The 144,179-nt window shown below is 37.1% G+C and overlaps 5 protein-coding genes across 6 annotated transcripts; 3 read left to right on the top strand and 2 right to left on the bottom strand.

Annotated features, from left to right (window-relative positions):
• Window positions 1–36,658: 36,658 nt before the first annotated feature.
• On the top strand, window positions 36,659–54,340 carry si:dkey-79d12.5 (protein BTG3). Its single transcript, XM_007250809.4, has 5 exons — window positions 36,659–36,870; window positions 47,737–47,915; window positions 49,310–49,447; window positions 51,383–51,698; window positions 53,262–54,340. Exons 2-5 carry the CDS (start codon window positions 47,743–47,745, stop codon window positions 53,454–53,456), a joined length of 822 nt encoding a protein of 273 aa, XP_007250871.2. The 5' UTR covers window positions 36,659–36,870; window positions 47,737–47,742; the 3' UTR covers window positions 53,457–54,340.
• A 3,638-nt stretch (window positions 54,341–57,978) lies between these two features.
• kcnn4 (potassium intermediate/small conductance calcium-activated channel, subfamily N, member 4) lies at window positions 57,979–112,963 on the top strand. Its single transcript, XM_022674255.2, has 9 exons — window positions 57,979–58,505; window positions 75,273–75,368; window positions 82,408–82,862; window positions 86,535–86,670; window positions 96,371–96,481; window positions 100,744–100,865; window positions 106,601–106,670; window positions 106,838–107,004; window positions 109,050–112,963. Exons 1-9 carry the CDS (start codon window positions 58,212–58,214, stop codon window positions 109,051–109,053), a joined length of 1,455 nt encoding a protein of 484 aa, XP_022529976.2. The 5' UTR covers window positions 57,979–58,211; the 3' UTR covers window positions 109,054–112,963.
• A 3,960-nt stretch (window positions 112,964–116,923) lies between these two features.
• si:dkey-79d12.4 (uncharacterized) lies at window positions 116,924–124,473 on the bottom strand. Of its 2 annotated transcripts, XM_049480168.1 has the most exons (4): window positions 124,076–124,473; window positions 123,795–123,910; window positions 119,093–121,592; window positions 116,924–119,062 (listed from the first exon to the last, which is right to left on the bottom strand). In XM_049480168.1, exons 2-4 carry the CDS (start codon window positions 123,810–123,812, stop codon window positions 117,312–117,314), a joined length of 4,269 nt encoding a protein of 1,422 aa, XP_049336125.1. In that variant the 5' UTR covers window positions 123,813–123,910; window positions 124,076–124,473; the 3' UTR covers window positions 116,924–117,311. The 2 variants fall into 2 exon arrangements, with proteins under 2 accessions (XP_049336125.1, XP_049336124.1); XM_049480167.1 differs by having other exon boundaries at window positions 116,924–121,592.
• A 1,060-nt stretch (window positions 124,474–125,533) lies between these two features.
• Window positions 125,534–134,531, bottom strand: smg9 (SMG9 nonsense mediated mRNA decay factor). The gene is made up of 13 exons (XM_007250806.4): window positions 134,017–134,531; window positions 132,786–132,860; window positions 132,356–132,581; window positions 131,494–131,591; window positions 130,978–131,090; window positions 130,624–130,735; window positions 130,388–130,483; window positions 129,574–129,659; window positions 128,852–128,958; window positions 128,599–128,706; window positions 128,062–128,187; window positions 127,181–127,325; window positions 125,534–126,085 (listed from the first exon to the last, which is right to left on the bottom strand). The coding sequence occupies exons 1-13, from the start codon at window positions 134,158–134,160 to the stop codon at window positions 126,007–126,009; spliced, it is 1,515 nt and encodes a 504-aa protein (XP_007250868.3). The 5' UTR covers window positions 134,161–134,531; the 3' UTR covers window positions 125,534–126,006.
• Window positions 134,532–135,947: 1,416 nt separating this feature from the next.
• On the top strand, window positions 135,948–143,483 carry LOC103045648 (urokinase plasminogen activator surface receptor-like). The gene is made up of 5 exons (XM_007250805.4): window positions 135,948–136,117; window positions 137,064–137,177; window positions 137,293–137,439; window positions 139,689–139,799; window positions 141,615–143,483. Exons 1-5 carry the CDS (start codon window positions 136,069–136,071, stop codon window positions 141,815–141,817), a joined length of 624 nt encoding a protein of 207 aa, XP_007250867.3. The 5' UTR covers window positions 135,948–136,068; the 3' UTR covers window positions 141,818–143,483.
• The last annotated feature ends 696 nt before the right edge of the window (window positions 143,484–144,179 follow it).

The following is a 144,179-nucleotide window of genomic DNA, read 5'->3' as shown; positions in this document are numbered from 1 at the left end:
TCTCAAAAGTGCATCTTTCAGGCCATACAGTTATTAGAGTGGAGTAGTTATTAGCACAGCAACCCGGCAGCGCTAATAAACGCCACTAATTACACAAAACTGCAAACAGCGTAGTGCACGTTTAACCACCAGCTGTTAATGGGTGAACAAATGGGTCATAATGTTATGCTTGATCAGTCTCTGCACAACTGTACACCACAGCTTCGTCAGATCATATTTGGGAGTTAAGGATTATGGTATCAGAAAGCTGCAGTTCCTTGCTCAACTGCTAGATGGAACCATAAAGGAGGTGCATGGTCGCAGACACTCAATAACAAAGCTGGAATTAAACAAATTGAATTTATAATCATCAGGTAAATATAATCAATAATCTGATAAATACTGTCATGTAAAATGAGATCAGTGTTTAGGCGTTTAAAAGTTAATACTAATAACTAGATACCCCTCTTAAGAGTGCATCTTTTAAGCCATACAGTTTTTGGTTTTAGTTGGCGTGTTATAATGTAATGCTTGATCAGTATCTGCACAGCAGTGCCACTGCGAGGCTGAGGAAGGCCGAGCTGTGCACTAATAGGTGTGCTGCTGTCACTAACTGTGCACCACAGTTACAAGGTAGGTGTTTCTGACAGAAGTGGCCAGTGTGCATGATGCCCACTGCAAATAATCACGACAGCAACAGCAAAATTTTTGCGGCACTCTGATTGGTCCTTCTCCCTCTTTCTCCCTATTTCCAAAACCTTATGCCATAGCGGAGAAAAAAAAAAATCAAAATAAAGTCATTAAAAAAGGAGTTGCCATAGGAACAGGTTCCCTGGTAACCATTGGCAGCCTGGCATAGTGCCAAGCAGTTGCCATGGCCAGTGTTGTCAGTCATGTGTGCGGGTTCGTGTGTGCCAGGAATGTCAGAGAGGAAGCAGGGGATTGTTTTCCGTTGCCTGGCTCTGAAATAATGAAGGTCAGTGGGGCACCGCTGGAGAAGAGATGAGATTCGAGGAGCGTTCGACAGCTTTTCATTCAGAGCTGATTCCTTAATTAAGAGGCTTTTTACAGTTTCGTCAAAGTGAATGAAGGAATGAAAAAAATCATTCAAACGATTGAATGATTTCATTTATCGGCTGAAACCGGACTTATTGTCAAAGCAATGGAAGCAATAGCGTTTCTTTTCTGGATGGAGAGATTTATCTGGATAGGGGGTTTACTGCAGTAGAAAGAAACTAGAGCTTAGATTCTCTGCCCGAACCCGACCTGACCCGAGGCCGGGTCGGGCTCCAGAAAATAGTCTTAGATGTAGGCATCTGTTTTTTAATTATATTTTTATTTTTAAATAAAATAACGAAAATAACGAAAACTGAAAGTGAAACTAAACTAATTTCTTTATAAGTGCTGTTTTCACTACCGCAGTTCTACAGCGGGGGTGTTGTGCCGATTCTGTCCGCGAAGCGGGAGTCGGATTCAGCAGAGAGTCGGATTCGGCACAAGCGCGGCGGCACCTCGCGGTCCGCGGTGTTAGTTGTAAGCGCTCGCGCTAGCCGCAAAATACGACAAAAAACACTGAGGGAGCTGCAGAGTTATGTATGGGACAAAGAGAACCTTTACCTGTGAGTAGTTCACACCAGAACAAGCAAATCTCTCTTTCTCTTTCTCTCTCTCTCTCTGTCTCTCTCTCTCTCTTTCTCTCTCTGTGTCTCTCTCTGTCTCTCTCTCTCTCTCGCACGTGAACTCCTCCGCGTTTGACCTGCAGCACTGTGTTTAGCTGTTCCTAAAAATCATTTTAATTAAATAATAGTTGTATGCTTCTATGTTACAGTGTTAATTAACATCATTCTGATCATATTTCGCTCATTCAATCAGCCCGAAAACAGCCAGTTTATGGGGCGGGTCGGGTCGGGCTCGGGTTCATGATGACAGTTTATGGTTCGGGTCGGGTCGGGCTCGGGCAGAACGTGCACGGGCTCGGGTTGGGTCGGGTCGGAATTTTTGGGCCCAATCTAACCTCTAAAAGAAACTGGGTTAAAAACCCCACACTTTTAAAACGCAGGAAGTTTTTAACTGTTCCTGACCTGTACAGCAGGGGTACAGTAGGGGTACAGCAGGGGTACAGCAGTGTGGGGTGAGGTCAGTGTGTGGTGGGGTCAGTGTGCGGGGCGTGGGTGAGGTTAGAGGAGAGAGAGACAGAAGGAGAGCTGGTTACCTGATCGCTGAGCAGCTGGTCTGGCCGTCGCTCTGAGGCCAGAGTACACCTGGAGTCCCGGAGGAACACAGAGACACGGAGAGGCAGCGGGGCGGAACATGAAGGCCAGAGCCTGAAACACACACACACACACACACACACATGCAGGGCTTAGAAACAGAGCAGTCAAACAAACACAGACACAGTTCACAGCACTGTAACACCTGAACACTGCAGCAGCACCAGTGACCAGTGTTACTCTACCATTTATTTATTATTTAGTCATTTATTTATTTTACTCTTCTGTATTATTTATTAAATAATTGACATAATATACAAAATTACATAATTTATTAGTAATTTATAATTATTATAATTATTAATAATTATTATAATTATTATTATTTTTTTTATTTATTCATGTTTCTGTTTCCTGTTATTTAAAAAAAACATTTATTATTATTATTATAATATTATAATACAATATTATGTATTATGTATTATGCTCATGTATTATTGAGCTTTCTATTTTATTATTATTTTCTTCATTATTTATTGTTATTGTTATACTTTTATTATTATTGATTTTTTATATATTTATATATATATATATATATATATATGTATATATATATATATTGTATATTGATATTTGGCAGCCCTTCATTTTTTTTGTTTTGTACTTAATTAGTAAAAAAAATCTCTCTCTCTCTCTCTCTCTCTCTCTCTATATATATATATATATATATATATATATATATATATATATATATATTATTGCTATCCGAATCTCATGTTATTATAATTATTATTGTGATGAAGTAGGCTATACCCCTCTTCATGACCATAAAGACTATATTACTTACCTGTGTACACTCATGCTCAGCCTGTTGAGACAAAAGGGTACTACACGTAACTCAAAACCTTTTACTTACCTGGGTGAGTCCATCCTTGCAGAAGAGAGGGGGAGTGTGTACCTGTAAAAGAAAGGGAAGAAATGTGAATGTGTATTTTATATGTACATTGAAATTCGTACAGATTTCAGCACTTACAAACTGATTAGAGTTTGCTACTATTATTATTATTATGATTATTAATATTGTTATTCTTATTATATCATAGTACCATGTACTTGGTGTATCATTACCCGGTTCTACCTGTGTGAGAAATGGTATGTTCATGGGAGGGGTTAATGGTATAAAAGGTGTACTGGATCTATGAGTAAGGGGGGCAGATAGTTTGGGATATCGGCCATGAAAAGAAGCTCTATACGGCTGTATAGGAGATAGACCTTATTCTCTGCGTGAAGAGATTATTTTGTGTTTGTTTACTTTTTCGTTTTCTTTTCTCGTCAAGTACGTACGCCTGTAAATTTGTAAATATTAGTGTTGGTATGTAAATAAACGGTGTCGGATAAACTGTACCTCCTTGTTGCCATGGTTACTGGCCCTGCTTCTGAGCACTCGCCCTACACTACCCATAAAGTTTCGTTCTGTCCTTGCCGGATATGAACGCGCTTTATCACAATTATATTATTATATTATAATTTTCTATGTTGATTAGTTTTTTAGAAGTCCATTTTAATTTTTTTATTTTCTCTTCTCTTTTTTAATTTGAATAAAATGATCATTGGTCCTATCTGTTTTGAAATTTGCTACAGCAACACAATTACTGTGTTTGAGTACATAATTTAAAAATAATAATTGAGTAGATAAACAAGTCTAATTCAGAGGGTAACGTATGGGTTAAATGAGGTGCATTAGAAGTGAGTGTTGATCTGGTGTTTATCCTGGTATTACGTAGCTGCTGGAAACCCAGGGGATTACCCATTATGTTGCGGCAGCTTGTTAAGAACGTGCACGCATGTTTAAGCACACGCACAAAGTCCCTGATCAGCAGCATGTAATCCATATTTCATGGCAGCGCCGCGGCCGGCAGCAGAAATCCTCCCGCCAAGCCGCAGAGTCCACTCATCCGTGTGCCGGGTGAACGAGGTCAGAGACGGGCCTGCTGCTGCTGCAGCGCCCTGGATACAGATACAGCCGCTAGTTAGTTAGCCCTGTGCGTCATTACTGCACTATTACATATCATAGGGATTAAACTCTGTAACCAGTGTTTATATTTTTCTCTTTAATCATACTTTTAACCTTTTAATGCAAAATGCATCTGCTATAAGCATGTGCTTTACTAAAGCTGCTCATTTACTGCATAAAACGACACATAGAACTGCCTGAATAGGATGATACACACTTATATATGTTGAATGTAAATGTAGTCAAACTGTAGTCAAACTGATGTATGCAGTGCATGTCACAGTCAATTTTAAATGAAAAACATCAATAGCCACATTAGCTAAGCTAAACAGCTAATATTAGAAAGCTAAATGGGCATTGCCTACGCTGCTCACTCTGATAAAAATAGGATAAAAATAAGGATGAGCATATCATAATGCTGGACAATATGTCCAAAAATATATATCACTGTATTTTTCAAGATTCTGACTTTTTCACACTATATTATGGTATTTTATTTTTTTTAATTGCATCACTAGGCTTTAATATAGGTTTGTGACTTGCATAAATTCCATAAAATTACACAATATATAAAGAACTCAGACTTCAACAGCTGAAGAATGCAAGCAACAAAACTTTAAAAGAGATACGCCAACAGCTGTAACACAGCTTCCTTTACAAACTTAAATATTTTAAATAAATAGTTGCATAAACACTATAAATAGTTCTAAAATACTCAATGTTTAAGTATTTAAAAAAATATTTTTTAAGTAAGACACAAGTTTAATATCAATTTACAAAATGTGATTCTTGAAGCATTATAAGCATTTTATTCAGTGTACATTAAAATTATTCTTTAAGCTACAGTATAAATATATTTAAAAGGGCTATAGTTTCTGTGCTTAAAATGTTTTCCCCTCATATCCAGAGTTTTAGGGAGTTTTATGTCTTGTGGTGAATTAAGGATTCTGTACCCAGGACTGATTCTGGGCTCATTTGGGGGACGAGAGGAACTTTTCTCCAAGCTGTAGATCAATTTCCCAATTCCATTTGTCTAATTTCTGAATGAATAATTGCTTTTTGCTGTTGTTTTTATATTTTACTCACATAAAAACACTCATACGGTGAGGAACAGCAGCAGGAGCTCCTCAGATAAAGTGCTGTTCTCATATCCCTCCAGACAGGACAAAGCATTAAACTTCACGGAGCTAACCTACCATCACGCTGGTGTGTTAGCTTATCATGCTAACTGGCTAGCGTCAGGTAACAAGCTGTGTCTGCTTTTTTGGTGGCATTGTTCTACGTCCATTGAAAATGAATCACTTTTTTCCTACTCCGGTAAAGTCACAAAAGAGTTTTACATTAGTGTTTAGGCATTTCCTAGACTACAAGGCCCAAACATTTGTTGGTCATCTCGACTAAGACAATAGTGTAATTTTGCTGTTTCTGATTGCTGTTCCCTTAAATGAGCTGCTGGTGTACCTTCACAGTGTGAACGTGCAGGTCAATTTCCTTTGCTAAAACACAGAAAGCGTCGCACTGTTAAGATACGAACGTGCCAAAGTCAGAGCTCACCTGCCTCTTAAAGGGAATGACAACTGGCACACTAATTTTATTTGGTTTATTTCACGTTACACCCAAAACACACCCAAGATTACTGTACATGACTTTTGCGAGTTTTGACCAGTGCAAGGTGTTAGAGATGTTCTGGTGGCAAGAGGGAGACCTGCACAATGTCCTGTGTAAACAATAAAAAGGTCATCTAGCGTCCTCAGTGTCAGAAAGTTGTGAGTTCAGATCCCAGGGCTCAACAAAGACCACAACAAACATGCATTCACCCCCTCAATCAATTTGCTTCAGGTAAATACAGCGAACACAGGCGAGGAAACAAACGGCAAATGTCACAGCTTAGCCAATCCGAGCAGAACTAGCGCACTAAAGCATGGCGAGAGTGGAGTCACGACGAGGGCAACGCAATTCCCATTAGCCGTAGTTCCTCTGTCGCACATCGTGAGCTGCAGGGTGAAAACGGAGCCAGCACTAATGCGATCAAGCCTCCACCAGACTGACAGGGTTTCACTGTGAGTCACTAACAGCTGTAAGGAGGACAGGGGGATGCAGCGTGCCGTTCTGCGCAAACTGGATTATTTTTAAAGACCCCGGCCATTCAGGGGTCTCAGCAGAACCGTCCCGTTCTCGCTGATTAACTCCCCCTGTGGTGTGAATATTCCAGAGTCTGGTTCAGCTTAATAGATCAGCTGGCGAGACCTTAATATAAACGTTTAACAGCCCAACCTTAATAACATTAATAAGGTCCTACAAACAGTGGCTCTAACTTTTCTGAATGTACACTCTTCCAGAGCTGCCATCTCAAGAGCTTGACTTGAAGACACAGATACAGTCCATTGTCAAGCTGCATTGATAGACCTATTCTCGATTCCCAAAAACATGTGGGATGAAATTCCATGCACTAGCATAACTGTTGTAGAATACCATTAGGAACCTCTACAACTGCATGCTAAGATGTCTGGCATGTTGCATTACATGTTAGACTTTTATAACTTTAATTAATAAGGTCCTGTAAACCGTGGCTCTACCTTTTCTTAACATACACTCTTCCAGTGCACTTTAAAACAGGACGATGCTCGTCCACATACTGCTGCCATCTCAGGAGCTTATCTTAAAGACACAGATACAGTCCACGGCCAGCTGCATTGACAGACCTATTCCTGATTCCCAAAGATATGTGTGGGATGATATTCAAAACACTACTATTACTGTCACAGGACACCATTAGGAACCTCTACGACTCTATGCCAAGATGTCTGGTATGTTGCAGTGTTTGCCTTAAAAACACAGACCCTATGCCATGGCCAGCCACCCATATCAAGTCACTAACAGCTGTAAGATGAATAGAAGGATGCATTTGCCTGAATGCGCTATTCTGCGTAAACTGGATTAATTTCAAAGGCCCCCGCCATTCACGGTCCCCGGCAGAACCGGGCCGTTCTCACTGATTAACTCTCTTTGGTGTGCATATTCCCAAGTCTGGCTCGGCTTAATAGATCAGCTGGCGAGACCCAAATACAGACGTTCAAAGAGGAACACTTTGATCACGGTGAGCGGTCGGCCAAACGTCGCACAAAGAGCGGATTTCTTGCTCGGGCTTTCCCAAAGCCTCTGTGAATCGGATAATGAGTCCGACTCCTACCCTATTGAGGGTCCACCTGAAAAACGTGGATTCTTTCAGCCAACCAGCCAGTCCTGGCAAGAACAGAGCCCCCCTGAACCCCAGGGACCCCACAACCCCTTTCAGAGCTGTGCCATGGATACACACATACATCTGCGCCTTTGTCTCAGAGTGTATGCATGCACTCTAGTAGCGTGTGTATGTGTTAGTGCATGTGTGTATGTGATATATATATATGTGTGTGTATATGTGAATGTGTCCTTGTGGCCACTCCAGCAGATGCATAGAGAAACCTTTTATACCTTAATATTAGAGGAAAAAGACATCCCCCCTTCCCCCACCTGCCCCGTACCTCGAACAACCCTCAACCCCTTCGATTGGCCCCACATGGGTAATGCCTGGCTGACCACAGCACCCCTTCAAGGGGTCGAAGGACAGACAAAACAGTCTGGTGTCATGGCAACCTGGCTGCCACCGAGCAGAATGACTGCGAGGGGGCTCTGCAGAGGCTGTCTATCAAACTGTGCTAAAAACACTTTGGGGGCTAATAGCCCGGAAAAACGCACGCAAACAGACTTACGTGCGCACACACACACATACATACACACATACATGCATGCATGAAAGTATTTAAAAATACAATAAAAACATGCTATTTAACATTTAACGACTGTTAACGACTACTCTGTACTCAAAGTTTCTGTAATGCTAATAATGTAATTTGGTTAAAAAAAGGATTCCACTGATTGTTTTTTTTTTTTTTTTTTATTTAATGCTTACAGTCTGATCAATCTAAAGTAATATGTTGTGAAATGCACCACTGTTCAGATCTTGTGGTGAATTAAACCAAAAATTTATGAAAATTTTAAAAGTTAAGAAAACTCAAACTTTTAAGGCAACTTACTACACTAGAATTTTTGAGCTTTAAGGCAAACACAAACTAATAATTTTTAGTTTACATAATTATTTTTTTTCAATATTTCTTCCAAACTCTTCAATTGTTTTATTAAATCTTACCAACTTAAAAAAATCTCTTTATGTTTTTAGTTGGCCTATTTTTGTAATTTCTGCTGACTTTCCTTTAGGATCAACAAGAACTACGTTTTTATATTAACCAAATTCATGTATGTACAAACTTTTTGGTTAATTTAAGTTAGCAACGGGAAATTTCCATATCGCAATGCCCATCAGGCACAAGGCATAAAAATACAGGCATGACTGTTGGCAGGGTGTAAGATAGCAATGACAATAGCTTTATGACACACCTTGCACGGGGTGTAAGAGAGGGCCCAATATGTGTTAGTATTTTACACCATGTCTCTCCAAACCATCACTGATTGGTGGAGACTTCACACTAGACCTCGAGCAGTTTGGACTGTGTGTCTCTCCACTCTTCCTCCAGACTCTGCTCCCTTAATTTACAAATAAAATGTAAAATTTACTGATGATCAGTAATGGTTTGGAGAGACATGTCATCTGCTGGTGTTGATCCACTGTGTTTTATTATCAAGTCTAAAGTCAGTGCAGTTTTGTTTTCCCCCAAAATCTTACAGCACTTCATACTTACCTCTGCTGACAACTTTTATAGAAATACAGATTTCATTTTCCAGCAGGATTTGGAATACATATACATAATATATGAGTTTCACAATAATTTTAATACATTTTTTGAGTCGCACTAGTATAAGTGGGGGATATAAGCAAACGAGTGCAACCTCCATATCATTCATACACAAAATATATTAAATTAATGACTCTGGGCTGAGATACACAATGTTCCGTAGGATTGGAACATATAGATAGGACTGAAATGAATAATATATATAACTATATATATATATATATATATATATATATATATATATATATATATAACTGCGTTACTGGACCGTTAGAGAGTACTGCAATGTGTCAGAGATCTCTGGAACCTTGGATACTGTGTGATGCTGTGCACAGTGTATTTATGTGTTTATGTATATATGAGAAAAAGACACTGTTCTCTGTGTTCAGGCAGAGCTGGATGGGATGGGGGAGGTGGTATTAGTGGATAAATGGAAGGTAAATGCATTTAGATCAATACTGTACACAAGAGTGGCCAAGAGAGAGAGAAAAGGAGAGAGACAGAGAGAGACAGAGAGAGAGAGAGAGAGAGTAAGAGACTGAAATAGAGATGGAGGAATAAAGCTTCTGATTAATCTTTGCTGTATTGTCATTGACTTTCTGTTGAATAGATGACTCAGATCTTGAATTATACCATGGGTATGAGTATGTGAGTATGTGAGTGTGTGTTATAATGCTTCTATAGGGGGTTAGACCTTCAAATGCCATCTCTCCACAGCAAACCACAGAAATATAGTTGATGTTACAATTTTTTTTGGTCCCAGATCTCCACTTTAATGCGAAATATATGGTTCCTAGTATTTAAGACCCTGTTTATCTTGGTATAGCTGAATAATGAGAGTTTGATTTGTGGAAGTGACAAAAACTCCCTGTGTGTTCCTCAAAAACTCTTATTCCTCCCTTAAAGAGAATAATCAGGACTAAAATCAGGGCTGAAAGACCCAAAACTATTAAAGCCCATTTCCGTCACTTCAAAGAAAATAAGGGTCCTCCACTAAGTCATAATTATATTATTATTATTATTATTATTATTATTATTATTATTATTATAACATTATTATAAGACATTAAGTCAATATTATGAGATACTAAGATCTAATATCTTATTTTTTATGATATATTATGTCATTATTATGTGTCACTAAGTCAAAATTATTAGATATGACACTAAGGCATAATTATGACATACTAAGTCATTATTATACAATATAAAGTCTTGTTATTATGTGACACTTATCATCATAATATTGCCAGACTTAGTATCTCATAATTATCATTTACTTTTTCTTTCTCATAATAATGACCTAGTATTACACAACTATGACATAGGGGCAAATGCTGTACTGTAACCAGAAAACCAGTGTTATTTTCTTCACTTGTTTGTGATTTGGTGTGTAGTTTTTTAGACAGGCGTCTATAACTGGTTATAATGATCAAAGTTAAAAAAAAAAAAAAAAAAGAGAGATAAGATTAGATGAGATTACCCAGTATTGGACTGACGACCGGTCCAGGGGGTGTTACTGTACCAGGCATGGGATCCACTGCAACCCTGACAAGAAAGAAGCAGAAAATAGGAATATTAATAAAATAATGATATAAAACTAGTCCCAAAAATTAAAAGTGCATTATGTATGGATTTTACCAGTCAGGTATTAACAAACAGTAAAGCCACTCCTCTGAAGTACAGCATTATACAGGACTTTCAGTTTAGTACTCCAGCAAGTATTAGCATTATCTGCTAAGCGCTAGCCATACAGACATTAAGAGGTAAGTATTATCAGCCTGTAGTCTGCTGCTAACCCCGACTAGCACTGCAGGAGCAGTATTAGCATTAGCTGCTAAGCGCTACCCTTTTCCTGTTCAGAAGTGAGTATAATTGACCTGTAGCCTGGGCGCTTACCACTTTAAAACAAGCTATGTGGGAACGAACCGCTAGCTAATATTGCCCTAGTTTACAGGGGTTCCTCAGTGTAGCGCTGTTGGGCAGCAGTTAGGCAGCATTAGTGGTTAGCCGCTAATACTAATGCTCCAGCCTTAGTGTAATTTTGGATATCTAAGCTTACTGTAAATAAACGGAAGTGCTTTATTCACACAAATAAACAGTTTTCAGGAGAGAAATCTGTGTAGATTAACATCCAGCACTCGTTTATATAATTTGGTGAACCCTATGTATAAAAAAAAGACCAGAAAATAGATTTTTATTGATAACGCGGCTTATAGTGCGAAAAATACGGTACTCGAGTTATTCACGCTTGTGAGTGTGTGTATGTGTATGTGTGTGTGTGTGTGTGTGTGTGTAGGTGAGACAGGGAGCATCCCATGGGGAGTTGAGCTCAGACACAACACAGGAGGCAGTGAGGTTAGAGGAAGGGCCTCATTTCCATTGCCTTGACCTCTGACCTTTCCCTTCTGACCTTGTCTGCTGAGTTGCTGAGGGATTGTAGGTTGGAGACTGCGGGCGTTCCTCTATATGCAGTACACAAGTTTGGGCTCCTGTACTGATAACGTAGCGCTCTACGGGGTTTTAATGTTTAAAGGAGAACTCCATTGTAAAATGGACCTTTTGTTGAATAGATTTTTTTTTAGGCCATATCACCCACACTGACAAAAATGATGAGTAAAATTTACTTTAAAAAATTTCACAACTTTTTGCATTTGCTTTTTTTGAGTAAATTTAATTTCAGATAAATTTAAGTAACTTCAACTCGGTTTCAAGGCTTAAATAGAGCTAAATAGAGTAAATAAGTGAACTGAATTTCAGTCAATCCTTTCTTTTAGTAAACTTTACTTCATTTATTTTTGCTGAATCAATCCTTTCTGTTAGTAAACTTTAATTTAATTTATGCATACAATATTACCTCATTACAATTACTTAATTTATACAATATTACTCATAATTTATGACACATAATATATTATAATTTTTAGTAAAAACACACATATTACACTGTCTCAACACATGTGTAATATGTGTGTACTGCATGTATTACATGCCATCTGTGTTGAGACAGTGTAATATGTGTGTTTTAACTAAAAATATTAAAATGTCAGGAATTATAATATATTATGTATCATAAATTATTTGAGTAATATTGTATAAATGAAGTAATTGTAATTCAGTAATATTCTATGCAGAAATTAAGTAAAATTTACTAAAAAAAGGATTGATTTAGCAAAAATAAATAAAGTAACGTTTACTAAAAGAAAGTACTGATTCAGCAAAAATAAATGAAGTAAAGTTTAATAAAAGAAAGGATTTATTCAGAAAAAATAAATGAAGTAAAGTTTAATAAAAGAAAGGATTTATTCAGAAAAAATAAATTAAGTAAAGTTTAATAAAAGAAAGGATTGATTCAGTAAAAATAAATGAAGTAAAGTTTAATAAAAGAAAGGATTGTTTCAGTAAAAATAAATGAAGTAAAGTTTACTAAAAGAAAGGGTTGATTCAGTAAAAATAAATTAAGTAAAGTTTACTAAAAAGAAAGAACTGACTGAAGTTCAGTTCACTTATTTACTCTATGTAACATTTAAGTCTTGAAACCGAGTTGAAGTTACTTACATTTATCCGAAATTAAATTTACTTAAAAAAAGCAAATGCAGAAAAAGTTGCAAAACTTTTACTTTTTTGCAAAAATTACTTAAAAGTAATTTTTACTCATTTTTTTATATTTTTTTTCAGTGCAGCTCTAATAGGGCCCTATATGTTTCAGAATGGATCTACACCTTCATGTCATGTTCTTAAAAAAGCTTTCAATTTGCAAGAACACTTTATATAATAAAGATGTTCTTTAAATGGTAAAAACGGTTCTACATGAATCCATTGATTTCTCTATGGCATTGCTCTGAAGAACCCTTTTAGAGTCCTTCATTTTTGAGGGTGTGTGGTCATCTATTACAGAGTATTTCATTATAGTACACTGAGCACCAGCAATCTTGATTATGATCTCTCTCTCTCTCTCTCTCTCTCTCTCTCTCTCTCTCTCTCTCTTTGACAAAATGAAATGTGTATCCAGTAAAGCACTTCCACCGACTCGGCTTCTGGAAGAAAGGCTGGCCTGTTTCCCAGCGCTAGCCGACTACTAACAGCTCTGACCTTTTACTGCAAACACTGTCTCACACAAAACAAATCAAGAGTTTATTTATTTTTCGATAGTTTTTTTTATATGCAGAAGCTTTCGTGCTGTTTTGAAAGCATCCATTAAGCAGAAATATTCTTTCACATATGAATGGCCTTAGTGAAACGCATCATTTCCAATGACGAATCTTCTGCCAAATAAAAGACGAAGCTTTTCTATTATTTCTGTATGTGAGACATGAGTTTAGACTGATGCATTTGTTTACTGTTTTAATTAAATTGATTTCCGCCAAAAACTCATTTAGTGAAAGTCATCCGTTGGCTGGAAACAAACTGTGATCTGCCAAGTTCATATTTTTATATTATTTTGTTATTAAGTCTTAACCTTTAACTAAGAATTCATAGTAGTTGTGAAGCCAACTAACCATTATTAACACTAGGAATGCACATATATATCAGAATTATATTGGTATTGGCTGATAATATCTTTTTTAGAATCATCTGCACTATATCATATATTTTAAAATGATACTTGCTGACGTATTTATTGTTTGCTACTTTTAAATCCATTGATTTAAGCTCATTTATATATATATATATATATATATATATTTAGTAGTTATTAAGTTATAAACATATACCTGGATATTAGTGCTGGGTGGTATGACCAAAAATAAATATTACAGTATTTTTCAATATTCTAACAGTTTCATGGTATATCATAGTATTTTTTAATATTTTAATTTAATTTTTTTTTTTTATTATATATTTTTTTGCATGACTGGGCTTCAATATAGGTTAGTGACTTACTCTACTATTAGGAGTACTTTCAATATAAAACATCAAGGTTTTAAATTAAGGCTACGATTACTATTAGTTTTACTTTGTCCCACAAAATATATACAAAATATATGAAGAAATCAGAGTTCATTAGCAAAAAAAAAAACAGCTAAAAAATACAAACAATAGACCTTAAAAAGAGATTCGCCAACAACTTTAACACAGCTTCCTTTTCAAAACTTGGAAATATTTAAAATAGTTCCATAAACACTATAAATGGTCCTAATATACTCAAAATATAAATATTCAAAATATATTTTTTCAGAAACTCTATTGCACAAGAGAGATACAAGTTTAATAACAATTTACAATGTTATTCAGACACAATTCCCTTCTTTCTACATTTAACGAATAAATAAAATTCAGTGTGCAGTTTTAAGGAGTTTTTAAGGAGTGCTGAATGAATAATTCTGTTTTCAGGCCCGATTCTGGGCTCGTCTGGGGGACGAAAGGAACTTTTCTCTGAGCTGTGGATAGACTGCGCAATTCCATTCGTCTCTTTTCTGAGTGAATAATTGCTGTTTGCTGTTGTTTTTCTATTTTACTTGGATAAAAACTCTCATACATTGAGAAACAGCAGCAGGAGCTCCTCAGATAAAGTGTGGCAAACTGTTCTCATGATTCTCCAGGCAGGAGAGAGCAAGACCAGCGTTTGACACCACAGAGCTGAGCTACCATCACTCTGGTGTGTTAAAGCAGCACTAGGTAGGATTTCCTTGATTTTTGATCTTTTTAAAGAAGTAAAATTACAGCTTGAAAATCACTGCAGCGCTGCATTGAGGTGTAATAGGAGGAATAGCGGTGCTCTCCTGTCTGTGCCGGAGCTCCTCTGAGCTCAAACCAGACTCTGTAAGTTTTCCGAGGCGGCCACGACCAACGCTCGCGAGAACTGCGACCTGCTTTCCGACCTTTAGTTCTATCAGTTCTACAAGGACTACTGGTTCATTCTTTACAGACATAATCTATACTTCACAGTCAAGTAAAGCAGCCTCATGTTGTGCCGAGACCCTAATATAATGGTGTATGTATAGGATTGGAATTACATGAAGCTTCTTAATGACCTTGATGTTCATGGTTGTAAATATGATCAGAGCAGAAACCACCAGAGACGTGGAGAAAGCGAGTGTGGAGAACATGAACAGGGGTCAATAGCATGAACAGAAGCGAGGCGAGTGAAACAGAGCTGAGGAAAAGACGAGGTGCGTTCATAAGCAGAGACAGCAACGTGTGACAACCCAGACAACACATGGATTACAGACTGCCGGGTCTAGTGGATCTGACATGTGTAATCGAACCCTCAGGGGCTGAAACCAGCAGCAGGAGGAAACATCCATCTGCAAATAACCATCAGCCTGTGTGTAGATTAGAGGATGAATCAAACGGACAGACTGACGGTGGTGGAGTTCGGCTACTACCTGTATCAACTTTGAACCATGCAGCTTAATTTAGGGCGTGTTAGTGTGTCTTTGCTATCATAACGACAGGAAAAGTACACCATGCATGGCTTGAAATGTGCAAGGCTTTTTTTCACCTCGTATCCAAAGTTTTAATTAAGGTGCTTTAAACACTTATTTATTTATTTTTTTTAAAGGCGCTTGAGGACTGCTAAACTAGCAGTGTTTGCTAATTCTGCAGTGTCCGACACTACTGAGCTGAGTGTTGTACTCTGAAGAGGGGAATCCAGTTAGTTTTACACATTCTACAAATATGTAAGTTTGAAAAATGCCAGACTGACAACAGTTTTAATTGCTCATGGACTGTGAATTTCTACACTCTCCACAAAAGTTAAAAACAAATGAAGTATAATCAGAACAGCTTTCAAAACTGCTTCATATCGATATATCCCGCCTTGTAAACTGTCATTATGAGCCCAAGCCCACCCCGACCCTCCCCATAAAATGGCTGTTTTCAGGCTGTTTGAATGAGAGAAATCTGTTCAGACTGATTTCAATTAACATTGCAACACTGAAGAAGTATAGACCTATTATTTAAGAAAGGTGTTTTATTTTATATAGAATAAAAATAGATATAAAAACAGATGCCTACATCTTATACTATTTTCTCGAGTCCGAAGTGGTGGGAAATCTTGGCCTCGGGTCGGGTTCGGGTTCAGGCAGAGAATCTGAGCTCTAGTCCAGACCGTCAGTGCAGTGTTTTCCTGGATAATCTTACAGCACTTCATGCTTCCCTCTGCTGACATATTTTATAAAGGGGTGGATTTCATTTTCCAGCACACTGCCACACTGCTACTTGGGTTTGGATCAAACTACAAAGTTAGAAAGTCTAGACCGAACAAGGTCGGTGTGATAGCACCTTAAGTAGACGCGAAAGCTCCCTATAGCGTTACACAGTCGGATATTGGGCTTATCGGTCAGTCTCATGTGTGAATGGCCTAAGTTGGGGAATTTCCTAGATTCAGCAGGAAAGTGAGCCTGGCTGCTGAAATAATCTTTCATATGCAGGCTAGCGGAGACGTGTGGCTGCTGACTTTTAAGCCTCTCTCAGTGTAAAGTCCTTGGCACCCCGGCGAGCCGGATTACTGTATCAAAACCACCGAAATAGGCAGGCTCTGTTGACAAGAGCGACCCTAAATTTAAAGCACCACAGCAGCATAAATCATACATAAAGGGGCGGCGATCGGCTGGGATGAGCCGTCCATGGCCCTGCATTTATATAACACGCAGACACACACACACACACAAACTCTCGCTCTTCCCTTTCACACCCAACCCCCAGCACCTCAAGCCTTTAGATGTCTGGGCAGGAGAGAAAGAGAGACAGAACGAGAGAGAAAAAAAAGAGAGAGAGGGGATCACAAGTAGAAGAGGAGGGACAGAATAAAAGACGGAAAGGAAGAAGGGGCGACGTTTAGGGTAAAAACCTGAAGGGGCGAGAAAGCAGACAAAGGAGAGCGAGAGCAAGAGCGAGACGGACGAAGCGTTTGCCGAGGCAGAGCTGTGACCTATTAATGACGGGCTGAGGAATTCTCCACGCTGACCGAAACACATTCCATAGCACTGTTAACCCCCACCTTACCAGTGTACACACACGGGCTTATATATACACATACACACACATACACACACACACATTAATGCATTTTAATACCTTATATACACACATCCTATGTACGTATATGTATAATCTATCCATATGTAATAATAATTCCATAAACTCCTTACAAAAGCTGGTACATACGTTTCATAAGGCTACATTAACCTACATGCACCTTTCATAGCAACTACTGTAGATCTAGTAGATCATCTCTCTATATCTTCTATCAACAGCCGTCAATCATCATATCATCATCAATAATAATAATGATAATGACAATAATATTGATCATATTATATCATATCATATCATGACTGTTATTTGTTCTGTATATTAGTACTGTATATTATGTCTGCTGGACCCCAGAAAGAATAGCAGCCATTGGGGAACCAAATTAGGGACGAACAATATGGAAAAAATCCCCCCAAAAAAGTGTTGTGTGATAAATTAGATATCTCGATATCTAATCCAATAAATTAAGATCCATAATTAACTCAAGCTCTTTTTTTTCAGCACTTTTTTTTTTTACATTTTTCTCAGCACAACAATAGCAGTTCATATCTCTACATCTCCTATCAACAGGCATTAATCATCATAAAATCATTATTATTATTAATAATAATAATAATAATAATAATAATAATATTATAGTGAATGTTATTTGTTCTGTATATTAGGAAATCATGTCTGTTGGACCCCAGAAAGAATAGCAGCCATTAGGGATCCAAATTAGGGACGAACAATATGGACGAAATCCCCCAAAAAGTGTTGTGTGATAAGGCTGTTAGATATCTCGATATCTAATCCAATAAATTAGGATCCTAAATTAATTTAACCAACCACTTGGCTTGGTTGCACTCTTTTTTCTCAGCATAACAAGAAGGGCTGCAACTAACGATTATTTTGATAATCGATTATTCTGTCAGGTTTTTTTCAGATAAATGTTATTTTTTATCACAAAAAAGGTTAAAAAGCTGAATTTGATTTCCAGCATTTTATTTAAAAAAAAAACAAACAAATGTCTTTGTACTAATGTTGTACTTGTAAAAAAAAAAAAAGGAACACACAAGCTACCATCTTCCAAGCACACTGATGGGTGTCTGGTGGGTGGTCTGGAAGTGAGAGTGAGTTCAGGTATATTTCTGGTGTGTACAGGTGCTCCACTGACTGATTAAAACCCTGACAACAGCCATGCCACGCATGCACACCTCCACACTTTATACACACATATGGATAGAAACCCAGCTTTTCCATCACCAATAAACAGAATAAAGAATAAAATAACAGCTCACCTTAAACGGAATGACAGGTGACAACTGATAGAATAAACTGATGGTTTATTTCACATTAAGCCCAAAATCCACCTATGATTAACTGAGAGAATTCGAGATGCACAAGAAATTTTTTTGCGCGATACGTAATTGATCGGTGCGCTATAGATTACTAAAATAGGAACCTAGAAGTAAACATTTGGTGGCTGGGAAAAAGCTGGGAAGCAGGTTTTAGGCTATAAGCTATCCCTATCACTTCCTAATAGATCTACCTCTTCAGCTAGCTTCTATCTGCCCATCATATTGACTGGACACAGACAAACAATGACCACGTCAAATCCATAGTGACAGTCTGAGATTTTAAGAAGATCATCAAAGGTTTGCATCACTGAAGGAATAGCTCTTCATTTTCTTATTTCTCACTTGCAGCTGAAGTGTAGATCCCTCCCCTTGACAGATGCTATTTTTATTAGATAATTAATGTGATTCACATCACCTGAAAGTGGTTTTAATAATAGGCGAATGCATTTGAAACATTCAGAGGCTGCACAAAACCATCATTTGAACCCTAATGTTAATTTCTCCAAACTTTCAAAGGATAAAGCAAACCTTTATGCAGTAAGCCAGAAACAATTAGCCTTCCTCACTCAGTCATTCTTCTACTGGGCTTTCCGTCTCCATTCATATAAACGAGCCCTTTAGGTGCCCTCTAATAGTGGGGAGGTGATTAATAATTGAGTAATTGGGTTATTAGTGTTTAATTGTAAGACAAGGAAATGAATTGGGTGAAGTTGAGTAATATCTGAGTTTAATCTGCTCAGCAGGTCTGATTTTTTATTTAGTGGCTTATTCCACTATTACAGGTACAGTACATTTCACATCCAGAAATGGTCATCAAATCAATATTTTCTCAATGTCTTAATTTTTCAAATTTCTAATCATGTGTTATAGACCCCAAACACACGTAAAATACAGTATTTAAAATTATTTTATTTCAGTTTTTCCCATTTTCTCCAATTTTACATGGCCAATTACCCAGCCCACTTATTAGGACTCCCCCTATCACTAGATAATGCCCCAACACACCAGGAGGGTGAAGACGAGCACATGCCTCCTCCGATACATGTGAAGTCAGACTCCGACTCTTTTCAGCAGCATTGCCGAGTAGCATCACAGCGCAGTTGGAGAAAAGCGCAGCGACTCAGTTCCAATACATCAGCTCACAGACGCAGCCTTGTGCTGATCAACATCACCCTTGAAAAGATGAAGTGAAAGAGCACCATCTACTGTACCCACCCAGAGAGAGCAAGACCCATTGTGCTCTCTCAGGGCTCTGGCAGCTGATAGAAAAGAACATGAACAGGATTCGAACCGGCAATATCCTGATCATAGTGGCAGCGCATAGCCCGCAGGACCACTTGGAGCCACGTATTGTGTTTTGAAAAATACCAATAAACATTTGCTTAATGACTCGCAAAAGCCTAAACAATCATGGAAAGTTTTATAATATAATACAATACTAGTTTAGTTTATTGTGCTTTATGAATTAATGAATTTCTGAGACACTGGGTTTTCATTGGCTAAAAGTCATAATCATCAACAACAAAAGAAATAAAAGCTTAAAGTAGATCACTCTGTGTGTTATACATCTATATAATGTGTGAGTTTCACATTTTTAACATAATTACTTAAATAAAGTAACTTTTCAATGATTTTTTATTTTTTATATTTAAAATGTGCTGTTTCTTGAATCTGACTGAAACTATCTTTATGACATAACATTTTTGTAATATTTTTTCATATCTGTGTGATGTATACCTCTTTTTACAGTGGTGTTTAATAATTAAGGCCTTTGTTTTACAGTCTTATGAATTATTATCATTATTATTATTATTATTAGCCATCCATCAGTCCTTCCTCAGTGGTCAATCTCTGACCACAGCATTCCTCCTGATTGGGTATTTTCTTGGTAAATTCATGCCAGAAGTGACGGTGAGACATGTAGAAACCTCAACAACTCTGATGCTCTGCTACCATGTATAAGAACAGTCCACCAACCAAATAAATCTGCTGTACAGAGGCCCTGTGGTCAGAAACTGGCCAGTGATGAATGGGGTAGTGGGCGTCTGACAACAGATGGCTACAATGTGTAACTGTACACCTAAATAGTGGATCCATAAGGTCAGCCGAGCTCATAAAGTGGCCAGTGAGTGAAAGAAGAAGGGAGTCGCTTCTAATAGATAGAGTTCATGAATGGATAATCGATGGACTGCAGAGAAGAAAGAAAGAAAAAACACAAGAAAAAGGTCTTAGGCTGAAATTGGAACCTTTTTAGGTTAGAATAATATTGTTCAAAAGAATCAAAATGATGAAAAAAAAATAAGAATCAACTAAAAAATGATGAGTTTATTTGACTTAACCAAATTAAAATCCTCTGGAATATAATCAAGAGGAAGAAGGATGATCACAATCATCAAACCACCAAACTGAACTGCTTAAATTAATGCACCAGGAATGTTATCCAAAAGCAGTGTGTAAGACTCGTGGAGGAGAACATGATGCCAAGATGCATAAAAACTGATTAACCCTGATTAAAAACCAGGGTTATTGCACCAAATACTGATTTCTGATCTCTTAAAACTTTTTAAATGGGAACTTGTTTTCTTTGCATTATTTGACGTCTGAAAACTGATCCTTTTTTGTTATTTCAGCCATTTCTCATTTTCTGCGTTATTCAACGTTACTCAAAAAGAGCTATTTACTGTATACCAACTCTAAGTCTTCACAACTTTAGAACTGATGCTCTCAAACACACTAAGAGGCAAGAATTTTAAGTAATTAACTCTTGATGAGTTCAGCACAGCTGTTAACTGAAAGCCTGAATTCCAGGTGACTCTATCTCATAAAGCTGACTGAGAAAATCCAGCCAAGATGTGCAAAACTGTCATCTAAGTTTAAAATATAAAGCATATTCTGGTTTACTTTTATCTAATGTGAATAATATCTAACAGTCTGGTTTAACATCTAAAGAACATGTAGAGAAGCTAAAATCAATTAGAGTACATAACCTCTAGCTAACCAACTAGACTACTTAAAATCTAACTTACATAACTTATAGCTAGCTGACTAGCTAACAAGTAGTTAGTAAACATCAGCTGCATTAGTTTACATCTCACTAACATCAGCTAGACTAGTTAATATCTATCTTAAACTCGTTAACATCAAGCTCACATCAGCTGGAGTAGTCAACATCTAGCCAACACAAGCTAGTGCAATTAACATCTAGGTAATATCAGCTGGTGTAGTTAAGATCTTGCTAACTTTAGCTAGAGAATCTAGCTAAGACTTGCCACCGTAGTTAACATCTAGCTAACAACAGCTATAAATGTTAACATTTCACAAACATCAGCTAGATTAGTTGACATCTAGCTAACATCATATAGATTAGTTAACATATAGATAAAACTTGCTAAACTTTGAACAAATCTCTTGCTAACACCAGCTAGAGTAGCTAACATCTAACTAAGACAAAGTTGCTAAACTTTCAACAAACATCTTGCTAATACTAGCCAGATTAGTTAATATCTAGCTAGAATCAGATAGATCTTTTAACATCCATCTAAGACTCGCTAAACTTTGAACCAACATTTAGCTAACACCAGCAATAGTAGCTAACACTCAAATAAGACTTTTTAATCTTTAAACTAGCATCTAGCTAGAACTAGCAAGAGTAGCTAACACTCAAATAAGACTTTTTAATCTTTAAACTAGCATCTAGCTAGAACTAGCAAGAGTAGCTAACACTCAAATAAGACTTTTTAATCTTTAAACTAGCATCTAGCTAGAACTAGCAAGAGTAGCTAACACTCAAATAAGACTTTTTAATCTTTAAACTAACATCTAGCTAACACCAGCGAGCAGTAGCTAACATCCAAAAAAGACTTGCTAATCTTTAAACTAACATCTAGCTAACACCAGCTAGAGTAGCTAACACTCAACTAACACTCACTAAACTTTAAACTAACATCTAGCTAACACCAGCGAGCAGTAGCTAACATCCAAAAAAGACTTGCTAATCTTTAAACTAACATCTAGCTAACACCAGCTAGAGTAGCTAACACTCAACTAACACTCACTAAACTTTAAACTAACATCTAGCTAACACCAGCTAGAGTCCCTAACATCTAAGAATTTAACATCTAAGATTTGCCTCCATAGTTAACATCTAGCTAACAACAACTAGAAGTGTTAATTTTTAATAAACATCAGCTAGATTAGTAGACATCTAGACTTGCTAAACTTGCTAAACATCTAGAGTAGCTAACACCTAAATAAAATTAGCTAATCTTTAAACTAACATCTAGATAACACCAGCTAGAGTAGCTAACATCTAACTAAGACTTGCTAAACTTTGAACTAACATCTAGCTAACACCAGCAAGAGTAGCTAACATCTAACTAAGACTTGCTAAACTTTGAACTAACATCTAGCTAACACCAGCAAGAGTAGCTAACATCTAACTAAGACTCGCTAATCTTTAAATGAACATCTAGCTAACAAAAGCGATAATAGCTAACATCCAACTAAGACTTGCTAAATATTTACCTAGCTTACCTAGCTAGTGTAGCTAACATCTAGCAAACATCAGCGAGAGTGGTTGTGTTGTTCATAAATTCTCTGTGTAATTTCTAGCAACATATTTTTGGCAAAAAACGAACATTAGAACATCTGAGGTAACGAACTAATGTAAATTTCCCAAATTTTACAGTTGTGATATACATATAATATTCAGAGATTTGCTAATTATGTGATTACTATAGTCTATAAAACAAACACTACTAAGTACTTACAGACTCTTATACAATTAACAGTTTATTTTAATACATTGCTTTGTAGTATAGACTGCTAAAATATTAATATAATAGTAGTATAACAGTAGACCGTTCAAAATCATGTCAAGTTGTATTGTAAAGCAATGCAGCGCTAGTTCAAAGCAGACACAGTGCTACATAGCTCTCTAGTGAGCGAGTTAAGATCTTTAAAGCAGCCCATTTGAAGGCACAGAGCCACTGACGCAACTGGAACATCCATTCCTGTGGGATTTGCTTAACACGGACCATGAGAGCGTGAGTGCATCAAGCGTGGTCACATGACATTGGCCTTCCATGATGACTTCCATAGCCTTGAACACAAACATCCTTTCTCTCCCCCTCTGCCTTCTTCTTTTCTTTCAGCCTCTTTTTTTTTTCTTTCGCGCGCGACCAACAGACTTTACCATGCTCTACATAATTGATAGGCATTGCTGAGTAATGTTTTTTTTTATATATATATATAAAGTGAGCGAGTTTGAAAGCACCCCTCGCTCGCGCTGCCTCTTGGTTTGCTCAGAGCCTTTACAACATGCCACGTTCGTCAGGGAACGCTCATATTAATGCTGCAGAATGCTCAAGAGAGAATCGAGAGATGAGGGTGATAGAAATCGTGAATCTTCACAATTCTGACCCAATTCTACGATCATCGTAGAAAAGAAAAAACATCCAATGGGACTTTGGACAGATTCCTGCTTTTGCCTGGATCAAGTGAGAACCCTTATCCAGACAAAAGACGACCCAAGTTGCTCAAGCTGACGGTTGAGAAGTTGCTTTGATTAGGTTTCATAATACAGACAGGACATGGACATGTCGTACGACGCATGGCGTAGTCATTAAAAGAACAACAAAAAAAAAAACATGCCTGACTGTCTCGTTTCCTCTTGAATCATCTTAAAAATCCCGCAACAACAGTGTTCAAGGCGAATGCAGCAAATCGAATGTGTTAAGCTGTGTACCCAAACAGCGAGTCTAATCCAATGTTAAAGCCGTGCCGGGCAAATGTGCAAAATCTGTGCTCTTGTCATGGCTCAACATTAATCTCAGATTGTGACAATTCAAGATAATATTCCTGCCTATATATATATATATGCGCATGCAAAGGTTTCGTACTAATCATGTGGCCGAAAGAATTTGCGCAGAAAAATATATGAGAGCAAGGCAGATAAACATTCGATTCGACATTGGTGACAGCAATCTGAGCAATCTGGGGCTGAACGTTATATATGTATATATATATCTCTTCTGGGAGAACAAACAGAGAGATCGAACAATGGGTATGTTGCTGGAAGTGTGCAGGCATGGGGAGGTGGACGAAAAAAAAAGATGACGGGATAAAGAGATGGATGGAGGGTGGTAAAAAGAAAAAGGTTTTCATAGCGTGATTCCCTTGATCGACTAACAGCACTAAGGGACTCCAGTCAAGGAAACATAGAGAATGATAAGAGAATGATGGGAGGCATGTGGCGCCAACAGGGGACACAATGAGGTGACCCGGAAAAAGACCAAGGGTACAGCAAACGTGCAGAGAAGAAAAGCACACATTACATTGGTTTACATTAGTTTGCAACTTCAAATACCTGGAGCCATAAAAAGCACTTTACTTGTCAATCGACTCTAAAAGTAAACTCCTATGAACATCTCTGAAAGTGAACCCCCTTCTATGCATCCATTCCAGATTTCTTAGTTTTACGGTCTTTTAATGCTAATGTCTTTAAAAAAGAAAAGATGCTGCTGAAGCTGTCGAAGTTATCGTTTGCCAGTGCCATGGAGAAGAAAAAGGAAAAACAGAGGTTGCCTCTTTTCTCGTTTAAGCTTAAGGGGGAAATGGGCAAAAGTGAGAAAAAAAGGAGGAAAGAAAGAATCAAGGCGAGATAAAATGGGGGAAAATGACTCGATGTACCCACACGGATGGCCTCTTTTTCAAGCCACTGGGGAAAAAGCGTGCACCATGCTCTGATGGAGGGAAAGGGGGAAAACGTGGGGATGAAGGAGAACAGCGATGAGGGGGTACAAGCAGAGGGAAATGGAGAGTGGGAGTACAGAAAGGGCGGAAAAACGAAGGCAAATAAACAGGATAAATACCATCAAGCGCCGGAGATCAGCTGTAGTTTTCTGTCCCCGAAAGATTGCAGCCAAACCATCCATCGTCCCACGTCCTTCCTCTTCCCTCTTCTTCTTTCTCTCTCTCTCTCTCTCTCTTTCTCTTTTTCATTTCATTCTTCTTTACCTCGCTCGCCCACCAATGACAGTCCTCTTCCTGTGCTCCTTCTCTGGCTTTCCCTCTGTCTCTCTCTTTGCCTCTCTTTCTCTCTCTTTTTCTCCCTCTCCATCGTCCCCTCTTCTATTGCCAGACACTTCTCCGTTCGGCTTCTCTCCTTCCTTCCTTCCTTCCTTCATGGATAAGGGGTGGAAAGGCAGGGGGGAGAGGAAATTTACAGTGAACAAAAAATGAAAGAAAGAGAGGGAGAGAGAGAGAGAGAGAGAGAGAGAGTGAGAGAGTGACGAGAGCGAGCTGCTGAATGAGAAGCAGACTTCCCTAGTGTGGGATAGAGTGGAGAAAGAAGAAAACGAGAGAGAGAGAAAGAGAGAGAGAGCGAGAGAGAGAGAAAGGGGGGCAAGGGAGATTTGTTAATGTGAGAGCCGGACAGGAGAGGAAGAAAAAGAGAGAGAGAGAGAGAGAGAGAGAGAAAGAGAGAGAAAAGTGGTGGTGGCTTCAGAAGAAATATCCTGGTGGGAGGAAAAGAGGAGGAGTGTACTGGAGAGAGGGGGGCACTACACCCTCCCACTTTTCATTGCCACCCCTCCTTAATTTCTGCTGTTTTAATCGGCTATCGCGGGCTGTAGGGATTAAGCTGGGATGCCAACAGTAAGTCCTGTTTAATTCCAGACGATAAAGATGATAAAGTATATCTATACATGCATATTTTTACATGAGTACATATTTATATTATTTTGGCATTTTGAGTTTATAAGGTATAAGTTTGAGGTATAAGTTCATTATTATCCATTGAACTTTTTCACATTTTGTCAACTCACAACCACAAATTTAAACATATATATTTTATAAGGCACACCAGATTATAAGGTACAATATCAATAACCGTCTATTTTCTGGTATATTTTCATACACCGGATTATAAGGCGCATTATTTATAAAGATGCAGTCTACAGTATGTTACATTCACCTCTCAACGGTGAAAGGGCTAGCGCTTAGCACAGTTAGAGGGTAATGCTAATGCTGCTGCAGCAGTGCTAGCCGTGGTTAGCAGCAGGCTATAGTCCAACAAGCTCGCCTCTAAACGGCAAAACAGCTAGTGCTTAGCAGGGTTAGCAGGTAATGCGAATGCTATTACATTGCTATTACAACTATATATAAACCATTTATAATTGGTAGACATATAATTTCTTGCCAAGGCACTGGCAGGGTGTCTCGCCTGCCATCCAAATAAAGATGCTCAAACATGAAGATGCATAAAATGTGAAGCGACATCAACACTGGAATGATTCCTAGACACCTGCTGACAAGAAACGAGCATGTCTAGGATATACTGCCTCCAGCAGATTTCATCTGAATTCCTGATTTCTGCCGTTAGTGTCACTGATACTTTCGAAACCTGGATGATGCAAGACGAGTTGGCCTTAGTCCTGATATCTTCATTTTTACACGGAACTTTACCTGCAGCTGATTGTAGGAATACTATTCCGATGTCCAACAACTGAGGAATGTTGCTGGGTAAAAAATGCAACAGACTACAGAGTAAATAAATAACCTTAAAAACAACTTAAAACTAAAGGAATCCATCACCTTTAGATAAAAGAATACTTATCAGATCTGGATCATTATGGTTAATTCAAGGGAACCTGAACTTTTTATGTGAAGACAAAGATGTTCAAAAACTGTTCTTAGGATTCAATAGCCCTGTTAACTGCCATTGGGAGGGGCATTGGGTGATGTATGGGTTTAGAGGCAGGGCAGAAGGGAGAAAGAGCTGATTGGCTGAGCTGCAGCAGCAGTGTGCCTCTAACATCGATGAGATGCAAATGATTGGACATCAGTAAGAGTCCGGTACTATTGATTGGCAGATCTGCATATTGTGATGTGTGTTACCATATTTTTTATGTTCTTTTACTGCTTTGTAATAATTGATTATAATAATTTGCACATATTTGTTGATTGCAGGAAAGAGTTTTTTTTTTACAAACCATACACTAGAAAACTATGATTTTTTTATTTTAAGTCTAAAGTCTGACAGATTAGATTGTGATTTTGCACAATTCACAGATTTCAACTAGTTTCCACTTTAGATCATTTTTATTTTATTTTTTTCTGCGGCAGTGGCCGGCCCACACTAAAAGACATGAGCTGAACAGGGCTAGTATAGTAACGTTAGCTGAGATAACTTAGCATTTAGCCTTAGCATTTGCTTTATTACCAAATGACTGGTTCTCTTTCTGTTTCATGTTTAAATTTCAACTCAATTTCAACATGTGATCTACTTTGGATTTACTGTGGTCTGCACACAGCTGTCAAAATGCAACCATATAAATAGGCTATTCTTGAGGTGTAAGGTAGCAATGAGCATCATGATGAGGTTGGCACAGGGTATAAGATAGCGCCCAATGTAATTGAAAGATCAGACAGCAGACACCTGTGAAGATTCAGGTGCAGAGTGTACAGTTATTTCCACATTTACTCCGATATAATGTTCCGCAGGTTTAATGCATTTATTTATGCGATGAAAACAATTACATCTAAGCGGAGGAGCGCGCACCAAAAGAGCAACCTTGCACTCAAACCTCAAAATCAATTTGGCCATTTCAGTCTCTCCTTGACTGCACTTAAACAAACTGGCAAGGACACGGCCCAGCCGCATTATCTCCGCTACCCACGCCAGCGAAGATGCAGATGCTCCGGCGCACTGGAAATACAAACAGGTATTGATCTGCATTAGGAGGCAGTGGCGGTGTATATGTGGAGAAAGGGGTTACAAACAAAAGGGATTAAGGGGGAAAAAAGAGGTCAGAAGAGATGTGCTACAATCTCTTTCACCTTGCGCGAAAGCAACAGACTGGCCTCTACATACATAACCATATTACTCGACGTGCAAGAACAATCCCATTAGGCTCACTTCCATCATAATGCAGACAAACTGCTCTCCAGCCCAAGGACAACCATTACCTGGGGACGTGGGTGAAAAAGAGAGAGAGAGAGAAAGAAAGAGAAAGAAAGAGAGAGAGAGAGACACACACTGTGCACTGTGCACAACTGCAGTGAACAGAAAAGCTTTGCAGCATCTCAGAATGCAGAACACATCCAATCTTAAGGTCGTAAAGTGGACAGGCTGCAATAGGATGTCGCAGGTGACCATGCTGGATTACACATTAGTACTTTAGTCAGTCTAGGACAGAAAGCTGAAGTTGCAGTGGACACAGGCTCACCAACACTTAACTGCTAAACATTGAAAAACTTTACAGGTACAGGGGTTGGACAGTGAAACTGAAACACCTGTCCTTTTAGTGTGGGAGGTTTCATGGCTAAATTAGAGCAGCCTGGTGGCCAATCTTCATTAATTGCACATTGCACCAGTAAGAACAGAGTGTGAAGGTTCAATTAGCAGGGTAAGAGCACAGTTCTGCTCTAAATATTATAATGCACACAACATTATGGGTGACATACCAGAGTTCAAAAGAGGACAAATTTTCAATGCACTTCTTGCTGGCGCATCTGTGACCGAGACAGCAAGTCTTTGTGATGCATCAAGAGCCACTGTATCCAGGGTAATGTCAGCATACCACCAAGAAGGACCAACCACATCCAACAGGATTAACTGTGGACGCTGTTGTCTGAAAGGGATGTTCGGTGCTAACCCGGATTGTATCCAAAAAAATTAAAACCACGGCTGCTCAAATCACAGCAGAATTCAATGTGCACCTCAACTCCCCTGTTTCTACCAGAACTGTCCGTGTGGACAATAAATTATTGTGGTCTAAAACCAGGTGTTTCAGTTTCATTGTCCAACCCCTGTAATTCAACAGCAACGGAATTTGGCAGGAACAGCAAGAATCCATGAACTCGTGGCCCTATTTTTTCAATCTATAGGGCACCAATCAATTGCGCATCATGCAGCTTGATTTAGTGTGTGCTGGTGTGTCTTTAGTATGGTGAGGACGCAAAAAATACCATGGGTGTCTTTTGGCCGTAAGATGAAATCAACCAATTAGTGTGCCAGTTGTAATTCCCATAAAGGGACAGGTACACTCTGACTTTGGCGAGTTGCTATCTTAATTTTTTGAATTTAGCAATGGTTTATTGTTGATACAAAGACTGTATTTGCGTGCTGCAGCTATCCATGTGTGTGAGCGTGTGTGTGTGTGTAAGAAGCAGGGGTCTACTAGTGCCAAGCTTGTGCCCCTGCTTGTGTAGGTATAGATAGGTTACAGCTGACTGTTGTCAGGGTTTTAATCAGTCAGTGGAGCTCCTGTGTTTTCTGCTATCAAAATAGCAACACACCAGAAATTTACCTGAATACACCTCACTTCCAGACCACCACACCAAACGTAGATATTCCCTAAACTCCTAGGATGTTATTTTAATGGCACAGGCATGAAAAAAGACTGTTGGTAGTGTGTAAGGTGGCAAAGAGCATTGCAATTTATACTTCTGCATCGAACCTACGCCGTAGCCTATGCATATTCAGTGAAATTGTGCTACTTGTATCTACAAAAGAGGACCTTTAGATAAAGTGAGCGAGATGCAGAGAGAGATTCTTAACTTTCAGTGGAAGTCAATTTAAAAAGGGTTTATTTTATGTAATTTTAGAGAATATTATTGGTCCATTCATCAAGAAATGTAGACATTGTAATGGTATATCCAATGTGCTGTAATTGTGTAAAAAGGAATGTATGTCTGAGAAAGGCATGGTGGGAGGGTGGGAGAGTCAGACAGACAGACAGAGGGCGAATGTGTGTGTGTGTGTTTGTGTGTGTGTGTTTGTGTGTGTGAGACGAGAGGATGGTACGCTTATCCTGGTGCTGATCTTGAAAGGGCATGACTATCGATCGCATTAAGCTTGCTGCAAACCCAGGAAATCAATATGTTTTTAAAGGCGAAGTGGGTTGCATGTGGTGCTAACACGCACAGGCTTTATTGATACAAGGACCCAGAAGTGGCCCGTTTCGCTCGATAAAAAGAGGGAACCAGCAAATGCCAGAAATATGAGGTAAAACCAGCAATATACTGTGAGACCGTGATGGCTGCATTTTAATAATACTGTTATAAATGTGCATAAAGCGATGCAAGCCATTGTTATCATATTTATTTCCTTCTGTTTTATCGCTTATTTGTCAGCTGAATTTTCACAGTTTTCCTGATACTGACACTGATACTGATACTGACTCCAGATTGCTGGGTCTGATTTCCAGTAAGTAGAAATGAGATGGAAAAATGTTGGTAATACTTTTCCTGTAACACCTGATCAACCACATGGAGGACCACAGCAACATTTAACAACCAACTGAGACACCATAGCAACCATCAAGTACACCACAGCAACTGCCTAGCAATCAACTTACAACCAGGCTTTAGATAATGGAGAGTGACCTTTCAATCTCCTCACATTTTATAAGTAACAGTTAGACAGTAGGGCCACTCAAGAGCTGTGAAATTACACATACAAAATAGCACATTTCTTAGTACAAGAGAACAGAAATAATACGTTTGAATACTATTAACATTTCATGGTCAGGAGTCATTTAAAAATGTGTAATAGGTTTAGGTTGGGATGGAAAATAATTTAATAATATTAATGTAATATGCACTATGAGAAAAAAATGTTTCAATCACTGTGATTTGAATTTTAAACACGTTTACAATAATTCAATATCACTCAGAACCCACCCAAGACCCACACTGAGCCAGCAGCTACATGCCAATATTCTGACCAGAGTAATGTACAGACATAAAGCGCCCTTTACATCAAACAAAACCCTATCTAACCAGTACACTAACCTGTCATCAAGTATCAGCAAGTAATCCAGCTCTGAATAACAGTTAGAATTACAGCCAACTCATCAATCTAATCTAAACTTCATAATAAAAAATGGTCAAATATGGTCGTTAAATAGCGCCACAATCTCACCTCAAATTTGTGCTGAGGGTGGAGTCAGCTTAAACCAGAGGGTTTATTTAACCCTTAAAGGAGAAAATATAGCTCTGGAAAAACAATTCTTTGCTTTTACCAAATTGAAAAACTCTGGAATAAAACTAAGAGGAAGATGGATGATCACAAGCCATCAAACCAACAAGCTGAACTGCTTAAATTTTTTCGCCAGGAGTAAAGCAGCATAAAGTTATCCAAAAGCAGTGTGTAAGACTGGTGGAGGAGAACATGATGCCAAGATCCATGAAAAAACTGTGATTAAAACCAGGGTTATTCCACCAAATATTGATTTCTGAACTCTTTATGAATATGAACTTTTTTTTTTGCATTATTTGAGGTTATTATTGTTATATCAGCCATTTCTCATTTTCTTCAAATACATGCTTTAATGACAATATTTTTATTTGAAATTTGGGAGAAATGTTGTCTATAGTTTATAGAATAAAACAACAATGTTCATTTTACTCAAACATAAATATTTATATACCTATAAATAGAAAAATTAGAGAAACTGATTCAGAAACTAAAGTTGTCTTTTAATTTTTTTTCAGAGCTGTACATGTTAGTGTAGCTCCATATTCCACACCTTCACCTTCAAGAAAAAAACATGCCATCAGCTGTGTGTCATTTGGATAATAAATAAAATGGATATATTGGTGTTGTAGCTGTGGCAAACCTTGGTTTCCAGCAGCTCTACTGTAAATTAATCTGAGAGCACTCTGAGAAACTGAGAAATGTGAATCAGCTTTATAAACGTATTTTACAAAGAATTAAGGCCTGTATGGAATAATATCTCCTCCAACTCCTCGGTTGCATCTGGGATGTGGTCCATGACCTGTGATGGTGGGACGGAGGTCAAATGACAGGCCATTCATTATTGAGCTCTGGGGTTCATATACAGAATCTGTTGTGCCATCTGCTGTTCATTACCCAACATGCACCAATCGATCACAGAGGATGCACTCAACTCAGGCCTATTTTTAAAGGCAAAAACAGTGTTGGGAGGTTTATTGTAAAGAAATTCCCATTACAGATTAGTGAATAGATTTTGAAAAATGGTAAGGTAATCCAAAATCTTATTGTTGTAAAGTAATGTAAACTGATTCCTTCAGTTTATTTTGGATTGTTTGTCTTCTTAAAGACTGTCTACTAAAATTATGTATAGTATTACTGGAGAAAAAAGAATAGAAATGTATATTTTACATTAATTATAAAAAGCCAAATATATTTAGCAATGTAAAAATATTTAATGTAAAAAAATATTAAACCATTTTCTTCCAAATATTTAGATTTTTGCTTTTGATCCATTTATCATGATATGTTAAAACAATCAACAGAAACAAACAGCATAGATTAGCATGCTAGTTTTAGATTACCCAGATAGCAAAAGGACATTTAATCAACATTCATTTTCACATCACTATTGCATTGAAAAAATGTTCACCTTCAACATCAGAATGAAATTATTCATGCACAATGATTTTACGTTGATTCAACATTTATACAACGTTATGGTTTTATCTATGTATAGTTTGTAATTAACTTTATATAAACAAAATTAACTTATATATTGTTTGTATTCGGTTCTTATAGCCTGAGCTGTGTTAGTCTTGCAGTGTAGAGATGGACATTTAAATAATAATGCAGTGTTGTGTTAGTGTAGATACTGAGCCCCAACCATTCAAAACCTTTAAATGAGCGTTGATTTAATGTCAGAATTTTAACATTAACCGATGAATATTAGGCAATGTTAAATAAAGGTTGGTCTAAGGTTGTTTTCACATCATTATAGGATATAATATAGAAACAATATAGAAATAATATAAAATTAATCTTGCGAGAAATGTTGTTATTGTGAACATGCAGCCAGCTAAATATTGAAAGAGTTATATTATTTTCTTCCAAAAAATGTTATGTATATTTTGGTCCACTGTGGTATGTTAAAACAATCAACAGAAACAAACAACATGTTTAATCAACATTATTGCATTGAAACAATGTTGTTATAAGAACGTAGTGCATATATTAATGTAGTGCGTTAGTGTAAATACAGAGCTCCAACAATTGAAAACCTTAAAAAGAACATTGATTAAATGTTATTTAATTTCAAAATTAATATTAGGCAATATTAAATAAAGGTTGTTCTAAGATTGTTTTTAAATTATTAACCTTTTAATGCAACCAAAAAAAAAAAAAAAAAAACGTTTATTCAATGTTCTCTGCTAGAAGGGTTGCCTATGTTAAGCTAGCTTAGCTAACTAAGCTAAGTAGCTAAAATAAATACTGTATTATAGAGTATTTAGGAATGTTTTCATTTTTCAGCAATGAAAATTAAGCTGTAGTCATTCACTGTGATAAATTACACTATTAAACTAAATTATACTAATATTAAAAGCATTAGCATTAGTATTACAAACACACTCAGATAATCACACAACAGTGCTAGCTTAGCTAAACTGTTTTGCTAACTAAGTTAGCATGAATTGAATTAATTCTTTTTTTCTTACCTTTAACATTTCCTTGAAGGAAAGAAGCTGAAAGAATATTTAGTGATAAAAAGTCTAATTTACACTGAACAGTGTAACAGTGACCTTTTTATATACACTTTTAAAAACGTTAAAGATAATTTAAGTTCTTTTTAATAAATAAATATGGACTTATTGCACACCAAGCTGGAACAGCACTTGCAAGCTTATGGTTCTCCACCAAGGGCGCTGTTGTTTCTCAAACTCATGAGACCCCAATGACAGCAAAAAAGTAGACGAAAAAGATAAAAATTACGAACACACTACTGGTCAAAAGTTTTAAAACATCCCCATTTTTTTTCTCTTTATTTGTTTATTTATAACCGAAAATGGTACATAACCCAGTGTACAGTAAACTGCCAAAAACTAAAAGCTGAAAACTGAAAATGTGTATTGTATTGTATTGTATTGTAAAAAATATATTATATTTTGTTTAAAAAAAAAAGAGTGGGTGATTTCTTTTTTAGCATACAAGGATTTAGTTAAAGGCTGAAGAAAAAGCAGCTGAAGAAAAAAATACTCTGTAGGTAGAAGTATAGATATTTGGGTTTAAAATAGTTTTTTTTTTTTACATTTTATTTCTCATATATTTATCATGCGTTTTTTTTATCCTTTCACACAGCAAACTAACAGACTGGGTGATATCAAATTAATATTTGATGAACACCATGAATGTCTATTTTATGTTTTTTTTTTTTCATACATAAGGTGCACTGGATTATAAGGCGCATTAAGCGACACTAGTTAGGATGCCTACATTGAAGTGAGCAAGGGTGTCGCCATGTTTCCCCTCTAATGGGGAAGTTGGGGGAAGTGCCTAAGTAAACACTAAGTTAACTTGTAATTCTAAAAAAAAAAGGAAAAACTTTCAAAGTCAAATGAGTGCTGGATGTTAATCTACACAGATTTATTTTCTAAAAACAGTTTATTTGGGTAAGTAAAAAGCTTCTGTTTATTTACAGTAAGACAAGTTTTCCAATATTGTGTCTGAGGGTCAGTTTTAAGTAAAGTTTCTCCAGCACTAAGGCTGGGTGCAGCAGCATTTGCTATTTTCATTCATTGCTACTTATCAGCTGTAAGGCTTTAACTAATTAACCCCTCTTTTTCAAACAGTGTATAATTATTTTAGGTTTTTACAATATGCTTTTACAATGTACAATACTTTTTCAGTTGGACCTGAAGAGCTTAAATGGTAAAAATAAATGAAGCTTTTGTTCAGCAACTTTCTTCTATTAATGTCAAGAAGGCTACAAAAAATGAACCTCCATTCCACCCATAGACGAGGTGCCACAGGTGCCAGTGTAGACAGAGCTAATCAGAGTAATTAATGTTATCAGTATTATGCTGATGTGTGCATAGGCCTACACTAGCATGTGCTTTTGTCACGTTCACAGCACCGCATGGCCCTGTTTATAGCGCTTCCTGAAGCTGCCCATATTTGGTATATGGCTGCTCTGCATGTGGTGTAAGAGACTTTACTAGTCCCACCCGTTTTCAGGCAAGCCCCGCCCCCTGACCTGGGATTGGCCAATAGCAGCCTATCCCGCCTCCTTAGGATCTACTGAAACTTCACTAAAACTGAAACTGGTTTATTATGACAAACGTAGATTAAATTACATTACAGACTGAGGATAACATATCCCCATTATATTATTTAACTATTTTACTTATTTCTCTTTAACTCCACATAGGCAGAAAGGAAATCCCCTTAAAGACCCCAGTAATAGAAAACCAATATTTTTCTTTATTTTGTTCCTGAAATAAACACTGTCAAAAGTGTGATAACATACCTTTAACTCCCGATAAGAGTCATACGGTCTAGTGTAACCTGTATATACTGTATAATAGTCAAAAAGATGAACTGCAACAGAATAAATTAGTATCAAAACTTGGACAAATCTTTATTTTTACTATATATATACTACTGTTACTACTGTTCGAGGTTGACAACAAAAATATATAAAAAACGTTAAATAACACAAAAACTACCACTGGCCATTCAATTTGCCATTAATGATTTTTTTTTTACTATACATAAATAATATTTCAACACACATACATATAACAATACATATTTATTAGTATTAGTACAAAAGTGCATGTTATTAGCATTATTAGTATTCATATTGTTACTACTAGGGTGACAAAAAAGAAAAAAAGGACAATAAAGTGAAAAATATAGCTAAAGCAAAAAATAAATAAATAAATGAAAATGTTTTACTAAAATAAATAGTGATACATTTTACTGTTAATAGTGTACTGTTAAAAGTTTTTAAAGTGGTTCACGATTGGCCAGCTGACTTGCCATTAATTACTATTTTACTAAAAATAAAAAGTAAAATTATTATTTATTTATTTATGTATTTATTAATTTATTTTACTTACCGATGTTGATTAAAAAAAAGTTAAAATATAATAGAAGGAAATATATAGCTAAAACAAAAAAATATATTACTATACAGTAAATTAGGAATATATACACTTTCTATTTCCTAAAATTTTAATCAAAGTGGTTTGCGTTGGCCAGTTGACTTGCTATTAATTGCTATTTGAGGTTTACTAAAAATGAATAATTTATGTAATAATATAATATATAACAATGTAATATATATTTTTTACTAATTAATGTTGACTAAAAAGTTAAAATAACCTAAAATAAAAAAATATAGCTTAAGCTACAAAAAATATAACAATATACAATAAATGACTATGATTTGTATTTTACTTTCTTCTTCTGTTCTCAATGGGATCAACGTAATCCACAATTGGCCCATCGACTTGCCCTTACAGACTCCTAGCCAATCAAATCGCAGGTGGGCGGGCTTTGGCTCAATACAGGTGGACACAACACCAAAAGCACCACGTTGTTCAGCGGACTGAACGAGGAAGTGAGTCACATGTTAATCACTGACGGGAAAGTTATGAGCAAGTCCACACGGAGGCGAAACGTGGAGCGAGAAGAAGGACAAAGCGCTCGAGAACACGATCTTCATTAGAGGAACAAAAGCTTTAACACAGAGAGAGAGAGAGAGAGAGAGAGAACAGGAGAACAGCAGCTGATCACACACTGTCTCACACTGCGGGTGAGTTTAACTCAATCTGATGAAGTAGATTAAGTGTGAATGTCTGAGTGGGATTAGTGTAAAAAAGGCTGTGTATTGGTGCTTACAGTAACAGTTTAAACTGTTATCATAGAGATCATTGGGCCTGTGATGCTTTACAACACAGTTATTAAGCCTGTGCTGACATCCTGTATCCTCACATACTGCTCAAATATGTTCACATGAGTCATTTCTGTATCTGAAGATAACAGATTTATCTACTATTCGTTTCATTTAGTGAGTTACGGACTATATAAACTGTATTTTTCAGTATCTGTTTATAATCAACTAATAAAACTCTTGTATAAAATAATTATAAGATCTAAAGATAAGAGATTTGTCTGCTATTGGATTAATTTAGCGAATTACAGACTATATAAACTGTATTTTCCAATATTAATCTATAATCAAATAATACCACTATTGTATAGAATAATTATAAGATCTGTAGATAACAGATATGTCTACTATTGGTTTCATTTAATAAGTTATAGACTATATAAACTATATTTTCAGTATCAGTTTATAATCAACTAATAAAACTCATGTATAGAATAATTATAAGATCTGTAGATAAGAGATTTGTCTGCTATTGGTTTAATTTAGTGAATTATATGCTATATAAACTCTATTTTCCAGTATTAGTTTATAATTATCTAATAAAACTCATGTATATAATAATTATAAGATCTGAAGATGAGAGATTTGTCTGCTATTAGTTTAATTTAGTGAGTTATAGACTATATAAAAATATTTTCCAGTATCAGCTTATAATTATATAATAAAACTCATGTATAGAATAATTATAAGAGCTAAAAATGAGATATTTGTCTACTATTGGTTTAATTTAGTGAATTACAGACTATATAAAGTGTATTTTTCAGGATCAGTTTATAATCAACAAATCAAACTCTTGTATAGAATAATTATAAGAGCTGAAGATAACAGATTTGTCTACTATGGGTTTAATTTAGGGAATTAAAGACTATATAAACTGTATTGTCCAGTATTAGTTTATATTCAACTTATACAACTCATGTATAGAATAATTATAAGAGCTAAAGATGAGAGATGTGTCTACTGTTGGTTTAATTTAGTGAATTACAGACTATATAAACTGTATTTTCCAATATCCGTTTATAATCAAATAATAAAACTCTTGTAGTTAGTCAGTGAGTTCTGATGAATGAACTCCTGTATATAAACTACATTTTTCAGTATCAGTTTAAGTAATAAAACTCTTTAGCAGAATAATTATAACAGCAACTTGAATAAAAAGTTGTTTTAAGTTTAAGTTATAATCTTTTCAAAATTGTTATAAAACCCAGTTTTATGTAATAAAAAAAAAAAAAAAAGCCTTTACTCATCATTTTCTGTATGAATGTGGGCGTTTCCTTGAAGGGAATTTCCTCTCTGACTAACAAACCAAACACAGAAAAAAGCTCAGTGAGGTCTATAGCTTTAGCAAAGTTAAACCTAGTTTTAGTGAATAAGTGAATATATCATAAGCTGGTGTGTGTATTGTAGATATATTGTATATATAGTGTGTGTGCCACATGTAGACTGGCTAGCTGCTTTGTTCTAAAGCTCCATGTGTTTGTAGAGTAGCTACATGGGTCAGTTCTTCTCAGACAGGGATTAAGCCCAGTCTTGGGCCACACAGCATTTTTTTTAAAGTAGATTTTCCATTAAAAAGAAAATATAGTCTTAAAACAAGGCTTAATTCCTGTTTGGGTATAAAAACAACCCTTTATATTTTACTGTCAAGCTGAAGATGAAGTCTTTTTGATCAGCTGCTCATTTGAATTTTCCATTCCACCTTAAAAACAGTTACATTCACAGTTAGAGTGTGATTTTATTTAATTTGAAACAGAAAAATATATTTATTATGTTTGCGCTTTTCCATGCATTTATTTCTGTGTGTAACGAGCAGAATGTACATGCGCTGAGGGTTTGCAGCTCTTGCGGGCTGACTTTTGACTTTTGTCATGGTTTTAAACGGTCAGTGGCACCACCATAATAGAAACATTCCAGATTTTACCTGAACACACCTTACTTCTAGACCACCATGTCCATTAGTTTAGATTTATTCCTAAACTTAAGCAACGCACCTTGTGCAGGATGTATTATAGGCCCTAAAGGTTTGTGCGTGTTGTCGATTTTGAGCACCACAATTTCTCATTTGACTACAATAAACAAAATATTAAACAGTTGATTTTGTTTTTTATAAAAAAAAAAAAAAAAGTAAATATAACAGGTTACTTCTGATTAAATCATTCATTTAATAATATAGGGAATTTCTTCCCTGAATTTTATTTTCAGTTTAGGAAAAAACTCCCTAAATTTTTGACCCAGCTGGTGCACTGTAAACATATGTGCAGTCATGGTAAATCCCCTTTTCCTCCACTGATTAAAGTGAATAAATCCCACCCATCTGTCCCTAAACCCCTTAAACATGTCTAATTTTATTCTATAGCTTTGTCTCCATTAAACTCTACCACTTAGCTTCAGTCTGTCCCACTTAGCACAGTCTGTTCCCTAAATATCTTCTCTTTTAGAAGAGCTTTCATGTTAGAAAGCTAATATTAACATTGTATTTTTGCTCTTTTTTGGACTGAAGGTCAGATCTGAAGTTTTTCTACAGAACAGAGGAGTTAGCAGCGGCTCTTTACTTCCATATAATCATGGACGCATGTTTTACTCAGCGTTCAGTGTTTAGTGTCTTTTATGAAACTTTAATCTCCGAGTTTTTTGACCAATCTTTCAGACACAGATGCGTGACTCATTACACAGTTCATCATTCAAGGCTGAGGTCTAGGCGAGGAGACACTTTCAGAGTCTTGCTGCAATATTACATCATTTAGAGCAACTGTTAACTAACGGCTGTGCTCAAGTCTGCTCGGTCTAGACTCACTCTAAGCTAAACAGCGACCAGCCACTTCATTAACCCTTGTGTGGTGTTCTGGGCTGTGGGACCCGTTTTCATTTTTCATCAAATGATACTAAAAAAATATTTTTTTCTAATCATTTTTTGTGAAAAACATATATCAAAACACATTTTCGATAAACACACACTGTACACCCCAAACACATTTATATTACATACAGTATGTTTGGCCAAGGGCTAATAAACATTGCTTCATTTGTAAATTTGAAACTAAACAAATTTTCTACTCATATCTTGAGTTTAATTCATTTTCTTTTACATTTTATTAAAAAACTAATAAAAAAAAGAGCAGCACTTTTTGAAAGAAATGTAACATAAGAAAGGTAAAGGGCAAATATTAACCATGTAAGCTGTTTATATTGCTTGCAATTTAGGTGAAGCGAGCATGTGTAAAGCATTTTAATGTAGAATTGCTTAATTTTGCTGAATTAAATACAAGTAACAAAGTAAACGAGTAACAAAAATATGAACACCACACAAGGGTTAAAACCCCCTCCTTGTTTCTACACTTCTACACTGCCCATTATATCAGCTCCTCTGAGCATACAGAAGCACTCTGTAGTTATATAATAATAGTAATTATTATTATATATTAATTACCCAACCCTCTAATTAGGACTCCCCCCATCACCAGGAGGGTTAAGACTAGCACATGCCTCCTCCGATACATGTGAAGTCAGCCACCGCTTCTTTTTTTCGAGCTGCTGCTGATGCTGTAGCATTGCTGAGTAGCATCCCAGCGCTAACGCTCGGAGGAAAGCACAGCAACTCGGTTCTGATACATCAGCTCACAGATACCTTGTGTTGATCGACATCTCCCTTTAGTGATGTAGGAAGAGAGCGCCATCTACCCACCCGGAGGGAGCAGGGCCAATTTTGCTCCCTCTGAGCGCCGGCAGCTTGATGGCAAAGTTGCATGATTGGGGGTTCGAACCTGCGACCTCATGCTCATAGTGACAGCGCTTTAGACCACCGGAGCACTTGGCGCTAGGGGTGGGCGATATGGATCTAAAATAATATCACGATATTTCATGGTATTTTCACGATAACGATACTTTTGGCGATATGACAAAATACTGAATTTGAAAACTTATTTAGAATTATATTATTATTGCATGCAATATGATATGGTTAACTGAGATATTAAAAAAAAAAGATTTCATGATACTAATAATACATTTCAAATATCTATATATATCCAGGATTAAAGTAAAATAAATGATACTGAACAGATATAACTTGTCTCTAGCAGATATATAATGGGAAATGAGAACAGTGTGAATTTTTATGTTGCTAAAAACGGCAAAAAAGCAGTATCCTGATGTGATAATTAGGGGTGGGTGATATGGCACGATATTTCAGGGTATAATATCGTTCAATTTATTCTAAATTTTTGGCGATATTATCACAGCCGATACGATATGGCACACCCCTACTCGGCGCCCCCTGTTTTTGTTTCTACAAGCTATATCATGATATTAAACAATTCAGGGCCCATGACGTCACCAGCCCTGCCCCCTGTCTCGTGTCCAGACCAATCAAGAGCTAAGTTAGCGCCGAGCTCAACTCAAAACTAGAGGAAAACAGCAAGACAACAGTAATCTGCCCTTTAATCAGGCATTTAAATGGCTTTTTAAAAGATAAATAAGAGCATTTGTTTTTCTGGGATTAAAAGAAAAGAAAATTCTGCTGTAACTGAAAATATCGGCGCTAAAAAAAACTGTGCTGGACTGAGGTGCACAGCTTTCCACACGTGCTCACGTTTACAAGCACGTGCCCAACCATGTGGATGGAGGTCATGCAGCTAGTTACCTCATGTTTACTCCCCCCCCAATGCTTAATGCTTTAGTGTTGACAATCCTATTTATTATATTACTACAAACAACTCCTATATGATTTATTGTGTTTAAAATTGCACAGTGGGTGTAGAAACAATTAGCTGATCATAATGTAACGCTTGATCTGTGTATGGGTGTTACAAAACAGTGTATTATAAAAGTTACAAAAAGTAATTTTAAAGATTCTGAAGCTGAGCACAGTCTAGTTCAGCAGCTACAGTGAGCTAATCAGCAGCGAGGTGATAATCACGGCCTCAGTCTGATGTAAAAGCGCCCGCTGCAGTGTAACAGGGTGAGGTTGGATAACACTGAGCACAGACTGTTCTTGAGGGAGGACCTTGAAGCTGCAGTAATGTTAGGAGAACCTGTCGTGCACGATTTAACCCATTACAACACACAGAATAAAAGGATTATAATATTAAAGAGAATATTTTTAAATGAAAAAATAAAGATCAATTTAGCCAATTTGTGGCTTATTCTTTGCCTATTTTCCCTGAATCTATAAAATAAAAAAAATCGATGAGTGTAAAAGTTCTAGACATTCATATATAAAAAAAATTAAGCTATAAAAAAAGCTGATTATAATTGTATTTTTTGACTACCTGAAATGTATTAAAGACTACACAAATAGATTTTTGTTTAAAAATGGGGTTAGAATGGTTGTATTAAAATTCAGGAGCTGGAGTAGTGGGACAAGCGTGTTACAAGAGCACAGGAACTGGAACCACAAATATACTGCTTAAGGGCAAATTTTATTCTTGCATTCCTGAACTGAATTTAAGACTATATTAACTACAATTTAAACAACCTGAACTCAATTTAGAACAGTATAAACTGATTTTTCAACAATCTGAACTGAAATTAACCCCTTAACGCCTGTTGTTGCAAATATGCGACTAACCGTTTGATTCAATCAACCTGCCAAGATAGCGCCTGCATTCCCCCAATGCCTGTTAGTGCATATTCGCCACGGACCTAGGAACCTTTGACAATTTACAATTCAAATGAATCTAGAATTCAAATTAATGAAATGTTTCCTGTAATATTTGTGTATATTGTGTTGGTGACAGTAATTGGTGTTATTTATTATTGAATGCCTGCTGTTGGGTGCATAAATAAAACATTGATTTTTCACTGTTATATTACTCTGTTATTGTTATCTTAGTATGGACCATTATGTCTGCTGTAGCAAATTTGCAACATACCAAAATTTCTATTTATTTTTGTGCAAAAGTGAAATTAATAATCTCAACAATATTTACTATCTACTTAAAGGTAAAACACACATGAAACATTTTTTCATATACAGCTACATTAATTCAGGCGTTAAGGGGTTAAGACTAAATAACCTAATTTATTGACTGTATGAACTATGATTTGACTACCTAAACTGAATTTAAGACTATATTAACTAAATTGTTGACTACCTTAATTAAATTTAGAACTATATTTGCCACATTTTTGTATTTTTGCCATATTTAGTATTAATTTAGGACTAAATAAACAAATATATTTAATATATGAACTGTGTTTATGCATACTTAAACTGAATATAAGACAACACAAATGTATTTTTGATTTCTTAAAACATATTTTTGCTATATATATTAATTACATTTTGGACGACATAAACTGAATGTAGGATATTATAACCTGTAATTTTGACTGCCGGAACTGATATTAAGATTACATACATACATACATGCATATATACATACATACGTACATACATTGACTGTATGAACTGTGATTTTGACTACCTAAACTGACTTTAAGAGTACGCAAAAATGTTTATTTTTTTATTTTTTAATATTATTATTATTATGTATTTTTATTATTCTTGCCTACTTTATCCAAATTAAGACTACACAATTAGATTTTTAATCATTTAAAATGTATTTTGGCCTTAAATAATTAAATGTAAGAATATATTAGCTATATTTTTGACTACCTAAACTGAATTTAAGACTATATTAACTAAATTGTTGACTACCTTAATTCAATTTAAGACTATATTTGCCACATTTTTGAATATCCAAAATTAATTTAAGACTAAATAAACTGATATGTTTAATATATGAACTGTGTTTATGTCTACTTAAACTGAATATAAGACAACACAAATGTATTTTTGATTTCTTAAAACATATTTTTGTTTTCCTAAACTGAATTTAAGAGTATATTAATTACATTTTGGACTACATAAACTGAATTTAGGATATTATACACTGATATTTTGACTGCTGGAACTGATATTAAGATTACATACATACATACATACATACATTGACTGTATGAACTGTGATTTTGACTACCTAAACTGACTTTAAGAGTACGCAAAAATGTTAATTTTTTAATTTTTTATTATTAATTATTATTATTATTATGTATTTTTATTATTTTTGCCTACTGTATCCAAATGAAGACTACACAAATAGATTTTTTGGATCATTTAAAATGTATTTTGGCCTTAATTAATTAAATGTACGAATATATTAGCTACATCTTTGACTACCTAAACTGAATTTAGGATAGTATAATTTATTATTTTTATTTTTTTTTGCTACAAAATACTTTGTATTAAATATTTAGGACTTTTTTTAACTACATAAACTAACTCTTGATTAATAAAACCACACTCAGTTAAGTCAATTTGACTTTGAAAATGAGAAAAAATACAAGAAAAATATGAGATGTTGTGACTTAAGCACCTGTGAGTTATTGGTCAATGGCTCTAAATGGTAAATAACTGATTACTGTTTTTAATAATATTAAGAATAATCCCTATTGAGTGGAGTTGTGATATAATGCAGATAATCCCATGTGTCAGAGGTGATAATGATGCTATATATTTAAATATATGGGAGTGTGTTTTGTTCATATCCTCATTTACCCTCTTTTTAAACAGCTGTTGTGCCCGATATGTTGGGTTACAGCTGTAGCCGTCAAACAGCCTGAGGGGTGTTGCAAGATGTTGCAACTGCAGAGTACACACCTTTCATCAGAAACACACACACTGCTATTGAATACGAGCCGCGGGCGGAGAGAAAGTTCTCAGAGAAGGGCGTGTCGGTCATGGTCACATCTGAAACATCTGTGTCTCAGACGTCAGCTTTGAGTTTTTTGATGGACTGACAGATTCTAACCTGGCGTGTGCTGATTAGTCTCTATACAGCTCTGGAAAAAAAAAATTCTGAATCAGTTTCTCTGATTTTGCTATTTATAGTTTTTATGTTTTAGTAACAAACCTTATTGTTTTAATCTATAAACTACAGACAACATTTCTGCCAAATTCCAAATAAAAATATCGTCATTTAGAGCATTTATTTATAGCAGAAAATGATGCATAAATGGCTGAAATAACAAAAAAGATGCAGAGCTTTCAGACTTAAAAAAAGCAAAGAAACAAACAAGTTCATATTCATAAAGTTTTAAGAGTTCAGAAATCAATATTTGGTGGAATAGCCCTGTGTTTTTAATCACAGTTTTCTTCATGCATCTTGGCATCATGTTCACCTCCTCCACTAGTCTTACACACTGCTTTTGGATAACTTTATGCTTCTTTACTCCTGGTGCAAAAAAAAAAAATCAAGCAGTTCAGCTTGGTTTGATGGCTTGGATTATATTCCAGAGGTTTTTATACCAGTAAAATAGAGCAGTAACTACAGCGCTTTTAAATATATCAATACTGTAGCTTAAAGGATGATTTGAATGTATTTGCTAACTGGAGAAAGAAGGGAATTGTAGCTGATTTTAACACTGTAATGCCTCTAATGGCTTCAGGAATAACATATAGTTAATTTTTGTAACTTGTAAAAAAAAACTTGTAACGTTATCTAACTTGTGCAATAGATGTTTTGAGAAATATCTCTTATATTTTAGTATTTTATATTTTATCTATTTATTTTATATTTATATATTTTTTTATTTTGTGAAGGGAGCCGTGTTAAATGTGTTAGCATATCTATTTTTAAGGTTTATTGTTTACGTTCTTTAGCTGTTTTTCTTATAATAAAGTCTGATTTCTTTATATATTGTGTATATATTTTGTGGGACAAAGCAAACCCAATACTAATCAAAGCCTTAAACTATTTAAAGCCTTAATGTTTTTTTTTTTTGTATGTACTCCGAACAGTACAGTAAATCACAAACCTATATTAAAGCCCAGTCATGCAAAAAATAATAATAAAAATATTGTGAAACCATCAGAATTTTAAAAAATACAATACAAAATGCATTTTTGGCCATGCCACCCAGCACTAGTCCAAATATAAGCTCAAACGCTGGCCAGACATCACCTCACGATTCCTGAGCTTTAGTTACTCTTCTCTTATCTAGTGATAGGTCTCTTGTTTGGATAACACGGACAGGGTGTTCCTCAGGGACGGTCTGTCGGCCACTATTTCTGTGTTCTTTCCCGTGATTACAGTGGAACAGCCTCACTACCTGGAACAAATTGCTTGCTTAGTTAGCTCTGTAAAAGATCTAGTTCAGATCTTGTGACTTGGCGCCAGTGCCCTTCCGTGTCACTTTGCATAATATTTTCTCTTCATGCAAATGGTGTCTGAGCACTCAGTTTTATAACAGGAACACAAGTCTTCACTTGTGCGACGGGAGAAAGAGTGGAGGACGTGTTGATGGCAAACCTGATGTTTGTATGAACAAAAAAGGTCACTTTTTTATTTGTTTTGATAAAGATGAGCCAACAACAGACAATTCAAAAAGAAAAGAATGAAGATGTTTGATTTGTAGAATGATAAAATATTTCCTGTGCTAGTAAATTAGCTGCTAACACAGCTTAGCTATTGTACAGTGGTGCTTTAATGTTTGCAAACCTTTTAAAATTGACTATATTTCTACATTTGTACCTAAAACATTATCAGATTTTCACACAAGTCCTAAAAGTAGACTAAAACTCTATCTGGATGGGACTAGTTTCTCAAATATTTCACACTTATACTCTAAAGCAGGGGTATCCAAACTTTTTTTGTTGGGGGCCAGAAGGAGAAATATATTATGAAGTCACGGGCCACAGACTCTGTAATAAAACAAATAATGAAATATACCATTTTAAATAGTACTTTTTTTCTGATTATTTCATTTACACACCATTTTACTTGACTAACTATCTTTATCTTTGACAGTGTTGTGTAAACTAAGATTTTTCAAATTGATGTTTAATTTCATGATGTCTCTTAATATAAAACTCCTTAATTACGCCCAACTTTTAGACTCATTGGCTCGTTTTTCTGCGCTAGAAATGCACACTCTCTCCGCACACTAACTACACCCAAAGTGTAGTTACGGTGTGCGGCAGTGGACTAATAGCTTAATAGCTATTTTATTAAATGCGAGGTGACGAAACTCAGAGATGTGCGTCTGGACAGGACTAAAATTACTGGAGGACCACTGAGTTCAGCGCATTAAAACAGTAGACAATTTAGCCTGTAATTTTCTCAGAGCTTGTCTGAGAAAAATGCGTACATGGTCGTTCCGGACGGGAAGAAAATCACAGAGGACCCCTAATAAAAGAAAAAATTACCCTACAAAAATATTAAACTTGCTCATTTATTAATTAAAAACAGTTAAATCCAATATTACATCCGATATCTGTGAGTGGCAAAAGAAAATAAACCTCTAGGATTAGCAGTCAGGTGTTTTTAATCAATGGAATGACAATCAGGTGTAAGTTGGTGAAGCCTGTTTTATATATAAAAAAAGTCTTCTCTTCCCAACACATGTTGGTGGAAGCAACTGAAGGCCTCTCTCCCATTGGCTAATGTTAGTTTTCATGAGTCCACCATCAGGACAGCACAAATTTCACACAGGGCCAGATTGGTTTGGATAGATTTTATTCCCTTAATAAATTAAATTATCATTTTAAAAAGTATTTTTTTATTTACACAGGTTATATTTGTCTGATATTAAATTAAGTTTGTTCTGAGTCTAAAATGTAAGCAGGATAAAAAAGCAAAAACAAAAGAAACCCTCAAACCCCTCGACTCTGTAAAGACAAGTAAAGCTGATTACTGGAATTTTAAACACTGTTTTTCCACCCAACAGGAAGAGATGAAGAGAGAAGTGAGCGCTGGAGTGAACTTCCTGAAACGCTTGGCCTTGGAGCGAGGGGGCGTCGACCAAACCAGAGCCAAGCTGTTCGCTGAAAAACTGGAGGAGCTTCTGTGTGAGAAATACACCGACCACTGGTACCCTGAGAGTCCCAGCAAGGGACAGGCGTACAGGTACCGCTCTGGTGAAAAAAAAATATGTACTTAATTATAACATATTGAGAAATGTCTATGTATGCTGTAAATATACTAATAGATTTATGTACCAAATTAAAATATATAAAAAGTACATTTATATTATGCTTTCATCAAATGTTTGAAAGCAAAATTTGATCATACATTTTAAAAAGTACAAAAAAACTTTTTTTTACTTTTGAGTAAAAATTAATTAAAAATCTTAAGGCAACCAGTTTCCTCAAATAATAATTTAAGTAAAATGCATTATCAAGGTTTACAGTGTACAGTGACTTGCAAAAGTATTCATACCCCATACAACCACAAATTTAATGTATTTTATTGAGATTTTAAGTGCTAGACGAACACAAAATAGCACATAATTGTGAAGTGGAACGAAAATAATACATAGATTTAAACAAAAATATATCAAATAAAAAAATTAAGTTAAAAAGGTTAAAGGGGACATGAAACATTTCAGTTTGTACAAGTTTTTCTAAGGGATTAAATATAATGTAATTTATTTGGGGGGGATTTTTTTTATATAAAATGTTTACACACTAAATTATAATATATTTATGTTTGTTACGTTTGGGCTAGTGCGCCGCCATTTTGCCCAGGTGCAATACAAAAGTGCCCGAATTAGGAACTAAATTACTGTAGACTAATAGTTTATGTTAGTGATGCGTTCGAAAACCAACCTCGTGGCGTCACTTTCAGCGCGTCACTTTCAACCCTGGTTTTTAATTACAGTTTTTCAATGCATCTTGGCATCATGTTCTCCTCCACCAGTCTTACACACTGCTTTTGGATAACTTTATGCTGCTTTACTCCTGGTGCAAAAATTCAAGCAGTTCAGTTTGGTTTGATGGCCTGTGATCATCCATCTTCCTCTTGATTAAAAAAATGCGCTTACTTAACAAAATGACATTTAGATTTCTTATTATTTTAATTCAGTTTCACTGACAACTGTTAAACTTATAAGATTTTTTAGAGTGAAAATACATCTTGTGAATTAAACTAAATACTTGAGATTGTTGCTCATTCTTCTTTACAAAACAGCTGAAGCTCAGCCAGGTTGAATGAATATCACATCACATCACACTTTTCAGATTTTTTTAAAATATAAAATAAAAAAATATATATTGTTTTCATTTCACTTCATAATTATGTGCTACTTCGTGTTGGTTTATCACTTCACATCTCTATAAAATACATTTTTTTAATATACAAGTTGGTTGTAAGGTGACAAAAATGTGAAATGTCTTTTGACTTTTGTGAGCCATTGTACAGCATGTGCAGCTTGACCTCCCTCTACAAAACCAGAGGAAACTCCAGATTTGTAGGTGAAATCCTTCTAAACACTCCACCACACTTCCCTTCCCTTTCTGCAGATGCATCAGGATCAATGTGGACGCCCCCTGTGACGCCTCCGTGCGACAGGCTTGTGAGGAAAGTGAACTGAAGCCGTCTGAGCTGGGCTTCCCCCGAGAGATCACGCTGTGGATCGACCCGCTGGAGGTGTCCGCTCGGTAAGCAGCCGCTTCACACAGACGCCCCAGCGGTGCAGAGACGGCTGTCTAGACTTTAACAGAGGTTGTGTAATGCGTCGGGCTGTACACACTGGTTAAAGTAGTGCATCAAATGTGCCAAAAGGAAGCCAACAAAACAACAACAGTTAGTTTAGGAAGCCAACAAAAGTGTCCCAATTCTGATTTTCTCAATAAATCCAGTATTTATTGGACTTGGATTTGTCAGAATAGTTTGCACTGTGTAGATGACTCGAAAAAGTCATAGAAAAAAAAAGCATTACTTAAAAGCATTACGTGAAGTTTCGGTTTCATCCTTGCTAGCATCACAGAAGCTGTACAGCATTCCAGCTCTCAGGCACATTTTTACCACAGAAACATCTTTAGCTTGCATCCATGGTTTCGCTAAACTTTGTCCTCAAGTTTTTATTTTCTTCTGATGCTCTAAATCTAGAGACTTGATTAGATACATGAAGCATGATTAGTTGTGACTAGGAAGGGAATAGCAGGGCATCTTATTATATGATATTGTAATAAAACATTGCCCACAACAACAATGACATCACAAAATTACTGTGTTTCTACGATACTCAGTATAAAGCTCTGGAAAATTAAGAGAGCAATTTAGTTTCTGAATCATTTTCTCTGATTTTGCTATTTATAGGTTTATGTAGGTTATAAACTACAGACAACATTTCTCCCAATTTCCAAATAAAAATATTCTCATTTAGAGCATGTATTTGCAGAAAATGAGAAATGGCTGAAATAACAAAAAAAAAAAAAGGTGCAGAGCTTTCAGACCTCAAACAATGCAAAGAAAACAAGATGATATTCATAAAGTTTTAAGAGTTCAGAAATCAATATTTGGTGGAAAAATCTTGGTTTTTAATCACAGTTTTAATTTCATGCATCTTGGCATCATGTTCTCCTCCACCAGTCTTACACACTGCTTTTGGAAAACTTTATGCTGCTTTACTCCTGGTGCAAAAAAATTCAAGCAGTTCAGTTTGGTGGTTTGATGGTTTGTGATCATCCATCTTCCTCTTGATTATATTCCAGAGGTTTTCAATTTGGTAAAATCAAAGAAACTCATCATTTTTAAATGGCCTATCAATATATAGATATATCATATCAAGATATATCAATATATGTTTTTCCACCCCCAGTTATGACATTGATTAGTACAATTGATGGTCTCAGTCTGGTTCCAAATGAAGTCCTAAAGCATTTTAACATTGCCTATAATTATTAAGCCTACAAAACAAGACAATATACATGCAGGGAATGCGTTTGCATATCAGAAAATCTAGAGCAGCATTCAAAAAAGAAAATGAATATAAATAATACATTTATACATAAAAGAAGAAAAATATGCCCTTATATTACCTTAAACCAATTAGGCTTACATCATTAGCTTAAATTACATCTTAAATGTTTCTTCTATGCATATTTCTAACAAGTCATCTGGTCTTATTTCTAATATATACGTTGTCCATGTATTACAGTTTTTTTTTTTTAATAAATCCAATCTTATATTCATTGAGAATGTTATCTTTTCCATTAGATAAATCTCCTTAGTTACGTTTATCCAGTCATCTAAGGTTGGTCCTTCTTGTTGCATCCATTTTCTGGTCAGACTGAGTGGTTAGTTTGTGATGAGAACATTATCCGGCCTTGAACTGACTCAGCTTTTAAATATCTTCCAATCACATTTGAGCTAAACGGCTTTTCAGGTACAGTTTAACCTGATTAATTAGCCAGATCATTACTACAGCTGTGAATAAACTAAATGAATGTCTCTGCTGCTGCTTCCTGCTAAGCCGTTTTCACACTGAACACAGTATGTGCAGATGGATTTAAAGTTATACTGTATATGGAATGGACTGGAATATAACTATATGGTGATGATTTTCACTATATGAAAATTCTCTTCAACAGATCAGGGGAGAACTGCAGATATTTCACCGTGGCTCGTTTCAGTGAGGAGAAGGAGGATGAAGAAAAGCATCAAGACAGCTCAGATTCAGCACACTTAGACACTTCAGACTACCACTCAGCCAGCTCCTCCGACTGCGGCTCCACGGTGTCCAGCGACACGGAGGAGGAAGCGAGGGATGCTGGGATGGAGAAAGAGACAGAGAAAGCGGGAGGGGAGAAGAAGGAGGAGGACAAGTCTTTCATTATTGCAATGCGACCCAGGGCGAGAGAGCTGAAGCCACGAGATCTGAGGCCCCGGAAAATTCCAAAGTCTCAGGTATGATGCATTATATTTTGGGATCTGGGTTTTTTTGTTTTGTTTTGTTTTGTTTTTTTAAAATAATTCAAAAATCTGGACCGGATTAGTTTCTTAGTGGAACGTCTGTGAAAAATATTTCACACTTTTTCTCAGTGATAAAACTCCTGCATCCGGACTGCAATTGAAAAAAATAACAGGAGGATCAGTGAGTTTTTTTAGCTTTCTTGGTCACATGACAGCACGTTCAGTAGCTCCTCCATTTCCACTCGCTGTTGTGTTTACATAAATCTCTGTGGAAACGCACTCCCAAAGTGTAATTACGGCGCGTGGCAGTGGACAAATAGCTATTTTATTAAACGTCAGGTTAATGACACTCAGAGATGTGGATCCGGACAGGACTAAAATTACCGGAGGACCACGGATATCAGAGGAAAACATTAGATAATTCAGCCTGTAATTTTTTTAATCTCAGAGGACGTCTGAAAAAAACACCTACATGGTTGTTTCTGATGGGAATAAAATCAGAGAGGATAACCCCCCCCCCCCCCCCATAAAAGAAAAGAAATTACCCCAGGACCCCCTGAGATTTATTCATTCATGATTTTTTATTGATTTTGAACAATTAAAAAAGTAGCTGTATTCAATCTTTGGATTGAGCAGATTAGATTTAAAAAAATATATTGCGTTTTTGTTTCGAAATCAAATCATTGATTTAAAATACCAGTCACTTATTCAAAGTTGATGAATAAAAGCATTTAAACAGTTACTCTAAATCTGTGTTGTTTCTTTGGATGTCAAGCCTTTCAAACAGATCAGTACATTTAAATCAATCCAAGTCAATTGACATGACTGTTGACTGACTTTTAAAATCATTAAAAAAAAATTTCAACCTAATAATTCCAATCGAATCAATCACTGATTAAACAAATACAGAAAACCTTTGACTATTTTATTTTTAGAAGAATTAGAACAGGGGTCAGCATTTAATTTTTTAATTTTTTTAATCTGTTTTGTAAAATTAAGTGTAATGGGATGGAGTGCTGCTACAGACTAGTAGCTCTCCGGCCCAGAGGGTTGTTGAACCCAATTGCAGAACAGTTGATCTCAAAGCAGGAAAAACCCAAGAAGAAAGGGAAAAAATAAATAAATAAATAAATAAACACAACTCTCCTTACATGGGATCGAACCCGTGTCATCAGGGTCGCGGTCCAATACACTACCGCTGCTCCGGCTAGTGAATTGGGACACGCCCTTATTAGGAGATAGGGAGCCCAGGAACGGGCTGAAAAAAAGAACGGGCTGAAACTAAAGTCACGCCGAGTGCGACAGAGAGACAGGGGGGGATTGTAAACAGAAGCTCACCAGAGAAACATTTTATTTATTTTTTTTTTTCATTATCGTTCATTATAGTTCAAACAACCTCATGGGCCTGATGTTTCATGCTTGTGTCTATTGCCTACCCATGGTTTAGAAGGTCAATCAGTTGTTTTGGCAAAATGAAAACACATTTGTAATTTTTTTTTTCGTTCAGATTCATCGGATTCTCAATCTCTTGTTTTTTCTCTGTTTTGTATCCTACAGCTCCCAGGGCTCCAGTACTTCTACCACCCGACGCCGGTTTGGCCTCAGTATAAGCAGAAAGGTCCTGTGATGCTCACCACCATTTGCGCCCCTCCGCCTCCCCCTGTTCTCGGCTACTACGTCCTCCCCAACCCTCCCCCCCAGTTCATCGTCCCCCACGCAGCCCTGCAGCCGTGGGGTGCAGTTAAAGGCTAGACCTAAACCAGCCAAAACAGGATGATCGATTTGATTATCATTTTATATATTTTTGTTTTTGTTTTTTTTGCGGCTGATGTCTGATCTAGTTTTATGTTTAAATCATCGTAGCATTTTCTATAATTTTTATTAATATTGAACATTTTGATATTTTAACGTAAGAGATCTCGACGATGACTTATAATAGTAGTAATTGTTCAATTTAAAGTTGTTTTATCTGTCTTATTTAAAAAGGTCCAAAGTTAAATCATTTCACTGAAACAAAACTCAAACAAGCCAGGATTAACCCAGATCTTCTTTCAGGGACCACATTAAAAGGTGCACAAATCTCAGTTAGAAAACCTTCATTGTGTATACTTGATTACTGTATTTCTCATGGATTGATTTTTTACTGTAAAAAATGAAATAGCACATAAGAGGGGGACCTAGGGGGCGGAGTCGTGCACAGTGTTTTTTTTTTTCCTGCTTTAATGTGCCAGCGGTGTAAAGCTTAACAACGTTAAATCATTTTCTGATACAAGCGGTTTACGCTTCATAATGGCCATCGCTATTTAGAGGGTTAGCAAAAATTGTGAGCTGTGAAACCTACCAACATGTGGAACTCATCAGTTAATCATCACTGATGCAGCATTGCGAGTAGCATCACAGCGCTAACGCTTGGAGAAAAGCGCAACGACTTGGTTCTGATACATCAGCTCACAGATGCAGCCTTGTGCTGATCAACATCACCCTTTGGAGTGATGTGTGGAAAGAGTGCCATCTACTTTACCTACCCAGAGAGAGCATGGCTAATTCTGCTCTCTCAGGGCTCCGGCAGCTGATGGCAAGCTGCATAACCGGGATTCGAACCAGCATTCTTCCGATCATAGTGGCAGCGCTTGGTGCCCCATAAAAAAGCTTTTATATGGGTGCCCCATATAAAAAGCTTCCTTGGTCCTAAAGAACCCCCTTGTCTGCATATTTTGGCACCATCTACCCACCTAGAGAGAGCACGGCCAATTGTCTATGACAGTTGCTGGCAAGCTGCATAACCTGGATTCGGATCAGCATTCTTCCGATCATAGTGGCAGCGATTGGTGCTCCATCTTGCATTGATTCTCCATATAGTAAGAGTAAATTTTCTATCAAAATGCTCTTGCTTATTGATTAGGCTGCAAACTGTGTGCCTTAAAACGGAAACGCTTAAAAAATAGAGAAAACAGTCTTGATTTCTTGAGTAATGAAAAAGATTTTTGTCTGCCCTTGTCAGGTTTTACCCTTTTCATTGGTAGTTTTAATGGTACAGCTATTGTTGTCCATTTTTGAGCAGGGAAATCCTCAAACTGTGCAGGAATCTGGTCTTCCAGGATGATAACTTAAACTGATAAAACCTTTTCTAAGCTTCCTTGGTCCTAAAGAACCCCCTTGACCGGGTATCTACCCACCTAGAGAGAGCACGGTCAATTGTCTCTGACAGCTGCTGGCAAGCTGCATAACCGGGATTCGAACCAGCGATCTCCCGATCATAGTGGAGCGATTGGTGCTCCATCTTGCATGGATTCTGCATACATTGAGAGTAAATTTTCTATCAAAAGGCTCTTGATTATTGATTAGGCTGCAAAATGTGTGCCTTAAAACGGAAACGCTTAAAAAATAGACAAAACAGTCTTGATTTCTTGAGTAATGAAAAAGATTTTTGTCTGCCCTTGTCAGGTTTTACCCTTTTCATTGGTGGCTTTAATGGTACAGCTTTTGTTGGCTGTTTTTGAGCAGGGGAATCCTCAAACTGTGCAGGAATCTGGTCTTCCTTTATCTTTTTCTAAACTTTCTTGGTCCTATAAAACCCCCTTGTCTGCATATTTTAGTGAGTAAGAGCTGGAAACCCCCTTAAAGAAGAACCACTTCCTTATAAAAAAAAATCAGGTTATCAGCTTATTACTGGAAGATCAAAATACCATTGTGTGTTTTTGGACCAGGAGAGCGGGAACTGGGGGAAGAGGAGGGAAGATTCCCAAATCTGATATCTAATAGCCATCCCAGCTTTCTGACTCAGGTACAATCAGAAAAAAATACATAATTCACATATTTTATTTTGCTTAATCCAGTTATGTCAACAACAACAACAACAACAGCAGCAACAATCTGTTGTTAAATATATATAATATAATTAAATATAATTAAGCAGTTCAGTCTCTAGTGTCACCAGTGACTTCAATTATATTTATACAAAAAATGTGTTTCACATTTTTAAAAAAGCAAGTAGCTTTTATAGTGGACTTTTATATTGCTTTATATTGCTGTGACCTTGGCAGCTCACTGTGACTGATACTTTTCTCAGGATCATGTTTTGACTTGTTTATAACCTGTGCATAAGCCATTCCCATGCTCCTTCATAATGCTCCTTCATTTTAAAGCCAGTAAATAATGCTAAATGCTTCACAGCCACTATATGTTCCCTGCTATGCTAAACTTATTTATCAAAGCCATATATATATATATATATTTTTTTTTTTTGCTTTGTATTAAACGCACTGAAATCAAGCCTTTTTTACATTTTCTAGATTTTCTGTATCTTTTTACAATCAGAAATGATCAGGTGCTGCACTTTACACACTGGACCTGTAATTACAGTACATTGTTTTCTGTTTATTATTTTTTTTTTATTTCTCTATCATATATTTCTGGTTTGCGTTTAATAAGTTGCTATTTATTTGTGGTTCCTTCATACTTCATTACTTTATACAAGTAGCATCAAGTGATGCGAGCCCTGTAAATATTTTTGCTGGTGTCATACACAGGTTTTTTTACTTATTGTCATGGTTTATTGTATATCTCTCTTGCGTGCATTGTGATCTGTCATGCGTATTTTTAATAAAATGATTTTAAACATTGTGCTTCATAAATTTTTCCCTTTATTTATTAAAACAGAAAAAACCCATATATTATAAGATGTCTTTTTAAAGGGGCACAAAAAATCCCCTGATTTTTGCCCGATTTTCTTGTGTTTTTGGTGAATACTAAATGGAATACTAAAGGTTCTTAATGGACTGTAGATGCAAAAGTGAAAGTATTTCACACCCTATGTAGTGTACTATGTAGTGTAGTATATAGGTAGTAAGGAGTATAATGTAGTGTAAGAATTTCCCCTCGGGGATCAATAAAGTATCTATCTATCTATCTATCTATCTATCTATCTATCTATCTATCTATCTATCTATCTATCTATCTATCTATCTATCTATCTAATTCTAAGAAAATGCTTGTGTTTATTAAAGTGACCGCCAGGTGGCAGCAGCTCCATGACTAAGTTATAATTATATATTATATATATATTTTTATTATTATTTTAAATAAAATTGTATGAAATATGTTGAAGATTATACCCATAAAATCGTTATATTATTTACTTAAAGCCGAATCATACGAAGTTAGAATAGCTAATTATTGTGTGATGCCAAATACAATCATATTGCACTTTTGGCTGAGGGTATCCTTTTTCATTCTAAGCAAGACCACGAAGAATTTTAATATGAAATGAAATATAAAATTAAAAATGAAAAATAAGTTATAATTAATAAATTAAGTTTTAAACATTCAGAAGAAGTCTTCAGATACTGGAGAATAAAACAATAAAAAAAACGTTAAGGTTACAATTCTGATCCAACATGAATGACTCAACAATTTCATGACTCACGTTATAACATTTTGTTCTAGAAATCAGATCAGAACTGGATATATGCATATAAAAAACTACAAAATAAAGCATTTGAATATTTAAATGGTTTAAACAGATCTAAAGAAAAAAACATACACTTTTACACCAGAGAGGTATAGTAAAAAAATAGAACTGAAATATATACTAAAATACTGTATCTACTGGAAATTTTTTTTTTTTTTACCTCACTAATGTATTTAAGTACTTCTACTTAAGTATGGTGCTTAAAGAACACGTAGGAACTTCATTAGTTAAATTGAAGGACACAGTACTGTAAGGAACTTTACACAGCTTTTAAAGGGTCTGTGACATGTACATCGCCATGGACTCTTCTGGGTTAGATTTCAAGACTTTAAATAATGTGATATTTTTAAGAAAATAGCTAAATAATAATTGAAATTTCTAAATGACTGAAGAACATGTTTAGACGTATATATAGAAAATCTAGAAAATATATAGGTTATAGTAAAACTGTTTGATATTTAACCAGGCAGCTCTGTGGACGAGGCAAACTCCCCACATGCTATAAAACTGTATAACATTCTTTTAACGTTCGTGCTGCACGTCTTATTGATACTGAACCATGTACTGAACTTTCCATTATTTATGTTTTACTAGATAAACTCAGTATTCCATTCTAGGGCAGCTAGTTAGCTGTTATTGGGACGCAGCCTGCAAAATGGCTGATGTATTAATGGCCTTTAAAGTGCACTAGATGTCCAGTACGCAGTAATTTGGGACGCGCCCCCACAATCTTCGCGTTTGGGGCGCCTGTGTTTAATGAGGGCTGCGGGGGGGCGGGGCGGAGCGACGCGGCGCGAGCACAGTCCGCGAAACTTCAGCGGCCGTGCTCACAAGTTAACGGAGCGGGGGTCCCGGGGGCGGACAGTGCGTGAACGGCTCGGTCCCGCGCGCCCCGTTCTGACAGCTGTTGTGTTTGTTTTATAGTGTCTTTTATTGTTTGATTGTTGTTTGTTTGTTTATTTTGGAGCCACGCTGACGGTGGAAGCGCGCGCTGCGCGTGCTATGTCCCGCTCGCGCGCCGGGGCAGCAGCAGCGTTATGGAGATGAGCGCGCGCCAGCCGCGGCCGCCCGAGCCCAAACCGGACGGGCTGGCGGCGAACTGCGACGGGCTCCCGAGTCGCAACGGGGATCCCGCGGAGATCACCGTGTCGCTCTCGCACCCGGGCAAGCGCGTGAGCCCCATCGAGGGCAACAACCTGTACCGCTTGCGCGACCGGAAGTTCTTGCTGGAGGACAAGCGGCGGCTGTGCGCGTGGGCGCTGGGCGCGGCGATGCTGGGCATCCTGCTGATGATCGGGCACGCGGAGCTCTGCCCGGCCGTTTACCAGCCGGTAGGACACCCGCAGCACCACACGCGCGCGTGCAGGCAGGGAGTAATTGCCCTAGTGTACTTCTTTGCATACCACACACTTTTCTCCAAATTAGATTTTTTCTCAATTTTACCTTTTTATTTTTTACATTTTCCTCATAAAAAACTCTAAATGTGGCATTTTTCCAAATTTGACATTTGTATTCCAAATTTACGTATTTTTTCAAAATGTAACAGTTTTTAAGTTTGACATTTTTTTCAAAATTCACGTTTTTCTTAAAAAATTGACTTTTTCTTAAAATTTAACGTTTCTCAAATTTATAGTTTTCTTAAAAATGTAACAATTTCTTCAAAAATTTTATTTTTTTTTCATTTACGTTTTTCTTAAAAAATGGATTCTTCAATTTTGACATTTTTTAAATTTTTGTTTTCCTTAAAATTTGACATTTTTCTTAAAATGTAACATTTTTCTTTTAGTTTTTAAACATTTTTGTTAAATTTGACCTTTTATTAATTTGGCAGATGTCTTAACATGCGACAGTTTTCTTTACATTTGACATTAATCTTCTTCAGATTTGACATTTGTCTTCTACAAATATGACAGATGTCTTCTTCATTTTTGACAGATGTCTTCTCATTTAACAGTTTTTCATTATTTGCTTAAATAAAAATCATATATTATCAATGAATAGGTACACAATATTACAGTTTTATTATGAACCTGTATTGTTTGTTTATTAGGGGTATCTGGAGAAGCCATAAACCATCTTATGCAAAATCTGGGCACCCTTGGTTATATGACATAATTTGATGATGTAAATAATTGTGAAATCCTCTGCAGGAGAGGTTAGGCAACTTTTGTTGACAGCAGTGTCAACAGAGTGTCTGAGTCACTTTGTTAAATAAAAAAAAGTTAATACGTGTCTTTTAATTTTTAGCAGATTAATTTAATGTGTTTTATTACAAATTTAATACGTTGGAATTAGATAAATACACCCTGGTGAATGTGCAATAGCATGAACTGGCACACAATTTCCAGCCAGCATGCGTATGTGGGACTTTAGTGGGAGGACTGTGGGCTTGGTGGGTTGCAGGTGGGCATGGGCTCTGTGTGGGTTTGTTTATGGGTTGGTTATCTGGTGATGGTGGCACCCGTCAAGGGTAGGATCTACATATTAGGCAGCAAGTGAACAGTCAGTTGGGCCGGTGTTAGAATCTGAGACACTCTGGAAATGGATAGATTGTGATGTCTAGATGACTGAGTCAGAACATCTCCACAGCATCAGACAGGTCAGGGTCAGGTGTGGTGTTTTCGGTCTGCAGTGGTCAGTACCTACCAAAAGTGGTCCTCAGATAGACCAGTGGTGAGCTGATACCACTTGTTGAATCACTTGGTTAAATCACATCAGTTTTCAAACAACTGATGGTGTGCATTTGCTGGAATAAAAACGTTGGCTAATTGCTAATTGCAAGCTGATTGACCAGGATTCGAACCAGATATCTTCTGATCATAGTGGCAGCACTTTAGACTACTGAACCATTATATGAAGAAATCTAATCAAAATAAAACACATTTTGTTTTTTAATTTTGAGAATAAATTTTCACCCAAAAGAGTACCGGTATTTGGAAGAAACATTCCAAATATATGTGAATAATTAATGGGCAAAAGTAGATCAGTTTTATTGTTTTATTAATACTCACATACAGCTCTGTAAAAAATAAGAGACCACCTACAAATTTGAGTTTCTCTAATTTTACCAAATTGAAAACATCTGGAATATAATCAAGAGGAAGATGGATGATCACAAGCCATCAAACCAAACTGAACTTTTGCACCAGCTTGAATTCTTGCACCAGACGTGGCATAATACACGTTATCCAAAAGCAGTGTGTAAGACTGGTGGAGGAGAACATGAAGCCAAGATGCATGAAAACTGTGATTAAAAACCAGGGTTATTCCACCAAATATTGATTTCTGCCATTTCTTATTTTTTCTTCAAACAAATGCTCTGAATGACAATGTTTTATTTGGAATTCGGGAGAAATGTTGTTCATAGTTTATAGAATAAAACAACAATGTTTATTTTTCTCAAACCTATAAATAGCAAAATCAGAGAAACTGATTCAGAAGCTGCAGAAAGCCATGAAGACATGTAGTGAATGAAATGTACATCATCTCAAATGTCTCAAAAAATGGATAGAAACTAATGTACTCAAGTACTGAAATGCGATACCTGTACTTTATTACTCTCCTCTGTCTTTGTCTTTGTTTTTGTCTTGGTCTTTGTGTTGAACCCCTCACAGCCCCTGGCTCCTTTCACCACCACTGTAAAGAAATTTGAGTTGGCAAGTTGGCATTTCACACCAAACCACTCGGAATAACTGTTTATCCCAGTGACTGAATTATTGTTCTGAAATAAATTCGGAAAGAAAAACTCTGAAAAATCTGAGGGCTCTGATCACAGCTCTCTGCAGGGAAACTGAGGGGGTTGATTGATAGTGCCAGTTCAGGCTTCTAATGCTGAAACTTAAGCTGAGTTCTCCAAGCCAGGAGCCAGAAGCTCTTGGGAATGCAAGTTTTTCCAGGGTTTACCGCAGTGCGTTGTTTATCCTGAGGTGTTCGGGGGCTGTAAGTGATTTGTTTATGAAAACGTCTCGGGCCGTCCTCACTCAGCCAAAAAGCTGTAGCCAGACTTGTGCGACCTTGCCTGGATCAGGCCGATGATATGATGACCGGCCGCTGCAGCCCTCAGCATTCCGTGCAACTCAACCTCGTGTGCACAAACTGATCTGCTGGCCACAGGTAGCGGTCCAGCTAACAGTGGCTAACTCAGGAAATCAGATATCCTGACGGCTGCACAGTGCTCCTCTGCGGTGTGTGTGTGTATATGTGTGTGTGTGTGTGGAAGTTGTAAACTTTCGTCCTTGTGTTTGTTTGGTTAGGACTGTAGATGAGTAGAGGCAACAGAGTCTCGGAGACATTGGCAAGGTGTTTGCCTTCTTTCTGTCTCATAGAAATGGAAATGGAAAGGTACCAATACCAAAACTAATCAGCAGGAAACCAAATAATCAATATTTCAGATGATAAAGGGCGAATATAGGGGGTATCATGCCAGTATACAGCTCTGGAAAAAATTATAAGACTGAATCAGTTTATCAAATTTGGTATTTATAGGTTTATGTTTGAGTAAAATGAACATTGTTGTTTTATTCTATAAACTACAGACAACATTTCTCCCAAATTCCAAATAAAAATATTGTAATTTAAAGCATTATGGCTGAAATAAGAAAAAAGATGCAGAGCTTTCAGACCTCAAATAATGCAAAGAAAAAAAACAAGTTCATATTTATAAAGTTTTGACAGTTCAGAAATCAATATTTGGTGGAATAACCCTGGTTTTAAATCACAGTTTTTATAATTTTAAGTGCTCACTTACTTTTTCCAGAGCTGTGATATACAAAAATCGATACTTTCAAACTTTCACGACAAACTTTCATGTGTTTTATTGATTTTATTTATTCATTTTATTTTTTATTTTTCCCATTTTCTCCACAATTTACACGGCCAATTACCCAACCCACTTATTAGGTCTCCCCCTATCACAAGTGATGCGCCAACACACCAGGAGGGTGAAGACTAACACATGCTTCCTCCGATACATGTGAAGCCAGCCACCACTTCTTCTTTTCGAGCTGCTGCTGATGCAGCTTACTTACAGCCACCAATGAGCATCAAATAGATAACCAAAAATGACCCAACTTCCCTTTCAGGACCTTAAACAAATGAAAGAACAGATAAAAACAAGATGACAAAACCTCTTATTCCATCCCCTTGCTGGAACTTTGCTGAACTTTGGTGTTTACGTTTGGCGCATATTTTCCTAATTAAATTATAAGTTAGGAGGAAGCATAGAGATAAACTACATTTTAAAATACTTTGAATGTTAGTGATAATTATAACGTCTTGAGAGGTTGAAACCACGGCCAAACCAAAGGTAGGAAACATTAGGGTTCAAGAAGTGGAGCTGAAGGTAAACCGTTCTGGATTATTATGAAAATGGAAAGAAAAAGCCCTGCTGGACAATAACAATAGCAGATAATAATCTTCACTGGGATTAAACTCTATTTTGAGATGTCTTTAAAAAGCACTGGTTTATCCATCACCCATGCAAATGCTGAAGACAGTAAGGGTTTGTGGCTACCAAAAACAATGGGTTATATATTTCTGGCATGGAAAAAGTTGTCAAATCTATTGTATCCAGCTTGTGTTATAACCGCTTTCTTGTTTCTACAACGAATATCTGATTTTTCACTGCTATATAGGGTAGTTCTATATTTACATTGTTGGTGGACTATTCTCAGTCCAGCAGTGGCACCTGGGTGTTTAAAAACTCCAGCAGCACTGCTGTGTCGGATCTACTTGTAAAAATTAAGAGACCACAGCAGTTTCTGAATCAGTTTCTCTGATTTAGCTATTTATATGCCAATACATTTCTCCCAAATTCCTAATCAAAATATTGTCATTTAGAGCATGTATTTGCAAAAAATAAGAAATGACTGAAATAACAAAAAAAGATGCAGAGCTTTCAGACCTCAAATAATGCAAAGAAAACCAGTTCATATTCTTAAAGTTTTAAGAGTTCAGAAATCAATATTTGGTGCATGCATCTTGGTATCATGTTCTCCTCCACCAGTCTTACACACTGCTTTTGGATAAATTTATGCTGCTTTACTCCTGGTGCACAAATTCAAGCAGGTCAGTTTGGTTTGATGGCTTGTGATCATCTTTTTTCTACTTGATTATATTCCAGAGGTTTTCAATTTGAAAAAAATAAAAGAAAGTGCTAGTTTTATTCCCTTTCAGTATGAGCTTTTTAAGGGCTCTGTCACTTTTATGCAAATTTAAGCTGTTGCTGGTTACATCATGTTTACGCTGAGTGTTTACCAGATGTTACTGTTAGCTTGTGCTAAATGAAAAATTACGAACAAATGTGAAAGAAGCACAAAACTCATTATTATCTCCCTCATCTGCTTGACTTGCAATAGACCCGCCCTGATCGGCCACAGATCCCTCCATCAGAAGAAGTCTGCTGGCTAATGCTGCTCTGTACTGTCTGAGGTTCTCAACCAGCAGACAGAAATGACTGAAATGGCATTTCTTCAACTGACCTAGTGAGTGGGGCTCTGGTAGGGATTGATGGGTGAGGGGTGGAGCCAGGGTAGGTTCTAGCAGGTTTCCTTATTGTGACATCACAATAAGGGAGCATCCAAACGGCTCATAGAAGCAAATGATCCCTGACACCAAACTCTTTCAGCTGATCTCTCTCAACTGCTGACTGGCTACAGATCCCTTCCTTAGACGAAGTCTGCTGGCTAATCCTGCTGTGTATTGTCTGAGGTTCTCAACCAGCATGGTGTTTCAGGCATTGGTTCTTGCTATAGGAATGCTAGAGTTAGCTTTTAGCCTTTCCAGGGGCTTAAGAATGCTGGATAGCGGCAACAGTCTTTGGTTGGGTTAGCCTTGCATTAGCCTGCATTTCATATTCTAATAAATATCTAGTATGTTTAGCTTTAGAAAGCTTATGCTAGTGTGCTGGATGAATGTAAAAGTCCAGAATGTAACGTAACAGTTTTGGGGGGTTGGAATCAGCCTGTTTTAGTGCTGATTTATCTGTTTTTTTTCCCCAGAAGTTTGGCTTCTTTGTGTTATCCTTTCTTTCTAATGAACTGTTTTTCTATTCTAGAGCTTTCAAATGCACACAAACACCAGCAAAAATATTGTACAGTATCTTTTCTCTTTTATATTTAAATCAGTGATTGATGGATTGATTGATTGATTGATTGATTGGTTATTATCTAAAGATCTAAATGAACATAGAGGTCATCTGTTAGTTATGAGAGCAGTTTTGATCAGTCTGTTCTTCAGCAGTTTCATTAGAAGATTGCACATAAAACGTAAAAAGATCCTATTTATTGCAATAAAACACACATATGTGGTTCCATAAAGTCTGAAAATTATAAATCTCATATATAAACTAATTCAGCACTGACATTTATGATGTGTGCGGAGCTCAGTGCCAGGAACTTCTTTGGCGTTGTTGAAATGCCAACGGTTTTAAATGAAAATGGAATTTACAGCATTTTGGAAAAAACAAACGCTTGTATTTCTTAAGTTATAATTGACCAATTTGCAAGTTGTTTCCTAGTTTACGCTCCTGTTTTGAAAAACACTGGTATTAAACTGTTCTATTTGCTCTTGGCTTTCATGCTGCACAACATAACATGCACATATGCTCAGCAGATATGTTTTTCCAAGATCCTCGTGATTGGCAGCTAATCAGCATCTGCAGGAACTCTCCTATAACTTATCTTGATTTAGTGTTTCAGCGCAGCTTTCTGAAGTTTCCCGTAATCATATGTACAGCACTATGCGAAAGATAAAAAGCTGTTAAATTAGGCAGTAAGTATTCTTTTGCTCAGAAAAAAATAACATTACACAATGTGTTTGATGTATTTATTTTTAGACTACAAATTAAAAAAAAAATATTGTAATATTGCCAAGAAAAATGTTTGAAATAGCTTGGGTGGTTTTTGCACAGTACAATTAAGGCGCATAAGAAACACGATACTTGATTTCAAGAATATTTTTGTATCTAAATGAAATTAGTTCTGGTCAGTTTAGTTGGTTTATGTCACTGTGATGACTCATCAGTATCCATATAACACCGCTTAGTCTATCTTAGCATAGCTTTGAACTGTAACAAAAACAAAAATACATTTTCTGTATTTATTCTCAGGTCTTATTGGATAGTTCAGGTGCGCTCTGACTTTGGCTAGTTGCTATTTTAATGGCGCAGTGCTTCTGCACTTCTCAGTAGAGGGTGCATGAGCAGGCCATTTAATTTTTGCTTATGTAAAAGTGTGCAATTATGCTTGTCCTTGTGTTTGTGTGCATGTGTAACAAGTAGAGGTTGACTGTTGACTGTTGTCAGGATTTGAATCAGTCAGTGGTGCACCTGTGCTTTTCGTCGCCAAGATAGCAATACACCAGAAATTGACCTGAACACACCTTATTTCCAGGCCAGGAAGCTCATTGGCATAGATATATTTGTAAGCTCTGTTGTTATTTTACTGGCGTAGTTGTAAAGCGTGAAAATAGACTGTATGTGGGGTGTTAGATAGCAATGAGCAGCATGTAAGATGTGGCCCAATCCAGCTTGAAATAATTTATTGAAAAAGACAAAGTCACACTTATGAGAACAAATTATATGTGCTACATTATATATGCTACAATATAACATTTTATATGTTATTCTATATTGTTCTTTTCTATATTTGGCTGATCATACTTAAACAGATATGCTTAGAGTGAAGAGGTTTGTTATATATATATATAGATATATTTCAGGTGGTTTTTAGGTTTGTTCATGCATTGATCAGTTTTCATTCATTAGCTGATGAATTCATATTAGAATGACATGAGTTTCTTTTTATAAAGGTTTCTTAATAATTCAGTTGTTGAGATGTGAGCACACTGATTTGGAATATTTTAATCCTGAATAGTTTTTTTTTTTTTTTTTTTTAGAGGAAATGTGGAAATAGTAGTGCTAATGTGTTTAATGCCTTTATATATCATATAATAAAACTAAAACTAAAATTAAAACTAGAACTTCTGTTGTGAATAGCTATCTCCATCCGTTCTCCACTTCAGGAGGAACGGTATAATTAAGCGGAACTTTCTCCAGGAAACCAGATTATGCAGGAAAATGAACAACTACCACCAGCACCAAAAAAAAAAAAGTTGTAGAGCTTTTTCCACATTTAGCCTCCCCTTTTGTGTCAGACCGCCTGCGGTCATAGTGCGTCTTTCCACATCATTTAATGTATAATTAGCGCTTGTTTGAATAATGGATTCGAAGGTTGACCTTCAGTGGTACAGGAGCGGCGCAACGCCGGTTTTCAGGTGTTGTCCTCTCCACCGCATACCACGGTAATTGAAGCGGGCAAAATTCTCCTGGAAACCTATTTATGCAGGAAAATTGACTATTTATGGATGTTTTTCCACATTTCGCCCCCCTCCAGCCCTCCTTCACGTTCCTCCGGCTGCCTACGGTCATATTGCATCTTTCCACATCATTTATTGTATAATTAGAGCTTGTTTGAATAATGGCTTTCATGGGATGACCTTCAGTGGTACACGGGCACACGGCTGATTCTTTTTTCTCTTTTTTTTTTGTTCTTGGGTGTTGAGCTTCCAGTCACTATGGGGATTGAGGTAGGTAAAGCGGACATCAAAGAAATAGCCTGACAAAACATCCTCCACATCCACTTCATCACTTCTTCATCAAGGCTTCTAAAATAGAACTAAACACTGCTTCCCTTTTAAAACTAAATATTTCTCAAAAGTTCTATTGCACAAATAGGACACAAGTTTATATCAATTTAATAACAATACAGCTCGGGAAAAATTAAGAGAGCACTTCAGTTTCTGAATCAGTTTCTCTGATTTTGCTATTTATAGGTTTATGTTTAAGTAAAATAAACATTGTTGTTTTATTCTATAAACTACAGACAACATTTCTCCCAAATTACAAATAAAAATATTGTCATTTAGAGCATTTATTTATTTGCAGAAAATAAGAAATGGCTGAAATAACAAAAAGATGCAGAGCTTTCGACCTCAAATAATTAAAAGAAAACAAGTTCATATTCATAAAAAATATACGTTTTAAGAGTTCAGAAATCAAAATTTGCTGGAATAACCCTGTTTTTTTTATCACAGTTCTTTTATTTATTTATTTATTTATTTATTTATTTATTTATTTTCTGATTTAAACCCCAGGATTTTTGTCTATTATCTGCCTGACATTTTACCACAAAAACCACAAAAGCATTACATAAAAAGTTTAGGAACATTATTGAAAACCATAATTGTAATAGTAATAGAGGGTATAAATATTTTTAGTAAATCTGCTAATGTCAAAATATAATGAATAAAATCATAAAATTGTCTCTTTCCTGAACGTCAATTTAAAATCAATATTTTCCTGAATAAAAATTATATAAAAGTTATAGAAAACAGTTCATGTCCTCCAAACCTTTAGTTTTGTTATGTTTGTCTAGTTTTTTACGTCCATTTTCAAACATGCAGAATTTCAGAGCTTCTCCAAATGTCCTGTAGAGGATTTTAAAGCACTTCAATTTTTTGAATATAAATAACTTAATTTACTGCAGATAAAAAGGGTTTTGTATCACCTACACCTGTAGCTTGTATATGGAACAAGACATGTTAAAGGGTTAACAGTGGTAGGTGATGAGTGTTAGTATTCCAAAAGCAGTATTAGAGAAAGCAGCGTGATGCCTTACATAAGCCCAAGCCTAGACAGCGCCAGCGTCCAGCCCAGCGCTACGTAATACAGTGTTGCACAGCGATGAAGCTAACGAAACGCTTAAATGGGGCGAATAAAACCAGACGCAGATACGGAGGCTGAGATTGTGGAAAACAACCCAAAACAATACAGGTTGCCAATGCGCTCACACCGGCACTGAGCGCCTGCATCTTCAGGATTTTCCTAATTGTCCTTTACATCTGTTGTCCAACCCCTTAAACCGTTAGCTGCTAAATGAATCCATTAAAACTTCCATTTACATCATCGGCGCTGCGCCGGTAGGTTGTAATGGCGATCTCTTTACCTACACACTGCAGCACGGCAGCGCATGGAAAACTCCCCTAGCTGATGCTGAATGAGTAAGGGAGGTTAAATTTAGCAGGCCTTGGTGTGGCCTTGAGTTGCAGCGTGAGTCATTTGCTAATCACTGATCCTGATACTGCAGTTGCATCTGCAGATATGCTCAGAATGGGCTGGTTTGTTCCGAATTGGTGCTTGGTACTACTTTAAAAAGTTTTTTTTTGATTGCAGGTGAAGGTTAATTCATGCATTAATCAGTTTCCATTCCTTGGATGAGGCTGTTAAAAGTGATGAACAGCAACTTCTAAAGGTTTCTGTAAGATTTCTTTAGAGCAGGGGGTCCAAACTTTTTTTGTTGGGGGCCAGAAGGAGTCCACTCTGTAATAAAACAAATAATGAAATATACCACTTATAATACTTTTTTCCTGATTATTTCATTTACACACCATTTTACTTGACTAACTATCTTTATCTTTGACAGTGTTGTGTAAACTAAGATTTTTCAAATTGATGTTTCATTTCATGATGTCTCTTAATATTAAACTCCTTAATTACGGCAACTTTTAGACTCTTTGGCCCGTTTTTCTGCGCTAGAAATGCGCACTCTCTCCGCTTTTAGACTCTTTAGCCCCGTTTTTTTGCGCTAGCAATGTGCACCCTCTCCGCTTTTAGACTCTTTGGCCCGTTTTACTGCGCTAGAAATGCGCACTCTCTCTGCTTTTAGACTCTTTGGCCCGTTTTTCTGCGCTAGAAATGCACACTCTCTCCGCTTTTAGACTCTTTAGCCCCGTTTTTTTGCGCTAGCAATGTGCACCCTCTCCGCTTTTAGACTCTTTGGCCCGTTTTACTGCGCTAGAAATGCGCACCCTCTCTGCTTTTAGACTCTTTGGCCCGTTTTTCTGCGCTAGAAATGCACACCCTCTCTGCTTTTAGACTCTTTGGCCCGTTTTTCTGCGCTAGAAATGCACACTCTCTCCGCTTTTAGACTCTTTGCCCCGTTTTTCTGCGCTAGAAATGCACACTCTCTCTCCACTTTTAGACTCTTTGGCTCGTTTTTCTGCACTAGAAATGCGCACTCTCTCCCCTTTTAGACTCTTTGGCTCATTTTTCTGCGCTAGAAATCCGCACTCTCTCCGCTTTTAGACTCTTTGGCTCGTTTTTCTGCACTAGAAATGCGCACTCTCTCCGCTTTTAGACTCTTTGGCTCGTTTTTCTGCGCTAGAACTGCGCACTCTCTCCGCTTTTAGACTCTTTGGCTCGTTTTTCTGCGCTAGAACTGCGCACTCTCTCCGCTTTTAGATTCTTTGGCCTGTTTTTCTGCGCTAGAAATGCGCACTCTCTCCGCTTTTAGACTCTTTGGCTCGTTTTTCTGCGCTAGAAATGCGCACTCTCTCCGCTTTTAGTCTCTTTGGCCCATTTATGACACCTAGCGTTCAAACTTTGAATCTCACATTATAAAAACCTGCTTAACAGCGGGCCAACATTCACTCTATTTATAATTCTAAAAATGCCGTAGTTTGGACACCCCTGCTTTAGAGAGTCATTGATAGAAACCAGGTGTTCCATTATGAGCATGGAACTTTGAATTTTGCCTCACTAGAATGAAGCATTCTATTATGCATTTTAAAATGACAGACTGTAAGTTTTGTAAGTCTAGTGAGAATGTGGAAATACACCTAGCATGTAGTTTTAAAGTACTACACATAGTACTTTATAGTGGTCCAGTGGTCTAAAGCACTGAAACTATGATTGGTAGATCACTGGTTTGAATCCCGGTCATGCAGCTTGCCATCATGAGCACAATTCATGAGCACATTTCCGAAAAAAAAAGTTGCATTGGGTGGGGGTGGGGCAGATTACAGCGAAGATGGGTCAAATTTAGTGTTGTAATTAATTGCGTTAAATAATAAAAAAAAAATAATGCAATACTGATTCAAGATTAATCACGTGCGTTAACACTTTAACATCCGTCGACAGCCCTTAAATATTTATATTTAAGGTTAAAAATTTTACATGCCTTAAAAATAATTAAATACAATTTAACTGTGTTCACATTAGTTTACTATACTTTTTAGTATCCCCCTACTAGCCCCCTAATCCCACCTAAGGGGTAAACTGTACACCGCTTTCTTGCTGCTGAAATGTTCAAATATACAGATGGTTTTAAAATGAAAAATATTGCTCAAATACTTTTAAACTTACAGTAGTTAGCAAGTATTGAGTAATGACCCGATATCAATATATGCTCAATAAGACTATATAATAATGTATTGCTGCTTCAGATTAAATTACATTGTTGATTTAATGTATGTTGGAGAGTCACACACATGCACTGTTCCATACTCTTCTGTTTCTCCTCAGTGTGTGGTTAACAGCAGTGTTTAGGTTGCAGTGGTGAGGTTTATCTGTGCTGAAATGAGTGTCTGGTGACTTTTATCTGTCAGATAAGTTCACAGTTACGTTTACGCATCAGCTTGAACTGTGTGGTTTATTTGTGGTTGCTGTTGCAGCATCAAAAACACAGCGGTGTAAATTTTTCAAAGAACAGAAAGTAAAAGCCATGCATATTTTCTCCCAGGTAAAATCGGATGCCAAAACCAAAACATGTTAAATGCGTGGTTTTTTTTTTACAGGTTTTCATTAACTTTGCCTCTTAATTAACCAAAACTATAATTTAAAAAATATTATTATTGTTATCAGTAGTGCTATTCTAATCATTAATTACATACGTACAACCCTAGTCACACATTTACCTCAGCAGTGCCATTCTAATCATTAATTACATCAGCAGTACTACTTTAGTCACACATTTACCTAAGTAGTGCTATTCTAATGATTAATAACATAATCAGTACTACCCTAGTCACACATTTACCTCAGTAGTACTGTTCTAATAATTAATAGCATAGTCAGTACTATCCTAGTCACACATTTACCTCAGCAGTGCTTTTCTAATCATTAATGTCAGCAGTACTACTCTAGTCTCACATTTACCTCAGCAATGCAGTTTAATCATACATTTACCTCAGCAAAGCTATTCTAATCATTAATTAACAGCAGCAGCTGCAGTAATTTAGTTTCACATTTACTTCAGCAGTGTAGTTTAGTCAAACATTTACCTCAGCAGTACTGCCCTAGTCACACATTTACCTTTGACGTGCAGTGTAGTCATACATTTACCTCAGTAGTGCCATTCTAATTATTAATGTAGTTTAGCAATGCAAATTTACACATACATTTACTTCGGCAGTGAACATTTAAACATGAATTTTCCTCAATAAAATAGCTAAAACAAAAGAAATCTGTAGGTGGAAAATACTTTTCCACAGCACTGTATATATATATATATAACTTATAAAAATAATTTTATAATAGTTTTTATTTAAAAAAATTATTTAAAATGAGCTTAAATCAATGGATTTTAAAGTAGCACGGCCACGGCCGGTCCTTTTCTGGCATACAATAAATATGCCAGCAAGTATCGGCTTAAAATATTAACCATATCAATATGAATTTTATATGAATGTGCATGCACATTATATCAGATAGAATAAAATGGTATTAAAATGACAATATTACCGTTTATTACAATCATTTTTGGTTCACAGTTCACTATATTTTGAAAGGCCTGGTAAAACTTTATGTATCTATATTTAATCTATATTGCTAAGCCTGTGGTGACGTGATTACTGTTACAGAACTGATTGTAAACAGGAGTGAAGTTTGAGGTTCAGTTAAATATTAACCAGCACATGCCCATCAAACAGCCTTCAGTCATGCCGGCTGATGTTATTAGGCCAGGCGGCTCAATATCTGAAGATGTTTGACGTTTTGTTTTAGCTTTTTTCAACTCTGAATCTAACACATATATATAACTATTCAAAACATGTACTGGTCAAATTATTTACATTTTTCTCAATCCTGTTACCGAAACTCATGTGACATTTTAAAAGTTCACTAATTCCTTTGATTTTCTCTAAAGAAAGCCTTTTTTTAAAGAAATGGTTGACTGCATGTTCAAATAATTGATATTTATGACAAACAAAATCACTATATATGCATGCACAATTTATTTTTCTAAAATATGCAAAGCCATTTTTTATCATATCAAGAAGATCCAACCTGAAATTGATTGAATGTATTATCATGTAATTTATTCCTGCACTCCTCAAGTGCAGTCTCTGCAAAGACCATCAAAAACAATATGATGAAACTGGCCCTCATTAGGACTGCCCCAGGAGTTTCAGTGAAGACTGGAGCAGTATTAGCCGCTAGCCGCACTAACTCTTTGGTCGTTAAGAAGTATTATTATAGTATTCTCGGCCTGTAGACTGCTGCTAACCCCTGATAGCACTGCTGGAGCAGTATTAGCATTATTCGCTCCAGACTGGAGCAGTATTAGCATTAGCCCCTAGCCGCACTAACTCTTTGGTCGTTAAGAAGTATTATTATAGTATTCTCGGCCTGTAGACTGCTGCTAACCCCTGATAGCACTGCTGGAGCAGTATTAGCATTATTCGCTAACCGCAGCACTAGCTCTTTCACTGTTCAGAGATGAGTATATCCGCTGGTAATCTGCATTTTTTCCGCGTTAAAACAAGCTACATGGAGCGAACCACTAGCTGAAATCGCCCTGGCTTACCGGAACACTCAGGATTCCCCAGTGTAGCGCTGTCAGCAGCATTAGCCACTAACCGCGGCTAGCTAAGGTGAAGTTTACAAATCTAAGCTTAGTGTAAACGAAACGGAAGCACTTTACTCACTCAAATAAACTTTTTCAGGAGAGACATATGTGTAGAATAAGGTCCAGTGCTTATTTGACTTTAAAATAATTCTTTTTTTTATAATTAAGATTTACAGTTTGTTTAATTAGCTTAGCTTAGCTTAGCTTAGCTTTACAGATCTCGCCACCCAGTGGATGACTTCAGTTTATGAGCAATTTAGCAGTTTTAAGCTATAGCATTTTATTTTACTGTATAATTATGGCAAAAAGTGAAGAACAGAACATAAAAAATATTAGTTATATCGGTTTCTTTGCTGGTTGATACTGAGTAATCTAAGAAGTTTTGTAATCAGTTCTGCTTGGGCACGTTTACCATTCATACCTGCTTTAACCTGTGTGTGGGTTATGCTCCCAGGCCATGTTCCCACCTCAGATAATGTAATATTGTCTGTGTACCAGGAACTCAAATCACGACCACTTTTCCTGAAGCACCACAAGTTGGATCATCTTAACTGTGTTTAACGTGATGTTTACTCAAAAAGTTCTGCCGTCTCTATGATAATCTTTTGTTCTGTGACGCAGTTTGAGAAACCAGACCTGTCGTTTCTTAGAATGTTCTTTACCGTTGTTTTTAATGTCTGCTCAAACACGTCCGCGTTGAGTACTCCATCATACGAGTTAATGACCAACAAGCCACCAGGGAACAAGGAAAGAGCTTGCAAAAAAAAAAGCCACCAGGGTGATTATTAGTAACATAACAGCACGGATCAATAAACCCAATGGTGCGTTACGTATTTGCAAGTGCCGGACGTCTGTTGGTCATCCACCTCTCCCAGCATTAAAATGTAATGACTGAATTTAATGTGCCTGAATGTGTTTTGCTGTAACTATTTTGCAACACTTTATCTGAAGGCAGCGTACAGAGAGAGAGACTTTATAACATGCAGATATATTGGAATCAAATGCATTTAAAAAATTTTTGTTTGCCATTTATTGCCATTTGATTTACAGTCCCATTCGAAAGTATTGGAACAGTGAGGTCTATCCCTTTAATTCTGCTGTAGACTGAAAACACTTGGATCTGACATTAAAAGATGATTATGAGACAAAATATAATCATTTTATCTTCAGCTTTTATTTACAGGTATTTATATCTGGATCTGATACACAGTTTAGAAAATACTGTAGCATTTTTCTTGTAAGCTAAAGTACTGGAACTGGAAAGAAACTTAAAGTAAATGAAAGTGAAAAAAAGTAATATTTATCTGTATCGTATCTGTGACCCACTGACCTCACTAAACTTCTGCATTCTTCTTCTGTGGTGATTTTTCAGGTTTTTCAGGTAGTGGGTCTGCATAATGATCTCCTAATCGGTTTGAAAGATCAGTTTCATCTTTCTTTAAATTTACAGATCAAATGTTTCTGTAGACTTCTGAGACGTTTAACATCAATGAAGATAAATAAACCCATCCCAGAATAAACCATGCAAGCATAAGCCATGACACTACCTCCACTGTGTTTCACAGATGAGCTGGTATGTTTGTGATCATGAGCAGATCCTTTCCTTCTCCAAACACACTGGTAAAGGTTAATCATTGTCTCATCAATCTATAATCAGTCCATAGGTGTGTCTATGTACTTCTTGTTAGATTCCAGACTGATTTTCCTATTCACCTTGTTAATAGTGGTTTCCATCTTCTGAACAGTAGATTGTGATACCTTCACTTCTGCTCTCTGGAGGTTGTTGCTGATGTCACTAACAAAACAGTTGTTTTAGAGTCTTTCTTTACAGCACTCATAATGTCCTTGGTCCTAACTGTTCATGACCTGCTACCTAGTACACCAGTGACGACTTTCTTCTTTAGTACATTGCAAACAGTTGTTCTGGCTAGAGTATATAGTAATATTTATGCTCTAATGGTTCTGATTGATTTTCCATCTTCACAGTTGCTTGTTTGTCACCCATAGACAACACCTTAATAACACTAAATAATTCATGTTTTAGGACACACCTGGGCAACAAAACACACCTGTCACAATCACATGTTCCAATACTTTTGAAGAAAGAAGAAAAACAGACAGAAGTTTATCAGATCCTAATGTAAATGCCTGGAAATAAAAGCTGAAATGTTGTTCTTTTGTTTCATATTAATATTTTAATGTCAAGTTCAAATGTTTTAGTCTACAGCAGAAATAAAGGGATTGATCCCACTGTTCCAATACTATTGAAGGGCACTGTAACTACAGAAATATTCATATTTTATTCCAAAATCACAATTTCTTAAAATTAGTTGGAGGGCTGGGAAATATAGTAATATATATTGTAAAAAATGATTTTGGTGATGTTTAATTCCGTTTTGTTTCCTCTGTGCTCAGGGCTCCATCTATGCCATCTCCATAAACGGCCTCATAAGCTTCTCCACCGGCTGCCTCCTCATCCTCATCATTGCCTTCCACTATAAAGACATCCGGGTGAGTGCTTCTGTTCTACCTAACCTTCCAGCTGGTTCACAATGAGCAATATCTTTCAGTCGGACGTTACATTTACATTGGTTCTCTTATTAAAGTGGCCATATAAACTACATAACTGATTTCTTACATATAAGTAAGACCATGATTGATTCTTCAGTAAAGAAGAGGCTGGACTTTTTTATATCAAATCCTGTACAGTGCCTTTCTTATAGCCAAGTAGGCCTTACCATTTATACCTACACAATCCATTACACTCAGCACTAAGCAGATGTTTGGAGATGCTTTAATTGACAGTGATATAAGATCATTATTTATTGTATGAAGATTATATAAACACATTCTAATATTAGTGTTTTATGGAACAAATACTTATACCCAGATTTTGACAGATGCCTGCAACTTTTGCACAGTATTGTATATCATTATATATACGATCTATACAGCTCTGAAAAAAATGGAGAGACCACTTCAGTTTCTGTATTAATTTATCTGATTTAGCTATATGTAGGTATATGTTTGATCAAAATGAACATTGTTGTTTAATTCTATAAACTACCGTCAACATTTCTCCCAAATTCCTAATAAAAATATTCCCATTTAGAGCCTTTATTTGCAGAAAATGAGAAATGGCTGAAACAACAAAAAAGATGCAGAGCTTTCAGACCTCAAATATTGAAAATAAAACAAAGTTAAAATTCTTTTAAGAAGTTTTAAGAGTTCAGAAATCAAGATTTGGTGGAATGACCCTGGTTTTTAATCAGAGTTTAATGCTTATTGGCATGTTCTCTCTCCTCCACCAGTCTTACACACTGCTTTTGGATAACTTTATGCCTTTACTCCTGGTGCAAAAATACAAGCAGTTCTTCCTCTTGATTTGGTCAAATTAAAGAAACTCATACTTTTTAAATGGTCCCTTATATATTTCCAGAGCTGTATGTGTCAGTCCTATTGACTAACAATAGAAACATTAAATAAATGATCATACAAAAATATATATACAAAAAAACATAATGATTGGCTTTAATACGTAAAACTTTGTACTACAAACATTGTAAGTAGAGCTCAAATGGTGAAACATTTGAATGTAGTGTATGGGTCCTTTAGAGACTCATCATATTAGATATCTAATTGAGCATTAGCACCATTTCTAAAGCCGTATATTGATGCTGCCATATATAGGTCAGGAGGTATGTTTATTGCTCATGTAGATCATGTTTACATGAGTAGCCGGTCATGCTAGCTGGTGGTAGGTCTTAGTGGGGCAGTAGTGATATGGTCAATTTATTTTGGTCAGCTGTGTATTGCCTAGTCAGTGTACACAAGAAGAGAGTGTAATATAACACTTTAGCGTCCGTCCGTCCAAGTCCAGTTCTGTCTCTCACTTCTGCAATAATCATTAGAGGTCATCCGTAGTGGTGCAGGTGTCTGATTTCATTACGATCTTGGTTTAGATTAGACTTCTTTATTAAATCAAATCACATTTATACAGGATTTGACACCAAAAAAATATTTTAAAGTACTGGAGCATAAACAAAATGACTAGCTTTATTGGAATCCAATATTCTGGTACTTTTATTTTGGATATCTTGGTACTACTTAAAAAAAAGACTCTTTCATATAGGGTTTAAAAATTGTTAATAAAGGAGTTTTTTAATGGTTATAAATGAAATACTTAAAATAAATACTTTAAAAACATAAATAAACACTTACAACACATTCATAGAAAGAACAGGACTTATTTTTTTATATATATATCAAGACTTCTTTATATAACATATCTAACAAAATAATAAAGGAAGTCATTTGATATGTTATTATAGTCAAATGAATAAAGTTATTAACATAAATGTTAATGATGAAGGATGGAAAAAAAGTAAGATCTGAGGTTTAACAGACCACCGGATTATGAGATGCACTGTCAATTTCTGGGAAAATTAAAGAATTTTAAGTGCGCCTTATAATGTGAAAAATACAGCAGTGATCTTTTTAATATATTTATGTATTCTGGTATCCCTACAATTGTTAAAAAAAAAAAACAGTTGATTTGAACAGTCTTTTTCCCTTTTTTGACCCGAAATAAATTAGAATTTAAAAAAAAAATCATTTTTACCATAATGTAAAAAATAAGTGCAGATGAATAGACACATTCACATCAATGCATTTTCACACCCTCACTAGTCCATGTGGTTCGGGTCAGTCTCCATTCAGGACAGCATGGATGGATGGCGGCCAAGTAAAGGAACTGGATGGTTTGTACAGAGACTTTTTAACCAGGACCGGCTTGATTTCAGGAAGTCTATCGGAGCTGAACAATCTGCGAGTGCAGCTCCGAGATAACAGCCGCAGGCATCTTATCTCACCTCCTGACGCTGCAGATGGCCTTCTGTACAGTTAGCAGCGTGCCTTTAGCATTTATTCAAAAGCAGAACTGTTATACACAAGCCTGCCCGTTTAAAAATGCAAAAGGTCACGTTACTAATCTTCTCTGTATCTTCTACTAACAAGACAAGGCAATTCTACAGTCGTTTTTTTTTCTAGATCTACAGATCTTACAGTGAGAAAAGAGTGAAAGTGATTCAAACACCCATTATCGTTTTTTTTTGGGCAATGCTTATATAGGAGCAATTTGTATTGTAGTTGTTCTGTTTCTCTGGATACTTTTATTATTTTTCCATAGGGCAGACCACCACAGAGCAGCGTTTATTACCCTATTTTTCGCACTATAAGGCGCATTATCAACGAACATCTATTTTCTGGTCTATTTTCATACATAAGGCGCACCGGATAACAGTATAAGGCGCATTTAAAAGTCACTATAAGGAACTTCTAATTCAGCACTTTTTGCCGCTTGGTGGTGGAGGGGGGAGTAGCTAACTAAGTTAAGTAAAGATAAGCTAAGTAAACAAAACTGTAATAAAAATATTTTCTTTTAAAGTCAAACAAGTGCTGGATGTTAATCTACACAGATTTCTCTTCTGTAAACTGTTTTGAGTAAAGCTCTTTCATTTATTAACAGTAAGCTTAGATTCCTAAATTTCTCCAGCACTAAGCTGGAGCATTAGCATTAGCAGCTAACTAGCTCTCCAGCAGTGCTAGCCGGGGTTGTAGGCAGGTTACAGTCCGATATACTCCCCTCTAAACGGGGAAATAGGGAGCATGGGTAGCAGGTAATGCTAACATTACTCCAGCAGTGCTAGCAGGGGTTCGGAGCAGGCTACAGGATGATAATACTCCCTTCTGAATGGGGAAATAGCGAGCATGGGTAACAGGTGATGCTAATACTACTCCAGCAGTGCTAGCCTGGGTTAGCAGCAGGCTACAGGCTGATAAAATTCCCCTCTGAACTTGGAAATAGCGAGCATAGTTAGTGGGTAATGCTACTCCGGCAGTGCTAGCCAGGGTAAGAAGCAGGCTACAGGCTGATAATACTCACCTCTGAATGGGGAAAAAGCCGTTAGCGGCTAATGCTAATGTTACTCCAGCCCTGGTGCTAGAGAACTAAAAGGAAACTCTTGAATAACTGCAATTTGGCAGAGTGACTTTAAAGCTCTGTAATACCTGACTGGTAAAATTCATACATAACACACACTGGATTAAAAGGCACACTGGCGATTTTTGGGAAAATTAAAGGAATTTAAGTGCGCCTTATAGTGCGAAAAATACAATATATAGGTGGTATGGTGGTATATAATTGGTATGGTGGTGGTGAACGAGGTGTTAGTGTTTGTTGTGCTAATGGTACAAGTGAATCAGCTGCAGCAGTGCTGCTGGAGTTTTTAAACACTGTGTTAAATCACTCACTCTCCTCCACTCTGTTACCCACTCCTACCTATAGCTGTTCCACTATTGTAGATAAAGTAAAGTCAGTCCTTTATTCCCTCATTAGAGGCACATGACGCTGTTGTTGGACTGTACTGCTGTGACTCATGGTCCAGAGCAGAAGAGGAAGGGTGTCCTGGCTGTTATCCATGCTTAAGAGACCTTGGCATTTGGCTCTGTGCCTCAAGCCTGTCTTGAGTACCTAAGCACATGTCTCCTGTGGCCGGTCCTGCCAAGATATCATCTACTTTTACCCGATCCCACCCCAACTCTCTTGCTCATCCCCCTGATCCTCCCACTTACTTACCCTCCCATCTTCAGCACCTGCTCACCACCCCTTACTCTGTTCCCATGGGGTTCATGTAACACCTATAACAAGTTTTCATAAAGTTTATAGAAATTTAAGTGATTGTTTTTGGGATCATTATTCAATCAATCAAACTTTATTTTGACTCGAAAATACATTAAAGGCAACCCTCTTTTTTAATGTAGCCAGGCATTTACAAAAACAGGGATTGACATGACAGTAATTAACAACATTTATTTTTTTTTTAAATAAAAAATAAAAATAACAGTGAATCAAATAATACATAAAATAGATTAAATTGAAATTTAAATACGTTTAATAATACAAGTATAACAATGCAGCAAGGAAGGACGCGGGAGCGGACGCACGCGCAAGTAATATTTATTAAAGCAGAAAACAAACAAACCAAAGTTAACCAAAAAAAAGTACTCAGAGTAAAGATGGAAACATACACGCAACTGATACAGACAGGAAAGGAAACGGGTTACACCCGGGGACTGGTAATAAGGGGGCGGAGCTACAAATGAGCACAAGTGAAAACAGTTAATGTGAGAGGGTGGAGAAATGACAGGCACGGAAACAGGGCAAGGACGTGAAAACAAGACTATTAAAAATTAAATTAAAGAAAGATATAAAAAAGAAAATGAACTATGAGAAGAACTAAAATAAGAAATAAAATTTAAGAATAAATGATATTAACTAAAACAGACAGTAAAAGAATAACTAAAATACTAAATAAAAGGTTATTAGGAAGTAATTAGAGATAATGTTGAAGATATGATACATTCACTTGTCAAGATCAGTCTTTATTTTATTAGGTGACTCATTTATGACCATTATAATGCACATATTTTTAAAGACCAATAAACTTTTAGTTGAAATGATTTCATTTTATGATTTTATGTTTTTTATATACTATAAATATAGATAAAATGTAAATTAAATTGTGTGGCAAAATTTAGGTCAGCAAAAATAGTGAGGTCATTTCTTTATATTGACTTATATTGAGTTCGTAACAGGCCTAATCAAGCATCAAACAAGCAAACGCATAAATCCATGAAGACAAATGTGAAAGAAGACATATCTAGAAAGATGACACTGAAACAGAAGATGACAGCGGTTATGTAAATAAGACACAGACAGAAACACTGAAACCTAATAACAGGGTGGTGCTTCCAACGAGACAGTGATGACGACAAACAACTAGGAGGGGACAGGAAGACGACAGGGAGAAACAGGGCCGGGGGTAGCCTGTCAGGGTTAGAGGTCGGGAGGATTGGAATTAAGCTGAGGATAACAAGATAAAATCTTCCAAGGAGATGTCCCAAAGCACAGGAGCCGGTGGGAAACACAGGAGCTCCACTGACTGATTAAAACCCTGTCAACAGTCACAGACACGGACGCACTGCAGACAGAGCACAAACCCAAATTATTTTTAACTCAACAATAAACAGAATAAAGAATAAAATAATATTACTGTTCCCTTAAATGAGCTGCTGGTGTATCTTCACAGTGTGAAGGCGCAGGTCAGTATCCTCTGCTGAGACATTTAAAAGCGCTGCACTGTTAAGATACGAACGTGCCAAAGTCAGAGCTCACCTGCTTCTTAAAGGGAATGAAAAGTGACACACTGATTGGTTTATTCCATTGTTTAATGTTTGATTAAGAGAATCAGTGCATGCCTTTTGCACGTTTAAAGCCGTGCAAGGTATAGGCCAGGTGTAGGCCATATATTTTCCAAGCCATTACAAAAAAAAAATCTGTTTAAATGAAGGAAAATGAACTGTAATGGGGGATGGAGTGCTGCTACAGACTAGTAGCTCTCTAGCCCAGAGGGTTGTTGAACCCAATTGCAGAACAGTTCAAGGATTCAAGGAGATTTTATTGTCATTCGCATCACATGTGGTACATGAGGTGGAACGAAATTGTGATCTCACGATCCAGTTTTACACCCAAAGAGCTGTTATTAATAGATATATAGATAAAAAAAGAATACAATAAAAGAAATAGAATATACAAAATAGATAGATAAATATCCCAAGAATAAAAATAATAAATAGAGAGTAGAAGGTTCAGCAACATGAAGTCCAGAGTGCAAGTGTGCTATAGCAGCATGATAATGTGAATTAGAGCAGTGGAGATAAAGTGTCTCAGTGCAAGTAAAGTGACCATGTTGGTAAACAGTAAACAGTAATTTGTCCTTGGTGTCAGTGCAGTGTGTTGTTAAGTGGAGTTTAAGAGTCTTACAGCTTCCGGAATGAAGCTGTTTCTGAGTCTTGTTGTTTTGCACTTAATGCTCCGCAGCCTCCGGCCTGAGGGGAGTGGGACAAAAAGTGCGTGTGCTGGGTGGGTGGGATCCTTCCTGATGCAGGTGGCCCTTTTCCTGCACCTGGAGGTGTAAATGTCTGTGGTGCTGGGAAAGCTAACTCCAACAATCCTCTGTGCAGCCTTCACCACCCTCTGCAGTGCTTTCCTGTCTGCAGCAGAGCAGCTTCCATGCCACACATTGATGCTGGAGCACAGTTGAGTTGAGTTGATCTCAAAGCAGGTAAATCCAAGAAGAAAGTAATAAAAAAAGAAATAAATAAACACATCACTGCTCACGCGGGTTCGAACCCGGGTCGTCAGGTCGCGGTCCAATACACTACCGCTGCCCCAGCTAGTGAATTGGGACACGGCCGGGAAGAAACACCCTTATATGGAGATAGGGAGCCCAAGAACGGACGGAAAAACGTGAACGGGCACAAACTAAAGTCACGCAGAGGAGGGATGTAAACAAAAGCTCGAAAGAGAAGTATTTTATTTTTTATTATCATAGATAATAGACATAGACTTTTGATCCCAACAGTGTTTTCACTGCTATTTAACTGCAGTTTAACACACTGTTCTCATATCTCTCTCCTCTCTCTCCAGCTCTTCATCATAGACCACAACCAGGTGGACTGGCGCATCGCAATGACCACCAACCGGGTGCTCGGCATCTCCTTGGAACTGCTAGTCTGTGCCGTTCACCCAGTGGCCTCATATCTAGGGCCTGATGTGGGCGTGCAGGTGCCGGTCCTGAAGTGGAACTCCTCCGTCACGCCCATCTGCCTGTGCCAGAGCCACAGGGAAACTTGGCTGGAGATAGAGCTTCTGCTGTCGGGTCTGATGTTCCTGCGGCTCTACCTGGTGCACAGGGCCATCCTCCTGCACAGCAAGGTCCTCCTCAGCGCCTCCTACAGGAGCATCGGCTCCCTCAACAACATTAACTTCACCTTCCGCTTCGTGCTGAAGGTGCTCATGAACAAGTACCCGGCCCGCACCCTGCTGGTCTTCATCATGCTGTTCTGGCTCTCTGCTGCTTGGATGTTGAGGCTGTGTGAAAGGTATACAGAGAAACAGATACAGAACTGCAGTCTGTGATTACAGAAATACAGCGTGTTCTATGTCCTCAATGGAGCTGATATATTAAATAGTGACAATATATATTGCTAGTGCATCTAAAACATTTTAAATATCATTAAAAAGTTACTTTATTTCAGTAATTCAGTTCAAAATGTAAAACTCATAAATTATATAGATGTCTCTCCAAACCATCACTGATTGGTGGAAACTTCACACTAGACCTCGAGCAGTTTGGACTGTGTGTCTCTCCACTCTTCCTCCAGACTCTGCTCCCTTGATTTACAAATAAATGTAAAAAATGTACTGATGCTCAGTGATGGTTTGGAGAGACATGTCTGTCATCTGCTGGTGTTGATCCACTGTGTTTTATTATCAAGTCTAATGTCAGTGCAGTTTTGTTTTTCCACAAAATCTTACAGCACTTCATGCTTCCCTCTGCTACTGACAACTTTTATGGATGCGGATTTCATTTTCCAGCAGGACTTGGCACACTGCCCACAGTACTGCCAAAAGCACCAATTAGTCTTATATAATTTTATAATTCTAATTTTCTGAGATACAGATTTTTGGGTTTCCATTGGCTCTAAGACATAATCAACTCAAACATAGATCTCTCTATGTTTAATACATCTATATAATACGTGATTCACATTTTAAAATGAATAACTGAAATTACTCAATAACTCAATTTATTTGAGATGCACTAATATATAAGTAAATATTGAGGGGAAAAAATGACATTTTTATTTGAACACTGTAAAAATCAAGTAGAATGAGCTGCAAATGTTTGTTTTAATGCATTTAATCACAAGCACTTCTACTCACGTTTGTGTGCGTGCACACTTAGAAGCACATCAAGCACCAGGCACGGATTCATTTTACCATCACTGTTGATGGTCAATTTGAAGCCCTAATTTGGAAAAGATACTTAGTAACAGATTTGTTATAAAGAGGTCCATTTCAGGAAGTCAAAAATTCCTTTAATTCCTGCCAACTGGCCTTGGAAAGTGAAATTAAGTACCACATGCTCCAGTTTGTTTTGAGGAAACCAGTTTTTTTGAAAACTGGACACAGAAGGTATACTGTTGGTAAAAATGTAGCTGATGTTAAAAAGCAGTTAACTCTTTTAACTAACTAAAGGCTCAAATGTGGAACCTTGCTTAAAATCTTATTGTACATTCGTTATCATTAATTATACAGGATATTTATTAATACATTGATATAATTATATCTTTATATAATTATATAACAGTATACAGCTCTGGAAAAAAATAAGAGGCCACTTAAAAATGATGAGTTTCTTTGATTTTACCTAATCGAAAACCTCTGGAATATAATCAAGAGGAAGATGGATGATCACAAGCAATCAAACCACCAAACTGAACTGCATGAATTTTTGCACCAGCAGTAAAGCAGCATAAAGTTATCCAAAAGCAGTGTGTAAGACTGGTGGAGGAGAACATGATGCCAAGATGCATGAATGAAAACTGTGATTAAAAAACAGGGTTATTCCACCAAATATTGATTTCTGAACTCTTAAAACTTGATAAAAATATGAACTTGTTTTCTTTGCATTATTTGAGGTCTGAAAGCTCTGCATCTTTTTTGTTATTTCATCCATTTCTCATTTTCTGCAAATAAATGCTCTAAATGAGAATATTTTTATTTGGAATTTGGGAGAAATGTTGTCGGTAGTGTATAGAATAAAACAACAATATTCATTTTACTCAAACATAAACCTATAAATAGCAAAATCAGAGACACAGATTCAGAAACTGAAGTGGTCTCTTAATTTTTTTGCTCCATAGCTATATAATATATAGAACAGAAGTTCAGTTTCTAAATAACCCCAGACAGTAGCAGTAGGCTTTGAAGGTGTTGTACTCTTAAGATACAAACATGCCAAAGTCAGAGCTCATCTGCCTCTTAAAGGGAATGACAACTGGCATACTGATTGGTTTATTTTATGTTAAGCCAAAAACACACTCACAGAATTTGTTCTGAGCTTTGCAAGGTGTATTTTTTGCGCTGTAATGAAACCAAAGTCACACCAACGTGCCCTAAATCCAGCTGCGTAATGCGTAATTGACTGGTTCGTTATATAGATAAAGCTAAAACAGGGCCCCAAGACTCTGTCCAATGAGGATTCCCAATGACGTTGATACTGAAAACCATCTAGAGACCGAGACCAGACATGAGGACTTCATTTAAATGAGATTATAAGTTACACATTAGTTTCATTGCAGTTACTGAGTAATTTATAGCAGCTACTGAAATCTTTAAAGCAGTTACTGGATAATTAGTGGTTACTCAGTAATAGGCCCTGGACATTAAAAGTCAGAAATGAGCCCAGGGTTCAGGAGGTTAAACAGGACCCGGTGAGATTTCTCATAAACAGTAACCAGTGTGAGTTGTTGAATATGACTTGTTACATCCGTGGGTGATACAGCTTTCTGTAATGATGTTGGAGAAAAACATTATGTCCTAATTTATTGTCCTTTAAAAAAGATGATATCAATCAAAGATGATGCATATCAATCAATCAATTATTCAACCTTTATTTTCACTTGGGATTCAATTGAGGTTGACCCTTATTTACAATGCAGCCGAGCATTTACAGTTTAAAAGGGATTTAAAATATTTAATAAGAAATTTGAAAAAACAACCAACAATATATTAAAAAATAATAAATTAAAGAATACAAACTTTAAACTGATATTTAATATAGGTAAATAAAATCTTTATGTAAAAAGAAAAAATAAGATAAAAAAAACCCATAAACATTGACACAAAAAGTAAAGAATTTATAAAATATGAAATGAAAAAAAAGATAATAATAATAGTAAAAGTAAACTAAATAATAAGAATGACAGGAAATGATAACAAAAAGTACTAAGTACTTTTAAAATATAAAGTATGAAATGATCTAAAATATGGTATTGGCATGATTTCAATAGACCAGACAAATGAAGAAAAAAGAAACAAAAATTGTGAAAAAAAAACATTTATCTCTTCTCTATTTCTTCTATTTGTAAATACATATGTTTGTTATTATATATTAGTGATGGTATAGTTACCTTAAAAAAGTAATCTAATTAAAAAGTAATTTAGTTACTTTATTAATTACTTGATTTTAAAAGTAACTAAGTTAGATTACACATTACTTTTCTTTATTTCTTTATTATGGCTTACAGCCAATGAAAACCTAAAAATCAGTGTCTCAGAGAATTTGAATACTATATAAGACCAATTAGTACTTTTGGCAGTGTGGGCAGTGTGCCAAATCCTGCTGGAAAATGAAATCCGCAGCTTTATAAAGCAGAGGGATAAAACATGAAGTGCTGTAAGATTTTGTGGGAAAACAAAACTGCACTGACTTTAGACTTGATAATAAAACACAGTGGATCAACACCAGCAGATATCAGACATGTCTCTCAAAACCATCACTGAATGGTGGAAACTTCACACTAGACCTCGAGCAGTTTGGTCTGTGTGTCTCTCCACTCTTCCTCCAGACTCTGATCCCTTGATTTACTTTAAATAAAATGTAAAATTACTGATGATCAGTGATGGTTTGGAGAATCATGTCATCTGCTGGTGTTGGTCTCCCCCTCTCTAACTCGGCCCCCTCGGCTGTGTGTCTCCCTCTGTAGGCAGGCAGAAGTTGAGACGGGGGACATGGGAACAGCGCTTTGGCTCATCGCCATCACCTTCCTCACTGTGGGCTATGGAGACGTGTCCCCCTGCACCAGCTGTGGGAAAGTGGTCTGTCTTTTTACAGGCGTCATGGTAAATATGATACGGCACTAGTTATCACTGTGAATGTTTAAGGGATTTGTGTGTGTGTGTTTAAGGTAAGAAAAACACAAACATTCAATCAATTATAAAGAACCTGCAAAGAACAACATCTAGCATATGGTAACTGCATAAACGGCATGGTAACAAGTTGCTGATTTGAATGTCCATTGGAGTCCATTGTGCAATCATCTTGTTTTACATTCTGACCGTTTGTGTTTGTGCATTTTAACACATTGAAATCTGCCTCCAGGCTAGTTGGTGATCTGCATGTCGACAGCTGTCCACAGTGTAAAATGGATTAGTGTTTAAAATAAGACTACATTGTTTTCTGTCCGTATAAAAAAAGCTGTATTCACCATGCATCATGAATTAGGTTGTGTCATTGTGTCTTTGCTATCATAACGACAGGAAAAGTACACCTTGAGCAGCTCGAAACGCACAAAAGGCACGTACCTGTTCTCTTAAATAATCTTTAATGTGGTTCATTTTGGGCGTAATGTAAAATAAACCAATCAGAGTGTCACTTGTCATTCCCTTTAAGAGCCAAACTGACCTGCTTGTTCGCACTAAGATATTGTCAGGGTTTAAATCAGTCAGTTATGCACCGTGTTTTCTGTTGCCAAGATAGCAATACACCAGAAATGTATCTAAACACCTCGTTTTCAGACCAAGCACAAGACATAAAAATAGACAGAAGGCAGGGTGTAAGATAGTAATAAGCATTGTGATACTCCTTGTGAAGGGTGTAATATAGGGCCCATAGAAACTGTAAGTTCAAATTGCATACAAAATTACAAAATACAACAGTTTGCTTTAATTTTGTTAAACAAAGGAGTTTATTTATCTCTATTAGAATATCAGTAGTATTAATATGATATGGATAGAACGGGTTTTGGATGAGAATGTGTCTGTGTTGTTTTGCTTGGACACTTAAGGACTTACGCCCATATAGAATTCTGGGTAGTTTTACAGGCAAAACAGTTTTTAGAGATCTCGGATCACAAAGTCAAAAGGTGAAAGAGTGACTTGCAGCCACCCAGTTCAAAGCTACTTACTTCAATATTTTTCACTTTATAATAGGCTTTACTTTTTACTAGAATTACAGAATTCATTACAGAATCTCTTTTCTCTCTATTTCCACAAACAAAACAAAACATATTTTAATCTATTGTTTTTTATAGCTCTTTTGCTCTTTTTGTCGTTGTTCCTTAATATTTTTCTCTTTTTTTTCTTGCTATATTTTGTCTTTTGGTTTTTCTCTCGCCTATTTTGTCTTCTCATTTTTTTTGTTTGTTAGTTAGTTTGTTTTTGTTTCCCCCCTCCTTTCCTACCATTTTTGTCTGTTAATTTGCTTATATTATTATGTCTTCAATATAACTCTGTATTAACACTTATAAAGAATAAATGTCCTCCGAAGAGTAAATAGAATTACAGAATTATAGTGGAGATGCCTGGAATTACAATTTCTATTAGTGAAAAGTAATTGGAGATATATTGGCGATATCTATATTTGGGGTTTTTACTGATTATTGCTAGACAAAATGACATTTCATAGTTAATATCTAAAAAAAAGCATATCCAAAATTTCCCCTCGGGGATAAAATAAAGTATCTATCTATCTATCTATCTATCTATCTATCTATCTATCTATCTATCTATCTATCTGTCTGTCTGTCTGTCTGTCTGTCTGTCTGTCTGTCTGTCTGTCTGTCTGTCTGTCTGTCTGTCTGTCTGTCTGTCTGTCTATTATATACATATATAGTAAAACTGCATTACATTGATCTTGAATTAGAAATAAGAAAGGCCCTAGTAAACACACTGATTTAAGATTTGTATCAGTATTTTACACATACAAAAATCATTATAAAATTGGATTTGTTTTTGTTTTAGTTGTGTGTATACTCTGCTGCTCCTTTAATTATTATTTTTTTTGATGAGAGCTGATGAAGGACAGTTGAGCGTGGAGAGTGTGGAGCGTGAGCCAGGCGTAGACACCTCCCTGACACTGACACAGTGGAAAATAATCTTTCACTCCTCTCACTCTCCCTCGTACTGTTTTTATAAGCTTTCCTCTTTTTTTTTTCTCCACCACTTTCCAGCATTGCCATTTTTAGGTGGTTTATAGCATTTGGCACCGGGGAATCCGGAGGGTGTGCCAACCTGCCGACCGAGTCTTGGAAAACCAAAGGAAAAAAAAAAGTTTCCTAATCCAGTTGGAACAATACACTGGGCTAGTTATAGAAGTGTGGGATATCCCTCTCACCTGTACCAGAATCACGCTGTTCAGATACGGCCTTCGTCCTGTTACACCCTGCTGCATTCACCCCTACTGGTCTGAGACTTCATTTAAACATCATTTCATTTGTCTTGTATAGTATCAGGACAATAAAAAAGAAATAAGAAAATAATTAATCTATCTTTCAGATATATGAGTGATTAAGTTTTATGGTTTCAACTGTTTAAAAGAAAAAGGTTCATAACAAAGAAAAAAAAGATTATTAAAGTTTATTCAGTTTTTTATGTATAGATAATAGATAAATAGTAGCAAACAGCACCATTTCGAGCTATCAAACATGCAAAATATTCTTATATTTATGTTAAAGGGGGTGAAAAAAAATCCGGGTCATGCAGCTTGCCATCAGCTGCCGGAGCCCCGAGAGAGCACAACTGGCCTTGCTCTCTCTGGGTGGGTACAGTAGATGGTGCTCTTTCCCCTCATCGCTTCTAGGGTGATGTTGATCAGCACAAGGCGTCTGTGAGCTGATATATCAGAACACGCTGAGATGCTATTTGGCATCACTAGTGATGGGGATATACAGCTGAGTCGCAGCTGAATGGGTGGGACAATTGGCCAGATGGGAGAAAATGGGAACATTTATATTGTATTTGCTGAAAAAAAGACATGGTTCTACATAAACTATGATAGAATCCATTGCTTTAAAAGCAACCCCTCCCCCTCCCCCCATCCCCGTTAAGCATGAATCCCCCTGTTGGGCGCTTTTTTATTTCCTCTTGGTGAACACTGTTTGTGCTGCTGATGTACTTGAACCTGCTGAACTCACTGCTGAACTCATTGACCCCATTGACTCAGACTCGCATGTTACAGTTAATAATGCTGTAATAATGCACCAATTAACTATATTATGAATATGACCTTGTTCCTACATCTAATTTCCCTGCTCAACTGATCACATTGATAATTTTGTAATTGTACAGTAATTACAGAGTGTAGTCCTTTATCTGTTTCTCTGTATACTTTATTATTATCCTCCTTTCACCCATTTATTCAATACTCAGGACCCCATAAGAGAGATTAGCATGGTGCTGCTGGAGTTTTTAAACACCTCAGTTTCACTGCTGAACTGAAAACAGTCCACCAATAGTGTCCTGTGGGCAGTGTCTCGTGAGCTGCGTCCTGTGGGCAGTATTCTGTGGTCATTGATGAGGAACTAGAGGAAGACCAGCACAAACTGTGCATCATTAAAGAAGGATAATATTAATAACATATACAGAGAAACAGATACAGGCACACAGTTTGTAATTATACCACAGTTAGTTCTGACACTGCAATGTGATTAGCTGAGAGGCATTCTATGAGTACCGTTATCAGCCGGTAATGCACTGTAACCGAAGCTCTCCATGTATTACTTTCATTAAAATCAGGTAACCTAGCAACGATGCAGCGCTTACAAGCCAAACAGCGCAGCTACAAACAGAGCAGCAATGAAACTATTTTAACTCACTGATTGTTTTTAACCAAACAGATCATATTTTTTCATCCTCTTTAACTCAAAATCTTTCAATAAACAGTGATAATAAAACTGTGGCATAATCACAATAATACACTCAAGGTTCATGCTATAATGTGTAATTTTGGCACTGCTGTGCTGCGGTCGTAGGCATAAGGCCACAGGCCGAGTAGCGTAGATCAGCACACCTGATGGCTTACCTGCTACATCAAGCCAGCCAATCATATCTTTTTGCAGATGCAGAGCCACAGTTTGAACAGTTGAACATGCTTGCAGGAGAACACTAGTCCCTAATTCAGTTATTTAGCAGTGGGGGAGAGGAAGGGGTTAGACTAATACTTTTCTCCGGTCTTCTTCGATTTATACATAAACCTGTTTCTGTAATGTACAATTTTCCCCCTCTCTGACTTTGATTTGACGTTTTCTTTTGGACTACTCTATAAAATTTTAATAGTAATTTGCTTTCGAAAAACCTGGTTCAGTTTACCAGCATTCAGGTCAGTGGATCCTCCAGGACCAGGGCTGGGAATCAAAGACCAAAGACCTACATAGGCTTGACAACATCTCTGTTTTTTGACAGCTCAAAGAACGAGTGCATGCATGCGTGATCTATTTTCTTGCCTGCATGTGCCATCTGTTTTGGGGAGGTGTTCACACGACTCATATCCTCTCTGTGGGGCGTGGACAGATCCCAGGAAGGATGTGTTTCCTCCTGGACTGGTTTCTAATTCATAAGAATCCACGCTGACCAGCACCTCTTAACCTGTGAGCTGCAGAGCAGAGTGTTTAGGAAACTACTGTATGAAGCACATGACCATTCTGAGAGAGTTTTCATGACTGTTGCTTTACTAGCTTTTGTTTAGGCATGGTAAATATTGGTGTATTAAAATTGTGGTAGGAAATTTGACCATTGAGTTTGATCCACTGCTTTGCTGATCAAACATGCAAACTTAACACAGCGCTTAGAACAGCACAGCAGAGCAGTTCACGATTATTATTCATCCATCCCATGTCATGCATTCAATTCTGTCATGTGTTTACATCTTACCAATCAGAGGCAGTTCCCACAGTCACCTGACTGACCTGGATTCCCCACATCTGTTAACCATTTATCCTGTTAGTTTGTTTTTTAATTGCAAAGTATTGCCAACATTTTGTTGTAGTTGCATATTGAATGTTGTTCTGTCTGATATCTTTTCTGGACATGATTTAACCGGTTTGCTTCTGGTTTGTGCTCTCTGCCTGTAAACTCTGTTTACGCCATGTAGTTAGTGTTAGCTATCTTGTGTAAGTAACTGTAGGTTTAAATTGGATCTCCGGTTGATTTTGCATTTTACAGAGACCTTAAATATACACTAGGGAAGCGCAGTTTAAAAAGGTAGCACAGCTCGGCAGAACATTGGTCAAAGCGGGCGCTGTTCGCTTCGGGCGCCAAATCACCAAGTCTGAGGTAAGAGTTCAGAAGCGATAGTTTAGATAATGAGAAGTTTTTTTCACAAAAACCAGCTCACATGGCATTTATTCATACTAGAGGCCACAACTAGGCATTTTAAATAAATTTAAATTAATGGAATGAGACCTTTAACATCAACAACTTAGGTTGTAGCTGCTCTGATTCTCCCTTCGTTTCTGTTTGTCCTGAGCAGGTTTTGAAGTGAGTGAACCCAAGAAGTATAGCAGTTCATTTGATTTGTTTAAGGGTTTTCTGTTAGAATGTTCTTTGTACTTTTCTTTAGCTCTGATAAGGAACATATTTCATGTTTGATCTCCCATCTCATTGATAAAGCTTTAGATTGGGCAACCAACCATCTGTTTGGTCTTCTGTGATGTAATGCTTCCTTTGATAATACTATTCATTTTCAGTTGGTTTTTGATCAACTTTAGGCCCTAATATTTGGAGGGTTAATACCACCACATACCTCCTCCGACACACGTACATCCAGCTAACAGAGAACATTTTACAAATGTTTAGCAACATTTTGAAAAGGTTCTAGGATGGTTACAGAAATACTATTCTATGAGTGTTTTAAAAACTTAGAAACTATATTACATAAAAATAAAAGCAATAAAAAAATGGTTTTCATCACAACGTTATTAGAATGTTTCTAACATAACATTCCAACCTAGATGATAAGTAACATTATGGAGATGTTAAAAATAACATTTTCAAAATGAAAATAATAAAATACTGACACAAGTGACGTTTTAGTTATGTTACCAGAATGTTTAAAAATGTTAAATATTTTTTTTAAGAACATCCAGAAAACTTGACAGCTTGATTGTTCTATGAATGTTTATTGAAATGTACAGAAAGTGTTCTATTAACCAAAAAACTGATGCTGTTGCAGCATTTGTGCTGAGGGATATAGGGAGACAGTGCCATCTATCCCCCCAGAGAGAACAAGGCCAACTGTGCTCTCTCAGACTCCTGCTGCTGATGGCAAGCAGTGGGACCTGAGATAATGAGATTTTGTAGTAAAATTAGCTATATATAATGTTACAGATGTGCTTGAAAGTTGAATTTTCTATATTTCTGCATAAATATGACCAAAAACATCATCGGAAGTCCTAAAAGTATATAAAGAACGTATGTTTTACTTAATAAATAAATGACCAAGTATAATATTTTTGTCTCATTTGTTTAACTGGATTCTCTTTATCTACTTTTAGGACTTGTGTGGAAATCCAATGTTTTAGGTCATATTTATGCAGAAATATAGAAAATTCACCACTGTAACAATATATAGCGGCTTTTAATACAGGATATTAAGCTTCTTTAATGACTTTTATTATATAATGTGGCTGCTAATCCCTGCTAGTTGATTTCTTTTCAATACTAACTCAATGTTTCTTTCCCTTCTTTCACTAATGCAAGCCATTGAGGAGACCAGGTAAAGATTCCCTGCATTACAGTTCAAATGAAAGTGGGCTCAGATTGTAAAAGGAGAATGCATGACATTGTTTTATGACCTTTTATGACATGTCAAAAAATTATGTAAAACTTCTTTAAAAATTGCCTGTTTTCTGAACTTTTTGTTCTTATGCAATAATGGAATGTAAAATGTGTTGGGTTTTCCCTATTTACAATACATTTTAATGAAATGTCCTCTAGATCAAGACGTTTTCTAATGTGTTGTTATCAGGACCCATCTGTTTGTCCTTTCTGCCCTTCCAGTAGAAATGGTGCTGTTATAAAGCAGAGTTCCTGCAGGTCCTTAAAAAAATCTTAAAATATCTTAAATAAATTTTGAGTAATTAAGGTCTTAAATTATCAAAAAATTACTGTATATTTTCTGTAGGTATAACATTTTCGGACTGTGTTTAATGGCAGTGAAAAGGGCACATGCGGTGAGTTGGCTAACATACAGCTAGCTAACATTAGCAGCGAGTTATGTAACTACATTTCTGAGAAGAGAACTAAGGTTAACAGAGAACTAGCTAATGTTAGTGGAGAACTAGCTAACATATGATTAACAGCTAGTTATGGAGCCACATGAGGAGAGAGAGGAGAGGACTAAGGTTAGCAAAGAGCTAGCTAACATAGTAACATTAACAGCGAGTTATCTAGCTACATTACTGAGGAGAGAACTAACATTAGCAGAGAGCTAGCTAAAATACTAACATTAGCAGAGAGCTAGCTAACATACTAACATTAGCAGAGAGCTAGCTAACATACTAACATTAGCAGCGAGTTATGTAACTACATTTCTGAGAAGAGAACTAAGGTTAGCGGAGAGCTAACTTACATACTAACAGTAGCAGCGAGTTATCTAGCTAAATTACTGAGGAGAGAACTAAGGTTAGCGCAGAGCTAGCTAACATACTAACATTAGCAGCTAGTTATCTAGCTACATTACTGAGGAGAGAACTAAGGTTAGCGCAGAGCTAGCTAACATACTAACGTTAGCAGCTAGTTATCTAGCTACATTACTGAGGAGAGAACTAAGGTTAGCGAGGAGCTAGTTAATGTTAGCAGTGAGTTATCTAGTTACATTACTGGGGATAGCAGAGAGAACTAACGTTAGCGATGAGCTAGGGAACATACTACCATTAGCAACAAGTTATCTAGCAACATTACTAGGAAGAGAACTAAGGTTAGTGGAGAGCTAGCTAACATAGTAACATTAACAGCGAGTTATGTCGCTACATTACTGAGGAAAGAACTAAGGTTAGCGGTGAGCTAGGTAACTTTAGCGGTGAGCTAGCTAACCCTAACATTAGCAGCGAGTTATGTAGCTACATTACTGGCAGTGAGCTAGCTAACATGCTAAAATAATAACATTAACGGAGGGTTAGCTACGTTACCGGTAAGAGAACTAAGGTTAATAGATAAGCTTAACTAGCTAACATTATCGGCGAACTAGATAACATAGTAATGTTAGCGGCAAGTTAGCTACGTTATGGTTTGATTTCCAATACAACAAATCATTTTCTACTAAAGAAAATTTACTTCATTTTTGGGTCTTAAATTATATTTATTCTGGTCTTAAAAAGGATTAAATTTGACTTTTAAAATGGTGCAAGAACTCTGTAAAGTATATGATATGAATATACTCAGAGGAGACCCCACCCTGATTCTGGTTCTGGTCCACAATTACTCACCCAAACCACTGTGCAATAACAATAATGATTTCAGGATAATCTGGATACCAAAATACAGCCACAGCTGGCTACAGTTGAGCCAGTTTTGGGCCAAAATAGAAATGTGGTAGAAACATCTCACAGTGTTGGTGTGACTGTAGACCACATGTGGCCCAGAAGGCAAATGCCATGAATGACAATCCCTATACGTGGCAGATACCACTGAACCAGTTTTGGCTCACGGTGCACTTGCTATTGCCATAACTGAACAAGAGTTATCTGCTTTTTATACTATTTAAAAAGCAGCATGAATCAAACGAAGCTGTGGGTTGTCGTCTGCATATACAATACTGTGCAGGTGTTTTAAGCACTTAAGCACATTATTTTAAAGCATTTATTTATTTTAAATTTATTTTTTAATGTAAAACTGTACTCCAAATTTCATTAGAATAGAGATGTCCAATATATGTTTTCCATCATACCCCTGGAACTTTTTTACATTTTGATATCTTACAGCCACAAACTTAAATAAATGTATTTTATTGAGATTTTATTGTGACAGACCAACACAAAGTATAGATAAAGGCCAGATTTGTGGAGTGCATGACTTGCACTCCAACCTGAGCTATGGATCTTTGCAGCTCCTCCAGAGTGACCATGGGCTTCTTGGCTTTATTTTATTTTTATTTTATTTATTTTTTTCATTTTTGGATGATGGATTGAACAGTGCTCCTTGGGATGCTCAAAACGTGTTATATATGGATATGTTTTTATAACCTAACGCTGCTTCAAACTTCTCCACAACTCTATTTCTGTCCTGTCCGGTGAATTCCTTGCTTCTTTAGGATGCTGTTTGTTCACTAGTGTTCTCTAACAGACCTTCACTGTGGCCTTCACAGAACTAAATATGTTAACCTCTGAAGGCAGTTAATTGCACTGGATTTTTTTGAGGGATTTAGAGGATTTAAAGGAGGTTGAATAATATAGATTTTTAATTGTTTAAACATTTGAAAATCATTTCCATTCTACTTCACAATTAGGTCCTACTTTGTGTTGGTTTATGTATAAAATCTGTATAAAATCTGTATAAAATCTCTCCCTGCTTGAATGAAGCTACTCTTTCACTCTTTCAGACAGTATAGAAATTACTTTTACAGCTTGTCTTGCAAATAGACTCTCCCAAAGGAATGGCTGGGTAAACAGGACAGTCATAATCTGATCTTATCACACGCCGGATCTGTTTATAGACTGTTAAATGTTGTAATGTGGTTATTGTTAAAGCCAATGCTGGTTGGTCTGAATCTGAGGGATGGTGGGAGAGGAGAGATGATGACCTATTTATATGTGTGTGTGTTTGGTAGGGCGTGGCGTGCACGGCTATGTTGGTCGCAGTTGTGACAAAGAAGCTGGCACTGAACAAAGGAGAGAAGCATGTGCACTTCTTCATGATGGATATCCAGATTTCCAAAGAGGTGAGGAGCATACAGTATTTGCTGTAAAAAGCACTACATATTTTTTTTTTTTTATTAATTTGAATTTGAGTAATGGGCGGTGGGCAGCAATCACTGTGGGTTTTGATCCCTGTAATTAAACCCTGCTATCAATGCTTTAACTGCAATTAAATCAACCAATCAAAAAAAATCCTGACTACACTCTTACAGTACTATTACAGTCATACATTTACCTCAGTAGTGCTACTGAGGTCACATGTAAAGTGAAATTTACACAACAAATGCAGCCAGTACTCTTTGGTTATCAAACAGATGCTACGACTAAGTTAGATCAGCTAGGAAACTAATACAGAGTATGGTGATTGATGGTAAATGCTTTGTTATGTTTAATGTGGGTATCATATGGGTAGAGCATAAAAATGAATTTAAATTGTATTAATCTGAATTAACCTGTGTATTTAAGTTATTTTAGAGGCTTCAGTTGGTCCAATTCATCATTTTTATGCAATATAAAATATATAATATGTCAACCAGTGAAAAATATCAAATGCAAAGTTTTGGTTTCACAGCGAAAATGTTTAAATGTCTATGTTTGGCTAATAAATGCAGAGTCTTTCTATACTTGATATTGATTGGTTTGTAGAATGTTAGTTAAATTAGCGTTTGGCGAGTTGCTTTGGTTGTGCGGGTGTTGTGCTGAATTCTATTTCTCTGTCAGAATCTGACTTCCCTTCACGTACACGCTTTCGCCCGGCAGCAGAATGAGAGTAAAAGATTGTCCTTAGATTATTTTTATTTCTGTTTATTAATTAAGCAATAATATACTCAAGGTTCGTGCTATAACATGTAATATTGGCACTGCTTTGCTGCCTTCATAGCCACGAGGCCGCAAGCAGAGTGTCGTAGATCAGTTTGGGTTATAGTGCATTACTGGCTAATAATGACACTCAGAAAAAACGGCTCTCAGCCAATCATATTGCAAGGTCGGAACTAACTAAACTGTGGTATAACAAGGGTTAATCTACTGTTACAGTGAATAAATTAATTCCCAGTTTAAGCGTTTTAGTTCATACTGCTGCATGACGCGTCTACACGCCAAGGGGTGACGAATTTCGGCACAACACCAGTTCTTTTTTTCTCTGTAAAGAACTTCCCATAATTGGTCTGAAAGTCTGAACTGTAGAAAAGTGCTTTCACGCTGGAAACCATGGTTCAGTAGATCTGGACAGAGACCACCTTTTTTGGTACTTTAGTCTGAATTGTGGTTCACAGGCCCTTTTACACCTGCTGCTTTGGTTCAGACCCAAACTAAGAATTCAAAAAAATCCAGACCAAACCAGTTAGATGTGAAAGTACCCTGAATTTGAATAGAAATGCTTTTTATACATTGACTTCCACTTACAGTTAAGAAGGTTTTTCCTTTGTTCTGTTTGAAAAATTGGAAATTTTGGAGATTTCAAACAAGGCTTTCATGTTATTGTGCGAGTATGTTGTTATAAATGATTTATAATGTTCTTAAGTAGGAACTTCAATCCAGAAGGGTTGCAGACATTCTCAAAAAAAGCCCTCTGTCCCATGGGGACGAGCAGCACGGGTGGAGGTGGCGTTATTTTCCGCGCTGCACGCGTGTGTTATGGTTTCTGGGCTTTTTATAATATTATTTTTTCCTTAAATAAGGCATTCCAAAGGGCAGCGCAGTGTGGGAAAAACAGGCCTGGGGTGGGCAGGTGGAGAGAAAAAAAAACGCCGCCGGTGTCTTAATGGTCTCCAAAAGGCGTCAAAGGGAGGAAACAATCAGGTCCCTGTCAGGAAAAGGACTTGTGTCAGTCCAAGAATGCTTGTGCTTGGGCACGGACAGGAAACGGCATGCACGCTGATGTGCGCGTCCCGGGAGTGTGTGTGTTTCAGAACAGCGGGCTGCAGGTTTTTGCGGTGAGGGGGTGGGGGAGGAGGACGTGTGGATGCTGAAAGGATGGGAGCGTTTGGCAGCACGTTAAATCCCTCTAACAGGATCCATCTGTTTGCTTATCAGGGGGAAGGAGAAGCCCGAAAATAAACACGCTCGGCGGAAGATGGTAGAAGAGTTTCCATAGATGAAAACGGAGAGATAAAAAAGGGGGGAAGTGTGTGTTGTGGGGAGGGGGGTTGTGCTTTGAGTGGGCATCTGTTGTTGGTGGTCAGGTGTTCCATGCGCGCAAGTTTTGACGGGAGTTGCATAAGAGCGTTTCCCATCACTGCCGACGTCCTCAGATGTCACTGTAGGCCTGAGAGCAAGCATCCTGTCACAGGGCGCATCCTCACGTCTGCTGCCACACAGACCCAGATTGTGTGTGCCTCAAGGACTTTAACTCTTTAAGAGTGCACTCGAATGAAAAACTTGGTATAGTTAAATAATAAGAGTTCAATATATTAATTTTCGCACTATAAAGTGCACCGGATTATTATAAGGTGTCGCATTATGCGACACAAGTAAAGAACAGCGGTGTCGCCATGTTTTTCTTTTAATTCATCAGTAAAGCTAAGCTAAGTAAACAAAACTGTAATTCTTAAATTACATAAAAAACATTTTTGTTTTAAAGTCAAGCGAGCACTGGATGTTAATCTACACAGACTTATTACTTGAAAACTGTTTATTTTTGGTGAGTAAAGCGCTTCCGTTTATTTACAGTAAGCTTAGATTTCCAGATTCCTACTAAGGCTGGGTGCAGCAGCATTAGCATTAGCCTCTAACCGCTAGCACTAGCTGCAGTCAGCAGCTAATGCCGCCTTACAGTGTAACACTGAGGAACCCTGAGTGTTCTGGTAAGCCAGGGCGATATTACCTATCGCTTGTTCCAAGCAGACTACAGTCCTATATACTCAGCTCTGATCTGCGAAAGAGCTAGAGCTTAGCGCGGGTAGCTTCTGTATAAGGCTGCACTTCAGCGGAGTGGCTTTACTGCTCCTTAATACCTGACTAGTAAAATATACATAATTCATACATGAGGTGCACTGGGTTATAATGGGAAGCCATTTAATTTCCCTTTTAAATGGGATGTGGGATTAGCAGCAAAGCTGAGTATGTTAAGGGTTGCACAAATTAAAAATTGCCAAACCTTCTCTGCCATTACCAAACAGCGGCTAATTCTAGTGTTGCTAATTGACCCTTGTTTTGAGCTTCTGGTTCCCCGAGGTACTTGGGCCCCTGATTGGCAGCATCTGTAAGCATGAGTCCTATAGGCTACATTGGTCAGTAGGTGTCTGATTGCTCCAATAATCATCATCATGCTACGTTTGACTGATCTGGATAGAGCTTGTGTGATAGGCCAGCTTTAAACTGATGTTCCCCCCAAACTGATGTGAGCCCTGGTACCAGTATCTCAGAGAGGCCACACTTACACAGATTTCCATGTCGTATCACATACTTCTAGTGATAAAATACTATCTGAAGCTCTGATCACAAGAGATTACTTAATATCTGATGACACATCCTGATTATTTTATCATATACTACTGAAAATATAATGTGTATTGGTTGTTTAAATACTCAGTAATACATTTGATGTGATCTTTAATACTGTATATTCTGAATATATCTGAACCGCACTGCTAAATGCTACAATTACAAATATTATAAGGTGATGACGCAGCATGAATAGCATTATACCATATAATTTTTTATTGTAATGTTTTTCTGTCTGTGGCCTGAACGCAAACTAATTGGCTTCACTCTTTCTTGAGTGTTGTACCAACACTAGAGACAAATTGACAAACACAGTGATGATCATTGTGGCTGTGTTAGGTGCCTGCTGGGTGTGAAGGTTAAGGGGCCAGCCGTCATTGTCAGTGACCCTCCCTGGAGGATTTAAAGGAAAACATCTGGACCCGATCCATTTACAGGCACTCTAATAATAACCAGCCTCACGCAGCGATGCCAAGCAGGGTGTTACATCATCACAACAGACTGGGTTCTGGGTCAGAACGCTACTGTCAGCAGGATGACAGAGACAGGAATAGAATCAAAGATACCAGAAACAGTATAAATAAAGAAGTGCAGGAATGACAGTGAGTCACGTACTGGATGCTTCCACATTATTAACACCTCTCGTTCTCACAGAACTAACTTTATTTAGCCTGTATGTACACTGCCTGGCCAAAACTAAAAAATCGCCACCAAAAATTGTATCCAGAACTTCACATCCATCGGCATAGACAAATTCATTGGTACTTTAAAAAAAATCTTGCCCTTTATCGATTGTAAAAGATAATGGAGTATAAGGGACTGAATGATTTCTGTGCTGCAGATCCGTAATGCTGCTGCTAACGTGCTGAGAGAATGCTGGCTGCTCCACAGGACCACCCAGGCCAAGAACAACAACGGTGAACACCGGCACCACCAGAGATGCCTGTTGGAGGCTATCCGTGTGTAAGTATCCGTTCTCCTGCTGCCTAGTAATGTGATGCACATACTGATATTTGTGTTATCAGCGTATTGTTTTTAATGTAAATTGCATAACCCACATGCAGCAGAAGGAGCTAACTTGACATAACTCACATGACATAACGAGGCTGGATGCGGAGCGAGGTAGAGAGAGGCAGAGCGATGTAAAGTGATGCTGTAACACTCTAACCAGGGTGGAGTTTGCCTCAATAGACTAAAGATGTAAAGCAAGGTAGTGTGAGGGAGAGAAAAGGGAGAGTGAGGTAGAGCATGACAGGGAGGTAGAGAAAGGGATCGTGACGTTGAGGGAGGTTGAATGATGTAGAGTAAGGCAGAGCAAGGGAGAGCAAGGTAGGAAGTGTACAAATGAGGTTAAAAGATGTAGACTGAGGCAGAATGAGGTAGAGTGAGGTACAGAGAGGCAGAGTGAGGCTGTAACACTCTGAACAGGGTCTGCCTCAATAGTCCAGAGAGGCTGACTTCAGGACACTGGAAGTGTGAGTAGGTAGAGTTAGAGTAGAGTTAGTGAGAGAAAGGTATAATGATGTAGAGTGAGACAAAAAGAGGTAGAGTGAGGCAGAGTGAGGTTGAAAGATGTAGACAGAGGCAGAAAAAGGTAGAGTGAGGCTGTAACACTCTGACCAGTTAACCTCTTAAGCTCCAAGCCTATTTTTACCAATTTCCGCCTGGAATTACATACTCACATTTGAAGGCCTTTCACTCTATTATTAAATAATTCACAGGCAATTCTATGAATTAATATTACTTAGAAGCCTTTACACAATTTATTTAAGACACTTTAATTATTCAATTTAACATGTAATGGCCAAAGTATGGTAAAAAACAGGAAATATTTTAGCCGCTTTTCAGATTTTCTGTTTTTATTTTTTATTTTCAGACACATAAAATGAACTATTTATATGGAAGAAGTGTTTTGGCAGCTCTACATTTTGCTATAATGTGTTTACAATCATCATATAAAATTATAAACTGCTACCTTTTACCGGTTTCATGCTGTAGAGCTCTGAACCTGGAATGGTCCTTTCTTTCTCCAAAGGACTGGAAAATTTATAAGAATAAAAACTACCACTTTTATAACTCATTTTGCAGTAAAGAGGGTGTTTTTGTATGTTTTATTGGGCCGCAACCCTGACGACATGGGTTCGATCTCGTTTGAGGAGCGGTGTGTTTATTTTATTTATTTATTTCTTCTTGGGTTTACCTGCTTTGAGATGAACTGTTCTGCAATTGGGTTCAACAACACTCTGGGCTGGAGAGCTACTAGTCTGTAGCACTCCATCCCATTACACTTCATTTTACAAAACAGATTTTTTTTTTGTGTGGCCCGTCATGTAATGGCTTGGACAATTTCTGGCTGTTTTAACGTTTACAACATAATTCTTCGTGTCCGTTAATCGTTTTCAAGTCTTTATTATTAATATACAGTGTAGAAAATCAATTAAATAAAGAAATACAAACTGAAAAACACTGAATTAGAGATGTATGTCCAAACCTTTGTCATATTCTCCTCATTTAGAACTCATTTAGAACCTCTCTGTCCTGACGAAGAAGATCTTTTTGAAAAGCTAGGTGCTCCCTAAACCTTTGATGGATGGTGCATACAGTATATCTTCATTATCACAGGTCTACTACTGCACAGCTCCACTGGTTTGGCCATCTCCCTCTTGATTGTTGTTCATGATGTGTTGTTTACAGTCTGCGGTAGCACCTTCCTGCAGATAAGGAGCTGATTGAGAGAGGAGGTGTGCTGCTGGCTGGCCTTACTCTCACACTCTAAGCACAGGAAGTTCAGATGTGTGAAGTTCTGTGTGAGCGTTTAACAGCATTAGTGCAGGACTATGGCCGTTACAGTGTGTGTGTGTGTGTGTGTGTTTAAGCTGTTACTGTATGAGTGTGTGACTGAATGCGTTTGCAAGGGTGGAGGGGTTTTGCCTTTCCTGTTTTACAGTTAGAGGGACCACTAATAATATTCCTGAAAGACAGCTAGGACACCAACTTTCATTAACTTACAGTAATTCTAATACATATGCAAATAAGGTAATTTTTTTAAATATATTGGTGTATTTAAGTATGTTGTGAAATAAGTTAAATACCAAAATATATTTCAAGTATATATTGTATACTTGTATTTCATTAGATACAAGCACCACACAGCTTGTTGAACTCATTATGTCCATCCCTCACTCACACATGTTTAGCAACATTGGATCTTCCATACCTAAACAGCTGTTCTTAAGAATATTTTTTTATAATAAAATCCAAAAAAGGCTTACTTACTGGTGTCTCCCCAAAAATAATTGAATATCATTGAAAAGTTACTTTATTTCATTATACATAATTCAGTTGAAAATTTGAAACTCATATCATAGTATATTATATAGATGTTTTACACACAGAGTGATCTATTTTAAGCGTTTTTTTCTAATAAGTGACTCAAAAAAAATGTAATATTAAATAAGACCAATTGGTACTTTCGGCAGCGTGGGCAGTGCGCCAATTCCTGCTGGAAAATGAAATCCACATCTCTATAAAAGTTGTCAGCAGAGGGATAAAACATGAAGTGCTGTAAGAAAAACAAAAAAGGAAAGCAAAACTGCACTGACTTGATAATAAAACACAGTGGATCAACCCCAGCAACACCACAGTGTCTAAAAGCCATAATGACTATAATGGGTACCACTTTAAAATAAGACTACCTTTATAAAGGGTTTATAAATGCTTTACCATTAGTTTATTATTGGTTACTAATTAGGTTGTAAATGCCTTAGAAATAATTAATAATCAGTTATAACACATACGTAGAAAGGGCTACAATATAGATGGCTGTGGGTTTACTATTTGACAAACAACAGGTCATTGTTGCTCTTTCTACATGTGTATTGTATTATATGTATGTACTGATTATTAATGATTTTTAAGGCATTTACAACCTAATTAGTAACATTAATAAACAAATTATAAACTATTTATAAACCCTTTATAACTGTAAACCCAGAAGTTGTTTGAACTCAAATAAATTAAGTCTGTTTTACACAAAATTGGAGATTTCTAAACAATACTCAACTTTTTTGAGTTGTGGGCACATATATACATTAAAACTGAGATCTTTGAGTTGAACCAACTTATAATAACTGAGTTTAGTCTGTTGCCATTAACAGCTTCTTTTCCATTGGCTTCTGTCACAATCTATTTGCATACTGGGTGTGTCCAACAATTACTGACACTCACCATCAGTGTGTAGTGATTCACCCGGGGCTACCTTAGGTAAACTTGTAGATCACAGATTATTATTAAATACTTGCTCTCTGTGTTGTAGGCTGTAGAACAAGCATCATTTACTGAGCTGCAGTAACTCTGTGTTTTTGCGGTGCTCTCAGTACTATTAGTTGTTTACTGTTTTCTTTCATCTACTTTTCTATGTGTATTTAAAACAAATAGTTGAATGAAACCAGAAAGAAGACTAAATACAAGTTCAGGAAAATATTAATTTAAAATATGTTTGTGTATGTATTTGTTAAGTTCACTGTACTTAAAAAATATTTTACATGAACTTAAAATTTATTAGGTAATCGGTTACGACAAAAGTTTTGAGTTCAGTCAACTTATCGGGTTTTACAGTGTAAGGTAGTCTTATTTTAAAGTGGTATCCTATAATGTTATATTAAATTTGTTAATGTTGATGAATTTGGGATTGTGCACTAGGCTCTCTAGTGTTTCAGCTGCATATACGCCCATTAAAAATTAATGTATTTTGTTAGAATGTAAATATATACAGGTGAAGCTTAGTTGGACTGGAGTTTAGAAAACTCAAGTTCTCTTGAGTCTCTGCACGGATCATCTTCTTACTAGACTACATACGTCTGCTATGTTCTTGCTGGAGTGTGTGTGTTTGTGGGGGATCTGTGTCAGATTCACTCTATCTGGATGGAGGAGAGATTTATCTGGTTTGGGGTTTTATTAAACGATGAGAAGCCGGAATGAAAACCAGCTGAAATGAAATATAAATGAGTAACTAGGCTATTTTTTTTTAATGCAACTCCAGTAAAGTATAAATAACCAAAATTTCTACTTAAGTACGTAACAAACCTCTGGATTTCACTCAAGTAATTGATTACTCCTTCACTCCTTCATTCTGTATGTTTTCTCTTACTTTTAATGTAGGCTACTGTATTACACAGTGTCATGCAGACAACTGTTTCTGCCTGCTTCAGCAGTTACTACTGCTGCTTCCCCTGCAATATTGGTTTCCGTTCTGCTTTTTTGGAGCAGCAACTTTTCAGCGAAAATAGACCAGCCTCAAAGCCACTATGTCCAGCAGTGTCAAGCATAGGCTTGACTATATTACCCAACCAAACCAGATCCTTCCAGAAGCCACGCAGAATCAGGATTTATTTATTTATACTCCAGGACATCATGGAAATCGGAGTGGTGTGTCTGCAGTGCTGGGTGCCAGTTTTAGAACTCTCATATGAAAACTTTATACACTCTTAAAATAAAGGTGCTGTAGTTGGTTATGTTAGCGATATACCACAGAAGAACCACTTTTGGTTTCCTGAAGAACCATGACTGTTAGAGAAATGTGTGAGGGAAACAAACATCTTTAGTTTTCAGGTCTTTAAATGCATGTAAGCTTGCACTTAATTTCTTTCATAACTACGGTACTATATTTATTATATTTATCATCAGTTTCAAAGGCCCTACAGTAGAACCCTGAAGAGCTTCAAAAGATATGCCAACCGAGGAAAACAGCTGAACAACAATAACCGTCCCTTTAATCAGGGATATTTTCTGTGATTTAAAGCATGAATTCAGCTGCAACTGGAAATATCTGCGCAAAACTGTGCTGTACTGTGGTGTATAGCATTCGTCTATGCGTGAAAAAACAAGCAACTGTGAAACTGAGAGAAAATAAAACATATTGGGCATAGCCAGAAAAAACTGTTAGTAATGTCCTGAAGAAGAAAGTCATCACTGGTGTACTAAATAACAGATATTGAACAGGAAGACCAAACAATACCACAACAGTTGATTAAAGAAACATTGTGACTGCTGTAAAGAAAAACCCTAAAAAAAACTGTTTGTGACATCAGCAACAACCTCCAGAGGGAAGGAGTGAAGGTATCACTATCTACTGTTCAGCTCATCTGTGAAAGGTAGTAGGTAGTGGAGGTAGTGTCATGGCTTAAGCATGCATGGCTTCTTCTGGGACAGGCTCATTAATCTTATTAATGAACTAAGGGTCTACAGAAGCATTTTGTCTGTCAAGTTAAAGAAAGATGTAACTAATCAGGAGATCCTTCATCATGCAGCAGGATAATAACCCAAAACCCAGTGCATGAAAAGGATCACAGAGAAGGAATCTGAACGTTTAGTGATGTCGGTGGATCAAAGACATGATGCAGTTATTGCAAGCGAAAGATTTGCAACAAAATATTAAATACAGTCTTGTTTTATATATATATATATATATATATATATATATATAATAGTTTTATTTAATTTACTTTACGTACGTTTTTTATCCGTTCCAATACTTTTGCTCATAAGAAAAAGGGGTGGGTTCAGACAGAAGGTGCTATCTTCTGAACTCTGTATCAGATTTAGGTGTACCTTGATACCTTGAAATAAAAGCTAAAATATTAATCAGTTGTTTCACATTTAAATTTTGTACATTTTTAAAGCTGTTTACCTCTCCACAGATTTCGTCACCTGAGGCTGAAGCAGAGGAAACTGAGGGACTACACCAGTGAGATGGTGGATCTCTCTAAGGTAGACGAAGCTTGAAACACTGAGAATAAATAAAGATGTGTTTAATTATTATTACTGTTATATTAATATTCATGGGCTGGTTTATTACATAAAATCCCATTAAAATACATTTGATTATTTTTAACGTGAAAATTGAAGGTATTGTATATCTGTTTCACCACCATCAGATGCAGATGATCATGTGTGACCTGAGCGCTAACTGGAACAATTCTTACCGTGAGCTGGAGCAGCGCATCATCTCTATGGAGCAGAAGCTGGATGAACTGGGCCAGTCCTTCCAGAGCACCTCCCAGCTGCTGAGCCAGGCCCTGCACCGCCGCCGACTCGACCACAGGTACCCTCAGCAGCTCTCAGCAGCTCAGATTATTAGAAAAGAGTGATCTATTTTGAGTGTTTATTTCTTTTATTGTTGATTATGATTATGGCTTCCAGCCAATGAAAACCCAAAAATCAGTGTCTCGGAAATTTAGAAAATAATATTATAAGACCAATTGGTACTTTTGGCAGTACTGTGGGCAGTGTGCCAAGTCCTGCTGGAAAATGAAATCTGCATCTCTATAAAAGTTGTCAGCAGCAGAGGGAAGCTGTAAGATATGAAGTGCTGTAAGATTTTGGGCGAAAACAAAACTGCACTGACTTTAGACTTGATAATAAAACACAGTGGATCAACACCAGCAGATGTCAGACATGACTCTCCAAACCATCACTGATTGGTGGAAACTTCACACTAGACCTCGAGCAGTTTGGACTGTGTGTCTCTCCACTCTTCCTCCAGACTATGGTCCTTTGATTTCCAGATGAAATGCACAATTTCAAAATTTCCTGATGATCAGTGATGATATGGAGAGACATGTCTCAACATCTGCTGGTGTGGATCCACTGTGTTTTATTAAGTCCAAGTCCAAAATCTTACAGCACTTCATGCTTCCAGCTGCTGACAACTTTTATGGAGATGCGGATTTCATTTTCCAGCAGGACTTGGCACACTGCCCACACTGTCTAAAGTACCAATTGGTGTTATAATATAATATTCTAATTTTCTGAGATGCTCATTTTTTCCTTTTCATTGGCTGTAAGACATAATCATCAAAATATAATATATATATCACATTTTGAACTGAATTACTGAAATAAAAGAACTTTTCAATGATATTGAATGATGTACTATAATGTCATACCTTCAGTAGCTACACTCCTCACCATTCCTACAAATGTAGTTTGAAGGACAGCTAGAACCTAAGGAAAGGTACAGTACAGTAATGCAGCTGAGAGGGCATAGCTCCCCCCCCGTGGAGCTTGGCCCGGTTCCAGTCCTCCGTGAGGGCAGAACTCACTGAAGCTGCACAATCAGTCACTTGTTGATGGTTTATAATGATTTTTATAGCGCTAGTCCCGGCAATAATGACATCACAGAAGGCTGCAGCATTTATGGTGTGAGCTGTGAGCAGCAGATGTTGCCAGAATTAAAGTGAGCCAAAAAATTATTTCCATGTCATTCATTCTACCACTGTGCTCGCAGTACACCACCATTCAAAAGTTTAAAACACTGTTTTTAGTCATGTGTATATATATATATATATATATATATATATATATATATATATATATTATTGTGCTTAGTTATTTATTGTATTATAATATATATATATATTAAATTATTATTTATATTTTTATAATTCATACAATTGTCTTTGATATCAGTCTTTGACATTGACCGGGAGATTTTTTTCCTACTCCTCCATGCAGAATTCTTTCACATTATCCTGAAATGATATCCTGAAAAAACAGGCTTTACCTTGCCATTCCAGAGCTATTCATTTCTGTCATTTGAGCCATTGTAATGTTTTGGGTCATTGTCATGTTTCAAGGCCCAATCACACTTCAGCTTCAATTTTAGCAACTGGACAAATGATCTCTCATCTCTGATATGATTTTTAACAAGAATTCTTAGTAGATTCTGTGATGGAGATCTCTCCAGCAATTATCTAAACTTTCTAATCCTTACATTATACTCTCTCAAACTACATGGATAACAGGACTCGCACGATTCGGCAATCTCCTGATCATAGACCACTCGGAGAAATGATTTTTTTGTTTTAGTGTCCAGTCTGCACTGATGTTTTAACGTGTGGAGAGGTCATGAAAGAGTAATGGAAATTTATTGGTTAAAAAAATGCATGATCCCTGCGCATACAGGTTTCTCCATTGGCACAAGCAGCGCTAAAATGAGGAGTGTGGCAGCCATGACAGTTTGGTTTAAATTCCCCACAGAGATAAACTGTTTACTGCGTAGAGTCCTATTTAGGTATGATGTAAGCACCAGGGGAAGGTAATTGTTGAGTTCACGTCTTACTAGACGTTCTTTCTTTTTCCGAACAGGTGACCTGGGGTGAATTTCCCTCTGAAGACGCCCCAGCGGACGCCACCGTCCTCTCCTTGTCCTCAGACGGCCGTCCGATCACAACTGCACGAGCCACTTACAGTGCAGTGTTAGTGGAAGTCTTCCATGATACACGCACAGGTTTCTGTTTCCACGGACCTCAAGAGCTGCACAGACTTTCTGCACAGAGAAAGATTAACTAACGTCCCTGTACCTCACTGAGGGGCGGGATAAGAAGAAGAAGAAGAAGAAGAAGAAGAAGAAGAAAAAAAAGAAGAAGGACAAATCTAATGTATTTATGACGATATTTATGTTTATCTGCGACACTGAAAACAAAGGGAAAAGTGGAGAACAGCTTCAGTGACCGTGGTTTTAAAGGTATGAAATCCTTTGGGGTTAAAATGAGGACTAATAGACTGTGTAATTAATTATGCAATTTTCAGTATTGCTTTAAAAAAAAAAAACGGTCAAAGTTTAAGTGCTGTTTTGAAACCAGTGGAATCGTAATATATCAATCGTAGTAAATTGGAGATACAATCCAGTCTGAATCCAGCTGATTCCTCTATTCCTGTATTGCCAGAACAAATGCACCTAATCAAACTCTGGTCAGGATCAATTTTATTGTCACTTTCTAGCATAGGAAAAGTGTTTTATTACGAATGAATCAAAACTTTCACTCATTTTTCCACATTTCAGCTTTTTCTACACAGTAAAAACACAAACACAGATCTCGGAGAACAACACTGTCCATCAGCTGTCCATCAATGTGTACAAAGAAAATTTTTAGCTGTGTTTAGCAGTCCAGCATAAAAAAAGTTTTTCTTCAGCTTTATTTTTTATGCAAATCAAGTAAAACATGTAGAAATAACATCCTCTTTCATACAGTGGTGCTTAAAAAGGTTTAAAGCATTTGAGAAAGAATTTAAGAAAGTTCTACAGTGCTGTGAAAAAAGGATTTTTACCCCCTACAGATTTCTTATGTTACTTTTCAGATTAACAAACACATTCAAATATCAGACAAATATACTCTGAGTAAATACAAAATGCAGTTTTAAATGATAATTTTAATATCATTAAGTGAAAAATTCTATTCAAACTTGAAAAATAACTTGGTTGTACCACCTTTGACAGAAACAACTGCAATCAAGTGTTGGGAATAAGTAGCAATGAGTCTTTCATATCTCTGCGGATGAATTTTTTTATTCTCTCTTCTTTACAGAATGGTTTTAATTCAGACATTCTGAAGAGTTTTCCAGCATAAACAACCTGGTTTATGATCATCCACCACGTCTCAATCAGACTTTGGCTAGAACACTCCAAACCTTCATTTTCTTTTTTTTTTTTTTTTTATTTGAGCCACTCCATGGTGGACTTGATTTTCTGATTCGGGTCATTGTCCTGCTGCATAACCCAAGTACGCCTAAGCTTAAGGTCACAAACTGATGGCCAGATATTTTCCTTTAGGATTTACAGCAACTTATCCAGGTTCTCAAGCAGCAAAGCAGCTCCAGACCATCATGCTACCAGCACCATGTTTGACTTTTAGTATGATGAGAGCCTTTGTGTTCTTTATTATTTTTATTATGTTCCAATAGATTCATTTTTTTTCACATAGAATCAGGTTGGTTTGGATAGATTTTTTAGATAGATTTTTTACCATTACTAAATGAAATTATTATTTAAAAACAGTTGTTTATATTTACTCAGTTTATCTTCGTCGTATATTAAAGTTTGTTTGATCACCTAAAACATTTAAGCACAAATTAAGCAAAAATAAATCTATATTGGGGCAAATACTTTTTTATTGCACTGTATGATTTGCATAAATTGAACCTAAACTTCTGATTTTCACACAAAATATTAGACATGATCCAAAATGATCTTTCTGTCTGACTGTGGATTGGTAGAGTCCAAAGATGGTTTAGTAGTAAACTTCTTCAACCTGATGAGCTTCATACCTCATTTGATCGAGCTAGGTCAATTTTTTTTTGTTGCAGAAATATAGAAAATTCCAAAGAGTTCAAGCCCCACTGTACTTTTGCAGGGCTTAAAAGTAACAGTAGTGTAACAGTTGGCTGCTTGGTTGATCTATAACCAGGCGTGTGAGTTATCCCCTCATTATTTCTTATTCAAGTAGTGAAATACACAGTGTAGAGTTGATTATAGGTCTGGTATTTTTACTGTCAACACTAAATCATTTTTATTACAGCTGTGAAGAAAAACTCCTTTTAAACAGAACAAATCAAGACGTTAACAATTTAGTTTCTCAGGGGGTATTGGGATAAATGTCTCTTTTATGGGGGGTTTTATCCTCTGTGATTTTATTCCTGTCCAGAACGACCATGTATGTGTTTTATTTCTCAGACGTCCTCTGAGAAAATTACAGGCTGATCTACTGTTTTCCGCTGAACTCCTTGGTCCTCCGGTAATTTTAGTCCCTTCCGGACACACATCTCTGAGTTACGTCTCCTCGCCTTTAATAAAACAGCTATTTGTCCATTGCCACGCACAGTAAATACACTTTAGGTGCATGTTTCCACGGAGATCCATGTAAAACACAACAGCGAGTGGAAATGGAGGAGCTACTGAACACGATGTCACGCGACCAAGAAAGCCAAAAAACTCACTGGTCCTCCTGTTTTTCCAATTGCCATCCGGATGCAGGGATTTTATCACTGAGTAGAAGTGTAAAATATATTCTGAGAAACGAATCCCGTCCGGATAGAGCTAAAGATGTGAAATATTAGCCTCAAACATTTGATAAAAACACCAAAAAAAGCCAAAAGCAGGTCTAGAACATCATCAGGGGGCTCCAAGTGTTTCCAAGTGGACTAAGGCTTTGCCACTATGATCAGAGGATCGCTGGTTCGAATCCTGGATCATGCTGCTTGCTTTCAGCACCTCTTATGTTCAAATCATTACTAAGAACATAGACAGCTCTGAGACAAAAACTAAAAGACCACTTTAATTTCTGAATCAGTTTCTCTGATTTTACTATTTATAGGTTTATGTTTAAGTAAAATGAATATTGTTGTTTTATTCTATAAACTATGAACATTTCTCCCAAATTCCAAATAAAAATATTCTCATTTAGCGCATTTATTTGCAGAAAATGAGAAATGGCTGAAATAAAAAAGATGCAGAGCTTTCAAACCTCAAATAATGCAAAGAAAACAAGTTCATATTCATAAAGTTTTAAGAGTTCAGAAATCAATATTTGGTGGAATAACCCTGGTGGTTTTTAATCACAGTTTTCTTCATGCATCATGGCATCATGTTCTTCTCCTCCAGTCTTACACACTGCTTTTGGATAACTTTATTCCTTTACTCCTGGTGAAATATTCAAGCAGTTTGTTTGGTTTGATGGCTTGTGATCATCCATCTTGCTCTTGATTATATTCCAGAGGTTATCATTTTTAAGCGCTCTCTTATTTTTTTCCCAGAGCTGTATATGGGAACTGAAAATACAGTAAAATTAGAACAAATGTTACTAGAATAGTCTAAAGAGAGGAGTAAGGAGAAGGGTAGGCCATATCATCTGGCAAACATGGTGGAGGTAGTATTATGGAATGGGTAGGTATTAAATGGCTGCCAATGTAACTGGAAGTTTCCATATTTCTCATGTGTCTACTTGGGTTTCTCTTGAGGGGTTCTGGTTTCGAAGCTTTAAATGGACAACAACCAAAAGCAAAAAAGGACATTTTTTATGGAAAAAGAACTAAACTGAACATTAATCATACCAGCAGGAACTGAAGACAGCTACAGTTAAAGAACCTGCTGATGTTTTTGACTCTAAGCAGTGACGTTTTTGCAAACGTTTATTTAAAAATGACAATTTCATGTATAATTATGTAAGTAAGTTGGCAAATTATTCTTGCGCCCTCAACAAATGAAGGGCTGTGTATAGAAAATGGGTAACACTTTACTTGGATGGTCCACTTGATGGCCTTGTTGGCACTCAACTAATATTCAACTACATGTCTATTAAATGTAACTGAACTGAAAGGTGAAAGTAAATGATTCTCTATTGAGTATAACCCTACATTCAACTCTAATCCAAACGCTTATCTTAATATTTTAGGATTGGGTTTAGGGTTAGATTTTAAGATTGGGTTAAGGTTAGGGTGAGGTGTAGGGTTAGACTTTAAGATTAGGTTAAGGTTAGGGTGAGGTGTAGGGTTTGGTTTTAAGATTAGGTTAAGGTTAGGGTTAGGTGTAGGGTTAGATTTTAGAGTTGATTAAGGGTTAAGGTTAGGGTTAGGTGTAGGGTTAGATTTTATGGTTGATTAAGGGTTAAGGTTAGGGTTAGGTGTAGGGTTAGATTTTATGGTTGATTAAGGGTTAAGGTTAGGGTTAGGTGTAGGGTTTGATTTTATGGTTGATTAAGGGTTAAGGTTAGGGTTAGGTGTAGGGTTAGATTTTAGGGTTGATTAAGGGTTAAGGTTAGGGTTAGGTATAGGTTTAGGTTCTTATTTTGAATAATTTACATTCAACATATAGGATTAACTTACATTTAATGGACATTCAATTCAGTGTTAGTTGAATGTCAGTTGAGCATCAACAGGGCCATAAAGTGGACCATCCAAGTAAAGTGTTACCAGAAAATGTTGTTTTTCTGACAGTCGATTTGGATGTAAATAAAATTTAAGATGAAAGTCTGCACTCTGAGATCACCTTCATTGTGTCATGCACCAAACATTCCTATATATAGTTAGTAGATTACATTAGATTATGCAACAGATGTGACTCAGTAATCATATTCCTTCTTTCAGGAAGTGAACATAAAGAAAATTTATATATATATATAAACACTAGTGCATCTAGTGCATTATATAAATGTATTAAACACAGTGATCTATTTTAAACATTTATTTATTTTATTGTACTGATGATTATGGCTTACAGCCAATGAAAACCCAAAAATCAGTGTCTCAGAAAATTTGAATATTATAAAAGACCAACTGGTACTTTTGGCAGTGTGGGCAGTGTGCCAAGTCCTGCTGGATGTCATGTTACAAATGAACTCTAACAAACGAACAACTTCTTTTGCTTTTTAAATTGGCAGTCACTTCTCAAAATTACTTCATTTTTAATTACATCAATCAGTTTTTTGTTGTTAAATGTTATTATAAGAGCAGCAGTTAGCCGGAACTGTTATTCTACGTTTTTCTTTGTTGTTTTATTTTATTTAATTTTTTTTTGTGTTCCTAAGTTTTCTTTATTTTCAAATCTATTATAGACAAATTGTTAAAAAAAAAAAAAAAGTAGAGGGTCTTAAATGTCGCTATATATATATTTGGCAACACTGGCTGCAAAAGACTTGAGGCTGGGAAGGAGATTCACCTTCCAGCAAGACGATGACCCTAAACATACAGCTAGAGCTATTTGTTAGAATGACCCAGTCAAAATCCTAAAGACCTAAATCCTATTGAGCTTGAGTCTTTCTGGAAAGACATGGAAAGACATGAAAATAGATAGTGCTGTTCTTAGACGCTTCCCATCTAACCTGGCTGAGCTTGAGCTGTTTTGTAAAGAATAAACGGACAATAATCTCTAAAGCTGGTAGAGACAAACCCCAAAAGACTTGCAGCTATAATGGCAGCGAATGGTGGTTCAACTAAGTACTTTCCAGGTTTTAATTTAATAAAAATTTTGAAAAGCATGTATACTTTCCGTTTCATAATTGTTTACAATTGTGTGCTACTTTGTTTTGGTATATCACTACTAAAATCTCAATAAAATACATTTAAGTTTGTGGTTTTTAACATGAAAAAAGTGAAAAAGTTCAGGGGGTATGAATTATTTTGGGTTGCCATTGTATGTAAAGATGATTGTTAGATAATTAATTAGATATTAACACACGTTAAATACTTTCTACCATTTAATAATATATTAAGACAAAGATGTTTTTAGTCATTTCAATTTAACCGACTGAAAATGAAAGTTTAACTGACTATTAGCCACAGAATAAAAAATGTTTCTTTAGAATCTGATTAATAATTCAATTTAATGTGTAAAGAAAAGGCATCAACTAGCTTTACAGATTTGAAAAGTTCACATTTCAACAAACACCAAGCAAACGAGAGGCAACAAAGTTGAAACTCCTGTAAAAAGAAGATCTCAAGCACATTGGTAACAAAAAACAAACAAACAAACAAACAAAAAAAATCTCTTTACTGCTCAACCCTACTTTACTCTCAAGCCGACTAAAACTGAGGTAGTGTTCTTTGTAGCTTGGGAGACATCGCCCTCAAGTGGGTAAGTATGTTCACTGCGCTGCTACAAATGCAGCATTTCCTGAGATAACCATGTTAAATCCTTGTATCTTTAGTAATAATAAAGGTTTGCAAACTTATTGATTACAATCAAAAGCTTAAGACGTGTTCACGTCTATCAAAACCACCTTCCAATCTAATGCAGGAATTGAAGTCTCTGAAATATTGAATGCTAATAAGTTTTAAAGCCTGTGCTCAGATTTGGACACTGAAGACCAACATTAGTGTACAGAAATGTATTCTTAACATTACTGGTTAACAGTAGGCCTGTCACGATTATCACAATATCAACTTTTTGTCCAATAAATGGACATGACCTCAATAATATACGTTCACATCTACTAGTGCATCTCAAAAAATTAGTATATCATTGAAAAGTTACTTTATTTCAGTAATTCAGTTCAAAATGTGAAACTCATATTATATAGATGTATTAAACACAGAGTGATCTATTCTAAGTCCTGCTGGAAAATGAATTCTTTCGCATCTCCATAAAAGTTGTCAGTAGCAGAGGGAAGAAGCATGAAGTGCTGTAAGATTTTGTGGGAAAACTCTACACTCTGCACTCTGACTTTAGACTTGATAATAAAACACAGTGGATCAACACCAGCAGATGACAGACATGTCTCTCCAAACCATCACTGATCATCAGTAAATTTTACATTTCATTTGGAAGCGTGGAGAGACACACAGTTCAAACTGCTCGAGGTCTAGTGTGTGAAGTTTCCACCAATCAGTGATGGTTTGGAGAGACACATCTCAACATCTGCTGGTGTTGATCCACTGTGTTACATTAAGTCCAAAGTCATTTTCGGATTTCATTTTCCAGCAGGACTTGGCACACTGCCCACACAGCCAAAAGTACCAATTGGTCTTATATAATATTCTAATTTTCTGAGACACTGATTTTTTGGGTTTTCATTGGCTGTAAGCCACGAATCATCATCCACAATAAAAGAAATAAACGCTTTAAATAGATCACTCTGTGTTTGATACATCTATATAATATATATTAAGTTTCACATTTTGAACTGAATTACTGAAATAATCTAACTTTTTAATGATTTTTGCATTTTTTGAGATGCACTACAACAATAAACAACAGTATTTTTTTTTTATTACAATTTTTTTAATACAATACCAGACCAATGTTTCAATAACTGCAACTCCATCCACACAGTGTGAATTGACTGCAGTAAATGAAGAAGAAAAGTATATAACTCACAATCTATGATTAACAACAAATGCTGTTGTGTTTAAAAGGGCTTAATTGCTTTGTTACGCTATCCTATCATCATTATGTCTGTGGCATTTAAATGATCTTAAAATGACAATAGTATTGTTTGTCACAATAATTTTTGGAACAATACATCGCCCACAAAATAAATCTTATCGTGACAGGCCTAGTTAACAGTATAGGTTTTTTTTTTATTATTGAGAAATTAGAAGGTTGTCCTACAGGATTGTGATGTTTTTGGAGCAACCCTGTCAAGATTTCTAGATTAACCACATCACCAATATCACCAATATATAACCAATGGAAAATACCCAGCATTCTCTCCCTTCCTAAAACCAGTTAAGAAAAGTTTACACAAACATTAAAGAAGACTTTTTTATATAATTTAGTGGCTGCTTTAACCAGAATATTCAGAATTATTTCTTTACTACGGTAGTGTTTCTTAAACCCAGCAATGTGCCTCTTAACCCTGCACACATTATTAGTTGTCTACCTGTTTACAACACATCTGATTTAACTAATCAATCACTTACTTAACAAGCTCTCTTAAAGGCAGGGAAACCTCAAAAATGTGCAAAGCAGAGGGGATGCCAGGACCAGGATTTATATAAAAAAAAGAACAAGTTTTAATGTTTTAAATGTTGTTAGGAACACTACACAAATCAGACCCACCACCAACGTGATAAAAAAAAAATAATTATAAACCTCTTTATCTTTTAATCTTTCACTATGTTCTTCATGTCTTCATGTTAGCTGTTCTTGGCTAAATCAGACGCCAGGGAGCCTTTTTTTGAGCGTTTGCATGATTTCGAGTTTTTAAGCATGTGCCACAGTAGAGCAGACGACCTTGAGAAGCCCTGCCCGCAGTCGCAGCTAAACAAGTTCCTGCAGTCCCGCCTCACGAGCTTTTTCGTGTTGGACTGCACGGATTTTAGGCGCACCTTGTGCTTGTGGCAGGCCAACTGATGGGTTCCGTGGAACGTCTGTCCGCAAGCGGCGCACACATAGCGCACGGCCTCGGCGTGCTGCACCTGGTGCCGCAGTAAATGCAGCCGCTGCTCGAAAGTCCTGCCGCACTGGCATTTGTGCAAACGTGGCCCGCGGTGCTGGTACCTGTGCCGGATGCCCAGCGAGGGCTGCCGGGCGATGATGCCGCAGTGCCGGCAGTGGAACATGGTCTTGGAGCGCCAATTCTGACGCATCCGCTTATGAAGAGCGAGATCCTGGCTTTGATTCACAAACATGGTGACTATGCTCAGAGAGTCCTGGGAAAGTGGGGAAGACTGGTCTGGGGAAATGGATGGGGTGCAAGGATCTAGATGGTTAATAATGCTGGGTTGAAGAAGGGCTGCTTTTTGGGTTGGAGGGGATGCTGAACTTCTGACAGGAGGAGGGGCAAGAGCAGGAGGAGGTAGAGGAGCAGAAGCAGAAGAAGGTTTAGGTAAAGGGACCACAAATGGTCTAACAAGTCCTGGAAGTTTGTGGCTTGTGGAAGGTAGTGTCCTCACCCTACCGGCCGAGACAAAAGTGGGTGTAGGAAACTGGACGGGAGTAGGCGAGAAGGATACACTAACTTTATTGGAATTTGAAGGATAAGAAGGGATACGAAGAGCAACTTTGGACTGATTACATCCTTGGGCTGAGCTCCCAGAAACCAGAGTCTCAGGGACAACAGAATTAGCAGCAAGAACCTGCTGAACTTGGGATGGGACGCCACCTTGGAAAACAATCTCAGTTTGATTCGGTTTTGTGCCGGCTGGCGAGGCAGATGGGATGATCACCTGCATCTGCCCTGATTTTGTCCAAGTCACCGTAGACAAAGGATTCACTGAGGCCTGCCCTCCATTTAAGGCTACACTCGCCACATTGCGGCCAGCGTTGTTTGGTGTTGATGGTGTTGATGGCACAGGCACTGTTTGGGTAGGGCACGGATTGTTGGGCAGCAGATTCTGAGACGCATCAACGATCTTGATGACGTTGTTGGAGACGATGAAGTTAAAAGCGGAGGGAACAGAGGTGCTAGTCTGACTGCCACCATTGTTGAGGGGTTGGTTTGAAGACCCCGGAACAGCGGGCGGTCGTATAAATTTCACATACATTGTAGGTGGATTTTTAACATTGCTTTTAGTAGTCTTTGCGGGAGTCGCATTTGGGAGCGCAGGCAACTTGAGCTGGCAGCAAGCGTGCATTGCAAAACTGTTCTGGTTGGGAAACACCTGGACGCATGTGGAGCAGACGTATTTGGTTAAGGGGTGCTTCTCAGACTGGTGTTTCAGCAGCAACTGTTCGCTATCACACACTTCACGACATATGTAGCAGGTCTTCTGCCTGCTCAAACAGGCGCAGGGAACTTTGAGAAGACCACAGGAATAACAAATGTGAATGTCTTTAGATGAACTGGATTTAGGTGCTGCTGCACTGGGATTTACAGAATTGATTGGTTTCACTGTAGACGTGCACGATTGAGGACCTGCACTTGTAGACTTGCACGATTGCGGACCTGCACTTGTGGACGTGCAAGATTGCCGACCTGCACTTGTAAATGTGCCCGATTGAGAACCTGCACTGACTTTTACAGAATTTACCAGTGTACCGCTTGATGGCAAGTTGGTGAGTTTTGTAACTGCTTTGACCGGTTCAAATTGCTTATCGTAAGTGTTAGTTGTACAAATCGATCTAATGTCGACAATCCTGGGCTGAAGTTCTCTTGTGGAACTTTCCTCCAGGGAGTCACTCTTCTTGTCTTCCATGGAAACGCCAGATCTTATGTCGACAATCCTGGGGTGAAATTCTCTCGTAGAACTTTCCTGCAGGGAGTCACTCTTCTTGTCTTCCATGGAAACGCCAGATCTTATGTCGACAATCCTGGGCTGAAGTTCTCTCATGGAACTTTCCTGCAGGGAGTCACTCTTCTGGTCTTCCATGGAAACGCCAGATCTTATGTCGACAATCCTGGGCTGAAGTTCTCTCGTGGAACTCCCCTCCAGGGATTCACTCCTCCTGTCATCTGTGGAAACGCCAGAGGCTCCATCAGTTTCTGTGCTTGAATCCTCAACAGGGGAGCGTAAAGAAATGTGTAGGTTTGTGTTGTCACTTTCCACTTTGATTTCAGTGTTTTCCTCTTTCTTTATGTTTTCTAGATCTTCTTCAATGGGTGCACACTCCCAAAAGCTGTCCTCAACACTGTCCTCCTCTTTGATACTAATTTCCTTCTGTTCTGGCTCCAACTTAACGGAGACTGAATCAGGCATTGAAGACATTGTGTGGTTAGACTTAGTGGTTTCTTCTTGTTCTTCTGTTTTAGAAGGTTTATCTCCACGAACCTGTGTTTTAATGACCTTCTCATATGCTGCCTGCAGTACGACCCTGCCTGTGTTGGTGACTCCTTCCGTCTGAGGCATAGCGCGAAGCACCACAATTTCAACGTTGTCTTGCTCCTCACACTCTGAGTCATCAGTGCTTGATTCAACATTATCCAACCCACTTACAGGTTCAGTGTTCTCCCTTTGTTCCCTGGTGGAACTGAGAGAGTGATGTGCAAGTCTTTGATTTGAGACAGCTGGCTCTACAACGCAGTTCAGGCTACTGTAATTATGATCTTTGGGAAGATCCTCCTTTGGGGACTTTGACTTTGTAATGCTGCTGCTTAGAGTTCGACGCACCTTGCACTTGCCACAAGAATGCATCATAAAGGTTTTCTGGTTGGGAAACACCTGGAGGCACGACAAGCAAGTGTAGTTGCTAAAGATGATGTTGTCATTAAGTGCGGTGATTTTTATAGAGCTCGATGCTGTGCAGTCTGATGTTCTTGGATCTGTTACAGCACAGGCGTTTTCAGGACTAACGGAATCCTCATTAGTGTTAAAACGAACTCGTCGCTTTTTGACGGCCCTGGACCGAAGTAATCTTAAGGAACCTTCGTCTGAGAAGTCACTGTCGTAGTCCGTGGACATGTCAAAGGCTGAATCCGTGTCAGAGCTGATGTCTTTCAAAGGCGAGTACAATGAACTTCGCTGTGAAGAGTCACTTTCCTCCTTGACGTCGACGTTTTCCACACCTGCCTTTTCTGAATCGTCCTCAACGGGCGCACACTCCAATACGTCGTTCTCGCTGTCGTCCTCCAATTTTATATCTAGTTCCAGCTGCTCTGGCTCCAACTTTGGTAGAACTGAGACAGACAGTGAGGGCATTTCCTCCTCCTGCGCCCGTCCTTCACATGATGTTACATTCCTGTCTGCCTTTGATGCTTCTTCTCTTTGAGCCAAAGAGCGAAGCACCAAAACTTCCACCTTCTCTTCAAGCACATTAACAGAGTTGAAGTCTGATCCTCCAGTGTTTGGTCTATTATTAAACACGGGTAAAGGTTCACTGTTGATGTTTGCATCACTCTCATTTTGTTCTCTGCTGGAACTGCGTGAAACGCATGAACTGATTACATTACTGTCTTTCACGCGACAGTAATTATGATCAGACAGCTGACCCTCCTTTGAGAACGTCGTGGAGATGCTCTCTGTTGCCCACTGAAGCTTCCCCAACTGAACCTCTTCCTCTTCGTCCTTCACACACTTTACTTCCACCTCCTCGGTCTTAACCATCACCTCCTCCACCTCCACCTCCAGCCACAGAGGCTTCTGTGCCTCCGTCTGAAGAGGTTTGATGTCCTCATTAGTTGGCTCGACTTTCCTACCTTCAACATGCTGCCCCATGTGCTGGTTCATGTGCCACGTGCTCCAGAACATGATCTTGCAGCTTTCACAGTAGAGGTGGTAGTTCGGATGGGCATTTTCCAGGTGCAAGGCCAGGGAGATCGCTCGAGTGAAGGTCACCTGACACAAGTGGCAGCGCACCTCTCCCTTGTGCACACTGAAGTGCTCAATGAGGTTGTTGAGGAAGGTGAAGGTCTCGCCGCACACGCAGCACACGCAGTCTTCACAGCTTCCACGCAGCCCATGTCCAGGGATAAATTCGTCGTCCTCACTGGAATCCCCTTGGAGACTGTAATGATTTGAGACTGTCCAGGTAATAGTGCCCTGAAAAAACGAGAGAATCAAAAAACGAAAACACAGATCAGATAATTTAATCAGATTAAATTATGAACAGTATTGGTCTTCAATAAATAAATAAATAAATAGAAGGAGGAGTCATGCATGAAAGTCATGCATGTACGACCATGCAATTTTAATTACCTACAGGGTATGATTTAGAAATCCCTACACCTGTATTAGTGCATTCAAAAAAAATTATATCATTGAAAATTTCCTTTTTTTATTTCAGCAATTTAGTTACAAATGTGAAACTTATATATATTATATATATATGTATAACACACAGAGTGATCTATTTGAAGCGTTTATTTATGTTGGTTATGGTTTGATTTGATTATGGCTGACAACCAATTAATTATACCAATTATATAAGCCCAATTATATATAAAATATATATGTAAAATTATATAAGCCCTACCTTTTTTAACCTTATTAAATTACATATTGCATACTTTTTACTAGGCTGTCTATCATTTTATATGAGCTATTTGTGCCATATATGCACCAAATAAAAGTATAAGCTAGGTGGACCTAATTAATAAAGGCTGCACAGAGGAAGAGGATTGGATTTAGCCTCCCCAGCTACACCTCCAGATGCAGGAAAAGAGCCACCTGCATCAGGAAGGATCCCACCCACCCATGCCAACATTTTTGAATATCGTGAACGATATTATACCCTAAAATATAGTGCTACATCATCCTCCCCTAATAATCACATCAGGGTTGGCTGTTCTCAACAAAAGAAAAATTGTATATCTACTAGAGACAGATTATATCTGTACAGTAACATTTATTGTACTTTAATCCTGGATATATGGAGATATTTGGGGTGCATTATTATGAGTATCATGGCATTCTGGATCATTTACTTCTGTTACAAAGCTGATAAAATTCTTGTATTTTTTGATATCTCAGTTAGGGGTGTGCCATATCATATTGTATGCAATAATAAAATTACATTCTTATTTTGTTGCAGTAGAATATTCTTGAGTATACTTTTTTTATTCCGTGTTTTGTCACATTGACAAGAGTATTGTTACTGCGAAAATACCATAAAATGTTGTAATATTATTTTAGGGCCAAATCGCCCAATCCTAACCAGGACAATTTCATATTTAAAACAACACTTTACTCGCACTGAGACACTTACTGCTACCATGTTACTGCTCTTTATTCATAAGCATCCAGGATGCTACAGCAAAACTTGCACTCTAGACTTTTCGTACTTCTCTTTTATATACATTTTGTGTACTCATCTTCCATTTTATACCATTTTATTTTCTTATTTAAACAATAAGGACCGTGAGAATACAATTTTGTTCCACCTCATGTACCACATGTGATGTGAATGACAGTAAAGCCTCCTTAAATCCTTAACCCTTTCAGACCTTAAGTCAATTACTATGGACATCATGTAGTTTCTAATTTTATTTCTTATTATTTTGTTCCACACAACACTAACTGAGACCGGTTGTCCATCAGAATAGACCATAAACCAGCCAATGAAACAGTAGCTTAGCCCCGCCCACTGCACGATTTTATATGCCACACCTAACTGAGATATTCAAAAATACAATAATTTTATCAGATTTGTAACAGAAGTCAATGATCCAGAATGTGATGATACTAATACTATTAATGCACTCCAAATATCCAGGATTAAAGTAAAATAAATTATATTGGACAGATATAATCTGTCTATAGTAAATATATAATGGGAAATGAGAACAGTGTGATTTTTTTTTTTTTCGAAAAAATAATAAATAAAAAATAAAAAAATAAGTACCACCCTGATGTGATAATTAGGGGTGGGTGAAATGCCACTATATTTCACTGTATGATATACAGTGACGTTGACAATATTCAAAAATGTTGGGGATATTATTGCGTACAATACGATATGGCGCACCCTTAACTCAGACTGTGATTTAAGTCACTTTTTTTTTTTTTTTTACAATTTTAGTTAACTGGATTTATTTTAATATAGATTTTATATTAGGATAGAAGTGCCTTTTTGTGTGCATTACAGACAGAAGCAACATTTAAATACTTTTCTATAAAAGGAACATAATTCAGGTCTGAAAGGGTTAAGATATTATATGTTTTATTCTAAATAAATGATAATGTTTACACATTTGCATGCAGTATAATCATTATTATGATTTAACTTGTGTTAAGTCCACTCACTTGAGTCTGCTGGGTCATGTTGGGCAGGTCCTGTTCAGCAGCAGCACTGAGCTCAGGCACAGTCTCCCCACAGCACAGCACAGTTCACTACTGAGTGAGTTTAGGTCACATGGCAGCTGAAACAGAGAGATATACAGAAACACAGAGTGAATTTTACACTCTCGCGCTCAGCAGAGAGGCGGGAAACTCGAGTTTAGAGACTCTGAGGTGCTGAAACACCGCTAGGGCTGGAGAAACGCTTTAAAACTCGAGCAGAAAGGAAGAAAACAGGCATTGCTTACAGCGTGTCCTCCTCCCGGCTCCCGTCCGTCCGTCCCTCCGCTCAGCTCAGAACAGCAGAACACAAATCAAACTCCGGGTTTAGTTTAGTTTAAATAGTTTTCAGCCGCTGGGATTCAGCCTGCAGCCTGCGGGAGGTGGGCTTCAGGGCGTGGAGTCGCCCACCACCTGTTTTAAACTTTTAACAGCGAGAGAAACACGCGCGCGGAACCAAAGCGCGCGCCCGCTGTTTCCCCCGTTACCTGATCACGCGCTCAGGTGTGCGCGCTGCAGCTTTGCCTTTCACAGCAGCTCCTGAAACCCCGCTGCCTGCAGTCCCACACTCAGTTTACCTGCAGCTCCTAAACCCCCATTACTGCTCCTCTTTATTCACATCATCCCCCTCAACTACTGCGCATGCGCCGCATTCCCTCACCCATTTCTGCGCATGTGCGAGTCCGTCTCTTAATTCGGTCTTGTTTTCACGAGGATGCAATCAGTAGTTCCGCTTGGACGCAAACAAAATCATTCAAAAGGTAGGCCACGCCTCTTCTCCTCATTCAGTGTGTTGTCTTTATTTTTATGATTTTTTTAACATTATAAATTTAATATTGAAGACTATATAAAAAAGTTTTACAGAAGCACGTATGCATAATTATTTGTTATTTATTTATTTATTTATTTTTTAAAGTCAGAGTATGGCCGCTATCCAATAGGCTGGTCATTGGTCATTTGCGAATGATACACAATAATACTGGCATGTTAAGACCATTTAAATGCCATTAATATAATAATAACATAATATCACTAGAGCCGGGTATCACTTTAAAATTTTCGATACTGTTACCCAAACAATACTTTTTTCGATACCTTTTTCTAAATTGTAACCAAAAATATAATATAATATAAATATATATTCTCACAACATATTTATGTAACAGCCATCATGAGTAATCTTATTTTCATACTAATTAAAACGAATTTTCTATTGTAGACTTAGTAAAAGCTATACAGGAGCTCGGGTGCATAATTATTTTGTAAAAAACTGTATCTTTAAAAGTTTTAAAAAAGCTATCCAAATAGCCGGTCAAGATAAAACATTTTTGAGAACGATATATTTCGTCTCTGAAATTGAGATTGAGATAAACAATATTATTGGCATTTTAAGACCATTAGATAAAAGAGGACCTAAATGCTAAACAGAGTATTTGGGTTTGGTTTAACACTTTGAAGTTTACTATGTGGTTCACATGATTGTGTTCCTTCATTGCCTGGATGACTTCAGTATTCAAGTATAATAAAGGACAACAATAAAAACAATGAGTGATGTGAATGAAGGTGTGTCCAAACTTTTGACTGGTACCGTGTGTATGTATATGAAAAGTGTTATTTTAAAATATTACATTTTTAAAAGTACAATTTTTGGACTATACATATGTACAATAATGGACATGTAAAAATAAAGGCATATGAACCAAACATGATGGAGGAATTGCTGTTTTTATTATCAAATAAATACTTTCACAAGAAAGAAACATACAGTTGTCTGAAGGATCATTACACGGATCAGCATCTGAAATCATTCTTTGAGATCATCCTCATCCTGCTGAAGCTCATGCCTTACATTTCTGACGATGCTCCCTCAGGCATCATTCTTCAGCTCATTCAAAAATTCTTTAAAAAAAAACTTTTAGTCAGTAAAAGACCCAACACTGTCAGCAAAAGCGCATTGGCTGTATTTTCCTGTTCACAAAACAACAGCTTAGCATCTCAGCAGCAAGTGCAGCCAACCAGAGTTGTCCCTTTGAGCTCGACCTCTGCTCATAAAGGGACAGTTGAACATGTTGGTCATCGAAGCCTCACTCTCGTGGTGCATGGAGTGTTCTCTGGTCAAGACTTAGAGCACAGGAAGGAGAGACGTCCCTGTTTTCTGTGATTCCCAGACATTTCTGGATTATGACAGTAAGCGACTATATTCAGACAGGGCAGAAGATTTCTTCACACCATCCCAAATCCTGGCAGCATAGTGAAACCTGGGCAGATACAAAACAGACACATCTTACATTACATTAGAAACAAACAAATTAAAAACACAAACAGAGATTAATGTAGTACTCCAGCTGTCGTATCATGCAAAACAGCGTTTCCCAGCGTATTCTTTGCGAACCATAAGGGTATGAAGGTCACGTTTCGGTTCACGCAAACGTATTGCGAAATGCACAGTACAGGCAGTCTATAGGAGATGTGTGAAACCAATGGACGTAATGCAGAAGTAACAGAAGTTTTGCACCTGGAAAGTGTAGCTGTAGCATTGTTGCTACTAGAAACTTGTTACCGACTTAGCCCATAGCCTGCACTGAGAAGTTTAGCTCTGAGCACAGGGGCTGAGTATGTATGGCAACTGGAAACAGCACACCCGAGAGTGTTAAAGACACTCAGGAGCTAGAGGACCCGTCTGCTGCTTTTAAATCAACTGTGTGTAAATACTATGGGTTCCCTGTGATCTACAGCAGGGCCAGGCGCTGCTCAGCGGGTGTAGGGTATGTTTGTGGAAACCCTTCTAACATGCTAATGCTAACGCATTATTGGCATATACTTATCTATATATCTATATATATATATATATATATATATATATATATATATATATATATATATATATATATATATATATATATACATACGGCAACTACTTATCCCCACTGCTTTTAATCAACCTAGATGTGAAATCAGACAGGTCCCAAACATTGTTTTTTCAGTTTGGAGCCTACTGTAAACGTACTGTATAAACATACAAAGAAAACATGGTTATAATAAAGTTCCATTGTTATTATAAAGTTAATAAATGTAAGGCAATACAGAATGCTCAGCCTCTTTATTTTTTTCCACCAACCGTACTGAAAACGTGTAAACCGTGAATTTTCTGTACAGTTACCCCCCCATTACAAATTTTAGTGCTTTTCCAGCTTTGACGCCAACTTTCCTTAATAATGGGCTGCTTAATTCAATCAGGTGCGAAGGGTAGTGGCCCTCCAGGACCAGGGTTAAAGGATAAACATGTGAAATAGACTAGTGACGTAGTGAAACATGATAATCAGCAAGAACTTTTGTCAAGTAGTTTGCCATACCAGTTTTTCTCTGTGAGGATGGTGTGTGAGAGCTGATTACGAGACATAGCAAGAACTTGGCTGCGGAGTTTGGACACAAGTGAAGAGAAGCTGGGGTGGCCCCTGTAGCCAGGCAGCAGGGAGAAAAGCGGCGTAGATCCTGATCCTATAATAGAAGAAGTGACAGTTTGTGGTTTTAATTCTACAGCATGTAATAAAAAAAAAAAATAATAAAAAAAAATAATAATAATAATTTAAAAAATAATAATAATATATATATATATATATACATATATATATATATATATATATGTATATATATATATACACACTTATATATAGTGTATATATATACACTTTGCAGATTGTCGCCCACTCGCCCCACCAAAAATTGTTATTAATTCACACCTTGCGCTGTTAAAATAGCAAAGATGCTGACGAATATATCTACGCTGATGGGCGTGGTGGTCTGGGAGTGACCAGGACAAGTGTGTTCAAGTACATTTCTGGTATATTACTATCTTGGCAATGAAAAAAAACATGTGCGCCACTGGCTAAATACAACCCTGACAACAGTTAGATGGTCATTATAATCTTGGCAATGTAGGCAGGCCGCACAGAATAAACAGAATCCTAAATAGTTATACTAATATGTTATGATAGCAAAGACACACTCACACGCCCTAAATCAAGTTGCGCAGTGCGCATTTGACGGCTCGTCTATAGATTGATAAAATATGGACCTTGGTGTTACAAATAATTTACATGTGCCACATCTTCAATCATGTTTTTGTGATTTTTTTTTTTATTTAGTAAGGATTTTTACAAGAACAAATGTTTTGGCCATTTAAATGTTATAAAAAAGAAGAAAACATAAACTACAATTACAACATTTTACTGACCTGCTCTTGTCAAGGCTTCATCACCATCGTTCTCCAGCAGTGGCAAAAGAAAGAGATTAACTTCAGTTCCAAGATAGTCCCGTTCAAGTCCAGGGAAGATATTACAGTCCAGCATGGACAATGTACCTGAAAAAGCACAAAACAGGTAAAAAGGTATTTACTAACGGTTACCGTTGTGTGAGTTCTTCTCTCACTTCTTAGACGCCTTAAAAAGAATGATGTGTAATTTAATATACTTGAAGGATGTTAGTTTATCAATTTTGCTGTAATGTTTTCCATTCAAGAGTTTGACTGTTGTACATCAATTTAATATACAAGTTAACTCTTTTAAGGGTCATTTTAGAATCAATTCCTTCTTTTATAGTTTTAAAAAACGTTATACCATACATCATTTTTTTCAGAGCTCTTGGCTTTTTTTTATTTATAAGATTTCAACTCAAAGAAAATGTGCTATATATTGATTTTAAGTATCATGATTGCTTTTCTCATTCTTAAATAGTAACAGCAGCAAACTGGATAAGCACTGCTTGAACTAACCTTTATATTTTAGATGAGAGTGAGCCATCAGCTTGTCCACCACCATGTGCATGTTCTTCAGGTTTCGAGGACAGAATTCCTCCCTTCTTGCTTTGTTCTGCAAGAAGACTGCAGAAAAGCTCACATTTATTACCTGATATTGCTCACAATTACATGATGTAAATGTTTGAGCATTTTTTTTATCTGAATATCATTTTAATCTGTATATATATGAGACGTAAGGAGAATCCAGTCTGAGTTTAGATGAGCTTACTGAGGTGAGGATAGTATTCAGATCCATCATCTGGCCCTGAGGATCCGGTGCTGTCATGACTGGCAGATGGAGTTGAGGGCTTTAGCATCTCAGCAGTTTGAAGAAACCTGACAAATACAACCAACGCACATTTCACAATGTGAACAGAACAACTGTCAGAGTGCATTTACTACAAGCCAGTTTACAGAAGTAACACAGATTTCTGTTCCAGCTAATAATTAAAGCAAAGAACAGTTTTACACTAAAAAGAGGGTCTAAAACTACCAGCAAAACTAACAATTGATTAATTGTATTTAAAATTTGTATTCATACAAATTTAACTAAAATATATTTTATTACGTTTTTAAGTGATTGCACATAAAGTAGTACAATACAGGTAGTACTACAAAAAGTAGTAAAGTGGTACAAAAATGATACATGTTTTTTCAAAATGTTTATCAAATAAAAATCTGACAAGTGTGACGTGCAAAAGTACTCAGACACCCCATATCAATACTTAGTAGATCCTTCCTTTCGCTGCATTTACAGCTGCAAGTCTTTTAGGGCATGTCTCTACCAGCTTTATGCATCTAGACTGAGATGTTTTTCCCCAGTCTTCTTTATAAAACAGCCCAAGCTCAGCCAGGTTGGATGAAGAGCGTCTGTAAACAGCTGGTCATAATAATCTGTGGGTTTTTTTAAACAAAACTTATTTAATGCTTAAAATCTAAAAACGTTCTGACCTGTACAGGTTGATGTCTGTAAACCAGTCTTGGACCACTATTACAACATGGCACACAGTGAAGAGAAAGGCAGCTATCTGCAGGGACTAAAGAGACAAAACAAAACAGAAAACAAAACAATGCATAGTTGGAAACATGCGTTTAAACATGGCACATTCATTAAATATAGAAAAAAAAAATTCTGAAAATAAACATTTTAACTTTTATTTTTCATACTAAAAGGCGCACTTAAAATCCTTTAATATTCACAAAAATTGTTAGTGCGCCTTATAATGTGGTGCACTGAAGTACAGCGTTATACAGGAGTTTCTGTATTTTAGTATTAGCAGTAGCCGCTAGTTATTTCACTGTTCAGAGGCGAGTATACTGGACTGTAGTCTGCATGTTTACTGTGTTAAAACAAGCTACATGGGACAAACCGATAGCTGATAGCGCTCTGGCTTACTGGAACACTCAGGGTTCCTCAGTGTGTAGTGCTGTTGGGTGCCATTTACAAGCGGTAAGGACTGCTAACCAAGGCTAGCACTGCTGCTAACAGCGCAATTGAAAATATTGGAAATCTAAGGTTACTGTAAATAAACGGAAGCTCTTTACTCATCCAAATCTGTGTAGATTAACCCCCCTTCTTGATAAACTAAAAGTAAAACATGGCAACACACTTGTTCCTTACTACTCTCGCTTAAAATGCGGTTTATAGAAAAACAAAGTTAGTTTAAAGAGTAAGAACAAGTTTATAACAGGCTCAAAGGCAACAGCACTGGAAATTATTAAAATATAAGTTAGTTAGTAATATAGTTTTTAAACACACACTCACCTGCATCTCTACATATGTGTGTGGAAGGTTATATTCAGGGGGCAGCTTGCGGTCATTATTAATGAGATGATCCAAGATGGAGGGGCTTAGAATCGGCTGAAACAAACACAGAAACAAAATACACTGTAATAACAGAAAAAATATACAAAACAAGGCTAGAAAAAGTACATTATACTGTAGTGACATGAGAAGTCACAGATTCTAAGAACCTGCAAACCCAAGAACTACTGTCTAACCTGCGTGTCCAGGAAAATGACTCTCTCCTGCGTGATGTAGAAGTCAATCCCACAGCTCTGGTTGCCTCCTCGCTCTTTGATCTCTTGGGTTTGAGCTCTAAACACATATGATCTGTATAATGCAGAAAACAGTGTGGTTAGAGATTGAACATAATGAGCATGACTTTGAAATGATCTTTAAATTAGGTTTATTATTTGGTTGTTTATCCTTATGCAGGAAAGATTGAGGATTTTTTGTAACAGTTTGATTTACCACACCTTGTGAAGTCCCATTTAAAAAATATCATCATAAAAATAAAAAGTAATGTAAGGGGGAAAATGCCATTAAGAACAATATAATAATATAAAGAATACCTCTGGTCCTCTTCAGGTGTGTTAGCTGAGAGGAAAGACATGATTGTGGACTTTCCTGTCCCCTGCAGTCCTATGACTCCTACAACCAGCATGTCTGTCTGGTCACGCAGGTACTGAGATAAAGACAGGCAAAGAGACAAACTTAACAAAAACACAATCTCAAAAACAGGAATAGCAAAGCAACCACTAAGCGATACGGAGTTACAGAGACCTGCACTGTGAAAAAATCCAATATCCTGGTCTTTATTAACTTCATTTAAAATGCCCTGTATTGATGTCTGTTTTGGACAATATTCAGGTCAATTTTACATCAACTTTGTCAGGTGCCAGGCTGGTTAGGACTTTTTTTGCTTTACTAGAATGGAAATTTGCAGCTTTCTTTAAGAATAAGATTGACATAATGCAGCAATAATGGGTGTCCCGGATCCGAGAACCAGTTTAGGCATATGTATATCATATATGTTCCATTTGATCACACATAAGTCAGTGCTGAACAGTGTTATAAGAGACACTTACCTCCATAGCACTGTCACACCAGTTCATCTGTTCATCCACCAGCTTGATACTGTGCTTCATCTTCTCAGGTGGGAGAAGCTTGGTCTGGCCAATCACAGCTGTTGACAAACAGTAATGATACTTGCTTTAGAAAATCAATTCAATTCAGTGACACTCAAAAGCACTGAGTGGAAAGTGGAAAAGGTGTGGAAAACTAGCAAAAGTATTCACAGATATCATTTAAAAAAAAAACCTTTGTACTGCAGAAAAGATGCTCAAGGATTTACACTGACCCATTTTTAAAAAGCTAGTTTATTGAAAAAAAAATACAGGAAGCCAGAAATTCTAATCATAACAACATAATAACAATTCCCATGCAATACCAACTTAGGAATCCAAAGGGTGTTTTAAAAGGTCATGGTTCCATACAGAACCAAAATAATAACAAAAATAACAAGAATAACAAAATAACATTTTAAGAGTTTCACAGACTACAGAAAGTAGTATATCTGGAAAATATTTTGCAATAAATATACAAGGGAACACCTCCAGTCACTTAATTCACTTAATTCAATGGCTTAATTCACTTCACAAATATAGTGCAATCCTCAGTGCAGAAACTTAATAACTACACTCTTAGCAAAAAAAACAAAACAGGTCTAGATAATACCAATAAGGAGTTTTCTGACTCACACAAACAGTAAAAGCCTTGCTGGTCTAATTTTGGTGTCTCTGACTGAAAACACAATAATTACAGCTATCATCAATGCTATTTACATTTTATGTCATTTTAGACACTTATTTTTTCATCTAACCAATCCAAATGGAGATTTAAACAAGCTGTCAAAAGATGAGTGGACTGTATGTCTGTGGTAAAACTCACGGTCAACAGCCCCAGTAGAAGCAGCAGAGCCCATGCCCCGGTTCTGAATTTGGTAGACTGGCTGCGTTGGGCGCTGGCCTTCCCTCTCCAGCTTTGCAACTCCAGGCCCAGATGCTGGAGGTGCAGTTTCAGGGGCAGCAACAGATTTCCCTCCTTCTTCTCTAGGTTTCATAAGCATGATAGGCTTCTCCAAAGGGGTACCACCAACTGGAGCATTCTGCTTTGACTGAAAGAGAAAAGGACATTTTCTCAAAACACTTAAATTGACACTGTTACCAGTGGAACTGGCTGTAAATAGTGATTTTTTTTTATTTCAAAAAAGTTCAATAGAATTTTGCTAACAAACAAATTATGATATCAAAACAGACAAAGAAACTCATCTTGCACCGCTGCTTAAATTAACACATGATCAACACTAACAGGGGCTCACCCTCTCTCCGGGAGGCTTGGCTAGAATGATAGGGGTTTTCTGGAGGAGCGGACCAGGGGGCTCTTCACTTCCATCCTAAAAACAGGGGACAAAAATGTTAACAGTGTTTACATGATTACTGCTGGGTAGAACAAGTGCAAACACCGGTCAGAGTTAAATTAGTACAACAAATCCCATGAGTCTTGCACATTCAGTTTCGTTTTGATCTAAAGCACTAGACGCACCCTTAACACATACACTGCCTGGTCAAAAAAAAGTCTCCACCTGGATTTAAGTAAGTAAATGATGTGTGGTTGATGCTGCAGTTGGTCTGCAGGTTTAGGTTCAGCAACAGTAAGTGCTGACTACCTGAATATACTGAATATAGACCAAGTTATTCAATCAAAGGATTTTTTCTTCCCTGATGGCACGGCTATATTTCAAGATGACAATGCAAGGATTCATGGGGCTGAAATTGTGAAAGAGTTCAGGGAGCATGAGATCATCATTTTCACACATGGATTGGCCATCACTGAGTCCAGACCTTAACCCCATTGAGAATGGAGATGTTGCTAATGCTACAGGTTGTGAACAGTAGTTTTTAATAAACTTCTTGTACAGTTTTAAAGTTCTTTATGCCTCCATTTTAGTGTCAGGGCTCTCCAGATTCTACCAATGAGGTGTAAAGCTACTTTGAGCCTGGATAACAGATTAAAAAGTGATTTATCTGCAGGGGTAAGAATACGCCCTGTATCACCCAGTCTAAAGGGTGTTTGGACACACAGAATAAAATTGTTGGATCTTGGAAAGCTGCAGGAGGGGGGTGGGCTATTGAAGTAGATGGGCTAGTACTCTTTATCATTGTTTTACTACACTCAAAGTCAATTTCACACCAGATTTCTCCTTTAATAGGGTAAAACTGGGTAAAAACATGGATAACTATATGCCCCTACCGATAGCATTGTAAAGCTGTTGTGAGCTTCAGCTAAAAGCTCTGTATTTTCTAATGCTGTGGGTGAAGGAAGGTGGGCTATTTGGCAGAAGTTTCTACTTATTATCATGTTTTACTACAACCCAAGTCCATTGCACACCGGATTTCTCCTTTAACTCTAATCTATCTAACTAAATATCCAGTGTGTTGATGATATTTATGACTGTATAGAAGTCACGTTTGTCCCAATAAACCAAGGGAAAATAATGGTCCAACCCCAGCAGTGTTAACTCGAATGACAGGGGGAGTTGAGAGGCTCACCCGCCGCTCCCGAGGACCAAAATCCCGGTCTCGGCTCGGCCCAGAGAGGTTCTGGCCGGGCGGCCCGGGTTCCCTGTCTCTCCGCCGCCGCCTCCTCCGGCCCTGTCCGTACAGCCCGGGCTGGCTGTGTCCAGACTCCGACATTTTCAACCTAACGCTTGTACTTAACCGTGCAGTACTGAGGATAAACGAAAAGCTAATGCTAAGATAAGCTAACTCTAAATAACTAAAATACAGTTAGAATACAGTTGGCATAGCATAGCTTAGCTTGCTAGGTAGGTAGCTAACTAGCTACGCCCCATAATCAGTTCCAATCACCACTACACACAAATATCACATATATAAAAATGTTTTCTGGTCGGTATTCTGATATATACACTCTAAACTAATGTAAAAAACTAAAAATTAAACATTTACAGTACGCCAAGCACAGATAACACTGCTTAGTTTAGCTAGTTAGCTAACTAGCACACTCTGCTCTTCCGTGCTAACGTTGCCTAGCTACGTGTCCCCGATCCGGGTGGAACCCGAAGAAGGGCGAATGTTTGGTTCCCACAGCTGTACAGCCACAGCTATTACATTATTTTAGTAATTTAATTATAAAAGGAAAGCTCATATATGAATGTATTTCACACAGAGTGATCTATTTTAAGCGTTTATTATTGTTAATTGCCAATAAAAACCCACAAATCAGTGTCTCTGAAAATTTGGATATTATATAAGACCAATTGGTAACTTAGCTTTGTAGTACCTGTGGATATAGCAAACTTACGTTTACATTTTGACATGTTTTAGAGCAAGAAAACATAAGTATATAAACACAAATGTAAGAATATAGTAAGAATATAAACAGTCAAATATACTTGCACGTATGCATGTTTTTAATAATGACCCACTCATTGTATTGGATGTACATATGTCATGTAACATTATATTAAAAATGAAATAAATAAATACATAAAAAAATCAATACATCAACAATAAATTCATCCATCTTTTATGGTTCAAAATAACAAAACAGCAAAAGTTTGGGCACCCAGCACTTTTCATAACACTTTTTATATAGCAGCTAGTCTTACAGTTCTTATCTAAGTGAATTTTGACCCATTCTTCCTCGCAAAAGGCTTTTAGTTCTGCTATCTTACATACTCTGAACTTTATTATTTTTGCCTCTGGCTTGTTTATATTTTTATAAGTTTCTGCCTCCATTACCAGACCCTGCAACAGCTTCATCCACCAGGCAGTCAGACTCCTCAACACACAGAGACTGAACTGAACCCCCCACTGAACTGTCTCTGTTCCTAAAAGCAATATTTGCTGCTCTTTTTATAAGAACTATAATATAAGAACTTTTTACCTCAGTAACTGCTGTGATCATATATGTCCTATATGTTACAGAATGTTTCATTGTACTGTACTGCACTGGCCTGTCTGCTCAATTGTCTTGCCTGCTGTATTTATTGTATTAATTCATTGTAGAGTTGTAGTACTATGGTGCACTTTTGTTACACATTTGCACTTTATGTTGTCTATTGTATTGTTGTTCCATGTTGAACCACGTTGGTTTAAACATATTTCGTTACCTGTACTCAGATGTACAGGTACATTTACTTGATTTGCATATTTCTGATGCTGATATTTGCAGGTGAGGATGCAGGACAGGTTTCCTTCTGTTCAGTATATAATGTAGGTTAGTGTGGGTATCTCTGAACAGAATAACAGTACGCCACAGACTGATAAATTCTACTGAAGGTTAAACATAATTAGTCAAATCCCTGGATTAAAAAGACAGGTCTTTCAGAGTCTTTGCAAATTACATCTTTAAAGTAAATAGACACTGCTCTTAATCCACAGGAGGGTGGGGGCATGTATAGAGTACCCTGTTGAGATGTGTGTCATCATGAGGGTGGAGAATGAAGCATCTGGATAAAGTTACAAAGCAGGCCGGTGGTGTCTTCCCCTTTTTTAGGTATATATTTCTCTGTATCAGTTTCATCACCTTCACTTCTCTCTGTACCCTCCCAGCTCTCCTCATTCTCAGCTGAAATCAAGATGATCCAGTCCGCCCTCCTCATCCTCATCAGTGCACTTTCCTGCGAAGGTATTTATAGCTATTCTTTTTTTTAATTAAACTTACTTTTTTAATAAAACACTTTTATTATAGCTTTTATCATAGCTGGTGATGGAATGGTTGCATTAATTTAAAGATATACAGCTCTGGAAAAAAATGAAGAGACCACCTCAGTTTCTGAATCAGTTTCTCTGATTTTGCTATGTACAGGTTTATGTTTGAATAAAATGAACATTATTGTTTTATTCTGTAAACTACAGACAATATTTCTCCTTTCATATCAAATTCCAAAAAAAAAGAATATTGTCTTTTAAAGCATTTATTTGCAGAAAGAAAAATAAAAAAATGGCTGAAATAACAAAAAAGATGCAGATCTTTCAGACCTCAAAAAATGCAAATAAAACAAGTTCATATTCATAAAGTTTTAAGAGTTCAGAAATCAATATTTGTTGGAATATCTCTGTTTTTTTATCACAGTTTTCATGCATCTTGGCATCATGTTCTCCTCCACCAGTCTTACACACTGCTTTTGGATAACGTTATGCTGCTTTACTCCTGGTGCAGAAATTGAAGCAGTTCAGTTTGGTTTGATGGCTTGTGATCATCCATCTTCCTCTTAATTATATTCCAGAGGTTTTTAATTGGGCGAGGTCCTATCTATATATATTATACGATAACTTAATTAATGATAACTTTGATGATAATTTATCATGACAGTCCTAATTATGGATGTTCTCTGGAGTCCAATAGTATTTCTGGAAGCTGTATATCAAAAAGTAGATCTGGCATCTTAATTTTCTTTCTTTTTTTATTATTTGGATGAGGGTAAGATAATGATTACACCTGGAAAACAAACAGTTAAACTAAAATAATACAGCAAATCTAAGTTTCTTTGGTTTGCTAGTATTCTGATATTTCCTGAAACAATCATAAACCTTTTTTGTGGGTCAATTTATGTTAATTTATTTAATTTCAGTGCTTTCCCTGACCTGCTATCAGTGTATACCCGAGACCTCAGTGCAGTGCACTGACCAAAAAGTGAACTGTCCAACTGGTCAGTGCGGCAACATGAAAACCACAGCCTACATGGGTAAGACAGGACAGTGTCTTTTTTCATAATCTGTATAATAACATAAATAATAAGCTCGTATTCTTTTTTAAATTATGTGATCTCTGAATTGTTTTTCTGTACTTGTTGGCTGCAGGCAGCACTGTACTGGTGAACATGGTGATGAAGAACTGCTCCTTGGCTCAGCATTGTGTAACAGCGTCTGTGAACTTTGGAATCACCAAGACAACAATTAGCAACCAGTGCTGCAACACAGATCTCTGCAATGCCCAGAGAAAACCAGGTACACACTCTTCAAAAACACTACATTTAATTTAACAGAATCAGGTAAATTGATCACATTTACATCACATAAGCACAGGTAAGTGAAAATGTAGGTGCAAAGTCCCTCTCTACGGTGGCCGAGAAAGCCCAACGCAGTGCAAATTGAAAAGCGCTGCAAAAGCACAAAACACATCCATCAAAATTACAACACAGGCGCAGCAACTAGAAAAACGCGCTGCAAATAGAAAAACGCGCAGCAAAAAGAAAAACGCGCTGCAAATAGAACCACAACACAACGGAAGTGAGTCACAACACAACGGAATTTTCCCGGGGGACCGTAAAGGAGCTGTACCAGCTGTATACAAAGGACCATAAGTGGCAAACAAGCTTCTGAAAAGTAAGTTATGTTTATTACCTGTGATTACCACGGTTGTGTGCATATTATTAAAAGTTCTGCTTCACAAAACGCCTTGTTTGCCACTTATTGTCCTTTGTACACATAGTGAAGTCCGAGACGTTACTGAAGACGCAGCTTAGCTGGTACAGCATCTTTTAAGGTCCCCCGGGAAAATTCCGTTGTGTTGTGACTCACTTCCGTTGTGTTGTGGTTCTATTTGCAGCGCGTTTTTCTATTTGCAGTGCGTTTTTCTATTTGCAGCGCGTTTTTCTAGTTGCAGCGCGTTTTTCTATTTGCAGCGCGTTTTTTCTAGTTGCAGTGCGTTTTTCTAGTTGCAGCGCGTTTTTCTATTTGCAGCGCGTTTTTTCTAGTTGCAGTGCGTTTTTCTAGTTGCAGCGCGTTTTTCTATTTGCAGCGCGTTTTTCTATTTGCAGCGCGTTTTTTCTAGTTGCAGCACGTTTTTCTAGTTGCAGCGCGTTTTTCTAGTTGCAGTGCGTTTTTCTAGTTGCAGTGCGTTTTTCTAGTTGCAGCGCGTTTTTCTATTTGCAGCGCGTTTTTCTATTTGCAGCGCGTTTTTTCTAGTTGCAGCGCGTTTTTCTAGTTGCAGCGCGTTTTTCTAGTTGCAGCGCGTTTTTCTATTTGCAGCGCGTTTTTCTAGTTGCAGCACGTTTTTCTAGTTGCTGCGCCTGTGTTGTAATTTTGATGGATGTGTTTTGTGCTTTTGCAGCGCTTTTCAATTTGCACTGCATTGGGCTTTCTCGGCCACCGTACCTCTCAGTTGTAAACCACAATATATACAACCAACATATAGAATATACACAATTAACACTATATATACACATTATTTCACTACTTAAAGGGACATGGTAATAATACGTGGTGTCAATCGATTTAATGCTGACCTTACAGCTAACAATTTTTAAGCGATTTCACAGTCGCAGACAAATTTCCAGAGTAGGGATAAACTCTGCTCGAGTGGAGTTGCAGTCGTGTCTTCTTGATCGTGGTTAGGATGGAAAGTCTTTTCTCGTCCTGCATTCAGATAAAACAAACCTTGATTTTCTTTAATATTATCGTATTAAGTCTTGAGACTTGGCTCACTCAAATAGTGACGTGCACCATCTCATCAACCAATGGCAATAATATATTTTGGTGTGCAGCTACAATGCCTTATATGGTTCTTACTTAAATATGTACAATATTTTAACCCTTGTGTGGTGTTCATATTTTTGTTACTCGTTTACTTTGTTACTTGTATTTAATTCGGCAAAATGAAGCAATTTTACATTAAAATGCTTTACACATGCTTGCTCCACCTAAACTGCAAGCAATATGAACAGCTTACGTGGTTAATATTTGCCCTTTACCTTTCTTATGTTACATTTCTTTCAAAAAGTTAGCAAGCAGGACAAACAGAAGCCCGTTTGAGCAATGCTTTGTTACAGCCAGTGTATGATTACAGGCTGAGAGCAAGAAACTGATACAGAAACCCGCTGGTGACGACCTTATAAATTAATACATGGCCACCCACTGTGCAAATACATGCTTAAACTACATCTTTTCTAGGTCATTTTTTGCACGTCCAGTTTTGGTCCCCTGAAGGTGCAGACTGTGACGCCTGATGATGTATTTTTTCTAATGTCTTCAGGACCTCTGGATAAGGGCTAATGCTAGTCAAAATGAAGTCATTGTGGACATCGTTTCTATGTCAAATTTAGACTCATTTTAGCCATCGTTTTTATAGACCTACTGCTTCTAAGCTCTGTGCATAACTGAATTGCCATTTCAGAATGTGGTATACTGTTCCAGTTCTTAAAACAGGGTCTACTGAGCAACTCTGCAAGGGTTCTAACCCTGATGTTGTTTTACAGAAGCAACAAGCAACACTCCAAACGGCCTTCAGTGTTACACCTGCAATGGAGAAGACTGCTCATCAACCCTGGACTGTGTGGATGAAGAAGACCACTGCATCAAATCAGCAGGTAGGAAAAGGTCTAAACACAAATGATGCATCCAATAGTATTATTACTACTTTTTAATAAGTACCTTCACTTCTGTGCAACTGTGTGTATTAAAACTGTGTGTATTAAAATGGTGTGTATTAAAACTGTGTATTAAAACACGATAACGAGTACAAACGTTTTGTTGAATAGCCCACCCTTGTTCTCCCCAAGCATTAAGAAATACAGAGCTTTTAGCCGATGCTCCCAACAGGCTTAAAATGCTAGTGATAGGGGCATAGTGTTTTCCTTTTGTTTAATATATGTTTTTAATGGACATTATATTAAGTTACAGTACATATAAAACAAAGGCAATGTTAACATCCATTTTCAATAAACAACATTTTCTGCAACCCCCTTTTCCACCCATGCTGGTCTAACGAGAAAACAAAAAAAGGAGAGAAAATAAGTAGCATTTTTAGGCAAAGACAATGAAATAAAATGTAAAACATGCAAATGTAAATAGAAAATAAAATGACTAAAATAAATAAATATGGACAAATGTGGTAATTGGTTAAAATAGTGAAGAAGAGGTTGCCAAGTTCGGGAAAATTTGTGAGTTTAAACTCTTAGGGTAAATTTATTTTTTTCCAATTTCAGAAAAGACATTAAGTCAGATAACCACATGAGGTTGTCCAGTGTAAAAGTAAACCTTTTTTCGGCTATTAAAGATTAAAAGGACAATAAATTTAATTTACAGTCAATTTACAACTTTAGGTAGTTCAGTGGGATGCCAAATAGAGCTATTGAGGGGCAGGGGTCTATACAAACACCCAAAAGGGCATAGTGTTAGCTCATGTTTCCTGCAAAGAATCGTTATTTTTACACCATTAACAAGCTCAAAGTAGCATTACACTTGGTGTGACAAAGGATTAGTAGAATTCTGAGGGCCCTGACATTTAAAACGAGGCACTGAGAACTTTGAGAGTGCACATGTAGTACTGATCAGCAAGCTACATAACAGGGATTTGACCCAGGGGTCTCCTAAACATAGATTTAACCATGGACCTCTTGGCAGCACTTTAGACATGGTTTTCATAGGCCTACTGCGTCTAGGATCTGTGCATAATTAGACTGGCATTTCAGAAGGTGGTATACTGTTCCATTGTCATTGAACGGGGTCTACTGAGCAACTCTGCAAGGGTTCTGACCTGATGTTGGCCACATATTGGGGCATGTCCTCCCAAGCACAATGTGTACAGGTAGTTGTCTGTTCCCCTATCCTACCTATTTGTTACTCATATTACTGGGACTTGATTTTTAAAATAGAAGAGCCTGAGAGCTAAATCAAGGTACTGTGTGAATAAACAGTGTTTTTAATAAACTTTCTGTTTATTTTTTAAAGTTCTTAGGGCCTTATTTTTAATGTCAGGGCCCTCAGAGTTCTACAAACGAAGTGTGGAGCTAATTAGAGCTTGTAAATAGTGTGTAAAAATAGTAATTTCTTTGCATTGGCACACTATGCTCCTATCACTAGCAGTGTAAGCCTGTTGGGAGCATTGGCTAAAAGCACTGTATTTGGAAATGCTGGGGAAGAATGGAGGTGGGCTATTGGACAAAGTTTTGTACGTATTATCATATTTCATTACAACCCAAGTCCATTTCACACCAGATTTCTTCTTTAAGAGGTTTGAAATAGAACTTTTTGTCTAATGTATAAGGCAAAATATTACAAAATTCACACAAAACCATTAATAGAATTAAAAGCTATTTTTTATTTCATTTTGTCAGCAAGTTTATCTTTAATCAGAGTTTGAAGATTCAGTTTTTGAGGTTTTTCTCTTTTGCTGCCTGCAGTTGGTGTTGAAGGGCAGAAGCTGATGATGAAGGGATGTGCCACTAAGAGTTTCTGCATGGGAGATTTATCTGCTCAGCTGGCCCAGTCAAGTACTGTGGTTGGCTTGAGCTGTTGCACGGGAAACCTGTGTAATGGTGCTACAATCTACACACAGAACTTCCTTCTTCTGGGGCTTTTGCTTGCATTTATTACTCTCCACTGAAATCTGCACCTATTGTGCTTTTCAATTTTACCATTCTAATATTTTACAAAGTTCTGGAGCTCCAAAACCGTGTAAAAATGTTTGGGAAGCTAAATTTATTGGATTAAAATGTAAAGTCTATATACATCCTTTTGTACTCTGAGTTGCCAGTTCATTCGGTTCACCGTCAAAGTAAGTGGAAAGCAGGTACCAGCCAATAAGTGACCTAAGTCCATTTTGCCAATGGAATGATCTGTGATTTCTCGAAGGAAATGGTGAGATTGGGATGGATAGTAGGTCAGTCTTGCTGGAATTAAGTTTCAGCTGATGAGCGGCCATCCAGTTTGGATGATTGTGTCAGGATTGTGGTCCAGGGAAGGCAGGCACCAGCACCCAACCATAATTGGACTTTCACCACTATTAAAGCAGCACTAGGTAGGATTTCTTTGATTTTTGATCTTTTTAAAGAAGCAAAATTACAGCTAGAAACTCACTGCAGCGCTGCATTGAGATGTAATGGTTGGAATAGCGTCTCTCTCGTGTCTGTGCCGGAGCTCCTCTGAGCTCAAACCAGACTCTGTAAGTTTTCCGAGGCGGCCGCGACCAACGCTCGCGAGAACTGCGACCTGCTTTCCGACCTTTAGTTCTAACAGTTCTACAAGGACTACTGGTTCATTCTTTACAAACTAACATACAGACACTCTGGCAGAAGCTGGAAAGAGACCGAATATGTCTGTGAAAGCCAGAAAACGAGAAAGAGAAACTAATCCGCCTGAAACATTTATTACACTCTACAACTGTAGGGGGAGCCCACGAGCACAAAATCTCAATCCTACCTAGTGGAGCTTTACGCAAACAACAGGAGCTAGCTCTAGACATGCGGTGAGAGAAGAAAATAGACGATTAAGAAGGGGGTTATGTAAATAATTTAATGTAAGACCTGCAATAGAAGTAGTTAAATGGATTACAGCAATGATGACTATTACAAAAGTCTGTAACCAAAGTAGTACAGAAAATTGATGTACCGTAAATCAGTGAAACTAATAAACTGGCAACTCAGGGTACATTTCTGCATTTCAAAAGACAAAATTATATCAGTCTCATCATGTTTTGCTGATAACAAATGTAATCAATACTATTTAAAAAAGAATTAGATTAATTAATTCATAAAATAAACAAGATATCAAGCATTAAATCCTTTCTACTGTATAGTGTAATAGTAACTGCCAGTAACTGTAATAAAATGGATAGTTTAAGGGCAGAGACACAAAACAGGATCTTAGGTTGTGTTGTGCAATATTGTAGTGCACTATGACATAATAAATGTAATACAATATATAATATATATAAACTCTATATGTGAGCTTACACTGTATTTAATGTATCTAATAAATCTGAGAAAAATCAGCAAATATCCAGCCTTTGAGGAGCTATATCATAACAATTTCAACTGCTTTTTGAAGGCGACTAAATATAAGTATAAAGAAGAAGCCAGTCAAATACGAGTTTACTTACATACACAAATTGAGCAGTTTATTAGGAACACCTACATGTGCTTTTGGCAGGTATGTTACAACAGCAAGAAAGCCAAATAACAGAAAGCTAAGGTTGCATCAGAACAGTTGAAGACTGGGGTAACGTAGCCTGGTCTGACAAATCTCAATTTCTAATAAAGTGTAATAAATCATTGCCTGAATTTCACAGTCTGTTTAAATACTGTTGCTGACCATGTGCATCCCTTCATGGCCCCTATTTACTCTTCTTCTTATGACTACCAGCATGATGGATATGAGTACCGTAAAGGAAAAACTCCCTTATGCCAAGAGGAAGAAACCTTGGGAGGAACCAAGGCTCAATAAGAGGAACCCGTCCTCCTCTGGTCGACCCGCATAGCGCAAACAAATAATATAACAAAAATATCTATACAAAAAACAACTGTACAAAAATAAACTGTACAGATAGATTAGCATGTGGCTATAGCTAACGCAGGAACAGGTTCTCAGTTATGAATGAGTCCAGGCAGTTTAAAGTGTGGCAGGAATGGATCATAGAGGGCCAGGCTGGTCACTCTTTTTGGGCATCTTGATACATGCCAAATAGATAGATATAAGGAAAACAGAAAAGTTTATTAGGAATACCTACATGTGCTTTTGGCACATAGATTACAACAGCAAGAAAGCCAAATAACAGAAAGCTAAGGTTGCATCAGAACAGTTGAAGACTGGGGTAACGTAGCCTGGTCTGACAAATCTCGATTTTTAATAAAGTGTAATAAATCATTGCCTGAATTCCACAGTCTGTTTAAATGCTGTTGCTGACCATGTGCATCCCTTCATGGCCCCTATTTACTCTTCTTCTTATGACTACCAGCATGATGGATATG

The sequence above is a fragment of the Astyanax mexicanus genome, chromosome 6 (assembly GCF_023375975.1).
Source record: "Astyanax mexicanus isolate ESR-SI-001 chromosome 6, AstMex3_surface, whole genome shotgun sequence".
In the NCBI taxonomy this organism is placed as follows: Eukaryota; Metazoa; Chordata; class Actinopteri; order Characiformes; family Acestrorhamphidae; genus Astyanax; species Astyanax mexicanus.
This window is presented reverse-complemented; position numbering and strand designations above follow the sequence as displayed.

Excerpts from the sequence above, each read along its gene's own strand:
- si:dkey-79d12.5 (XM_007250809.4), top strand. The coding sequence starts at position 47,743 with ATGAAGAGAGAAGTGAGCGCTGGAGTGAACTTCCTGAAACGCTTGGCC. Across the intron at positions 47,916-49,309 it reads AGCAAGGGACAGGCGTACAG|ATGCATCAGGATCAATGTGG; the intron begins GTACCGCTCTGG and ends CCCTTTCTGCAG. Across the intron at positions 51,699-53,261 it reads GGAAAATTCCAAAGTCTCAG|CTCCCAGGGCTCCAGTACTT; the intron begins GTATGATGCATT and ends TGTATCCTACAG.
- kcnn4 (XM_022674255.2), top strand. The coding sequence starts at position 58,212 with ATGGAGATGAGCGCGCGCCAGCCGCGGCCGCCCGAGCCCAAACCGGAC. Across the intron at positions 96,482-100,743 it reads ATATCCAGATTTCCAAAGAG|ATCCGTAATGCTGCTGCTAA; the intron begins GTGAGGAGCATA and ends TCTGTGCTGCAG. Across the intron at positions 100,866-106,600 it reads CTGTTGGAGGCTATCCGTGT|ATTTCGTCACCTGAGGCTGA; the intron begins GTAAGTATCCGT and ends ACCTCTCCACAG.
- smg9 (XM_007250806.4), bottom strand. The coding sequence starts at position 134,160 with ATGTCGGAGTCTGGACACAGCCAGCCCGGGCTGTACGGACAGGGCCGG. Across the intron at positions 131,091-131,493 it reads GGTGTGACAGTGCTATGGAG|TACCTGCGTGACCAGACAGA; the intron begins GTAAGTGTCTCT and ends TCTTTATCTCAG. Across the intron at positions 126,086-127,180 it reads ATCCTCACAGAGAAAAACTG|GTTTCACTATGCTGCCAGGA; the intron begins GTATGGCAAACT and ends GTATCTGCCCAG.
- LOC103045648 (XM_007250805.4), top strand. The coding sequence starts at position 136,069 with ATGATCCAGTCCGCCCTCCTCATCCTCATCAGTGCACTTTCCTGCGAA. Across the intron at positions 136,118-137,063 it reads CAGTGCACTTTCCTGCGAAG|TGCTTTCCCTGACCTGCTAT; the intron begins GTATTTATAGCT and ends ATTTAATTTCAG. Across the intron at positions 137,440-139,688 it reads CAATGCCCAGAGAAAACCAG|AAGCAACAAGCAACACTCCA; the intron begins GTACACACTCTT and ends GTTGTTTTACAG.